This window comes from Sciurus vulgaris (assembly GCF_902686455.1).
Source record: "Sciurus vulgaris genome assembly, chromosome: 9".
NCBI lineage: Eukaryota > Metazoa > Chordata > Mammalia > Rodentia > Sciuridae > Sciurus > Sciurus vulgaris.
This window is the reverse complement of record NC_136469.1, coordinates 6,812,109-6,956,287: the sequence shown is the minus strand read 5'-3', so window position 1 is coordinate 6,956,287 and position 144,179 is coordinate 6,812,109. Positions and strand designations below refer to the sequence as shown.

The 144,179-nt window shown below is 39.8% G+C and overlaps 1 protein-coding gene and 1 long non-coding RNA gene across 2 annotated transcripts; both read left to right on the top strand.

The window, feature by feature from the left end:
- Positions 1-51,471: 51,471 nt before the first annotated feature.
- On the top strand, positions 51,472-97,077 carry LOC306669521. The gene is made up of 3 exons (XR_013766144.1): positions 51,472-51,784; positions 80,669-80,732; positions 96,743-97,077. It is a non-coding gene; the product is annotated as an uncharacterized lncRNA (long non-coding RNA).
- An 8,670-nt stretch (positions 97,078-105,747) lies between these two features.
- Positions 105,748-107,187, top strand: LOC306669303 (sperm motility kinase 2B-like; the record flags this gene model as incomplete). Its single annotated transcript, XM_079153132.1, has 1 exon — positions 105,748-107,187. One exon carries the CDS (start codon positions 105,748-105,750, stop codon positions 107,185-107,187), a length of 1,440 nt encoding a protein of 479 aa, XP_079009258.1.
- Between the last annotated feature and the right edge of the window lie 36,992 nt (positions 107,188-144,179).

Genomic DNA, 144,179 nt, shown 5'->3' with positions numbered 1-144,179 from the left:
CCAGTGCGACCTGTGCGGCTGGAGAAGTGCTGAGGGGTGTGGAAAGTCTTTCCCAGGTCGCTGAGGAACTTCTTAAAACACAGACCCTGGGGGAGATGGTGATGGAAGTTGGGGGCGGAGGGGGGGGAGAGGGGGGCTGGGGGGGAAGGGTGGCGCCTCCTGGCCGGCGGCCGTGGTACCGCGGCATTGACCTCAGCTTCCCAGCCTGCTTCCCTTTGTCCTCGGGTCTTGCGTTCTGGTTTGAACTACGCTTTCATGGATGGGTGGGGTGCAGTGAGAACCCCATTAACGAGGTGAGCCAATAGTTTCTTTCCCAAGTGGTGCTGCTTTTGAGAGTTAAAAGGAGCACTCCCTGTTGGTAGCCTTATGCAGAGACAGCCCAAGTGACAGGGACCTTGTTCCTCTCTGTTTAGATGACTTGGAAAATCGCCGGAAGATAAGCAATAGCTCTTTTCAGCTCTTCTAACAAAAAGCAGGGATAGGAAGAGTATCTTCCCCTGGACTACGCCTCTGGCCTCCGCATTCTTGGGCCTCAAGAAGGCACCTGGCGGAGAGGCCTGGAGACCTGCAAAGGGCCTGGTGGGGCCTCGACCTCTCCAAGGAGGGGAGGACACAAGCACCATGCACCGCAGACTGTCAGGACCCACTTCCACAGGAGCTTCCTCAGGAGTAGACTCGGATGAGACCACCAAGGCTGGAGGGTTCTTACTAAAGGCTGAGGGGACCAGTGTGCCCAGAAGCATCCCTTGACTGAGAGTACCCAACACTTCGAGGCCCAAAAAGTCCTGATGAAGAATTTCCCCCAAGTCTGCATCATTTCAAACTCCAAGCACTTCCCACCAACTCCCAAGGAAAGAAGGGGTGGATGTGTGTGTTCCCTGAACCGAGATTATGCGTGATTTGGCACTGTTGTTCGGTGCGAAACTCAGAAGGGCTTGGACTTCCTCTTCAAGGACACTACATATACAGCTGGTATATAACATGTGCTTAGTATTTATGTGTGAATATGTGCACAAATAACTGTCTTACCTGTGTGCCTGTGACTCAGAGCTGTGTATCCATTTTAAGCACTTTTCTCCCCAACTTATTTCACTGAAGGACTCAAACAGTTGAGGCTACAAAAATATAATTTACAGAAAACAAAGCTCCCCATTTACTTTTATATATCAGGTGATATCAAGTTGCCTTTAGCATAAATCATAAATGGTAAATGAGGCTTCACAATTATTTCATAATCTATTTCTGAATTCCCAACATAATTTTTAAACACATACTAATGCCAATTTTTTTCTAGACTTCTACAAAAATTCAAAATAAGGAAATATTTAATATATATATAAAATGAAAAAATTTCACTTACTCTTATAAATAAAGAAATTAAAAACATTGCACCAATGCCATTTTCCCAAAGGCTAGAATTGTCTTCTTGGCTCATTCCCAAATCTACAAGCTCACAAAATCTCTTTGTAAGACCTGACATCAATCCACTTGACAAGAAACCAGCGAGAAAAATAACACTGCTAAGTAACTTTGAGGAGAAATTAATTTCTTACAACCAACATAGACAGGCTTCAGGATCTAAAAATAATTTATTTCACATTATTGCCTAGAATTATTATAGTGACTAAATTCAATCCAAAGGTTCAACAAAAGAGATGAACACTACCTTTTCCCACTTTGATTTGGTAGGCAGTGGTTCTCAAGCCTTGGTGCAAATTGCAACCCTATAGGAAAGTTTGAGGGTGTCTCCAATACCTGGGCGTGCCCTAGCCAGGAGTCCTGGGAGGTCATGCGCTGATTTGGTGTTTTTTCCTGGTTTTGTTTGATTGGGCTTTGGAACTCCCGTGCACTCTCAGGGCTGAGCGGTAAGAACCCCACTCTCTGTGACTGCCTCTGGCTCTCAGGAGCTCAGTTCAGCTCCCTCCCAGGAAGCCTTGTCTGTTCTGTGCATTAGAGCACTTAATGTGGATGATCTGAATAATGTGTCTAATTGCCTGTCTCTAGCTGAAGTGGCAGTGTATTTCTTGAAGGCAAAGAGACTTTCTTCTTTTTCTCTCTGAATCTACTGCCTGTGGAACGTGACACAAAACCTCGAATTTGGAGAAAAGCATGCAGCAAAGCGTGGCTTTCAGTGGCCCACTTATTCAGCTTTTCCTTCAGTGCCACTGATGGTCACTGGTAACGATCAAGGAGTGTTTCACAGTGGCTTCCTGACAGATTTAATGCAACTAGAAAACTAAACGCGATGAGGAATAAATAATGAATAACAGAAGTGGGATTCATTAAGAGAAACCTACTTAGCAAATGAAATTGTGGTTTAAACTGCTTGTTCTCAGCAGTTCTATAACTACTTTTCTTAGTTTAAAAGATAGAATTCCTCTATACAGATGATAATATTATTATATGTAAAACATAACATAAAAATTAAGGTGGGCAAGATCTCCCTGAATAAAATATGCAAATGTGTGTTTGGTGATGAAACGTGGAGCCCCATGCAAATATTAGGCACCACAGTAATGGAAAAAGGAGACGCATCTGTTTCCTAGTGATTCTGGATGAACACAATGACAACTTTTAACTTCTAAAAATGCGGTGAGAAGATTATTAAATATGGTTTCTATCACACCTTTTGCTCCTGCTTTATGCCCACGTAGTTCCCTGAGGAATGCTTGCCTGCAGGTGCCTCTCCTCTTGGTGAAGGAGAAAAGGAGTGGAAAGAGGTGGTCTCACATTTTTTTTAACAAATGTCTGTGCTTGAGCCTGCAGGGAGGGGAGAGGCAGTAAATGGCCCTGTGTCATAAAAATTGCCATAGGAGTTTTCAACCTCAGCTCTGAAAATTACTGCTGGAATCATTTTTTTTTTTTTAAATCCCATTAAATCTTGGAACATTGAGATGGTCAACCTGCCTCTGGCTGGCCTGTTAACAGCTTTGAGCTCAACACGTTCGAATGCTCTGTTTATTCTTTCCTTTATTACCTCTTTTCTTAGATGAACGTAAATATAAGAGAGGAAGGCTAGCAGCACGCATTGTGCTTGAGAACAAAGGCAACCCTTGACCAAAAGGAATTGCATTTCATTTAAAAGTCTGCATTACTTACCTTGGCTTTATTAAAATTAAGTCAATATTGAACATGTTATTTGTCTTTAAATTTGAGAGAAAATGTAATGTTTGCTTATTAAATGTATCAACAAGTGTGGGAATATTATTCAGTAAACATCTGGTCCAGCCATAAAACAAGCATCTGTCTTATGTTATACTGTAGAATACTTGGTGAAGTCAAGCCGGGTTCACGAGGTCAGCGTTTCACTGTGTGGAACCAGCCTGATTTCTGTAGGTGGTGTATGAATCGGGTGGCATCAGACCCCCCTCCCTCCTCTCCTCCTCTCACTGGCTTTGGACTGTGTGAACATGGGATATAGCAACAACTCCAAAAATGGAGATGGCAGGAGAATTGCTGCCAATGATGAAATTGAATCTCAACTTCGCTCACCTACCTTGAATGAAGTTCCCTTTTAAAAAGACTCACATGCTGTGAGTTTTTAAATCATCCATATCTTCCCACTGTTGAAGTAAAGCAAATGATCATAATGATTATTTCATCTAGAAGGTCCCCAGTCTAGTGTACAGGTTCTCATGTCATTTGCTCCTTGTCATGGCGCTGTTTCCAGGCAGAGTACGTCACTGTGCACCTCCGGTCACACTTATGAAACCTGCGGCCATGTTGTTACCGACAACGCAATGATTGAATAGTTATCTCTTTGAGGAGACATAAAAAACCCAGATCTGAGGATCTCCATCCCTCTGATTCCACGTAGTACCCCGTGCATGCAAACTCCTCCAACACTCTTCCATTTGGTCCTGAACAAGTTCCCAGCCTCGGGTTTCCTTTCATCCTCTGCACCTTCCATTTTGCCCAATGCACACATTGCACCTCCTTCTCCCTTTGTAAGGTTCACCATCCTTTGTTCATGGTTCTGGAGTCAGGGGATAGGTGTTCTCCAGCACGAGCACCTCGTCCTGAGTCTCTGCTTCCAGCAGCAGGTGAGTTCTCAGCAGGAATGACAGCATTCCTCTTCTCTCTGCCTACGGAGTACTTCTGTGCCAAGTATCACGGTAAGCACCTTGCTTATAGTTTATTATAATAATATTTGGATTATACTTTCTTTTTGGGGGGAGGGTGGGTACCGAGTGTTGAACCCAGGGGCACTCACCACTGAGCACATCGCTGGCCCTATTTTATCTTTTATTTAGAGACAGAATCTGACTGAGTTGCTTAGCACCTCGCTTTTGGTGAGGTTGGCTTTGAACTCGAGATCCTCTTGCCTCAGGCTCCTGAGCTGCTGGGATTAAAGGCATATACCACTGTGCCCGACCTGAATTATACTTTCAGTTAGCATTGTTTTAATGATGAAAAACTGACTTTTGAGGAATTAGATATGGCCAAACTCATACTGCCAATAAGTGAAAGGCTTAGTATTTGAAGTCGAGACCTTTTCTCTTAAAGCACCTCCCTTAACCATGCTTATGTACTGGTTCCTAAATTAAAGGGTGTGAACATGAATAAAACAAACAATTAAAACATGTAGAACATACAAATAAATCATGCACATCTGCTCAAGTGGCGCAGATGTCCCCAAGTCTGGCACGACAAAAGGTCACATCTTCATTTCAGAGCAGAGGAGGTCTGCACTGCCGTCTATACCACCCTCCTCGCTCTTCTCTAAGTGGGAATGCTCCTGAGCTCACTGTGGGGTCCCTGTGTGCTGGGGTGTTGGGCAGAGGGTGTTCTCCTGCAGCCCCAGGGGCAGAGCAGACATCTGGTCCTGGGTCTCCGCACAGGCAGCTGCAGCCAGGCCTTGCGTCTCCACTCCTGGGTGGCTCATGGTGAGATTTTAATTAGCTCGCTGGAGAGGGAAAGTCTCACCAAGACATTCAGTTCAGACCACAGGCTTTGCAGGGCATTTGGTCATTGGAATCCTGGGTGGTTGTAGCCGGCTGAGAAACGTCATGGAGTGTGATGACAGCCGGGGTTCTGGTCACATGTGCAGGACAAGATGTCATCCAGCCCAGCCCAGGGGCCCCAGGTTCACAACACATTTGCCTTTTTCTGAACTGCAGGGACTCCTGCGTCCCACCTGCTCTAATGACTTTAAAGTCTGATATCCCTGTCCTTTGACCTCCCTCTTTTGTGGGCCCCACATGACTATCAGTTAAAGTGCAGATTAGCTGTACTTGTCAGTGTTTCACATAAAGAACACAAAAGAAGTGTTTTTATCAAGAAAGGCAAACCTGGCCACACCAGTGGAGGTACCAGAGGTCATAATCTCCATCCTTCCGCCCAACCTTTGTGCAAATCAGGCATCCTCTCACCTCTTCTAACCAGGGGCACCTCCTGGACAGGCTGAAGCTCTTCCAGAGCAGAAACTCTTCACTCTCCACTTACTCTGTGAGCAGGGGAGAGCTCAGCCCGGGTGCTCCAAGGCAGACTTGGCCGACTTGTCTCATAGCCCTCTTTAGTCTGCATTTCCCCCCGCCCCATATTCTCAAAAATCCAACTGCTGACATCTAAGTCTGCTCAGAACATCTGGATGTCTAGGACAGGGGTGTTTGACATCAGCAGTTGTGGTCAGTAACTTCTCCGCTCTCTGAAGATCTAGAGCTGCTAGAGACCTTCTCAGAACGCTCCTTTTGGATAAATGTTAGTTCAAGAGTTTTATTTTGACTTTTTGGCTTTTGATTTTGTTTTTGTTTTGATTTTTGGTGTTCGGCCGTCATCGATACAACTTTAATCCATGCAATACATGTTAAAAAAGAAGAAGAAGAAGAAGTAACTTTCTCGATCTGTTTTCACACAAGCCTATAAATAAAAGCAAGCATGTAGGTAGAATCGCGGGAGGGATCAGCCTATTTCAGTCACAGCTTGAGGCAAGGGGAAAGGGGCCTGTAGAAGGGAGAGAAGGAAGCTAAGAAAAGAAGACAAAAGAAAGAGAGAAACAGCTCTAAGCCCCAGCTCTTAGAAAGAGTGGGGGTGCGAGGGTTAAGTTATAGACTTCTTGCAGCCACAAATTAAATAGAATCACTCGAGAAAATTCCTCCCAGAATCAAAGATCTGTAAACAAGTTCAAGGGACTCCCAACTAATAGAAATTAGCACTCCTAAGATTTTAAATAATAGTTCTCAATATCTGTGAGACAAAGTTCCAGCTTTGTGAACTATGATCACTTTCTAAATAGTGCTCATAATCTGTAATTGTGTCTCCATTATCAGGCTGATAAGATCCATCTATGTATCTGAGCTCCAGATTTCACCCTGATGTGCACCGTAGCGTGTTCTGTTGTGACTGAAGCAGATCGAACCAGCACAGACAGTATATCCTCAGCTTCCAGGACAACGTTTAAAACAAAAATATTTTTCCAATAAGGAGCTGCACTCTTCCAGACCGACTTTTAGACAACTGCTGTGAACACCCCAAGGTCACATCACTCACCATCGGACTTGAATGCCCGAGTTTTACCACTGGGCCTCTTTATGCCAAAAGAGTCTTCTAAACTGATCCAGAAAAAGGTTCTTCCATTTTTAAAACCATGCTAGCATCCATTAGGAGGCAATTTAAATAGAGGCACTAGCCATTTACAGAAAACAGTTCTCTGGTCAACAGATACAGCAGCAGGTAGCATGTGGAGGTGATTGTCATGCAGTTTATCAATAGTGTGCGTCTCTCCCTTTCTGTGTTTCCAGGTTCGTCCCTGCTGTGGTAGGCACGGACCCTCAGTCATTTTGGTCTCTGAAGCATGCTTTCTTGTGTGGAGCGGTCACAGTTTATTTATCTGTTAATGACCTTCTGAGTCGGTTCTACTTCTTGACTCTCGGGAGGAACACTGTTGTGAGCCTTCCTGTGCCAGCTGGAGAGTGGACAGCTTCCATCTCTCAGGGTCTCTGCCTAGAAGGGGACTGCTGGATCGCTGGCATCGCCATTTTAACCGTGGGAGACGTGCCGGGTGTCTTCCCAGGTGGTGGCCCCACCCAGACTGCACAGCCCCTCCCGGGGGTCCCAGCAGTCCACACACCTCCGCAGCGCCTACCCTGTCTTATGGCCAGCCTCGCTGGCAGGAAGGAGGATCTCAGAGCTTTGAGCTGCATTTCCTTGAATGCTGATGTATTTTGAGCATGTTTTCTTACTATTATTAGCCATTTGTGAAACTCCCAAGAATTGCCTATCATATATTTAACTCATTTTAATTTTTAATATGGTTTTCTTTTGAATTATAACAGTTCCTTCTATACTCTGGATACAAATCCTTGGTCAGACATTTTCATTTTTTCTCAAATTCCATGGGTTATCTGTTCCACTTTCATACTGCGGTGTTTGAAGATCAAAAGATTTTAATTTGCCTAGTATGCAGTATAACCATTTTTTCTTCCTTTGGTTATTTGTGATTTTGGTGTCAGAGTTAAGAAACCATTGACTGATTGAAAGTCAGGAAGACCATGCCTTTGTTCGTTCTAATAGTTTTATAACTTCAGTTCTTCAGGACTGTGATGGATTTTGAGTTAATCTTTGCTTATGGTATGAGATGCGAGTCTAGACTCATTCCTTTACAAATGGATATCCAGCTGTTCCCACATTATTTATTTGAAAAGAATTCTCTCATCATCAATTGATTCTTCTTGGGATGCTTGTTGAAAATCAATTGCCTCTGAAGGTTTATTTTTTGAACTACCAGTTTTATTTCCTTTTTCTATATGACTAGCCTTATGCTAACACCACAAAATTTTGATTCCTATAGCATTACAGTAAGTTTTGAAATTGGGAAATATAAGTATGCAAAGTTTGCTTTCCTTTCTCAAGGTTGTTTTGGCTATACCGGGTGCCTTGAATCTCCACATGACTGAACCAGGCTGTCGCCTTCTGCAGAGAAGCTAGCTGATGAAGCCTTTGGCGTTGTACTCAGGGTGTGCAGCCCCGAGCATGCGCTCCCTCACCCGGAGACACCTCTGGTCTTCGCAGAGGTGGTTCCTGCTGCTTCCTTCTCTGGTCTCTCAAGGAAGCGCTTTTCCATCTGGTGTCACGGCTACACCAATTACCAGCTGATCGTTGTGTTGACAATGTACTGGAGCATAAATGGTTCTCCAGTCTGATCCAATTAAATCTGGGTTGCTTGTCACGGGTAGTTTTGGAGTCAGTCTTTGGGCTGATTCTGACTCCAGAGGGGCTCTGCTTAGCGGTCTTGTTCCTGGTCCTTGTCGGTAGGGAAACCTTACGGTTACATCGTTCCCGCGTGACGCTGCCATCTTCCTCTGCATTGCTTCCAACCGTAGTTCTGATTACCTTTAAAGCATCATTAGGTTTGAACTTGCCCTCCCTGTTGTAAGTAAAGTCATTTCTTTTGGGGAGAATTTTGGAGTGTGGTGTTCTATGGCCTGTCTTTCCCTCCTGGATAACATCTGAGTCACTGCTCCTGAGCTAAAGGCTGGACAATGGCCCACTTGATTTAGCTTGTTCTTAATTAAGAGGAGCTATTGTTTTTGAGAACACCCATACTGTTGAGCTTCCCGTTTTCTTTTTCCAGTGTAATAAGTTCCCTAGAGAAGACTTTGTGCTTTTTTCTTTAGGGACCAATTCCCTGCTCTTGACCAAAATCTCTGGTCCAGTGTTTGGGGCAGGACGGGTGGCAGTCTTGGTCTTCTCTGCTTTTTCTCCTAGCAGGCCTCCTCCGCCCTATACGTAAGCTGGGACAGTGAAAATAAGATGCCAATTGTCATGGGCCTGCTCTGCCTGTCCCTAAGGGCCTCAGTAGAACCAGTATAGATAGAATAGAGTATCTGTACCCTAAAATAAGAAGGGGAAGCCTGTTTCAATGGATAGGGGCTGGGCTGAAGAAAGGAGCCCAGATCTATGGGTCATGTTAACCAGAAAATTAAACTCTTTGAAAGGGAGCTGACAGGGCTGAGAGATGCCTGCGGTCTGCGCAGTGAGAACAGGCCACCCTTAGGTGAGGTCTGGGCGAGAGACAGCCTTCCTCCTGGCTTCAGCCTGTGGGTGAAGGGGCGGCTGAGGCAGATGGTGACTCTTGTGCCACAGGCTCTTGCTTTCTTACTGAATGTCAGTCATTGTCTTGAAGAGTTGTGCCTTTGCTGGACGCGCGCTCTTTTGCAGCTTGCTCCTCTTTGCCTGCTTCCCCGGCCAGCGTGTTGCACAGGACTCCTTGTCTGCCGTCCCCGAAGTCATAGTTCTCTTCAGTGTGAACATCACAAAAATGAGTGCAAGCCTATCTTTCTAGAAAAACCATTCTATTTTTATCAGACATTAAGAATTTTGCTTCATGTGCTCTGACAGGCTTACTCCTAAATACAGTCCACTCTGGGGATCATTTCTCAAGTGCTGCGAGTGACAGATGGGGACAGTGGCCCAGCATGTTAGGAGTGTGGTATGTGATAATGGACTCTTGGAAAGCTGTGCTATAATTCACTAACAGGCATGCAGCATGATTTCTGGCCTATTAGGCATCATAAGATAAATGATCTGTGATATTTTGGAGATTCCTGAATCTTAAAAGGAGCACAAAAGAGAAAAGCCCACTTTGTCCTGAGAGGCTGTGTGAAGAACATGATGTCGTGTGCTGGTGCCTCCATCATGCACCCTGAGAGGAGATCACCAAGAGAAGGCATGTTAGGTACCAAAGGTAGAGAACAGAGACAGGATTCCACACATTTCCTGATGTCCTTCAAATCTTTATAGGGGATAAGACATTCCTATTGATTTAGTCAGTGATTTGGATTTGTAAATTATTTTCCCTCAAAACATTCTGAAAAAGGAGAAGGAATAGCATTCTGGATGTATCCATGGTGAGAGGAAACATCATGGCTCCGATGACCAAGACAGACCCAAAAGAAGAGGAGGAATGGATGGAGGAAAGGCAGGAGGGAAATTCCGTAGAGGTAGGGAACAGAGCAGGCCAGGCCTCTGAGGACACGCCCGACCTGACCAGGACTTTAGCACAACAACAAAGAAGCTGAAAGACTGTAAGCAAAGGGGCTTAATGAGATTTAGATTCAGTGGTGTTCTGGCAGAAATGCAGAGAACATATTCTTAAGGTGGAAAGAGACTTCCTTCGGGTAGATGGACTGAAGGTTACAGGACAGAAGAGAGGCATGACTGTAACTGGGTCTTTGAAGAATGCAGAGGAGAAGAGGATTTTCAGTGGAAAACGCAATAGGACTTTTGATGGCTGGATGAATGGAACGGACCTTGACGGGCGTCAAGAATGTTGTCTTTTGTTTGTTCTTGCAGGAAATACCAATGCTGTTCGCTGAGATAGTAAATCCCAGAAGGAGACCAAAGAAGGGACTGGAAGACGGAGTGGGGTTCCAGGAAGGATTCACTGAAGAGATCCCCGGAAGTTCTAAGGGGGTTGATTGTCTATCTCGGTGCCAATCAAAGCTGTGAGTGAGGGCGACAGGGCTGAGCCTTGGCGAATGCCAACATCCGACTTGATAGACAGGAGACAAGGAAGAAACAGCAAGGAAGGCCGGAGAAAGTCAAAAACACACCGTGCCATCGTCCAAGCACAAACAACCATGCTGTCGAAGGCAGTTCAGGGAGGCCTGGGGTCACACTGGGTCGTGTTACTGAGAGATGAAATTAAAACCGTTTTAAAGTCCCTTCATATTTATTTTTGTGGATTCCGTGAGTTACATTAATAGATATTGTTGTTAAAAATGTCTCGAACATTCTAATTCTTGAAGTGCAGGAGGAGATGTGGAACTAGAAAATTAAATGATTTACTTTGGCTAGATTCTAGACTTTCTAAACTCAAAATTCATCTTTAGAACAACAGATGCTTTTCCATTTTTGTCTGAGAAACAAAAAGTAAATGTGAGGCCAAACCAACTAAATATATATCACATCATCAAAAACATGCACAACATCTAAAATTCATCCCAAACATTTTAATAAGAAGCAACAGAAATATGCAGTACATCCTTCCCCTAAATATGATCATAACACACGCTTCTGCACGTGAAGAGTGCCGGGAGTGTAATATAATTCTAATTCTGGCCATTTGTGAAGGATTGTATGTGGTTATTTATTGCATGATCAAATGAAAACGTGACTCTGTCGTGGAAGCCGCGTCTGGAGCTGAGTGTGCCCCGCATGGTGGGAGCCAGGGTCCTGCCCTAGATGCCTGCTCCAGGGTCCTGCCTCGGTCTGAAGCCTGAAGCAACCGCATGGAAACATGGTTGCAATAACCCGCAGGATTTTTCTACCATTAGAGTATGACTGAAACGCACCATAAAACCAGTGGACTAGGAAGACTTCTCTACTGTTTTTGAGTGTTCTGTCAAATGAAAATGATTATCTTTGTGGACTGTAAGCTAAGACTGGGGATTTCCCAGTGAAGAGGAGTCACAGACCCCAGAAAACGTTTGCAGGAGGTTGCTACCTTCAGCAAACGTGTGGATGGTGAGTCGGGACTTCTGTATTACAGATCCAGGAGGAAACCATGGCTGTGTTGACTCACAAAGCTGTGTGCACAGTCCCAGTTATTCTCTACTCAAAGCTTCTAGGCGTCTCTCTTGTGATGTCAGCTCACGTTTTGTAGGTATCCATTGCTGAATTTTTTGTGTCACTATAATCTCTACTGGATTGATTTTTATATAGTGCTTTCTAAAATGCTACACAATCACAATCCTTCCTATTTAAATACCAATAGCAAGAAAAATTCTCTTTGAAACACTTTATTGCAAAATCATTCTTTTTTTTTTTTTTTTTTTTTTTTGGTGCTGGGATCGAACCCAGGGCCTTGTGCTTACAAGGCAAGCACTCTACTGACTGAGCTATCTCCCCAGCCCCAAAATCATTCATTTCTTTAAAGCATATTCCAAGAAAAATTATATGTGAGTATAAAATTAGAAAACATCATATGAGAAGCAGTCAAAATAAATGATTGACAACTTGACTTTATAGTTTAAAACTCCATTTTACACTTATGAGCTCTATGACATGTTACTTCAGCTCCCTTTTCCTCAGTTTTCTTGTATACAAAATCTGTATAATAATTGTAACAATGACATGAATATTGTGGAAAATAAGTTTGTTGATAGTTGAAAGAGAACAAACTAATTCACTCTTATCTAGTAAATATGCAATACATATTGGTTGAAGCATAAATGGGACATATGTACAGTTTTCTTAGATATTCAAATATTTTGGTTCCTTAATTGGAAATGCCAGATTTCAAGTAATGAACATTAAGATAAGGTGTGTGTATGTATATTCAGAAATACATATGGACTAAGATTATTTTGTGGAATAAGATTATTTTTGTTGTATCCAATTTGGGTAAAGTCTCAACATTGAAAATATTGCATAATAAGTAAAAAGAAACTCTAAATGAGAGTTTCCCAAAGGTGCCCAGCTTGTCTGCCCCTAGGATTTACAGCACTATATAAAGTAAACTTATTTTATAAAGCCCTTCTTATATAATATAAAAATTATATTAAAAATGAGTTAAAAATATATCCCAAAATGGGCCTGTGTGAAATACATGGATTTATCAATGGTGTTTTAATACAGTGGGTGAAGAGGCTTTATATATTTGTCTATGTTCAATGAACACATAACACATGGAAGACTTCTAGTGTTTAGCACTATATTAGTCAGGGTTCTCTAAAGGAACAGAATCAACAGGAAGTATGATTATAAAAAGGGGATTTATTAGATTGGTTTACACGACCAGAAGCTGGACAGTCCACCATGGCTGTCTGCAGCTGGAGAGCTGGAGGAACGAACAACTGCACAGCCCAAGAAAATGAAGCCTCAGAACAAGAGGGATCAACAGTGCTACCCTAGTCTGAGATCAGGGCTTCTGGAAACTACCTGGAGAATCACTGGCAGAGTCCACTTTGGAAGAGTGAAGAAATGAGAGTCCAATGTTCTCAGATGATCCAAGCAGCGATCAAGAACCCGTTCAAGAAGAGCCAAGCTGGCATCTGCATCTGTATTCTTGTTTTCCAGCTTTTATTCCATCCTATTGGGCAGTGCTGCCCACGCTTAGGGAGGGGCTCCACTTCAGTCCCTATCCCACATTCCAGTCATTCCTAGACACGCCCTTATGGACACACCCAGAAGCCTCTTAATCATTGACATCTCTTAATCCAATCAAGTTGATAACTCAAATTAAACCCTACAGGCCCCATAGGTTTCTATTCTAGTTCAAGGGCCATTGCTCTCTGCTCTTTAATGTCAGATGCATTGTTAGTGGCTCATCACATTTTCTACCATGACTAGCAACACTACTGTGACTGGCAATGCCATGGCTCTTTGGCTCCCAGGGGTATGATAGCAGTCTGACAGTCTTGCTTTTATAGGTTCCTAGTGACTTTACCTAACGTGTGTGCCTTACTCATGACTCTGCATCATCCTTCAAACAGCCACTGCAGCTTACAGTGTTCCCAGTAACTGTTGTGCTTGTGGATGATTCCCACACAGGTCTGAACCGGAGTGTGTTGGACAGCATGAGTAACGACTTGCCTTCTTGTTACGTTACATTTACTCTTTGGAGTGTTATAGGACAGTACAGAAAAACATCTCCCAGGAATGATTTCTCTTGAACTCTTGAAGCAATCATCACTATGTTCTTAAAATGTGATTTCTTTTCACGTTGCCTTCTACATAGGGCACATGGATGGAGAGTCCTTGTGACATGGGGAGAAGTCCCACTACTGTAAGGGGATGTCCACTTCCAGTGGAAACACAGGGTGGAATTCAGAGGTGTCTGTTGGTATCTTGAGAGTTCAGAGGAGGTGGCAAGGCCACCATGGGGAAGGTCTGCCCCGGGAACTACGTCATGTTTTCCCTGGGACCAGTGTCTGGGAGTGTTCAAGGTGAAGGATGCCTGCCACAACCAGCCGCCCAGGGAGGCTGAGCACTGGAGCCAGCACCTTGGTCAGAGCATGGGGACAAGTGTGTGTGGCCTAGGCCTCACCTATCACCAGAATCAGTGGACCCATGGTAGCCCAGAGTCCTCAATTCTTGGGTCTGATGTGACTTAGCGTCGCCTAAAATTAATATGTCAATATCAGAGGGAAAATGGAAAATCTTGAGGTAGGCACTTGCAGACACTCGAATTCACAGGAGACCCTGCCCAAATGGCCCTGCTGGTGCCATTCAGTCCCAAGAAATGGAGGAACCTAGACTATATTAAGGAAGACACCACAAAATACAGTTGTCCTCCTCAAACCTCCCCCTAAGCCTGAGCAGAGTCCCATTTTTATGATTTGGATACTACGTGTCCTTCCAAAAACTCATGTGTTGGAAACATGATATCTAACATAGTGATGCTCAGAGGTTTAAATAACTAGATTATGAGGATTGCAACCTCATTGGTGGATTAATCCATTGGATGAAGTGATAATCCAAATAGATGACTGGATGGTAACTTAGCCAGGTGGAGCATATCTGAAGGAAGTGACCACTGGGGGAATGCTTTGGGATGGTATTTTGTCCCTGGCTCCTTCAGTCCCTATCTGATTCCCGGTTGTGATAAGTCAAGCAGATTCCCTTCACCATGCCCTTCCACCATGATGTTCTGTCTTGTCTCAAGTCCAGAGCAATGGACTTACCAATCATGGACTGAACCTGGGAAACCATGAACCAAAATAGCCTTTTCCTCCTCTAAGTTGTTCTAGTCAGGTACTTTTCACACACCCATCCAGCTTTTTAGCAAGTAAACTAAAGCTCTATCGTGAAAGAATTCCTGAGAAAAGAGATTCTGCTTCCCTCCACCTGTAGCCAAGCAAGGGTGGTGCTCAGACGAGGAAGAAATGAGGAAGTGCCCTATAGGAAGAAAGTCTCAAGGCTCACTCCCCAGTGAACCCCTAGAGGTTCTGATGCACAGTGATGCCTGAGAACCAGAGAGGAGAAGGTGGCCGTGACTTCCATGTTCAAATGCTTGTCTTCTTCCAACGAACACTCCAGAGAAAGAGAGGCGCTCATGATGCTAGTAAACATTTCTCCAATGCCAGTAAACATGTGAGTCATGCAAATTCCCCTTCTCTGATTTCATGTGTTACCAAGCGGCTTCTGACTCCATTTGGCTTCTGTGTCTGTAAAGAGGCCACAACTGATTTAATAAAAGTTTCCAGTCCAAACAGAGTAAACATGGACAAGATATTATCCAGAAAAGAGAAAGAAAGAGGAGAAAAGGAAGACAGAAAGGAGAAAGGGAGAATGAGGAAAGGAGGGACAGTAAAAGGAAGGAAGGAAGGAAAGTAGGTTGGGGGACTTCCAGAGCTGGTTAACTGAACAGCACAGCGCGTATAAAGGGTCAAAGTTCTTTCCATGTTTCTTCATCTGTTCTCACCTTTGTTAATTGATTATAGCCTAGCAAGCACCATTTCAAACTACAAAAGCATCCTTTGCACATATTTTTAATAAAGGTCATAGCTTAGTTCGCAGCTCTCAATGCTCAGAATTGTATCAGAGACTCAAGCCTAACCAAATTGCTAGCAAGACCCCTACAGTCAGATTAAGCATCCAGGAGTCATCTTTGGGCTGCGCTGGGTGGGTGTGAAGTAATTAGTAGCACTTCCATTTCTTGCAGCTAATCTCATGGTAAACCCCTCCCACTGGTTCTGTCTCTCCTGCTGAAACACTTGTTTTTGGTCTCTGCATCATGCAGGTATTATATAATTCCTGAGGTGATGGTGATGAAGAGGATGGTAAAATAGAAAGTGAACAGCTTTCCTTTGGAATTAGAAAACATTCCCGAATGGATGCTTTTGTAAGGTAGCAAGTGGAAGTACTTTCAACTGCTCAATCTAACCAGTGTCATTAGCAATTCAGACTAGAGCTTTATGTTATCATGGAGAAGCAGATGAAGAGGGGGTAGAATCCAGGGTGAGGAAGTGTTCAGGGTTTTCAGAAATCAGTCCAGGTCTACTTTGTGCATGTTACTGTGCCTTTCAGAAATGAGGAGGTCACGTGTGCTGTTTCCTCCAGATCTGCCCAAGTGAGACCCCTTTCCAAAGAGATTCAATGGTAACATGGATGGCTTCACCTTTTTTAATTCCTTTGCACAGGATGAGAGAGAACATAATCCCTGGTTGACAAAATCTAATGATCACTAATCTCAGGCTGATTTGACCAGATTTAGCAACTCTCACTCTAATCATCAATATATAAAAGCTGAGACTGTTGGCTACAGATCACTATTTTTTTCTTTACTAAATGGTTATCATCATGTTTCAATGAAATTTCTTGAACATACTTATCTACTTAAATGTGAAATTGTTAGAACTGAAGGTTGAGAGTTTTCCAAACCATTTCTCAAGACTAGAATTATTCCCATGGCAACAAAAATCAGTTTTCTTATGATTATCTAAACATACCAAATTGCACAATTATTTTTTACAATCCCACAATTCTAATTTCTTTGGACCCTTGTATTCTCAACACTAGATAGAAGAAAAGGAATAAAAATGAGCAGTATAATTTATTCTCTTTTCTATTAGAAAGTGGAACACAACTGTAAAGAAAAGTAATTGAATAAGTGCAAGACTATTTGGTGCCTTAGGTAGCTTTAGGATGTGTATGCATACACTGCTTTGTCCACTCACTCAAATGCTGACAGAGTGTGCAGTATACTCTTGGACATATGGTAAGCACTGGAGACCCCCATAAACCATGGAAATGCTTGATATTGTAAAATTCACATTACAGGGAGCAGAAAGAAAAATTACTTTTAAGCAGAAACTATTTCAGATAAAGATCATTAGCAAAGCAAAAATAAACTAGAATAATGCCAGAAGTGTACGTCAGGTTGGTGGGGAGGAAGAGGGAGGCGGAGCCTTTCCCATGGCACGTGGACTGAGGCCCAGCCAGGGATGTTACACCAACAATGGCATCAGTCTCAGAACTGATTATCAAATAACATGACATTGATCATTTTTACTTGAAATCAAATCAAATATTTCCATAAGTACTTGTAATAATGTATATAAAAAAGCAAATATTACTTGTAAAATTAAGGTGAGATCTTTAAATTCATCTGTCTGGATGACAGTATGACATTGTTAAATATAGTCAGTGGATCACCGATACAATTTGACAGGGTAAAGATACAACGTATTGTAATGTTTCTTTTTTTCTTTGAATCACTTCTTTGTCACTCATGACGTCAAAATGATTGATGACAAAGTCCCAGGAGTTGTAGACTTGTATTTTGAAGATGGTAGGTGCATCCAAAAGGCTTGAAAAATGAAATTTTGGTGAAATATGAAGCATGTAGAAGTCTGAATGTCCTGATTACATGAGACTGTTAACACTCTCTTAGGTCAGAAATATTAGACTTTTTAGAGGAATACTATGAAGACTGAATTATTAATGTTATTAATTATTAATAATTTTCTCAGGTCAGATCTCACCTCAAGATCAGGTAACAGATATTTACGGGTTTGTAATTTTCACCAGCAAAATCACCCATTCTATTAATTTTTTGAAGTAAAACAACATTTCCATTATTTTAACTGGGTTTCCTATCTCAAGTATTGCTGATTTCTAACTCATCTTCTACACAGTCGCTTTACTGATCTATCAAAAAATACAAATGTATCATTAAAAAGTTATAAGGATATAAAATGCGTGCTTAAAAGAGCTTAAAGACCCCTATTAACAGGCCAGTGTTTTTCAAAATATTTTACTGAAGCGTCTCAAGTTGCACTAAACATGGAACATGTGTGTCTGGGTGTAGGTGTCTTTGTTATTGAGATAATTTTGCATCCAGTGAAATGAATGCAAGGGTACAATTCAGCATATTTTGAAAAATTCCCTTGCCTGGGTAATTCCAACTCCTATCAGAATACCTAGACCATTACTGGCATTTGAGAAAGACCTGATGTCTTCTTCCTGACTTTGCACTCACTCCCCACTCTGATGGCCAGAAGTGGCTTCCGCTCTGCTCTGCTCTGCTCCACCACAGCTTGTGACAGAGCCTCAGCTTGGTCTAGCTCTGCATTATGAACTGCTGAGTGGCACGGTGTCTGGGAGGCTGGTCATTATCCTCGTACTGGTAGCTTGTCCCTCGCTGGTTCACATCCTAAGAGCTGTTCCATGATGCGGATGTTCAACAATTTATTGAGCTAGTCTTCAGCTGATGAATATTTAATGCTTCCTGCTTTGAGCAATTATGCATAAAGCTGTCACGGACAACCTTGTGTGATCTTTTGTGTATGTGCATGTGTTTTCACATCTCTTAAATATCTCGGTATGAAATAGCTGGGGGATATTTGCAAATATATTCATTTTCAACTTTAAGGAAAACTCAAAGGCTAATTCTCAGAATTATTTCTACCTTTTTGTCTTCCCACTGCTAATATCCACATGTAGGCCAATGTGGAATGTTGTCAGTCTTTTTAAATTCTACTGGGACTGCAGTGATATCATTATGGCATTGTTCTGCACTTCTCTGATGATCAATGATGCTAAGCTCTTGTTCATGTGCTTATTTTGGCATTTATAGCTCTTATTTTGTGATTCCTTTTTCAGGATTTTTGATGATGATGAAGATGATGGATTGGATCCAGGGTGCTTAACCACTGAGTCACATACCCAGGTCTCACTAAGTTGAGTTGGACCTCTTGCTGAGGCTGGCTTTGAACTTGTGACCCTGCTTCCAGTCTCCTGAGACACTGGTATTGGTTGTGTTTTTATTATTGAATTGTAGCAGTAGTTTATATATAGTAGACACATATTCTTTGTTCAATGAATTTTAGGTATGTTCTTTCTATATGCAGTTTCTTTCATGGATTCTGCAAATCAAGAAGTAAAGAAAGATGGAAAGAAAGAAAAAAAAAGAAAAGGAAGAACGGAAGGAAGAAAGGAAGGAAAGAAGGAAGAACGAAGGAAAGATTTTTGTGTATTTCAAAGCTAAGAATATTTGTATATTCCAAGGCTGAGAAGGTGAAGACAGTCTCTTATATTTTCTTTTACAATTTTATATTTCAATGTATGGGCCAACTAGATATAACTTCCAAATACCATGTGAGGCACAGGGTGAGGGTCAATGGTTTTTTTTTTCCACCTTGAGAGCAAGGTCTTCCCGCATCATCTACTAGAAAGACTTTCACATTGCAATTCCATTATTTTGGGGCCATCTGAAAGTGAGTGAACCACGTAACTGTAAACAAACTCTGCACTCTGCTCTGTCCCACTGACCTGTTTGTCCACCTTGGTGCCAGCACAGGACTACCAATCCTGTTTCTGGGTGCATACAAAGATTTGATTTCAGATGCTGTCCTTCCTCCAGCTTTTTGCTCTGTCTATTCCAGGTCCTGTGGTATTACACATATATTTTATAATTAGTTTTATAGAATCTATAAAAATGCTGAAATGCTTACTAGGATTATATTGAATTTATTGATTTTAAGAATTGTTAGTTTAAAAATAATGACCTCTCTGTCACATCACCCTAATATAGAACCCTATTTGTTTTTTAAAATTTCCTTCGGTGTGATTTATTGAGCTTTATTTCACAAATTATGATAGGATGTGTCTTTAATATTATTCAGTTCAAAACATTTTTGAAAACTTCCCTTTTCAATTTCTTCTTTTGACCTCTGGGTTATATACAAATGAATTATTGTCCACAAATACATGGGCATTTTTCAGCCACTTTTTTGGTGTTAATATTCAGTTTGCAATTATCTTTGCATAGTTCTTACATATATATTGTATTAAATTTATTTTGTGTCTGATTTTTTAAAATACAACTATACCTGACATAGATATTCAAGAAATATAAATATAAATACTATCTGACTTAAAAAATCATCAGATTAGGGTACTTAGTTCTAGAAATGATACTGGAAAACCAAAATGTTTCACATTTACTTACACATACTCATTAGAAGTTATAGGGTATTTTAGGAATTTACCAGACTACAATCTTCATTTATTATGTGATAAAATTGATACTCAAGCCTCATGTTGAGCAAAATCTACACACAGAAAGGCAGGAATTACACATTTTTTTCCTCCTATATAGAAGCCACCAGAAAAAAAAAAAAAAAGTTTCATGAACATAGAAGGGAGACCACTAGTATAGAGAGAGAGGCGGGACGAGGCTGGGGGTAATACTAACCCAATTATCTGATAGGCACGTACAAATGAGCCACAATGAGTAGAACCCACTTCTGTGTAATTATTAGGCACTGATAAATTAATTCCAAAAGGAAATTAATATCCACACTTTGTCCATAGTTAATTTGTCCAGTGCATCTTTTATTTACAACTTCTGTGGTCAAATGTGTAAATGGAGAAGTGAACTGCTCTGTGACACTTGCTTATGGCTGTTTAGTTTTTCTACCAAGTACTCAGCCAATAGACTTTGGTGAACCTTTGCTACAGATTTATCCTTTGATTTAATCAGAGAGTCAAATAAGAGTTTGGCAGTCCTGGCCCATCTTGAGGGGCAGGCCATGCAGAGTTATACCTACGCCCTTTAGGAGCAGGCTGGGAAGTGCAGGTAGTAAGGATTAAATTTACCAGTCTCTGCAGTGGAGAAACAGTGCACATATCAAAAGATGATATTCCATAATTAAAGATATACGTGTACCACAATAGTTTTAAAAGTAACCTCAAGAAAACTGGAAACTTTGACAAGGATATTTCTGGAAAAAGAAGCTATATTTCAGGGAGACATCTTTCATTTTGAGTTGTTTTTATGATATAAACTTTTTTTTTCATCTACATATATTATTTCTTATATTTTTAAAAGAAAAAGAAATGCTTGGTATTATTCATACAATTATAAATTCATATTTTAAATTCACAAGCAGCCAGAATATAACTGGGATGAAAATTATAGGATAGTTGGATTTGTCTCGTTTCTTTGTGGAGGGGACTGACTCTCTTTTTCTGGTTCTGGGGGTTGAGCCCAGGGCCTCACGTGTGAGGCGAATGTTACTTAGGCCTGAGTACCATCACCAGCCCAGGACTAATTTTCTGTTGTCATTCTTCCCGTGTGGTACATCTGGTGTGACTGCCTCAAGCTGCGTGTGTAGCACGACAAAGTCCACTCTTATTCCTGAGGACATTCAGTTATCTAATGCTCTTTCACTAAAACTAGATGCCCTGCCTTCATTTCTCCTGTGTACAATTCATATGCAGATGAGACTAAGGATCAACTTAAGAAGATAGTAATTTTCACAAATAGAATGAAGTAGAAATCAAAGAAACAACAATAACAGAAAATACTATCACCAATCAAAGGTAAATAAATTCATTGTTTGCATTTGGGAACTTGGATATCAGGCACTGTATAGAGATTTTACTGTTACGAGTTATCTTGGAAAATCTGCAAAGTTTCAGAAAAAAAATACTATTGGATTTTAGATATTCTTTTGCAAAATAAGACCAGTCTAATCTGAGTTATGTAATAATAACTCAAGCCAGATTAATGTGGACATCTTTGTTTTTAAGCATATGCATATTTCGGTTGATTGTTGTTTTATTTGTACAATGCCCTTTGGTTATCAGATAACCTCACAGAGCACAGAGGATATTAAGGAAAAGGAATCTACAGATGAAAAAATAGAACTTATATTAGTCCATTTAAAAAAACCTCACAACATCTTAACATCACCACACCAAGGACCAAGTTTCCAACATAAACTCTTGGGAAACACTCTCAACCCATCGCCAAGCTGTAGCAGAGCCTATCAGAGATACTAGTTTGGAGCTGTTTACTGCTAAATGCATTTAGACAAATTTACAAATGGAATGAATCATTAAACTGTAACAATAACAAAATGCACCAGTAATTATTTATGCTGATGGAACAAACTATCCTGAGAAAAACAGAGCAATTAGAATGTGTTCTGTCAAGCCCTGAAGGCTGTCTTAGAGAATTGTATTGTTTCATTTCTTTTCCCATGAGGAAAAAAGTGGAATTTTAAAATATTTGAACATAAATTGTTGGAGACATATAAATATGGAGACATTGAGAAAAAATAATTGTGTAAGTATAGGATGGTAATGTCACTACGGTCACTCACAAAATATAGTACAGATTAACATTATGTCACACAATGCACTAAATCTGACTATTTTCCAGGAGAGGCTCAGGGTCTTACAAAGAGTCTACTCCATAATTAATCACTACTGTTATGAGTCAGGCCATGTTTATATCATCAAATTTAAAAACACACAAAAAAAATCACTAGAAAAACATGGAAGTATATCTTAAATTTAATATTTAATTGTATCAGCATAAGCAGTTATACATATGATCTATATAAATTTACATACATTTATATAAATATAAATATATAAATATGTATAATATATAAACACATATAAATATAATTTTTATTTCCATTCTCAGTGACTTTAGGTTTATGAATGCTATTTGCATTGAAAAATATTTCTCAAATGCCTATCATGTACCTGGCAAAATGGTGGACTCTGGGAAATTCTTTATAAAAAAATCATTAAAAAATGAAAAATAATCTCTACCCTCAAAGAAACTCAGTCATTTTCTCTCCCAACACATCCTCTGTTTTTCTTTAGCTCCCTTGCCAAATTCTCTCTAGGGATTCCTCTAAGAACAGCAGAATTCTGTCAGGAAATATTTAAAATTGTGTCTCTCCAACACTAATGGGCTACTTCAATTTGTCTTTCTCTATGTATTATGACAGTCATTTGCCTATTTGAAGGCAAGATAACTGTCAATTTTTCTTCCCTTCCAAGAGTATAAGAATAAGTAAGTAAAGAAATAAGTATTTTTAGGGATCTTATGCAGAATCTTAGTTTCTTTCTTTTTTTCTTTTGTCAATCATCTTCAACACTCAAAATAAAGACAGAAACATAGTTTAATGACTACATATTTATCTTAAAGAAAAATAAAATTACCTGCTTTTCAAATGTACTTCAGTTATTCTTTATGATCCAGTTAACTTTTGCTATTGCTTATAATGCTTAATTATGTATTTATGTTGTCGAATTTTCAAAAAAAAATAGAGTGTAATACATGTTGAAGAGTTAAATTGAATTTTCCTCCAATATTTCCATTTCTTTAAATCACATAAAGGAAAGCTGAACTGGATCTACACAAATAACCATTAAATTCCATTTACAGTATAAATAATCATAGCTCTAATCTCCAAGCTATGTATACCAGATGTCAGATGGTGGGCACAATTATCTCATCCTTGCTCCTCCCTTGCTGGATGTTAATGCTTGAAACACAGGTAATATCATTTCCATTTTGTTCATTCGGAAACTGAAGCTCCATCAAGTTTAATATTGGATTTTCTTTTATCACACTGCTGGTTGGTTTTAGAATCTGTTTTGAATCTTGATGCCACTTAATGTCCAAATTAGTACCTGCTTTTCTCACTACTCTGTGCAATCCTGTAGAAAGTGGAGTTCTCTTTTTAAGACATAAAATTGTTATTTCGAAGCGTCTGGTTCAGAAGTCATACAATTCAAACAAGTTCAGCAAATACCTTTGTGATGCTGGCTCCAGTCATCCTACGCCTCTCCCCAAAGCCTGAAGAGGGAGCTGCAGCTCAGCAGGGAGGCCACCACACCAGGGAACAGCAGTGGTTCAAGGTGAGAGATGGTGAGTCCATGAAGAAGCTGAGGAGCAGAGCTTCCTGTGTTGGGAGAACAGTGTCCTGGAGCAGGGAGATTTGAGGAGGTGAAAAGTGGGCGAGACACAGGGTCAAGGTGCAGAAGGTAACAGGAACAATAGGTGAAGGGGTCATGGCAGGTAATGCACAAGGCAGGGAATATGACATGTACTTGCAGATACCAGAAGGTGGTCACTCTAGATTTTCTAATGCATTCTGGTTAGAATTTAGGTGAAAAAGTCAACTTTTGTCTTTGAATCTCTGCTCAAATATCAACCTTCTGTGTACTTAACATTAATAAGATTCAAAAACAGAATGGGAAAAAGTATCTCCTTATTACCTGAAGGTGGCCTAATATGGCAAGAGGAGGTAATGGACATGAATTTCATGAAGATTTGGCTTTTCAAACCAGTTTTCTTTCAGTAAGGGAAGGAGACTCAGTTAAGTAGGTAAACAAAAAGAGGATTCTGTTGAAGTTTTGCTGTGGGTGGCATTAGGTCAGCAAAATTTCTAAAGGTATCTGATTCCTTGGGTTCTGAGAGCTCATAGAACTCTGCGGGGCTGATCTGCCTGCTGACAACTGCAGTCACAACCAAGACGATTCCTCCAGTCCCTGGTGAGTGAGCTCCTGGACCCCATTGAGCGGAAGCCATAATGTCTGTGTGGAATACTGACACCCTATGCTCAGAAGCCTCCCGTTCCACATTCTCTGAGAGCAACTTCAACCCCTCTGTGGAGTTTTGGAAAGAGTCTCTTCATGTCAATTTGCAGGACTTTTACTTCAGTGCCAGGTTACAAAACAGGACAATGGGAAAGCTACTTGATTCTTGAATATGATGATATGTCAATGGTCACTTGCAGGAAGAAGGTGCTAGCCACCAGCAAGGGGAAGGTGGTAGGAAATTGTCACTTGAGAAAAGAAGTCAAGATACAAGGACTGTGACAACTCTCAAAGAGTTTTGGAAAAATGTAGAATTTGAATGCAAAATGGAACAGTTATGTCTTCCTTTCTTAGGAAAAGTTGGAGCTGTGCTCTACCCAAGCACTCACTCGGTGGAATAAAGTGCTGTGGACAGTGCCTGAGAAGGCCTCTTTCTTCACCAAGACGTGCCATCATAAGAACTGAAAAGGGAATTTTGGTGATGTTCAGCCATCTGAGGGTGAATCTGAGAGATACAGCTGATGGATCTCTTCCTTGGCCCCATTCGAGACTTTCCAGGGAGGCGAATTTATGTAACACGTTATGTAAAAGAGTAAATTAGACTATTCTTTGGTTCTCCAGAATTTAGCAGGGAGAGCCAGTTTGGTCCAGCAACTTCATGCTGCCCAGATGATAGTACATGCCTATCTCTAATTCATCTGAAGGAAAAGGAATGATCATTTTGAAAACACTGTATGTGTGCTTGCTGAGGAACAATGTAAAGCTCTGGAAGGTATTTTAAGGATGTGAAGTTGACAAAGAAGAAATTACAGGAAAGGGTTGCCACGGGAAACCTCTTAAAACAGATCATTGGGAATATATTGAAATTGGAAACATGCAAAAAGTTGTAAGAATGACAACAAATTTTACTTGGAAATAGAATTATGCAGAAAGCCAAGAAAAGATAGAACTTTGGGGATGCATTATACTGCATGATTAAGATATCTGGTTTTGAGACAATATTTTTGACTTTCCCATCAAGGAGAAAAAAAAAATTAGTTGTAGAAGCAAGAGATAATTAAATTCAAGAGATGTTTATTGGTTTATAAATCTCCATGTATTAGAGTAGTGGTAGTGGGTTTTGTTCAAAATAGAGATAAGAACTGTCAAGTCTGGAAGGAAATGATTGGAATTGTAGGTAGTTGTCACAGAGTTCCCAAAAATCAATCTATAGAAGGAAGACATTACTACCAGCAGAGTCACTAGGCCTTCCTCTGGAATGTACCAGGATTTCACCAGCATCAGTCTAACTGGAAGGATTACACTTGGGTTGAGACCACTGGCTATTCCCAAGCTTCCTTCATTATGATCTTCTGAGACTTCTGTTGGCAAAAATTTTTCAGACTCTGGTTTCTGAAAGCAAGGTTTTTCTGAGTGTACATGCAATAAAATTGTTCTTGGACACTAAATATTTCTGCCTTTTAACAAACGAATGGTTGCTATATTAATCAAGCTACAGCAGTCAAGTTAATGGTCAGATAATTAAAGTTTATGTATGTGCAAGGGTGGGATTAAGGGAATGCAGCATGATCCCTCTGAATGTTTTCCTTGGAGCCACTTCATAGATTCTGGAGACATTAGTGGGAAGAGTGATAGGACCACCAGCTCTACTATGTCAAGCCGAGTTGTTTACTGGTAGGGAGACGAAGTAGCCCTAAGTCTAGGAATGTGCTTAGAAATCCTGTTGCTAGTGGCTCGCAGGAGTGTATCATCTGAAGAAGGACCGAAACCATCTGACGGGTTTTTAAATGGTAGTGACTGCTGTAGTTAACCATCAATGATCCTTTTGGTCAGATGGAATCAGGGCTTATTCATATGGAAAGAATTCCCCACATTATCATTTGAGTAGGAAGCAAGAATTGCCTTTCACTGTGGAAGTTCAGAAAAACCCATCTCACTGTGTCACCAGGGCTGGAGGGTCTGAGGAGAGAACTGGCCTCCTTGATCTCACAGCTTGGGTGGGCTTCCCTGTCCCCCTGTGCTCTTCCTCCATCACCAGAGCACGTCACCCAGGGGCTGTATCTCTCACTACACCATCTCTGCCCGTGCACCCCTCACAGAGCCCCTCATGCCTCTAGTGGGCCCACCCAGATGATCCAGGATGATCTCCTCTTGTAATTTTGACCCCAGTCTCACCTGCAGAGGCTGTTTTGCCATTTATGGCAACATTCTTAGCTTCGGGGATTAGGGTGTAGACATTTTGGGGACTATTCTGCTCCCCAAATGGGATTTCCTGCTCAGCAACGACAATTCTTTAATTAGCAAGCATTCTTTGGATTTGAAAACAACCAAAATACAGTGGGAATTAGGCAAACTACACTCTTGAAAATGAACTAATTATAACATGAACAAATTCAGTTCTCGCTAATGGGCCAGAAAGATTGAACAGGATGACTCTTGCTTTCCTCTGAGTGTACTTAACAGCTGACACCACATGCCTGGGTTTCTGCAGTTCCATTGGTAAAACATACAAGAACCAACAATGCAATGTATCTTCAATGCAAAATGTGTTCTTGACAGATGCTTAAAACTTACCTGTTTGAGTGAGTCCAGGCATGTGGGCATGAGGTTTTATGCCACCCTTTGGTATCAGAAAAGTCATCATTGCCAGGACATTTCACTGACTTAAAGGAAGAACCTGGGAGATCTCACGGTTAGGTCAAGGAGCATTTAACCACCACTCTGTAAGGTTTCTTGGAATGTTATTTAGCTTTAATCAGCTGGTCTTTATTGGAAACTGAGCATATAAAGCATGAAAATTGCTTGATCATATTTTGAACATCAACATTTTAGTAACATTGCCCAAAAACCTGAGTGCATGCACTTCATATGTTTGGGAAGAGCAGGATGTACATCTGGAAATGGGAATAAGATCTTATTCTACAGGGACTTCTCATCAAATTCCACAGTCAGCAAATCAGACAAAATTTGTGTAAGGCCAAAATTGAATTTGGAAATCCTTTGTTTTGGCAATGGGTTCAGAATTCAGTAATTAAAATACTGAACAATTTTCCAGGTTGGACAATACATGCAGACTTCTGGATATCCCAGCCATGGCTTTGCCAGCTTCTTTGGTTTCCCCTGGCCCTCCAGCTCTTAAGTGGCACTTAGGAGGTGAAAGTCCTCCTGCACTTGACTTCATGGACATGCATCTTGCTTCTTTGTGGGTGTTTCTCCCGTATCATCCATTGAGAATGATACGTTGAATCCTTCACACAAAGAGAACATGGAGGATAGGACCAGAAGGACACCTTTATCTGGTTCCAGGCTTACTCCACAGAAACTCACTTATATTCCCTCCACACTATTTATGCTGCTATTTCCCCCTCCCATATTCTTTCAGTCAGCTACTAAATTTGAATTTCAGTTAATTGAATAGGTTTATAGTGGGACTTAAAATGTTAATCATGGAGCACAACCTGGATTAGATCCAGGTTTCAATAAAATTCTTGAAACATATCCAATTTGGAGAAGTTAAAACGTAACATAGTACAAAATCACACACGAAGTTCAGTAGAGAGCATCCCAAGGCTACCTTGCCAGGTAAGGGCACTGATGACCAGTTTTCAGTGACTTCAGAGTAAACCTGCCCTTGGTCCCCTTAATTTGATTATTTGTAATCTAGAGAAACAGAAAGAGTTTTGGGGCAAGAAAATTTATGGATCTAAAAATAATGCAGTGAAATTTTGTCAGACCAATTAGAGCAAGGTGAATGTAGAAATATCTGTTAAAGCTCTGCTAAAATTCAGGCATAAAATTTTAATCCCGTCTAGGGAGATTACATTAGTATTGAAACCAAAAAATAAATTTCAGGGTTTAAAGATAGACTAGCAGCTAAAAAAAAAAAAAAAAAAAAAACAACATGAGAATTAAGTAGGGTTCCAAATTTACAAGATTTATAAGGATACTAGAGGAGTGAAGGATACTAGATTGGAGTGTTTGGCACCCAGTGGAGGGCATGGGAAAATCAAGAACTTCAAGTTTGTAATTCTGACTTTCAGTATTTGAGATTTAGTTTTGGACCAAAAAGGGACATCTAGGTAAAGGTATCAACTGGGAAGGTTGAAAGTGCTAGCCCAATGTCTGCTAGACAGGTGGGACTAGGGAATTGGCGGTTTCCTACATGAGCTTGCAAACCCCTCCTTAGATACTGTGTACAAGGAAGTAAATGCATGACAAATGCATATGATAGTTTTTATTTTGTTGTTACATATTTATTATTATTTTATTAGTGCATTATTTTCCTTTTAGTTTATTGAATTTGGGGAAACAATGTTTAGACTTACACATTATCTACTAATCTTATGTAATATTTATAGATCTCTATTACCAGAGTGCATTCAAGGTAGCCAGTGTTCTGAATCTAAATATGTATTTTTCTTAATAATCAATGTGACTTTATTTAAAAATTTAATTTTCAACCAATAATTGTTTTATTCTTAAATCTAAATAATATAATTCTTATAAATTAATAATGATTATGCTTTAAAAAGTGAAGTTTACAGTAAAAATTTCCTTTTCATGTTTTTGTATCTGTTCCCTTATAAAACTGACATACCTTTGGAAATCAAGCAACTTCTTGTTTGATAGAACATTAAAGATGATTCATAGATATGAAATAGAAATTCAAATTAAAACATTATTTATAATGTATGGAGAACTCATTTAAATGTTGAATGTATGACATTCTTCTACAACTTAAAATATTTTTAACTCTGCACTTCATAATTATGATTTAAAAATACAAAATATAGAGTTAAAGGGAGGGACTAATTAATTTTTAAAATCTGTGCCAAGAGTGCATTATATAAAAGTTGAGGCCTTCAATCATAAATACTACTGGCTATAATAGACAAATGTTTGTAAATGTCCATGAAAAGGATTATGCAACTAAGCAAGTTATTCATGAATATGAAAATTCTGGATGGAAAAGGGTATTATTTCTCCTATGTGTGTAATTCTACTAAGAGGGCAAACAGGAGTAGGTAGCAGGTGATAAAGAATGCATTTCATAACTTGATATATTACACATAACTGAATTAAAAAAATAGTTATGAACCTAAAACACCCCCCTGAGATAAAGGTGAGAAACAACTGCTTCTGCAGTGTAAAACTCAAGTGAAGCTAAGAAGTTGCATTGTTCATAAAATGAGAGAGAGAGAGAAAGAGAGAGAGAGAGAGAACAGAATATCAGTCTTTATTTGGGTTGCATTCTGGCAAGGGAAATTTATAACTTCATTCAAACTAGTCCAGGATATTCTGTCAGTGATTAGGAAGAACTAACTATAGTGATACACTGAGTATAGTATAATGGATGAGTGTGGGCTCTGGAGTCAGGATTTCTGGGATAGAATTATCTGGTAGTTTCTGGGAAGTTATTTAGACTTTTAGATTCAATTTCCTCAATTGCTACTATAAATAAAGATATAAATGATTCCCACTCATTACTGTTATACATTTTATTCAGTTATGATTTTAATATATTTAGACTAGCATCTAGCATTGAATAAGTCCCTGATTAAAGTTAGCTATTATTGCAGAAACATGATGTTTGAAAAGTGTATCTTTTATAATTAGTGGTATCCACATTTGGGTCATAAATATTTATTATTCTTATATCTTCTTGATATGTTCCCTTTACCAATATGAAGTGACCATCTTTGTCTCTTTAAATTAATTTTGGTGTGAAATCTGCTTTCTTGGATATGAGAGTAGCTACTCCTGATTGTTTTGGGACTCCTTTCACGTGGTGTATTAATTTAAATCCTTTCACTTTCAGCCTGTGACTGTCTTTTCTTGTAAGGTACATCTCTGCAAATGACATACAGTTGTGTCCTGTTTTCTAATGCATTCTGCCAACCTATGTCTTTTAATTGGAGAGTTGAGACCATTTACATTCAATGCTATTATACAGACATGTTTATTAATTCCTGCCATTTTAATATATTTATCATGTTTAATTTAGTTCCGTTTCTCATTTGCTTAGCTACTCATCAAATGACGTTTATTCTTTGAGATTGTGAGGGTTAGTTTTTATTTCTCCTAGGTGTAGTATTTCTTTAAGCAAGTTCTGTAGTGCCTGTTTAGTAGTCATGAATTCTTTTAGGTTCTATTTATCTTGGAAGGTTTTTATTTCATCTTCAATTTTGTATGACAGCTTGACTGAATATAGAAGTCTTGGTTAATAGTTATTTTTCTCTTAGTACTTGAAACACATCATTCTCAGCCCTCCTGACTTGAAGATTTTGTACTGAGAAATCAGATATGATTTTGATTGGCTTGCTTCTAAATGTTACCTGACATTTTTCTCTTGAGGCTTTTAAAATTCTATCCTTGTTTTGTATGTTAGGCATTTTGATTTTAATGTGTCATGGAGAGGTCCTTTTTTTGATCTTGTCTATTTGGGGTTCTGAATGCTTCCCGTATCTGGATATCCATCTCATTCTGAAGGTTGTAAAAATTTTCTGTTATTATTTCCCTGGAGAGTTTACTATTCCATTAGTCCTTATCTCATAGTCCACTTCAATTCCAATGATTCTTAAATCTGGTCTTTTCATGTTGTTGCAGAGTTCTTTGTATATTTTGATTTTTTTTTTTTTTAATGTTGTCTGAATGTTCAAGGCTGGCCACTTTGTCTTCCAGGTCTGAGATTCTGTTTTTTGGCATATTCTACACTATAGAGAGACCTTCAACTGAACATTTAATTTGACTTATTGTCTTTCATTTCTGAGATTTTTTTCAATTATTTTTCAATATTTCTATCTCCTTACTGAATTTCTAACTCTAACTCTGTACTAACTTCCTTAGTTCATTTAATTGTTTTTCTGTGTTCTTTTGGAATTCATTGATATTTTGGAAGTCCTTATTTGATATTCCATCCACTTCAACATTTTGGGGGTCATTCACTGTTGAATTATTACCATTAAGAAGTCTTATTTTAACTTGCCTTTTAATATTTCTTACATTCATGTGTTTGGTTTTATACATCTGTTGGAAGGAATTTATCTTCCACTCTTATGTGTGGGCTTTTTTGGAACACAGACTTCAGTTGTTAAAGTGTCTTAGATTGCTATGGATTGAGACACCCTCATAGGCATGGTATTCACAGTCATTGTTATTTCTCTCTGTTTTTGCTATAGCAAAAGATGTCCGTAGGCAAGACATGGGGGCCCAACCCTAGCCATTTCTATTTGGAGTCTTTCTCTTTTCTATTCTTTGCATTAAAAAGTATAGCTGAAGATTGAGTGTCATTAATTTTTGTGTGGTGCAAAGCATACTTTCCTTTGGTTGAGTTTTGATCCAGAGCAGACTTTTTTTACCCTGTGAATTTGTAGTGTTTCTGTAGGTTCCCAGCACCTCACAGAGCAGGGGGAAACAGAAGCAACTGTGGCAGACAATAATCAGCATTAAACTAAATACTTGGTTCCTACTATGACATCTAAAATGTTAATTGCCACCAAAAACCAGAAATGGTAGGATTCGCAATTGCACCAGCAAAAACAGTAAGTAATCATGAACTATAGCTGGCAAACAACAGGTGTTAACTATGCCATCCACAGCAATAATAATCGCAATATCTACAATGGTGGGGCAGAAATTATATGAACCAGTTAGAGCTAAAATATGGTAAAAATGCAGCTAATTAAGAGAAAATAAAATGTAATAGGAAGAGTTTACAATTTAAAAAACGGAACAGAGAGAATGCAGAAAAGATGTAAATGTGATGGTTATAAGGAAGGAGGATTAAAAAATACAAGTAACAAAGTAAAGGGAGAGAGAGAGAATAATAGAATTTGGCTGTTAGAAGAAAAGAGAGAAAGAAACAAGAGAAACAGGTAAATGAAAAACAAAACAAAACAAAAATATATTAATTGAAAACCCTAACCCTCAAAAAACAAGGCAAAGAAAAATAACTGCATTTTAAAAAATGCTACAAATGAGAAAAAAAGAAAGAAAGAAAGTATATGTATATACATTTTGGAACCAACCAGCACAGCAAAAGCACACACGAAAACAAAAGGAAGACAAAGAAAAGTTTCCCAATAAAAAATGAAGGGATCGTTTTCCCCGGGTGGTCGATATGGATGATCTCTGCCTGTGCCCCCTGACTTTCCGTTTCTTCTTAAGCCTTGTGCTGAGCCGAGAGAACCAGGCCCAGGGCTGTGAACCTTCCTCTTTCTGCGTTGCCCGCCCAGCTGCCAGTGGAGTTCAGAACTTCTCAGCCTCCCTCTCCGCAGTGAGGCAGGACCGGGTGGGAAGTCCTAGCAGCCGCGTTCTGTCACATAGGCCAGAGGGACGCATCCCAGGGTGGGGCCTGCGCAGTTCCCTGAGCGGACATCCCGCAGGTAGGACTTAGGTTTGACCGGCTTCACAGGCGGCATCTGCTCTGGAGAGATTGGATGGACGTACCCTGGGGCCTGGCAGTTCTGATCCCAGCTGACCGTCCGGATCCTAGGCGCCTCCCAGGGATTCTAACTGTGGGGCAGGGGAGCGGGTCCTGCACCCTTGCCGCGCTTCCTGGCCTTAGTCCCGGGGTGTATTTACACCCCTCCGGACGCAGAGGGAGAGTGAGCGGGCTCCCTGCGCTTCTCCAGCCTGAATGCCCGGGGTGAAATATTCTGTGCGCCTGTTCCGCTCGCCCTGCGAGGTGCAGCCTGGGTCCTGCAGGCCCCGCCAGGACCGCCAGCTGTCTGCTCAGATCTCAGCAGCGCAGCCGGCCACCTGAAGAGGCCTCGGCCTGGCTCTCCACTGCCAGGTGGGAGGTACCACCGGGCGCCCTGGGTGCACGGCCTGCAGTGCAGCCCGGGGTCAGCCAGGCGGCTGCTTTTTGCTCTCAGGTTTTGACAGGCTCAGTCTGTGGCTGGGTTTCTGGGGGCCTCTCCCTCCCTCTGTGCTGAACCAGTCAGTGCACTTGGCTCCAGTGCAGTCTTTGTTTAATGTACCCAGGTTCCTGGGTCTCTAAGCCGCTCCGATTGTCCTACATTGGGTTTTAGTGAAGCCCCTCTTTGGCCCACCTCGCGGAGAAGCAGCGTTCCTAGGGCCTGACTCCTAGTGGTGCGGCTTCCTCTGGCCCCATCCTCAGCCTCTGCTCGTGTCCCGTTAGATTGCTGGTATTTTTTGGAGTAACAGCATCGCAGACCTCTTGAAAATAATGCCGAATCTTAAACTCCTTTCATAATGTCTGACCCAGTTCTCGATGAAGAGGTAAACGGACTACATTAGCTTATTACCAAAATCAATTTCCGCGTAATGTATTATTGCTGCCTAATTGTACCTATCAATTTTTAACTTTGTCAGTAATTCAGATTTTCTGTTATGGTATTTATAATGAGTACGATAGACATACTAAGCAGATATGAATAACAAATGTCTTAGTAATTAAATAGCACTTTTCATTGTATTATCAATGAAATATTGAGGTAAACATTATGGAATTTATAAAGAAAGGTGTTACCAAGTGGAAATAAGCATCAGAATTAATCACTTTCAGTTATGGCAGAAATTCTGGGCGGTGTTCTTAATGACTGGTGCCATTCTGGCTAGGATGAAAAAAATGAGCAGGGAACAGTTGGCGTCAAGCTCCAAAAAAAAAAAAAAAAAAAAAAAAATAAGCCAGCCAGAAAATAAAGAATGTCAGTCATTAAAATGGAACAAAAATGGAGAAAAATAAATACTACCGAGACTAAGAGGAGATTGGAAAATATCTTAGCCAATTAAAGTCTCCATGGAGACAGCAGGTCTCAGGAAAATCGTAGGTTTTGACTTGGAAAGATTATGGTAGAGACCACAGGTGGCTGTCATTTTTAAAAAGCATATATTAAAATATAAGACACTACTGATTTTGATAAATGAGTACATTTGCCATCTAATATCATCTAAATAGCTACATTGACATAAGAATACCGTATTAACACGGGAGGCACAGTAACAGGAGTCTTCTACAAGGACCAGTCCCACAAATTCCTCTTAGCAACATTTATATGGAAATGTATAGGATTGTATTGAACTTATGAGTAAACGCTAGTATTATTAATGTCTCCTGACTAATAAATTCTCAGGCATTCTCTCTCATATTGTTCAATCACATACATTGGTAAATATGTCATTCATTCCTTATTAAGAATCACACGACTATTACCCAACACTTTTTCATATTTTTGTTTGATTTATTTTTGAATTGACAGAGAAGTGTACGTGTTATAGGGATAGAGTGTCATGATTTGGTGCATGTACGTATTGTGTAAGGATCAACCCAAAATATTTAAGTTATACATCATCTTGAATATTCACCATTTCTTTGTGATGAGAACTTTCAAAATGCCCTCTTCTAAATATTGTGATGCAAACAATCAACCATGTTTGGAAAGAAAAGCATACTGGCAATTTCCTTCCTAACTGACAATGTCATTTGAAGGAGGAAGTTTGGAAACAGGCTACTACAGGGTCTTAAAATTGTCATCATTCTCCATCTCTCCCAGCATTTTAATTAAAGGTGACAAAGGAAAACATTAACTTGCTATATTATTAGCAAAAAAAAAAAAAATTTTCAATTCATGGATTATGAGTGCAAATAGCTACAGGCAGTTAATAATGTAACATCTGGATCTAATGAAGAAATTTAGAGCCAAGAACACTTGGTGAGAGTTTAAATGAGGTAATTCATCTGTTTGTGAACAAAGATTTCCCATTCCTAGTTCCAAATGCAAAAAGTAAGCAATGTTTGATGAAGATCTTACTTCAAAACTGTATTGGTCAGTTAAACCACCATGATTTTCTGTGTCTCAATAAAAAAAGTGGACAAAGAACAAGAGTGAATCTTCAGCAGTTAATGTAAAAATGTCTGAATCTAGAGTGGCTTTCATATTTATAACACGAATTGTCTCTATGTATTAAAGGGCATATCCTTGTACTTCATTCCTAGATAGTAATACTTAAAAATTTGAAATTTCAAAGTGATGATCTCTGGCCAGTAAGCATCATCAAGAACTATAAATTCAATTAAAATTATGATGAAAACTGGGTGAATTTCGTTTTTTAAGAGTGAAATTAACAGGCAATTTTAAAGAAGCAGACTTAGAAATGGTCATATTCCACAGTGAGCTATTTGAATGTGAACATTCTCGGTTCATATTTTCTTAGGGACACATTTCTTTATGTCCAGAGCACTAGCTTGGGCTATTTCTTGGCTCTGTGTGCCCTGGAATGTCAGCCAGCAGCCCCATTTGAGACACACTCTGGAAAGCAGGAATCATTGCAAGCACTGAATTAGGGTAACTTGTGACATTTCAGCTGGCACAGGTGGTGCAGGGGCCACTGGGACACCGCCCTTCTCCTGGTAAGGGGAGGAGGACCCAACTGCACTTGGCCGCAGCTGCACACATTTCCACTCATCGGGTGCTATCACTTCTAGAAGTCTTCCAACAATTTCTTGTAAATCAAGATAAGTAAACTTTGCATCATTTAGCTGTCAGGAATGTCCACCAAAGGAGAAAAAAGAAAGCAAAACAAAACTAGATTGGTCCAAGGAGGACAAAATTGTATGAATAAGAAACTACTGGTTCTCTGTTACCATTTTGTATTCCCAGCGGTATTTCCAATATATTAATGTATTTTTCAAGCCATAGAAATCTAAAGGGCTGGAGAAATGTGAATTAAATGAATTCCAGAATTGTCAGTTTCTAGTGTTCAGCTGGTTACCAAGGTACTGTCACACTCAAACTCACTGAGGAAAGTTCAAAAACAAAACCCCCGGTAGTACTAGGTCTGCCACCGCTTTTCGTTAAAATTGTTTTTAACTCTTAGCACTCTCTAACAGTCAAATTTTAATTTATTTATTTTGGAAACCAGCCACGAGTCATTTAAAGTTGCCTTTAAATGGACTCTAGTGTAACTGCTAAATGGTTTACGATGTAAAAGGAGGCAGTTGGGTAGGATTTTTTTTTTTCTATTAATTTCGGGCTGTCTGCTAATTATAGTCTATATGAAGTGGCATAATGAAATCTATGAACAGTTCAGAATCCCTAGCATTTTAAAGCCTGTTTACTTTTAGCTGTAAGATTATAAAAAATGCAGCTTTCGACTCTGAGCCAATTCTTTACTGCAATGTCAGGCTCCCTGTACATGCAGGGTGTGCCCGGGTCATGGTCAGTGTGGACAGAGGGCCAGAGAGCCCAGGCAGAACAGTCCCAACCCTCACCAATCATTTTGTTTTTCAAAACTTAAATTCCTCTCTAGTTTGTCTCATTTTCAATTAGGCTTGCCCTTAATTTTGCAACCTGGATTAACTGAAATATGAAATATTTAACATTTTTTTCATTTGCTTACCTGAGAAGTGTGGCATATTCAAATAAAAACTGAGTCAAGCTGATGGGGACTAGAACAGTGGGTGACGGCAGGGAGCTTGCACATTGGCAGGGACTCAGCATGCGTGCATATGAGCTGCCTTAGGTGGCCTTTCCCAGGCAGAGTGCAGCTGGGCTTTCCGGGACTTTCACGAACACTCTATGGCCACTGTTCTGGACGTTGACTACCTCAAGGCATCTGCTCTTCAAGTAAGTTGTAACTTATGTCACCACACTTACCTGTCATTTCCCTTGCTGGGTCTTAAGGTAAGACTAGAAACTTGAGTTGAACCTACTATGTCTTTAAAGTTAGTGAGGAATCAGAGGTGAATTACTTGACTAAAAGCCCACACCACTTTCTACTTTTTCAAACACACTTTTCTGATCCATAGTGAAAGTTTGCCCCCGATTCTCATGGGACACGTGATGGTGTGGAGCATGGGTTCAAAACTCCTTTACGATGAATGGGGCTGTGGTAGGAGCGGCTGTGTGGGACATATAAAAATTCTAGAAAGAGGAACAATGCCGTTTTCTCTCGTATTTCTTATTTCTTCAGCTGTTTCTTGTCAGCAGTGAACTTCAATGACAGCGCTTCATGCCTTATTTGTTATTTTGTGGCAAGGCTCAGATATTAAAACAGTTTGCTTATAAATATCAATGCAACAAGAATTTCATTAATATGTACAGTTATACAAACTGCAGGAGGCCCTCGGAGGCTATAAAGAAAGCATAAAACACAGATCTGCTCTCGAAAAGTTCAGAATATTTCCCAAGGAGATTGAGTATGCAGGTGTGGCCACGAACCTCTGTGTATGTGGCCCTCCTATAGCCTCTACAGAACGATGCAATTTAAAGACTGAAAACATCATACGGTTTACTTACTGTGTGAACGCTGATGCAGGGATGATCTATGCGACATATGAGTGGAAAATATTTTTTAAAAATTAACAAGCATACAATAGTAACTTTTCAAGATTAAACGTCATTTTATTTTGGACGAGACTGAAGATATGAAACGGACAAATGTAGCAATCCCAGAAGGTGGATTGTCAATGATTAGAAAATTTCTGGGAAGTGAACTAAAAGTGAGGTACCTAAGACATCAGTTGGAAGCTCCGTGCACTGACACCCCTGACTCAGAGGCAGAGTGGTCATCCTCCACTGAGCGAGGCCACCTTAGCATATCGGCTGCTTCTCTCCTAAGTCACCACCAGCTTCCTGATGTTTGCCTGAAGGCCGACTGCTTCTGGGCCATTTGCTGCCTCTCCTGGGCAGCCAGTCACACTCTGCAGACCAGGTCACAGCTGGGGTCAGGCAAGCAGAGCTCTGGAATTCAGATCTGCTAAAGTGTCCTGGAGTAATGTGTTCATTCCAGTGGGTCTTGGTTTCCTAAATATAAAATATAACAAAATTTTTAAAAAATGAATATTGTTAGCTGAGCTACTATGTATGAAATACTAAATTCAGTTCTCGGCATATAACAGAACTTTAATTCAAATCTATGTCTTAGAATAAAGTTACTAATTGCAAAATCTTTGCTGAAGGCTGACATGATGCTGAAGAAAAGTTAGAATACTGAAATATTCAGAGAGATCCATGAAGTCAAATCACTGGACAAGAAAGAGATTGAGGTATATTATAGATTCACTTACAGTTTTCTGACTTGTTCCAGGGATTAAAGCCAGTTCACCTATAAGAAGAGCAGATTATACCTGCTCAAATTAAAATATAATGATCCAAAAATAGTTATCTGCTCCTTAGCCTATCTTAGAGACTTTGGGTACCAGGGTACTTTTGCTCTGAGAAACAGGGGATCCTTACCCACGAGGTCTCCAGAGGCCTGCATCAGCTTGTGATAAGTTGTAACTTGGGACAAAATTCCTGGGTGTCCCAACAAAGTGAGACAAAATTACATATGTAGGAGATGTCAGGGCAGACATTAATTTAAATACAATTTCTAAATTTCTCCTTGATTTCCCTGGGATACAGCCTTCCATCCATCTCTTTTTGAAATCTCATAGTATTAGGAGAAAGTGGCCCATAGTATCTCTTATTTCTACACCTCTATGAGCAAAGGCACTCATAGTTTTTGTTCTGAACTATTTCAAGGATGTTTGCTCAGTAAGCAATTTAGGAAGACATAAATAGCCTCTCCCTTTGCTCAGCAAAGAACAAGCACATGCACATTGCACTGCATGAGGTTTGGTCTCTCAGAGCCCATTGCTGGTCTCATACTGGGCTCTGTGCCACCGGCATGGTTGTTACCTAGTCCTCCTCATGTCCTCCTGTGGTTACTCAGGCTCAAGGAACTGGTGCAAAAAATGTGCACACACTGACCGCTGGCATCACTATCGGTAATCACCTTTTCTGTCTCCCTCTCAGGACGCCATCTTCTGCCAGTTTCCAAGGGAATGCAGTAGGCTGACTTGCATGTTTGCTTGGAGGGATCATGCAATCTCAGGCCCTTTAAACTTCCTCATGTACCTTTCCTTATAAAAGCTGTATCTCCTCAGAAATTCAGTCCAGTTGTGCTTATTAACAAACATTGACTGATTCTTCAACCCTGTATCAAGTCATGTGTTCTTAAGAATGAAATATAATGTCTTATAAATGTTTAATGAGGTAGTCATATAAGTTTTGGATTAAGAGAGTGTTTTCCAAATTCATTTAGTACTAAAAATTAAATAGTGAGTTCATGCAAATCCCTCTCTAGTACATATGCAAAGGAATTTTTTTTTTTTGCCAGCAGTAGTTAAGGCAAAAACTTACATCTATGCTGAAAATGGTTTCACAGTTTGTCCTACCACAAAAAGAAAATCTATTTATTATACCTATTTGTACTTCCATATTACTTTGTTCCTTCTAAAGTATTTTCTTATGCCTTTATTTCATAACCATAAAATGGAGCATTGTGAACACAGCTGGTAAACAGGACAAGAGGGAGGAAAAATATTTATGGTGAAAAACACCCTAAACAGGATCTCTTCCTCACCTCAAGACAGGGAAGACTTTCTTAATCAGCACACAAAGTAGCCATCGAGATAAAGATTAATCAGTGCAACTTCATTAAAACTAGTCTTCCCTCATCAAACACATCATAGAATGAAAAGAAAATAGCAAACAATACTTGTGTCACACATATTTAACAGAGGATGATAAAGTCATTATACATAACTATAATGACACAATAACAAATGGACAAGTGGCTCAATAGAAATTGTCCAAAGATGCTAACAGACATTTATGAAAGGGAAAATTCAAATACATGATAAACATGTGTCAAAAGCTCAACTTGATAATTTTGGAAATTAAAAATAGACACATTAAAATCATTACACTGCCACTGTGTGTGTGTGTGTGTGTGTGTGTTTATAGGTATGGTGATATAGATATATCTATATCTATACATATATATCTATACATCTATATATCTATATCTATATCTATCTATCTCCATACCTACCTTTGGAGAGTTTGTAGAATATCAGCAACTCTCATATACAAGAAGAGTAAATCCATACTGTGTCTTAATGTTCTACTTCTGTGAAACACATAACCCATGCTGAGTGGCTAGAAACAACACACATATACCGCCTCATAGCTTCTCTGTGTTGGGACCCCTAGTGTGGCTTAGCCAGGACCTGTGTGAGGTTGCAACCAGGTGTTGGCCAGGTTGAGTTCTCAGCTGCAGGACTTCCTGGGGAAGGGTCTCCTCCAATCTACTCAGGTGGTTGGCAGAATTCATCTCCAGCAGCCATGACACTCAGGGCCTTCACTTGGTCGCTGCCACCTGGACCATCCTCATTTCTGAGGGGACACATTCTCCTCCTACTATAGGTCTCCTGACATGGCTGCTTAGTTTGGCAAAACCATCAGGGGAGAACGTCTTCCTAGTAAGTACTATGATGTGGAATTTTACATCACATAGTGTAATCATGAGAGCGACATCTGATAACTGTCGATGGAGCCTGTCGAGTAGGAGCAGTCACATGTTTTGCTCACACAGAAGGAGAATTGATGCCAATGTGTGGAAAACAAGCAGTGGGAATCCTGAGCACAATCAAACAGTCCATCAGCCACACATTGATGCCACTGCTTTTGAACAATTTGGTAATATCTATTAAAGTTTAGACTAGGCATAAAATATAAACCGTATTCCACTCAAGAAATTGAAATACACTCCATAAAGGTAATTTTACAGGTGTACTTTGAGAGGCACATACAAAATTATTCAAAGCAAACTTGATTATAAGAGGCTTGATTGGTAAACAATCTGAATGACTACCAAGAGTTAAATAAATGAGTAAGGTGTGAATATACTATATCATATTTAAATTGTTTCACCAAAACCTTTTCTTTTGTATTTTCATTTTTGTAAATTGGAATAAAATTGGCACAATGTGAAATTTACCACCCTAACAAAAATGTATTTATGTATAAATACATTTTTTGTACATTTTAAAGTGTACTTTTTGATGGTATTAAGTACCTCCATAGTGTTTGTGATCATCACCTCCATATATTTACAGAACTCTTAATCTTGCAAAGCAAACTGAATGCCCATTGAACAATACCACCCTATTTTCCTTGAACCCCAGAAAAAGTTCTGGAAACCCCCAATTTACTTTCTGAAACTATGCTTTTGGCAACTCTAAGTATCCCACACAAATGGAATCACACAATTTAAGTCTTGGTGGTTGGAGTATTCCATGTTCCATTATATACTCCAGGTTCATCAGATTACAGGATGTGTCCTTTTTAAGACTGAATAAACATCTACTGTGTACAGTACCACCTTCTTATCCATCCGTCAACAGAGACTAGTGTTTCTTCCACATTTTAGCTGTCGGGAATAATGCTGCTATGGACATAGGAGTATGTACAATGTATATTTGAAATCTGACTTTCAATTATTGAAGTATACACACAGAAAAGGTATTACAGGGTCACATGGTAATTTTATTTTTAATTTTCTGAAGGACTGTCATAGTGTTTTCCTAGTGGTTGTTATTATTTTATGATTTGAAATTCAAGGATTTCTCTGTAGATTTTGCTGTTAATCTCTTCCAGGTATATGATTTGCAAATGTTTTCTTATGTTCTGTGTGTCATCTTCTAAATGTGCCAGTGGTCTCTTTTGGTGCATATGTACTTTTAAATTTTCATGAAGTTCAATTTGTCTATTTTTTCCTGTTTTTGAATATGTCTTTGGTGTTATATCCAAGAAATAATTTTCAAATTCAATATTGTGAAGCTTTTGACCTGTTTTATCTTAGGTATTTTATATTTCTAGGTATTAAATTAGGGTCTTTGATCCATTTTGAGTTAATTTTTGCACATGGTTATAAGTAAGGGTCTAACTTTTTCTTTTTTTCCAGGTAGGTTGTTTCTGCACTGGGGTCCTTGAACCTCTTGTTGAAAATCAAAAGACTGTACATACAAGGGTCTCACTTCCCTAGTCCATTGGTCAATAGGTCTGTTTTCCACTAGTACTAACTTATTTTGACTTTTTCAGCTTTATAGTAAGTTTTGAAGTCAGAAATTATAAGTCTTTGGGTTATGTTCTTGTAATTTTTTTTTTTTTTTTTTTTTTTTTTTTTTTGTCTATTTGGGTTCTCTTGAGGTTCTGTATAGATTTTAGAAAGGAGTTTTTTGTTTCTGAAAAAAAAGTTTTTTGGAACTTTGAGAGGGGTTGAATATAATCTGTAGATACCTTTGGGTAGTATTGAGATCACGATACTATTGTCTTCCAAGCTGTAAACATGAGTTGTGTGCTTCCTTTTATATATGTTTGTAAATGTCTTTCATCAATTTTTAAGTTCTTTTATAGTACAAAACTTTTACCTCCTTAGTTAATTCCCAAGTATTTTATTCTTTTAGATGAAATTTCACATGAAATAAATATATTTTAAAATTTTCTTGTTGGATTTCTCATTATTAGTTTATAAGAATGCAACTGAGTTTTGTGTGTTGACTTTGCATTCTGCTTTATTGCTTATTCTAACATTTTTGTGGAATTATGAGGGTTTTCCACTTATTAGATTACATCATTCATGCATAGAGATATTTTCTTTTCAATTTGGATGCTATTTATTTCTCTTTCTTGCCTCGTTGCTCTGTCTGGAACTTCCAGAATGATGTTGGGTATACTCGTGAAAGTGGGCACCTGAGTTAGTTCCTGAGGCTATAGGAAATGTTTAAGTATTTTGCCATTGAGTATGATACTTTCCTCAGGTTTTTCATATAGGGTTTTTATTATGTTAAAGTACTTTCCTTTTATATGTACTTTGTTGAATACTTTTATCATAAAAGTATTTAATTTTGTCAAACATTTTTCTGTATCTGTATCACTGGAGAATACCATGATTTCCCCCTACATTCAGTTAATGTAGTATAAGTCATTGATTGACTTTTGTTATATTGAACCATTCTTGCACTAAAAGAACAAATCACATTTGGTCATGGTGTGTAATATGTCCACTATGGTGATGAATTTGGTCTGCTAGTGTTTTATTGAGGATTTTTCATCTTATCCAAAATGGCCATTGGTCTTGGTCTTCTTTTCTTGTGGTGTCTCTGTCTGGCTTTGATATCAGAGAAATGTCAGTTTCATAGGAGGCATTAGGAAGTATTCCTCCCTTTCCAGCTTCTTAAAATCTAAGGAGAACTCAGTTCTACTTTAAATGCTCAGTAGAATTCATTCATGCAGCAAACATGTTTGGGTCTTTGGGAGATGATTTTTGGTTATGGCTTCAATCTCCTCACTAGTCATGCCTATTCAGATTTTATATTTCTCAGGATTTGATCTTGGCGGGTGTTATGCCCACAACTGAGCTGTTCCAGGGCAGTGGGTAGGTTCTGGGACGTGAAAGTACCCCAGGACAGCAGGAGACATAAAATTTGTTGGGGAAAGCTCTAAGAAGGGTTCAGTGGTGACAGGCTGAGCGACAGCACCTCTGCCCTCCAGATCCTTCGCTAGGCCTCAGCTCTGTGCCTCGTGACGTTTCTTCCCCTGACACAGCTGGGCAAGTGACGTGTGTCCTTCCCACAGTTCCTTCCATTCCACGCCTGTCCCCACTCAGACAGGGGCTTGTATTTTAGGCTGCAGAAGCCGTGACGTCATCAGCATCATTTGCTTGGTTTGCTTGTGTGACCAGCATCCCCACGAGCAACTGACCACTACGGGTCCCTCACTTTCCTAGTTCCCAGGGTGAGAGACAGCCAGTGGCCTCCAGGATAATGTCTATCTGGCTTCCTGTCCATCTTGCTCTCCTTGTTCCCTTACCTTAGCTGGGTTTGGGGGAGCAGAAAGGGGACATTCATGGACAGGGTATTTTACTGTCCCCCTTTCCCTTCGGCTTGACCCAGGAGGTTATGAGTTTCCAGGGACTTTTCCATTCCGTCTGGGCTTTCTAGTTTGTTGGCCTGCGTTTTCACGGCCCTCTCTTAGAATCCTCATCTCTGCCAGGTGTGGTGCTCGCCTGTGATCCCAGCCACTCAGGAGGCGGAGGCAGGCGGATCGTGTGCAGAGCCAGCCTCAGCACTTAGCATGGTCCTAAGCAACCCAGTGAGACCCTGTCTCTAAGTAAAATATAAAAAAGGGCTCTGGATGTGGCTCAGTGGCCCTGGGTTCAATCCTAGGTACAAAAAAAAAAAAAAAAAAAAATTCTTCTAATTTCTGTAGAATTACTAACAATGTCCTTAATTTTACTTCTGTTTTTAGTAATTTGAGTTTTCTTTCTTTTTCTTTTCTTTTCTTTCTCTCTTAATCAATTCAGGTAAAGCTTTGTCGATTTTGTTTATCTTTTAGAAGAACCAACTTTCGGTTTAATTGATTTTGTATTATTTTCTAATTTTTTTTTATTGCTGGTGGTGGGGGCATACTGGGTATTAAACTCAGGGCCACTCGATCACTTAGTCACATCCCCAGCCCTATTTTTTGTTTTATTTAGAGACAGGGTCTCACTGAGTTGCTTAGCACCTTGACCTTGCTGAGGCTGGCTTTGAACTTGTGATCCTCCCGCCTCAGCCTCCCCAGCTGCTGGGATTGCAGGTGTGTGCCACACACCTGGCTATTTCCGAGTCTTTATTTTACCTCTCTTCTGATCTTTATGATTTCTTTCATTTTGTTAGTTTTAAGTTTAGTTTTTTCTTCTTCAAGTTTGTTAATTTGTAAAGAAAGCCTGATATTTGAGGATATATCTTGTTTTTTGTTATGATCATTTCTTCCTTTGTAAGGTTTTCAGCACGTTGTGTTCTGATTTTCATTCACCTCTAAGTACTAATCTCTCCTGTGATTTTTTTTTCCTTTGGGGTATGTATGGTTTGAGAATTGCTGAAAAATGTCCAAGAGTGTGTCAGTTAGGAGCTTTTGTCTGAAGAGTGCTTGTTTAGTTTCCACCCATCCGTGAGCTTCCCAGCGTTACTTACCGTGCTCTCTAACGCAGGCCTGCGCTGGCCTGGGCACGTCAGATCTTGGTGTGCTGTGTTTGGTCCTCTGTTTCTCTAGTCACCTGCTCCGGCTGTCATCACAGAGCTCTTTCCTTTCCATTCCATCAGGTTTTCCTTTACATAGTTCGATGGTGTCATTCTGTGTGTGAACGTTAATAACCCTATATCTTCTTCCCATATTGCCTTTTATTAGTATATCATAAATGTGCTTTCATTTTTAAGTTAAAGGCAATTTTGTCTGATATCAGCATAGCAATGCCTGCTGTCCTTTGGTTACTGTTTGCAGAGAATATCATTTTCCACACTTCTCCCTCATGTCCTGTGTCCTGGGATCTGAAGTGATTCACCTGTAGAAGCATATGATTGGATCATGTGTTCTTGTCCTTTCTGCCAACCTCTGAATTTTGATTGGAGGGTTTAATCCATTTTCATTTAGAGTAATTTAAATTAGTTATTGATAAGGAAAGATGCCTAACATTTTACTGTTCTTTTATGTGTAGCTTATGGCCTATTCTCCATCCTCATGTGCGTTACCACGTTCATTGGTATTTAGTTGATATTTTGGTAGTGAAATGTTTAGATTCCTTTCTGGTTTTCTATTATATGTGAATTATATCTATTTTCTCTGTGGTTACCATGAGCTGGGCTTATATTTAACATACTAAAGTCATCTTTCTCATTTGAATGAATGCCATCTTAATAACAACAATAACAACAAAAAACTGTTCCTTTATTGCTCTGGTCCCATTTCTTCTGTTTGAAGTTGGCACAAAATTACATCTTTATACATTAAGCGCCTATTGAGTGCCCGAAAATATAAGCCAAAAACTTCAAGGGCACTATTCTAAAAATTATGTAGAAAGCAAAATGTGGGCTTACAGACTAAAGTTACAATAATGCAAGCTTTTAGACTAGTCGTTTTTAATGGAGCACTTTGTAATCATGTAGAAAAACAGAAGTGGATTATGGGCTGTTGTTTCAAGATACCAGCTTTCATAACTGAGAGCACGTGTACCTTCCCTGTGACCCCGCCTCCTGGGGGCCTGGAGTTACTACACAGTGCGGCTCCTTCTCACCCAGCAGGGCTCCCTGGAACCATTCAGCCACAGCAAGTCTAGTGGGAACATGTTCCCTCAGCCTTTGTTCCTCTAAAAATGCCTTTATTAAGCCCCCCACTTTGAAGGACAGCTTTTCCTGATATAGCATTCTTGGTGGATGGTTCTAGGTTTTTCTTTTAGCATATTGAATATATCAGCTTACTGTAGCCATCTGGCTCCTAAAGTCTTTGACGTGATACCCACTGGAAACATGCTGTGAATCTCCTGTATGTGATAAACTGCTCCTTGGTCTCTCTATATCCTGGCTTCTGAAAGTTTGGTTATCATGTGTCTGAATGTGAGTCTCTTTCAATTGTGTTTCCTGGGAGCTCAGAGAACTTCTTTAATGTTCAGGTCTTTCATTGATTTGGGGAAGTATTCAGATGATATTTTTCACATATCCTCTCCACTCATTTCTCTGTCTCCTCCTTTTCTACTCCTACAACACTAATGTTGGTCTGATTGATGGTGCCTGGCAGGCCTTTTGGTGCTGTTCATTCATTCTTTCTTTCTGCTCATCAGAAGAGAATTCTACAATTTCCATGGTTCTTTTGTCAAGTTTGCTGATTCCTTTTTCTTCCTATGTATAGTTATCTTTGAATGACTCTGTGAATGACTCTAGTGCTTTTATTTGTTTTCTTTTCCTTTTTTTTTTATTTTTAGTTACTGTGGATTGAACCCAGGGTCACCCAACTACTGAGCTATACCCCAGCCCTAATATTTTTTATTTTGAGACAGAGTCTTACTAGGCTGCTGAAGATTGCTTGGAATTTGTGATCCCCCTACTTCAGTCTCTTGAATAACTGGGATCACAGGTGTGACCACTGAATTGGCCCCTTAGTGTATTTTTTATTTCAGTTATTGTACTTTTCAGTTTCAGAACTACTCTATGGTTTGTGTTTTAATTTTTTCTCTTTATTGACATTTCCATTTTGTTCACATGTCATTTTCTTGCCTTTCTCAATATCTTCCTTTTGTTTTTTCAGCACCTTTAAGGCAGTTGGTCTTAAAATCTTTGTCTAGTAGATCTGCCACCAAGTATTTTATAGGAACTGTTTCCGCTGAGTTATTTTTAAATTTTCTTTGAATGGGAATACTTTTCTGATATTTTTGTGTGTTTTTGAATTTTTGTTGAAAACTAGATATTTGAATCTAATAATGTGATAAGACTGGAATTCAGATTCTCTTCATTTCCCAGGATTTGCTATTTTTGGGCTAAGTTTTGTTGGAGACTTTCTTGGTGTTGATAAATAGCCTGAGGTGTAAACTTAGGGTTTTCTTGGCTCTTTTCTGCGTCTTTCTCAGAGCATGTGTGATAAGTTTCTGATTTTCCTTTATGGTCCCTTGCTTTTGAATATCTTACATTTTATTCCTGGCTCCTATAAGTGGGAAAAGAAAAATAAAGAAGCAGTAGCACTAGCCCCTAAAGACCCATGGAAGTCATTTTAGTTGAGAGCTTGGGGCTTGCAGCAGTGGGGAGAGGTGCAATAAGAGGGGTTGCCTGTATTTTTGCCTGTAACTCAGCAACCAGAAACAGCAATCAGAGATCATAGTATAGATCCTGAACATTTGCAATGTCTTTTTTGCCCACTTTGGGTCTCTTCTGCTATTTGCAAGCTACTGCAGAAAGCCATGCATGTGAACCTGCTTTACACCAAGGAGTGGTGAACGAGTAACTGCTACTGTGTTTCAGGGTGAAGTTGCTGAAGTTGACCACAAACTACCTACCTCACCTTCCCCTGGAAGTTTCTAGCCAAATAGACTTTGGAGTTCCAAAGCAGTTCTCTCAGACATGTTCTGCCTGTGCCATTGCTGCCTGGCTGCTCCTCTGCCATCTTCTCAGGATCCTCTTTGTAGCAGGTACAATTTGTCGCCTTGGTTTTTCAAACTCCTTGTCCCCAGCTTCTCACCAAAGTAAACTGCTTTCAGTGTATTTTTTCAGTCTCCTCATAGAGAAAATTCAGGTTCTAGGATTATAGGTTGTACATTAGGATTACACAAACTTGAGCGCAAGCTCCTCTATGACCTTCTCACCCTTAGAGTGCACATTGCATTCTGCCTCTGAAATGTTTTTCACAAATGACCACTTTAGCCCATAGATTCTTGCTTGAGAACTTATAGTGGTAAAATTTACCACTAAGATCAGATTTATTAGTCCTGACTATGAATGCATTTATCTAAACTTTGAACCCTATCATTTCTGGATTTTTGCATCCACTGTCCCTGATTTCTTTTGGCATTCCACTTCCACTTCTATAGAAATCCTCTAGTGGCTCTGACCCATGGTTGACCCACTTTATTTGGATCATTCTGGATCATTAGTTTTGATGTCACAAAATTCAGCACTTCCTTATTTAACTTTTTAATTTAACATTCATTGAGAATACAGATTTTCTTTCCCAAATACAGTAGTTTCTGTCTTCTCATATCCTGTAGCTTTTCTTTTTATTCTTTATGTTAGAAATGTTTTCCACATTAGTTTTATTCCACATATTTAGATTAAAGGCAAGAGTTGAAACATATGAACAGGACAAAGTCCAAAATTTTGAGTGGTGATATATTCATTTAAGCATTTTTACATACTTGAAGCAAATTACAAAATGAAAAACATAAACAAAATACAATATCCTTTTAGAAACACACATGTACCTATGTACACACACACACACACACACACACACACACACACATGCATACACACATTTCACCTGATAATACATTTATTTGACATCCTACTGACTGGATCATAGTACGTTTATTCTTGGCCATCCTCCAGGGACAGAGGGTAGTTCCTAACAGATGGAGTATGAATTTTTGGCTCTTAAAATTTTATCTTGTAAAATTGATAAAAATAACGTGTTTTCTACTGCCAATTCAAAAATGAAATACAATTCAACACAGTGGCATAAGCTGTCCCAAATGTCAGAACTTTGAATGAATGGCATTACGTAGAATTTTAATACCATATAAACAGCGACAAACTTTCAAACACCCAGCTTCTTACATGAGAAACTACCCCCTGGTGAGAGCGATCACCAAGTGGCCAATCTTCAGTTTCTTTCTCCCATGAGGGGTGATTCAGAGGGCGCTAGCCGACTAGCTCTGTAAACATCTGGAATTGGACAATAGCCTGAGCCTGGTCTGATCATGTTGCAGTGTTGAAGGTGAAGGAGAAATATCACAGGTCACACTGACACATACATTACTTGTGACACTGTCGTGTCAACAGTATTTGGAGTTCTTGACCATATTGTATATTTACACTGAGGTTATCATGACATGAAGTCAACACAATAGGAAGATATAAAGTATTTTCTTTGACCAAGAACCTTACCTGACTTTGATTTCTACCCAGTCTCCTATCATAGCAAATTACAAGCAAGTATCATAGATTATATGTTTTGCTGCCAGAGAGATAGAAATGCATGTCCCCATAGTAACATAAACACACACAATTGTTTGTATAATCGTATGTACCCTGGCACATCCACCATTTTCAAGTTTCCTAAAAATCCTTGCTCAATTAAAATCCATGCAAAGTAGTACTCACAAAATAATTAAAAATGTGAAAAGCTTATCACCTGATGGTACATGGATTGAGAAGGGGATTGATGAAATTTACTTGGAATTTCTCTATTCATCATTGAAATATAAAGCAAAGTGATATGCTGAGATGGAGGATAAATAAGGGAATGTGTCCCCAGAGCTCAGGTGTGAGACAATGCAAGAAAGTTTAGAGGTGACATGATTGGGTTACAAGAGCATTAGCCCAGTCAGTGCATTAATCCCCTGATAGGGATTGAGTGGTGACTATAGACAGGAACGGTGTGGCTGGAGGAGGTAGGTCCCTGGGGACGAACCTTTGGGTATATATTTTGTCCCTGGCAAGTGGAGTCTCTCTGCTTCCTGGTTCCATATCCTGACCTGCTTTCCTCTGTCACACTCTGCCACCTTGCTCTGCCCCTTCTTGAGCCCTGAGGAATGGAGCTGCTATCTTTGGACTGAGACCTCTGAAACTGTGAGCCCCCAAGTAAACTTTTCCTCCTTTAATTGTTCTTGTCAGGTCTTCTGGTCACAGCAGTGAAAAAACTGACTAAAACAGTACTGATGACTGAAATGAGACAAATCAGAATTACTTTCATTGCTTTTAGAAATGCTAACTTGCATAGGTAAACACACAGAGGTAGAGTGTATTTTGAATTGGAGTAAAAATTTGTATCATAAGAATATTTTGAAATGGGAAAGAGTGTATTTTGAAATGGCAAGAGTGTAAACATATATGTAGTTGACTTAGTCATGGGATTTCATATGAGTAAAGAAGGGAGTGTTAGAGTCAGCTACTTCGCTGCTGTAATCAACAGACCCGATAAAAACAGTTAGAGGAGGAAAAGTTTGTTTGGTGGCTCACAGTTTCAGAGGTCTCAGTCTGTAGCTAGCTGACTCCGTTGCTCTGGTCCCAAGGTAAGGCAGAACATCATGGCAGAGTGTGTGACAGAGGAAAGCAGCTCAGGACATGGAAATCAAGGAGCAGAGATGGCTCTTGCTCACCAGATACCACAGATAAACCCCAAAGGCACATCCTCAGTGACCTACCTCCCCACAATTGCCTGTAGTTACCACCCAGTTAACCCCTATCAGGAGATGAATGCACTGATTGGGTTAAACCTCTCCTAACCCAAGATTTCACCTCTAGGTTTTCTTGCATTCTCACCAACAAGGTTTTGGGGGACTCCTTGTATCCAAATCACAGCAGAGAGTAAACATGATAAATGGGCAAGAAGCCCAGTGGTCCCTGTGAAATTGGACGGTAGCTACGACAGCGACTGAGCTGGACCAACAGAATCTGCAGGCGGAGCGGGATGGTGGCTCTAAAGTGAATGTACTTCCTGGCAATGGCGGATTCCCGACTTTGTGAGTGAGTGGCTGAGGGAATGTGACAGTTGACATCACTGGAAGAAAGAGACTGATAGCTCAAAGGGAAGCTGTTTCAGGAGAACATGGGCCTCGGTTTTGAAATAACCAGGAATCACAAAAGAACGTGTCTGTGGAGAGGCGGCTGAGTCGGGAGGTGCCGTATGCCCGACATAAGGAAGGAGGAGCAGCCAGTTGGCGACCGTGGCACCAAGCACAGATGGACAGTTCCGTCTGCTCGGGAGGTCAGTGCAAGGGGATTTAGGGAGAGGCAGAGGATGGCAGCTGGAAAAGAACAGAGAGGAAGGAATGTGGAACAGGAAACAGAAAGCACTCGGAAGGCAAAGGGAAGTATTGGCCAAAGGAAGTGCCAGATTCTAGGGAGAGGGAGCAGAAGGGAATGTGCAGAGACGCAGGACCCCGCAGGGAGGCTGACCGGAGCCGCGAGTCCCCACAGGGCCTGGAGGAGGGCTTCTGGCAGAGAAGGCTGAGGCCGGGCACGCGAGAGGCGCTGTGCAGAGTACCTGGAAGGAGGCTTGGGAGACGGCAGCTGGGTCACAGGTGCAAACAGCGCTGGATTCAGACCATCAGTCCTGCACGTGGGGAATTCCTTTCTTTTCAATTAGGCTTTTGAAGACTAGATCTCCAGGTAAGGGCCCATGTTACAAGAATCCCTTGTGGCTTATTAAGGATCGACATGAGCATTTGGTTGTATGTTTGGTGCTAGTTGGTTGAGATATATAGCATGTATATAGCATATGCATAATACCTTAATATTTGGAATATAACTCCTCTAATACCTTGAATGGGCTACTAATCTGGAGAAATTTATTAACCTCACTACATAAGCAATAAAGCATGTATTCCCTTTCCTTTCCTTAATTAGGTTTGTGTGAGATTTTGATATATGGGGTAGGGAGAGAGATTGATGGTTTGTAAATCACTATGGATATATTACTTACTGGATTATTTTGCTTTTCCAAAAATATTTCTCATATAGACATAACCTGATATATTTCTATAAAACCTTAACAAAAAACACCTTGATGGTTTGAGCTGCTATTTGGACTTTGTAGCCAGTGACAGCTGAAATAACTTTTTGTCCCTAATACATCATCCTCCTGGTTTTTAGGATTGTATTTCTTCTCAATTGTAACACTGTAACAGGAGGACATTGGCTGGTGAACAACTCACCACAAGTATCGTCTCATTAATATTATTTTTTTGTCATTGCCTGGTACAAATAAGACTTTTTCTATATTTCTGATAGTGTGTATATGTGTGTGTGTGGCGGTGTCACTGGGATTGAACCCAGAGGTTCTCTACCACTGAGATACATCCTCAGCCCTTTTCATCTTTTTATTTTGAGACAAGGTCTTGCTAAGTTGTTGAGCCTGACCTTGAACTTGTGATCTTCCTGCCTCAGCCTCCCGAGGCTGCACCACCATGCCCACTTTAGAAATTTTTCTAAATTTTAGCCACAGATTTTCTCAATCTACCACCAAATATGCCTGAAAAGCTGTGAAAGGACAGTATTTTATTTGCTTTTTTCTAGTAAGTTTTGAGTGAGCTTTCTCTTCTGGAAGAGCATTTTGATAGGTACTGACAGGCCTCTGAGATGTCTATGTTTACTATTCTGATATATAGCAGTTTGACATCCATCAGAGATGCAGGAGGTAGACCATGAAGCAGCCACTAATCCATAAATATGAATTGTTCACATTGGTACTATAATAGTGAACATGGTAAGGTGGGAAGAACTCAGCATAGACTGTGCTCACACAGCATAATTATAAAAAGGAAACTGAGCAGGATTTACATAGGGAAAAGAAAGGTCCAAGTCATTCATGAGGGGTCCCCCAGAGCTGGTTATTTCTTGAGATGGGTTCATCAAGCACGATGCAAAGTTACACAGCAGTGAGTTTCTATAGTGTTTTCCATAACTCCACTGTGCCAGTTATATCAGAACACCTTCGATACCATTGTTTTTATCTTAAATATCTAAAAATTTTAAACAACTCCAGGATTGATGACTACATTTCAATATTTTAAAGTAACTGATCAAGTTAACATAATTTGTTGTTTTTTGTATTTTTAATACTCTTCACATACAAACTATTGAAATGTTATGGGAAAGTGTACTGTGACATGCACCCTTTCAGAGACAGATATGAGCATTTTCTTGGGTGTCTATGCTTGTCCTGAGAGCAATGCATATATTGGTAATTTCCTCTTTTCTTTTACTGCTAAAATAAACATTATTGAATTTGTTCCTTGTCATGAAGGAGTTTATTGATTTTCCTTTTTAGATGAATGATATTGCCTTACTTAGATGTACAATGTTTTTTAACCAATCAACTGCTGGCGGACATGCAGGGTGCTATCAATCCAGTAAAAAATTTCAACCAATATACGTGTATATACTTCAGTTTTCAGTTATGTAAGGAGAACTCCAGGATAAATGTTTAGACTTGAAATGAATATGTACACATGTAAATGTCTGCAGATTAAACACCAGAAATGCATGAGCCTGCTAGTTTCTTTGCTGATATATTATTAAATTTTGGGCTCTTTGGTAATTTGATAAGTGAAAGTAGTTCACTGCACTTGATATTTTCCTTTCACTTGTTTTGAGAGAAGCTGAGCATCATTTTATACCTTTAAGAGATGTTTATATTTTCTGCAAATTCTAATCAATATCTTTTGGGATTATTATTGTTAGTTCATTTCTGATTAACATGTACAAATTATTAATATTTTAGGAAAACTGACCCGTTTCCTCAGATGCGAATTGTCAGTGTCTTTCACTGTTGTTGCTTGATCTTGTTTATGGTTACTTTGTCATGGGTCCTGTTTAATGGCATGTGTTGAAGGTCTCTTGCTTTTCTGGTGTGGTTTTTTAAATAAGTCCTCGAACGTACTTCCACACTATGATTTTACATATGTTCCATAATTTCTAGCAGCTTTGTCATTTCCTTGGTCATTTATAACACAAGAAACTTTCATCTGTATTTGGATCTTTTGTTAATTATTCATCACACTCTGGCTTTAAATCAATCTGTCTTGTCTACTTTGTGATTGGAGAGCTGCACCTGTAAACGTGCCTCCTCACGGTTGGCTGGCCGTGATGTTAGGCTCTGTCGTTAGAAGGCGGGGGCCAAGGCAGGGCATGGCAGAGGCAGGGGCTCCCCTGGCCTTGCTGTTCTGCACTTCCGAAACACCAGGAGCTGGGAAGATGCTCCAGAAAGTCCTGGTTCACATCTCCCTGCAATTTTTTCAGCCCCCTTCCTGGGTGCCAGGAACGTAGCCTCCCTGCCACCAAGCTGTGCCCTGCAGAGAAGCAGCAGAATGGCGGCCCTGCTGGGCTAAGCAGAGCAGCCAGAGCTGACTGCCACACAGCCTGCCACAGGGGCTGAGCACGGCGGCCAGCATAGGCCCGCGGTGGTGAGCCAGTCCAAGTGGAGCCAGGGCACGCCGACTGTCCCCTTAGAAGGCCGTTGTGCAGGCTGCAGCCTTCCTCCCTGCAGAGGCTGCGGTTGGGGCAGACCCGCCTGCCCGCAGAAGCGCAGGATCCACCTTCACCGCAGAACTCCAGTTTCCACCCCTGGAGTGGAGCTCTGGCCCTCAGAAGCGAAGCCCTAAAGACCAGTGCTGGTCTGCCCACTTCCTTGGGTAAGTTTTCCAGCCACGAGGTGGGGACGTCAAGGGCATCCTCTGCCCACCTGTGAGGGCGACTTCCTCAGGCCTGGAACCTCTGCCCCAGCACACAGCTCTGCCTCAGCTTGACCAGTTTCCTGGCCGCTTGCAGGTGCAGGTTCCTGCGAAAGCCTGCTCTCCCCAGGAGAGCCAGTGGCCTGGCGGGGCCGCTCTTCTAAGTTCTCCTTCCTTCCTGCGGGCCTTCCCTCTACCCTGCAGGTTGTTTGTGTTTTGGGTTTTGGCTTTTGGCTTTCTGTTTCTGCATCCCTTACCGCCTAATTTTATCTTCTTTCGTCTCCAATCACGTTTTACTTGGTAACATTTATTGTTAATGTTCCTTATTTAAATGAGTGGTGCCTTCTCTCTTGATTAAATACTGAGGGATTCATATATCTCAATGAAATTTTATTTCTTTTTCGTCGAGAAATTTATCCATGGGCTGGTAGATTTTTTACTCACAAGGTTTTGCTTTTTCCTCGAAGATTTTCTGGCTGTGTTTGTTTATTTATCCACCTATTTGATTTTTAAAACCACTTACCTGGTTATTTTATTGGGATTAATTAAATTTATAGATTATAAATGTATAGATGTTTAATAAAATGATGTCATAAAGCAAGATTCCCTCCTTAGTTGCTCATCTCTTTTTTTATGTATAAATGAATTTTTCTTCAAACAGATTTTCTAAATGGCTTGATACTCCTAATATTTTTGTTTACTTTAAGATACCACAAAAGATGTCATTTCACCATTAAAACTTTAAATTTTCCATACTTGTATCTTGTTCTCTATTGAACTATTTTCTGTGGGGGACACTTCTCACATATGCATCTACTTTGTCAGGCACCAGCCTCTCTAAGTTGTCCACAGCCCCATCTCCACTGCTCCACACTGACCCATCTCAGGTTCACTGCAACTGCTTGTTTTATTCACGTCTGTGCAAAGGGCTTTCGTGAATGCTAATGTCTCCCAACTTCTAAGTGCGAAGAGCTTTTTCAAAGCTCAGCTTCTTTGCCTGGTTCTCTTCCCTGTGTTCCTGGAAATCAGCAGTACAGGTGTCCTTTCTCATCTAGTTCTGCTTTTTATGGTTTCAGATGCCCATGGACCCATGGTTAGCTGTGGTCTGAAAATATGGCATGGAAAATTTCCAGAAATTAAGAATGCATAAGTTCTAAATGGTGTGCCCTTTTGAGTAACGTGATACAGTCTGGTGCCTTCCTGCTTCCTCCTGCCTGGGCTGTGGCTCATCCCTGTGTTCACGAGCCACAAACTTTCAAAAGTTATGACCACAGCATGTGGTAAGTGTTTACATGAGGTAGAAAAGGTTATATTTTAGGTCTCAGTACCATCTTTGGATTTAGGCAATTCCTCCTGGGTGTCTTGAAACTGATATAGTATCTCTTAAAACTCTACGTCTTTCCTTTGGTATTAATAACACCCAAAACTTTCTCTTATTTATTATCCTAACATCATGTATATGCATTCTCATTAGCTTATGTTAGTCTTTCTTACCTTTTCCCATTTATTATTTCTTAAAGTTTCTTATAGTTTTGCTAATTTTTCTTGTGTCTTTTGTAGTCTTCTTAGACTGGTTGATTTCATTAGCTCCATTACTGCATTCCCCAGTGTAATTCAATGACCTTTTGATCAATGGATGTAACAGCTCATATTTATTGAGCACCTACTGTGTCCCAGGCCCTATGGTTTACCTCTCTTACCCCATTTGAATCTCACAAAACACTTGTAAGGTAGGTTCTTTTATTAATTCTATTCTGTAAATGAGGAAACTATGACTTTTACATAAGTCGATTAGAGATGGTGTTGGAATTCAAGTATGCACCGTTTAGCTCTAGAACCTGAACTCAGAACCACTTTGCTGTGCTGCCTCTTAGTGTGCTCTTGGGCTTAAGAAACTTTAATAAGGAAATAGGTGAGTTCATCCAACTCCATGTAACCACAATGGAATATGTAAATGGGAATTGTATTTTAAAATTCCTCCACTTATTCTTTACATTTTACTGAGATCAATGAAAACATTGCTGCTCCTCCCTAGGCTGAAACGGTGACAGGTCCACATCGCTGCCTCAGCTCCAGTCCCCACAGCGCACATGAGGCCCCTCCCTGAGGACTCTGCATCTTACCTGACTGTTGCTCAGACCCCATTTAAACTTCAACAAGGTCACAGTTTCCTTTTAATATTCTCCCCACCTGCATTTTATTTCATATTCAGTTCATTAGCCAAACAATGCACACATGTTGTCATGTTTTTGTCTTATTGTAGAATACCCTCATCCTTAGTACTGGAATTAGATAGGTTAAATTCTAAGCTCTAAAACAATGAACAAGTCTATTTTTACTATGCCTGAAAACGAGTTTTCCAAGGTCACGTCCACTCCATTTTTCTATGCACAACCTTGAATTTAGAATTTTTCCTTAACAAGCACAGACAGCCATTTGCCTTGCTGTTATTTGTACAAGTTGTGTCTCTGCCTAGAATTGCTTCCTCTTTCCTCCATATGTGGCATCCCATTAATTTTTTCTCAATCTAACTGAATGCTCAAATCTGTACTTATTATATCATTAATGCAACTATTTCTTTTAAAGTTTATTATGCTCATAAGATCTTCTGAAACTAAATTTTCATGCAGGCTTGAGTAGATATTTCATAGACTTTTGTTCATTAGAAGAGGAAATTTCTATAAATTCATATCACCCTGCCCCAAAAGAAAACCAATACTAAAATTTTTAATTATATAATCATACAATATTTTCATTAAAACAGCACTATTACCTGGGCTTTCTCATTTTTCTTTTTCTTAATGAAGAGATTTATCAATTGATCTTTTCAAGAAACAGCTTTTGCTTCTGTTAATACTCTGTTGTTTACTTGTTTTTAATTTCGCTGAATTCTGCTTACTCCTTATTAGTTCTTTTTTTTCCCTGCTACTTTTATATTTACCTTGTTCTTCATTCATTAACTTCCTAAGATGAGAGCTCAGGTTATTGATTGTACATGTCTTATTTTCTATCATATGAATTCAATGCTGTGAACTTCCATTGAGACACTGCTTTCTGCCTTTTCTCACAAATTTTTATAAGTTGTATTTTCATTTTTATTTACATCAAAATATTTCTTTAATGAGAATTTATCATTGACATGTATTGTTTTAACTTCTGCTCCTTAATTTCCTAATAGCTAAGACATTTTCAGCTATTCTTCTGTTATTTACTTCTAACTTAATTCCAGTATGATCTCAAACATAATCTACATAATTTCTTTTCTTTTAAACTCGTTAACATGTCTATTATATCCTAGAATGCGTTTTATCTCAGATAATATTCCTGGTGAATTTAAGAAGTATGCATATTCTGGCATGATTGGATAAAATGTTAGGTATCATCAATTAGATCAGCTTGATTGACAATGCTATTGGTTATTCATGCTTTGAACTGACAGACACATGTTGAGGTCTTCAACTTTCAACTGTGATAATAGATTTATTTGTTTATTTTCTCATCTCTTTCCATTTTTGAGTCAAAATTGAATTGTATGTCATAATTTGATGTATACTGTTCTTTTTTTTTTTTTTTTTTTTGTAGTGGGGATTGAACCCAGGAGCGCTTTACCACTAAGCCACATCCCCAGCAGTTTTGATTTTATTTTTAATTTGAGACAGGTTCTTACTAAGTTGCCCAGGCTGGCCTCAGACTCTGGAGTTTCTTGAGATTACAGGTGTGTGCCACCTGTCTGGTGACAACTCTTTCCATAGGCATCATGTGCAGAAACATTATCTTAGTGGAATTTTTTTATTATTTTATTATTTCTCCCTTTTCCATCATCTTTCTTGCTATGAAGTTTCTATCTTCTGAAATTAAATCAGAGACTGTCTTCTTTTAATTAGAGATAGCATTGCTTGTCTTTCTCCATCTTTTTTCTTTAAACTTGAATATATTGAGAGGGTTTCTTATAAGTAATATGTAGATAGTCTTATGTTTTTCCTTTATCCACTCTGACACTCTATCTTCTAATTAGTGTATTTAAACCATTAATAATTAATGTAACCATTGATATTGCTGGATTAATATCTGTAATTGTTTCTACTCTTTGCCTTTGTTCTTTGTTTCTTGATTTTTTTTGCATTTATCTGCCTTGTCTAGCTTTAATTGAACATTTTATATAATCACATTTTTTTTCTCTCCACCCATAATCTATCAATTGAATTTTATTTAATTTTTAAGTGGTTGTCCTGGAGTTTGCAACATACCTTTACCAAAACAGAAGTATTATTGTGACAAGGCTCATTAAATTTATTTAAGAGATTTCAACATTTTTCACTGGAATTCTTACTTGCACTCATAAAAGTTGACTATAGATTAACACTTGCCATAAAATGTTTTACATACATAGGCTCTTGTAATTTTAAGCAAGTAATTGTATGAAAAACTGCTTAGGTCTCATTTTAATAAAGCTGAACATATACTCAGGTATGATTGAATATACTATGGACTGTACATAAGACTAAGTTTTGAAACTTTTTTAAGGCATGTCATCAATGTCTTTGCTTCCAAATCAGAAGCCATTTCATAGAAAAACCATATATTTACTAAACTCCCAAGAAAGTCATGTTTGTGAGTGGAGCCCGCTGTATAACGGAATATCCGGGGAAAAGCTCAAGATTATTATTTTCTCTCTTTCTTAGTAAGTAGATTTTCTGTTCTACAGCTCTAGATCAGTTATCTAGAACTGATCTGGATAACTCTAGTCAGTTATCTTAGACCACTTTATTTGTTCTGCAGTTACATTAACTGTACCTGCCTGGCACGTGGTCTTGTTATGGATGTGGGTACTTGATTGTGCGAACATAGGAGAAAGTGTGTATCTTGCAGTCTGTTAAGGAAGGGGAGGAACTCAACTATTCACCAGCCTGAGCCGTTGTGTTCAGTGCTGGCATTGAAAAATGGAGGGACACCAGAAGTTTGTTATGGAAGCAGGTCTGTATGGCAGAGCATGATTGGTTAGCAAGACTGGTCTTGTGAGGAGGACAGTCTTCATGCTGGGGTGGTCTTTCATGTCACCAATGGTCAGCAGCAACCCTGAGCTCCACCCTGCAGGAAGCAGCTGGACTCCTCCCCACCACTGTGGCAACAGTCAGGGTTCCCAGACATTGTCAAATGTCTCCTGGGCAGTCACAAATCCCGCCTTCAAAGAAGGAGGAAAGGTCCAACTCCAGCCTGCCATTTGCACTCATATTTATTCTCATGTTCAGTCCCCCTCAGGCTTTTCAGATAATAAAAACCAAGAAAAGAAGACGAGCAAAAACGTTTTCTAAGACGCTGAGCCCAAGTAGTACAGGGGTGCGCGCCCAGGTGGAAGGGTGCCGATTCTGCCTGGTGACGGCACAGGGGAGTTTCAGAGCTGTTTGCCCGTGAGGAGAGTGAGAGGCAGCCGAAGCATCTGCTGTGCCCGAGGGTGCTGGAGATGCCCAGGCAAAGACAGAGGCGCCCCAGCACCGGTGGCCATTCTGGAAGACATCTGGGGCAGTACTTCCGCTCACACCTCCCTGTGAAGTCAGGTAGTGATCAGAAGGGACAACAGGCAGATTAAAATTAAAGTGCTATTAGTATTCCAAAGTCCATGCTTTCAACTTTGCTCTAAATTGTTTTTAGTATCAAAAAAGTCAAAGGAGGTTGAACTCCAGGATGAGTCCAGCTAGCTGGCCTCTCAGCTCGCTCAGACTGCAGGCAACCTGGTCTCCATCCTCTGGGCATGCACGGTCTTCTCTCTGCCATCTGGCTTCCTTCGACTCCCTTCTTTCCTTCTTGCTCAGCCGCATTCACATCATAAGCAAGTGCAAGATGGCATCTCTCCAAAGAGATGAACACTACCATTGAAATCATTGTGTCATGGTTTAGTTGATCATATTTGTAGTAAACAGCTCTTATCAAAAATTCATAGCAGACACTGGCAGTACTTAATAAAGTAACCTGAAAAAAAGGCGGATCCTGACTCTCCACAACAGACCTCCTTGTTCATGGACTTTGGGTGCAGTGTGCTTCATCTGATTCTGTACCTGCACAAAGTAGACAGAACGTTGGTTTTCTTCCTTCATTCTGATTGGTGATTATCAGTATTTTTTTTAACTGAGGAAAGTCTCAAATGAAATATGATACTGTACTAAAACATTTTATAGTAAAAGGAACATTCCAAATGGCCCTTCTAAAAATTTTAGTTTTCTATATTACCTCAGACTTTAAAACAGACTAGTGAAACTTAAGAAACTGTTAAGCAACAGCTTGAAAATCCACAGGAGAAAGATAAATTAGATGATGAAAATACATTTAAGTTGATTTCAGACTCTGGGCTGAATTGGCACTCACACTCCCAGGGAAACAGCTTCAGTTTATCTTGCAAGTGTGTCAGTGGCTTTTCTCTGTGGAAGCCAGTAGGGGAAAGGGGGCTACAAGAAAAACAAAGGATCTTTAAGAATCTCTTCTGTTTTTTACATTGCTGATCCAAAAATAATGGTATTCACTTCAATTGTATTAACTGTGCATATTAATTCTTCTCTATTAACCTAGATAAGACATATAACTGAATCATATTTTCTTCTCCCTAGGGAAAAAGAACCTTAAATTTTATGCTTATGTGAAACACTTGATAGAATTTTAGTTGTGCAAGAGAACAAAGCCTTTTGATCTAATTTCTCAGTCCATGTAGGAACCCCTTGTACTGTGTATTGGTGAAATAATCATTGATTGTGAAGTTAAATAGCATTAGTAACAGAAATTTCTAATGTACTTTTTAATTATCAATACTTAAAGTTTACAACATGATGATTTGGTATATAATACAATGATCATTATAAACAATGTATGCACCAACTCACAACGTTGCATGATGGGCTAACAGATCTGACTCCATGAGAATGTTATAGACCAGACTATAAGGAAATTAACTAAACAGACTCCATTTTGCTCTGAGACTCCATGTTACGTAGGAAAAAACTGCTCCCATGGGAACACCCCACCTCTGTGCCCATCATCAGTTACTTAGTGTGACATGTTTAACAATACAGAATGATAATTCCTATGTAAAGAAAAATTGCTCTCTTTTGATTCCTAATGCTCTTAAACAATGTACCATGTGAACGCTAATTGTGTGGATGTTAGTAACCATTCTTTAGTTTGTACCTAGGTAAGGGTCATTTCAACCCACTTCCCCCTCTGTCGATGATCTCATGATGTTAATGTGTAATTTCGAATCATAGCAACAGACACTTATGATTGATGTGATTTTTGGTATAAGAACCCCTACAACCTTATGGTCAGGACTGTTCTCCCAATAGCCATTTTTTGGGGCATTGGGTAAGACAGTCAGCCGGCCAGCTTAATAAAGACTCCCAAATTTAGACTTCTCAGTGATGACCGATCTGTTCTTAAGTTGCGCCCCATAACACATTGCCTCTTTTGGGGAACCTAAAGTACCTAAATATCTACTCTCCTATCAGATTTCCAGTCCACAATGAAGTATCATTAACTACAGTCTGCATGCTGCCAAGCTGGGGATGCTCTGTGGGACACGACCTACTTCAGAAACTCAAATCTCGACCACGCTCAGTTACGTGTGAAGTCCTGCTCACTTACTTCCATCCCAGCCTGTGACTACCAGGGGGCACCTTAGTTCTTGAAGATGAGGAAATTATTTGTCTACAAGGTGCTATGAGCTGGCTGGCAAAAGACTAACTCTCTAATGGCAGAAATGTAACCACTATGGAAAAGAAAGGTGGAAAGAAAGTACCAGTGAAGGTCAGGTGGCCCGGGGAGTCCAGTTCAGCAGCAATGGACTGACGGCGGTCAGGAAGCAGGGTTGGCTTTATGAAACACACACTGTGATGAGGGTGATATGTCCTGAGAGACACCAGAAGCTTGAAAATGCTGGATTTCAGCTGCATGCAATGCAAACCTTGGGAAGATATTGTACTCATTATTAACAAGGTCCAATTTTACACTAAATTGTTGCTGTTAAAACATTTTAATCATTCACTTCTACGTGCAAAAATGTCATGCAAAAATCACCAGCATAAATATATTCATTATTTGCAAAGGAAATATGTCTATTGTTTAATGTGTACACTACAAAATATACAGATAGAAAAACCTGGCACAAAGATGAATTAGAAATTTTAATTAGTTTGTTCAAATATTTTATTAATGTTTTTAAAACTCATGCTAATCATAGCTTTTTGTTACCATTATTCTCCATTTCATGGCATAAAATATATTTAGGTAAATTTCACCATTAACAAGGATATAAACCCATATTTTATATGGCCTTTTTTTTTTTTTTTTGGAAGAAAGATTTATTTTGGTTTCCTTTTTTTTATTGTTGGTTCTTTGTAGTTATACATGACAGCCAAATCCATTTTGATACAATTATACAAGCATGGAATCTATCTTCTTACTTTCTGATTTTTTTGCCCAGTCTTGCTGATTGAATTAAGCTGTTACTGTTTCCATCTACTTCAGTGACTTAAGAAGAGATGGCTACATCTCTTTCACAAAGGACAGATGTAATTATTTTGTTTGGTTGGTACTTAAGAATGAACCCAGGGAAATTTACCTTTGAGCTATATCCCCAGTCCTTTCTATTTCTTTTTTTAAGATAGGGTCTTGCTAAGTTGCCTGGGCTGGCCTTGAACTTGCCATCCTCCTGTCCCAGCCTAACTACATATAATAATTACATATCTTATTGTTCAATTTTTCTTTCATTATGTTATTTTCCCAATTGTGGTTTCTCTGCAGGAAATCTTATCTATCTCTTGCCTTTTGAGTGACAGTATTTTAGTCAAAACCAGATTAAATGATCAGTAAATAAATATACCTTGTCTATGTAATCTACGGTACAGTGAAATGAACTGAAAGTAACTAAATAGCTGATGACAACAGAATTTCTCATTTTTAGACACTCTTTTTCTTGCCTTGGTGTATCTCATCTAATCCACATAGCAATTAAGTCAGATAAGTGGACAAGGAGAGCCTGCAGCTGTCAATTTAGGAATATTATGAAGGATAAACCTATCTATTATTTTATAAAAATAAATATAGGTATCATTATAGTGTTTCCACAACTTAATATTTTGGGCATGTATCCAAACATGAGCTGGAGGAAAGGCGTAATTGAACTTCTGTTTCAGGAAGATGTTTCTTATTATAGTATGAAAAACTTCGAGGCTGGAGGAAGGGACCATTGCATATGCAAAAGAGTCAGGACCTGAGTTAGGTCAGCCACTGGGGGGACGGGGAAATACAGCAGAATTCGGGGGAAAGTAAACAGATGGTCGTCTGGCCTCAGTGATGGAAGTCAAGATTGTAGGCAACGTCTAGGACATCTAGTGCTATCACTTGGACAGATGGATGGTGATGATGTCCACTGAGGTGAGAAACAGGAAGAAGATACAGTCTTAATAACATCCGTGGAGGCATTTGAGGGCTTGGCAGGTAGCTGTGAGAGGCAGAGGTGGAGGGAAGTGTCCAGTTGTCTGCTGGACACACAGCTGTAACTCAGGATGGCAAGTCCAGGTCTGGACGTCATCTGCACAGGGGCAGTGATTAAACTAGGTCGAGGCTGAAGTGCTCAGGGGTTTTAGAACAACAGCTCAGTGTCTTCACTGAGTCCTGTGCTGGTTTTAAACCTCTGAACCCATCTCCATAACTGTCCACGTGTGTCTGTCACATTAAGTACCTGTTTCCTCCCCTCTGAACACGAGTTTGAAGGCTCAGTACGGATCCCCAAGGAAGAAATGAAGTCTAAATACAATGCCGATGAGCTTCATATTGTAAGAAAGGCGGTGTTTATGAAGGAGACTGCAGTGACTGGAAGACTTGATTTAAAGAAAGTGGTGATTTGTAGGGAAAGAAGGAGAGAGTTTTAAGGTTTTTGACTTTAACCGTGTCAAAAGTTGAATGCACATAGTATGTCCACACATCCACACTTGCTCACTCGAGTCTGTCCACACAGCTATATGTGTGGACTGAATATTTGATGTATAACACTTATGTCTATGTGGGTGTGGTTTTGCAGCACTAAAGAAGTCTAAAAATACAGCATAGGAAGGGGATAATTGATGGAGTAAGATGGAGTCTTGGGGTTGGAGATTTTAGGAAAACGAAGAAGGGCTGGGGAAATTGCCGAGGGGAATGGGAAATAGGCCAAATAAGAAAAATGTAATGGAATTGCCAAGCAATTGTGGTTACCTCTGTGTTTGGATACCATAAATTTGCTATGGTACTAATCCTCAAGATCATCTGTTTTTTCTTGTGGTGCACAATAACGTGGGCGCAGAGGAGGCAGAGACTTGCCCTAATCTGGTATTTTTGGAAAGGTAGAGAGGAGGAGAGTATCAGAATCAGTGGGGGTGGGGGTGGGGTGCTTTTTAACTAATCATGCAGGTAACATGACTAGGAAAACATTTTGCATTAATGCTCTTGTGAGTGTTGACTGCATAGTGAAGGCAGAAAAAAACTAGAAGAGGGCTTGTAATAATGACCACGTGGCACTGGGTTGGTAAAAGAGAAGAAGCAGAATGAGTGGAATTAGAGAACAATTTATTATAGAGCTTATGGTAATAAAATTATTAAATTAGATACAAATGTATCTTCAACATTACAGAATGCAACAGGAAACCAGATGTTTTGAGATGATAAAAATGGATGTAGACAACGGATGTGCAATCGCACACCATCGTTTTGATCAAATAGCTAATTCCTAGGCAGAACCATATAGTGCTTGCCCCTACGCTGGGTCATTTGAGCCAAGTCATTCTTGACATGAGCCCTTTCCTGTGACTCTCAGGAGAGAGGCTTTGCATTGATCCCCCTTTTTATTTTATTCTACTATGTATATTATTGAATTTAGAATTAAAAGAATGAATATGTCTACAACATGTAGAATCATAACTAGTACATAGGAAATCCTTTATAGATGCTGGCTATGATTATTGCTAAATCTCAACTTTACCTTTATTGTACACATATGACATAATGGGTAAAAACTGAATGGAAAGTGTGTTTTTAAAAATAACTAAAATCTATGCACACTTTTCTGTGTTTCCTAAAAATTCAAATTGTACTCAACTTGTAAAATTGATTTTTGATAGATGTATCTGTCAGAAGAAAGTTATACTTTCACCCAGTATTAAGCCTGAGCCTTCAAATTCCATTCTGGATAGCATTCCCATCCTGATTTAAGGTGACAATCTGCAAGCCATGGTCCTCCCTCACAGCCCTGACCCTTAGCATAAATCTCCAGTCATGCAGGCGACAAGAATCATGTTCTGGAATGAAAGGGGTTTTCTATATGGAGAATACTAGAAGGCAAAGACATCACCACCAAAATCTACCCCAGGAAATGAGACACCACAGGTGTGACCACCCCTCTCCCTGGAATCCACTTCTGTCACAGTGTAACTCCCATGTCCTCAGTCCCTCCATCCATACTTGGAATCCAGATTACAAACCGACGTCATCATTGTCCCCTGTGTTCGTTCTCAAATCATCTTGATGAGTTTTGATAGTTTCACTGAAGCACAAAGTCAACATTTGGGTCTTTTTTCTATTCCTTTCTTTGTAACTTTTTGCCATGTGTTAAGTATGGTTTTTGTTTGTTTGTTTGTCTGTTTCTGTTTTTGTTACCATGGATTGAACCTAGGAGTGGTTTATCACTGAGCCACATCCCCAGCCTTTTTACATTTTATTTAGAGACAGGATCTCGCTAAATTGCTTAGGTCCTCACTTTGCACTTGCAATCCTTCTGCCTCAGCCTCCCAAACTTCTGGGATCACAGTCACGTGGCGCCACTGTGCCTGGCTCTTAAATATGTTCTTGAATATTAACAAAAATGGGATGCTTATGCAGCTACTTAGATAAATGTGGGCAAGGTCACATCCTCTTGCTTTAGGACTGTGGGGGCCAGGTGGGCAGGGAGACCAGCCAGCCAGCACAGGATTCCACGTGGATTCCCAGCCAACACTGAAGGGACAGTCCTGGGACGCACGCAATGGTCCTTTGACTCAGACTGAATTACGTATCTTCCCAATCTGCTCATTTTCATCTTTTCAATGATCTTTCCCGTTTCAGAGAATGTAGCCCTATGACATTTAAACCATATTGTTTTAGGCTTCAGCTGACTAAGGAAAACTTGAGCCTGTTATTCTCTCCTTGTTTCATTAACAAAACTTTAATGTTTTCTTTTTACAATCTACCCTTGCTTGATTTTTTTTATCATGAAGTTATAAGTTTGAATGGTTCCAGTGACTGCTCCACATAGGCCTGGAGACCCTCTGCCCAAGAGCAAATGCAGGTGGCATTGGGGCACCTGGCACTTGTTCATTCACCTGGTCACCGTGCCATGGGATACACATGTACACACACAGGACGAAAATTGAGTCGTCAGTTAGACCCGTGGGTCTGACTTGCAATTAGCCAACATCCTGATTTTCATGAAGTAATAACACCCAACTCATAAAGATAAGGGTTAAAGTGATGCAAAATATCTTTTGAGAAATGATTTTGATAGATCCCTTTGCTCTATTTTTCTGGTACTTTAAAAAAATGAATAGTTTAATAGATTATATATATATAAAACGAACTCTACATAGGTTAAAATAAAAGAGGCATTATTTTTCTTAGACACAGACCCTCTTGGGTATGTGGCACCCGTTGCATGTCCGTGACAGGCCTGAGTGCCCGTAGGGCAGCCCTTGGTGCTGTGCCAGTGGCACAGAGAACATCTTGTGAGCAGAGACCTGGATCTCTGCTCAACTCTCCTCAGTGCTGGAGAGTCTAGCCTGATAACACAGGCCTGCACACACACATCAGTTCATTGAACCACCACAAGACAGTCAAGACTGATTTATTACCTTCACTTACAGATTAGAAAAGAGGCACACTCATACGCCATGATTCATGGCCAATGACAGGCACCAGTGGAATTCAATACCATCAGGTTCTCCTACTCTTTGTTAAGTTACAAAAGTAATCATTGTAATTAAAGTATTGAGCTAGTTGAAAGGCACATAAACAACCAGTCTTGCCTTAGCTTGCATTTCACACACACATACACATGCATATACACATGTGTAAATTCACACATATAAATAGGCACATATGTGATTTTATTTAAACAGACTAATGGCATACATATTATTCTAAAATTTGCTTTATTATTTCATTATTTTAGTGAAATATCTTTTCCCAGCATACCCCATATACAATGTATTCATTTCCATATGAATTGCCAACAGCATATCAACATACAAATTCTGTGCTTGTGTATGTGCTTCAGAATATTTTTAAGAAAAGCTATCAATACATGGAAATTCTTCAAGAAAATTATGTTATCATTATTTTTATCTTTGAAAGTGTTTATAAGTAGTTCAGTCACCTCATCCCTGGTGAGATCAGGAATTTTCCAGGTATGCCTGTTCATAACTGCATTTCTAATGCACGTATGCATTGTGTTCTTGTTTGGAATGGTGATCTTTTCGGATTAAGTACTTTAGCATTAGTATTTCATTAAGTATGGTAACATTACAAAAATATCTTCCCAACATATTTTTACTTTAATTCATTTCTAATTTAGAGCTTTATATTGTTTAATAGACACATTATTTTTTCCTTTATCCTTTTCATACCATGTATCTTGCTTAAGAATATGAAATCCCTGTTAGAAGATGATAATGAATTAATAGCATTTTAAATTATATTCTGGTATTAATTTAAAATTGCTTGTAAGTAATAATTAATGTATAAGATGTAAACTTTATATCTACTCTGATGAGTTAGAACTCTAAAGTTAAGATATGCAATTATGCCAGGATTGATTTCGCCCTTCTTACATTCCATACTTTATAAGGAACTAGAACAGAAAACTTTAAAGTTTCCCAACAAAAGATAAATGTCTAAAGAGATAAAAATGCCAATTACCCTGATTTTATCATTACACATTATATAGATGTGTTGAATTATCATGCTGTATTCCCCAGAAAAAATATACAATTATTGTATGTCAGTATTAATGGATATAAAGTAAAAGATTATAGGTATTTACATATATTCAGGTATGTTTCTGTACATTATCTTTTTTTCCACTGATCTGTTTATGTAATTCCATGTCTGAAACCAATGTTTTCATGACAGCAAATGTGTAAAGGGTTTTTTAAAAAATTTGATAATGTGGTCTCATGTAGTGGGTGAATTGTTAAAGGGGCAGTTCCGTAGGCCTGTGCTTTTCCTTACATTAATGGTGGGGTTGATCTTCTCTCCCAATTTATTTTCTCAGACTTTTTGACTTTCATGAGCAATGTAATAAAACAAAAGTGATTATCTAGGGCTTCTGAACTCTTATCTCAAAAGATTTTGTAGTTTCCACTCTCACTCTCAGAAGGCAATTGCCAGATTAAGAATTCTAACTGCTTTGTGGGGCAAATAAAGAGAGAAAGTTTTGGAACATTGTGAAGTTAGAAAGAGAGGAGAAGCTCAGAGATGTTCCCAACACCCAGGGTGAACCCTGTATTTTAACCCAGAAACAAAATTTGAATGGTAAATTAAATTTGCAATTTTAATCTACAAATTTAAATTTTAACCTAAAAGGAGTTCTACGGCAATTCTTAACAATATTTTATCTTCTCTTGTAATGTTACACGAAGCATTTTTCTGTTTTTTCTTTAGGTCATGTTTCATGACCCCAGAGACTATGGCTGATTTAACCACAAGAAGCATATGATGTTAACTAAATTCTTTTAACAGGATAGGTGCAATTGAGAAAGTATTTTCTAGATAAATGTGGGTTTTACCTTTAATTTGGCAACTTATTAGCCAATATGTTTTTGAAAATTTTTGAAGATGAAACTTTTCTAATTTATTGTTATTATTTTATGAATGCATAATTAACCTAAAGACAAATGCTAATTAATAGGTGACTACCAACTTTGTCTTTATTTCTTATCTGAGATTTTTTATTTTTTTAAATCAGTTCAGGAGGAGCGAAGGGATAGATTGTGGAATTTCCCTTTTTTTCAAATTTAAAGATGGATACAATTATGTTTTCTGTTTAGATTTCATTAAGGTCTATCTTTTATTTGTTTTGTCACTTAAACTATTTAGAACTAGTTTTACTTATGATGAAGCAATAAGAGGATATATAATTGAGTAACAATAATTGAATGCACAAACTACAACTTTTAAAATCTCAGAAATCTGTGTGGCAGGTTTATAGTTTAATATTATTATCAAACAAATTTCTTCCTGTAGGCAATTTTGTAAGTTAACTTAATACACACACACACGCACACACACACACAATTAGTAACATTTTGTCTTCTGAAAATAACTTTTAACTATAATATTTTCTAGTCATATTAATGCAGATTAAACACATTTTTTTTCCTTAAACTACACTTAGTCCCCTACCTCACCTCCTGGATTAAGTCATGTATCTCTTGTCTGGATATCAGGTGTATATGCTTTTCTGCAGATGGTCCAGTAGGCAGGGTACTGGCTGACAGAGATGTCCCTTCAGGCAACACCAGCCAGAGCAAGCAGAGTCCAGCACCACCAGATAAACCAAGCTAATTAAAATCGTTTTGAAGCTTTAAATGTAATTACAAAATCCACAAATGTAGACCTGAATCTGCATTTTAAACTTAAACAAGATGACTGCCTGATAAAAGATTTAAAAAAAGATTGTACTCATCAATGAGAAGAGACAAAATGTCCAGGAAACAATAAAAAATTACCCACTATATGAAATAAGAACATGCTTGAGAAAAGAAAAGATAAATTAGATAATTAGATGTTGGAATTTTCTGGAAAGGATTTTAAAGCAGTTATCATCAATTCAATGCAATTATAAATTCTCTTAAATAAAATGCAAAAATCAGGAAAACTCAACAAATTTGAAGTTTTTGAAAAGGAACCAAAGGAAATTATGGAACTAAAAAAAAATGTAAAAACATGAATTTAAGACTCAGTGGTTGTAGTCGAGGGTAGGGGAGAGAGGACAAATTAGAGAAGTAGAGAACATGGGGACAGACAAATAGAAATCACCAGACAGGAACAATGCAGGAAGAGAATGAAGGACAGTGCAGAACAGAATTAGCACTGATTTTACTTATGTTCTTTCAGAAGAGAGGCCAGAACTACTCTTATTCCCAAATCAAGCATATACAAACAAGACAAACCAAAAATACCACAGCCCAATGGTTCTCATGAATTTAGATGCAAAAATCTTCAACAAAATTTGAAGAACTAGAACCCAACTTTGCAAAAGAATTCTGCACCATGAAAAAGTGGCATGTTCAATATTCCAGTTTCAATGTAACCTACCACATGAATACACCGGAGAGGAGAGTCATTTGGTCTTATTGGATCAGAAAAATATTTGGTAAAAATCAAACACTCATGGTTTAAAAAAAAAAAAAAAAAAAAAAGAACTCGTACCAAGATAATGAGATATTATAATTGTGTTAATTTAACAAATAGCACTTAACACCACTACAACAGAGTCTTCCTCCACTTATCATCGTACTTCAGGGAACAAGATGGGAGCTCTTCCCTAAGGCAGGAGCAAGGCAAGGAGATCCATTCTCACCACTTAAAGGCAGGAGAAGCTCCAGCCATTTCTTCATGGTAAGAAAAAGGAATTAAAGTTCTATATGTTGCAAAGGAAGAAATTTAAACCATCTGTGTTTACACATACTAGACTGTCTATGTAAAAACTCCCCCAAATATACACAAAAATCAAAGCCCCTTATTTAAAACATTGCTAAATTATTACTCCTTTAGTGCCTATTTCATATTGGAATCCACTAAAACCTATTTAATATCTCATTCACTATTTTGCCCATTCTTTGCCTTGTATTTCATTCATTATGTTTTGGAAAATATACTATGTTTAGCTATTGAAATGCATCTCTTTGCTAACTCATTTGTCAATAAAACGAGTCTGTTTCTCTCTCTCTCTCTCTCTCTCTCTCTCTCTCTCTCTCTCTCTCGTGTGTGTTATTTTTTGAAGGCATTTAGAGAAAACTTTTAATTTGTAATCTTAAATGCCGTTAGATGCATTATATATGCAGTACCAGAGAGGTTGCTTAGTGCTTATGAAATAATATATATGAAATTTTTAAAACTACAGTGAGTTTTCTTGTATAATTTTCTCAGTAAAATTCTACAGATGTAATGGATATATACTTCCTTCTGAGTGTTAAACACAGCAGCTGGATTTTGGGATTTTATTTAAATATTTACACTTACTGGTGAATCTCTCACCAGCAAATTCAATGTCTTTGGCATGTTTGTAGTGATTTTAGTTGTAAACAATAATTTAATTGATGTTTCTGTGTGCCATAATTCATGAAGAAAAATGTTCTATGACTAAAGACTATATTAATGTAAAAAAGACCCCTATGATTTGTGAGCAAATCAGATTTCTCTGAAAATTGATGTCTTACTAAAACACTCCACCTGCAATCTATCAATTAATTGTTCTTGTTATATTAAACTGCTAGATAAAAATGGTTGACATAATCTTTAAAAACATAAATGATATTCACAATATTTTCTTCATGATATAAAAATAACCTACCTTTTACTTGAATATTTTGCTTTGATAAATTTTTTTTGCTAAAGTTTTTTTTAAATGATAGTATAATTTTTTTTAAACCCTAGTATTTAAATTCCCCACACATGCATTCATTCATCTGGTATTTAATAATTTTATAAGCATTTCCTGTATTTCAATAACAAAATTTTTAAACAGCTATTTTTATGCCACAAATATTGCATAAAACATTCTTGTAATAACAATTATTTTTTGTTTGTCTAAAATTAAAATTTAAATGGACATTTTAAATTTTATCTTGCAGCTCTTATTTTGTATCCTTTTAGAACGTGCCTCCTGGTGTCCCTGTGGTGATGTTGGTCTCTTTTTCCGTTGCATAACTTGTCTTCTCTCTCTTCATCTGAGCAAACAGGCCTTGCGGACTTCCCCCATCCTATTACCACTGAATCACATCTCGTGGTCCCCATCACGCTGCTGCTTGAATGTCCATGAGAGGATGATTCCCCCAGGATCTTTGGGTCTTCATCTCTAAAGGCCGCTGTGTCAAGTAGGACATATTAAATCTGTTATCTTTCCTCTTGATAAACTGACATTTGTTATAGGAGAGTCAGCCATGAACTTTGTGAGAGCTGAGAAAAAGATATTACTTTTTCTCCCCTGAAGCAAAATGATATATGATTCCTAGAATCTTTTGCTTTATTCAAATTGTCCATATATCCTAGAGCAAGATGACCACTGTTATCTATTATCTCTAACTGGAAGCTCCGGGGTATGAGCCAATGTATTTCAAAACTTGTAAAAGATCATTTTCTACAAATTAGTATTGTGTTTGATAATATAAATGATAGCTGCTACTTTACATATATCTGAGCATAAGAACAATGAGCCAATATATTTCAAAACTTGTAAAAGATCATTTTCTACAAATTAGTTTTGTGTTTCATAATGATAATATAAATGATAGCTGCTACTTTACATATATCTGAGCATAAGAACAATGATTATAGCAATGTATCTCAAGTTATTTTTCACCCACAAAACAATTAGTGGTCATTTAGCCCTTGAGTAGATTGGCTATTTTAGATAAATGGAAAAAAAGAAACAAAGACACAAAACATAGTCAACTTTTTCCTTACTAATTAAAGGGATGGATGATGTTGGCTATATTTTACCAAGGTCTTTTTAGTCAGTTTAATAAAGGTGGTTTTTAAAATAGGTGGATTTAAACATCTAGTTATCTCCTTTGTTATACTTAACTTCTTCTAAATTAAATAATTAAAAATAATGGTATCAGAAATGATCCAAACTATAGTAGACCTGTAATTATATGTAATGTTGGACTGGAAACCCTCAGATGTAAGCTGACATGTTAACACTCATAAAGCAAATACTTTTCTACATATTAATCATGCTTTTTACACTGGTGATGTTAGTGAAAGCTAATATTTTAAACTCAGGTTACATGATATATATATATATATATATACACACACACACACAGACATATATTTATATATATATATTTGTATATGTGTGTGTGTGTGTGTGTGTGTGTATGTATGTATGTGTAATATATATAATACCCAGTTTAGAAGGTTTTAGGAAAGGGTTTAATTAAACAATATGTATGTTTATAAATTTTTATATATAAATTTAACCCTTTTTCTTAATTTTCCAAACTAGCTATTATTTATATTTCTATGTGGAGAAAATGGGAATCAAAGAAGTGACAGGCAGCTTGGACTTCACCAGGGTTTTCATCCATAAGAGATGTGGTAACTTGCTGCTCCTGTGGAAGCTTTCAGAATATGAAAGAGAAATTGGAAATCAATACCCTATCAATTAACTAAGCATTACAATCATTCTTGTGTCATCATTCATTTTGAAACAGGGTGTGTGTGGTCTTTCCACCATATGGTCCTTGGAAAGGGCCATTTCCCAATGAGTATGAATTTTCATTTTGGCTTGGTTCAGATCAGGTCAGGATGTAAAGCTTTAAATCCCGCAGAGGAAAATCAGGATGAGAGAGGCCCTTACACTTCTCTGAAGACAAAACTCTCTCTCCACCAAGCTTTCTAATCTTATTTATGTTTTCTTCACTCAACCTGATCTTATATTGTCAATACTTAAAACTATAAGCTGATAAGACAAATGTTTAATTTGATTTAGTGGTCACGATGGTAAAATTCTCTGAATTATAACTTAAAACATTATTTTGTTTTAATTATATGTATGTTTTTTGCTCTTATTATCTAAAAACGTCTTATCTGCTCACTTGCAGATAATTCAGTGTCGTCATAGCCTTTGAATATCCTGGGGTACCTTAAGTGGCTGACCTCACTGCCCATGGTCCATGACGTGTTTCTGCCCCTCTGGGCACTGCTATCCCCACGATTTAATTTACTGGAAGCCACCAAATGGTACTGTGTGGATAAATTAGAAATAGAACTTCTGGCACTTTGAATGACAGCATGTTTTGCTATAGGTGTTTTATCACCCTAACTCTGTGTTCTTACGACACCCGGCATTCGGAAGACAATATTCCTTATAACTGGAAAGAGCTTACGCTGCTGTTATTTTCCAGAAACATGACCACTCGACATCATCTCAGCACTGCCCGGTCTTCTATTTGCATATCGCAGGACATATATTCGAATTCACCTCCAGGGATAAGTGGATGTAAACGTATTGAAAGGGACTTTACATACTGCTAAGGGGTGGTGGACATTCCTGTGTGCAATTGTTTGAATTAAATTTCAGGTAAAACCAGGGCCTGTGATAGAAGGCCATGAATCTGTACCTGTCTCTTCATCTTAACTTTCGTGCCCATTCAGAGACTCCAAACCAAGCTGTTGTGACTCTGAGCATTTGCTAACACGCCACCGAATCTCTGTCACACCAGGGGAGTTTAGACGAGTGTGTCTAGTGCTGCTGGGAGCCAGGTGATGAATAACAGGCAGGACGTTATTTAAACAGATCAAGAGTTACGAGTGTAAGGGCAAGCCGCTGACCTCTGCATTAGAAAACAGTGCTGAAGTACCCTCCACGTTGACTTCTTCTCTTTCTTTTCTTTTTTTTTTACCTTCGTCACTCTGGGCAGAAGGGTCAGTTCACCCCAACACACCACCACCAGCCTGAAACATTGGCTAGGTGGGTGGTCCCGACAAGAACTAGCTGGAGCAAATACCGCCTAGCACCTTTTCACTTCCACACAACACAGTTTCCATGTTGATGCTGTATTTTTGCACAAAAAATATTATGAACAAAAGTGCCTTTGATTTTGGACACAGTAGATACGTTATTTGCATTGGCCACAAACTCCTCGAACAATATTGAATCTCAACTCGTTTTATTTACCACCGGATCTATCTTCGGAGCTGCACATAATGTCAGGCACTAGGGAAAAATTAAATATTTATTGAGTGAATGTTGAACAAACTATTCTGTTTTCTTATATTTGAAAGTGTTTAAAGGAGAAAAAAAATTTCTGGATCATGGGCAATTATTTAGTTAACTATAGTTGACACATAATTTAGGACATTATGGTTCTCACATAATATTCTGAGCAAAACAACTCAATGATGTACATTTGAAAAGTCACTGTTTGCTCCATTAGCTGTGCACTGCTAAGTGGTATAGGAAAGAACGATAGGATTATATCATCTTCAAGGGTGAAGTTTACTTTTAGGTTTTCTCACCTTAGGATAAAGTTAACTTTTAATTATGCATGCTAATGGAAGTTATAAGAAAAACATACTACTGAGAACAAATGACAAAAATGATTCATATCACTCTTCAGAAAGCAGAAAAGTACACACAGGCATACTAACACACAAATGTTTAGACAAATAATAACTGTACTTGGTGATTTACTAGCTTGAGTCTACAGACTTTCCCTAAAACTCTCTGGAAAGGAAAATACTGAAATCTCTGGAGCTGAGCCCCTGGCAAGGAATCTGAATCGGATCATATTTCAACAATCAAGTAAACTGAGCAGACAAGAGTATCCCAGCAGCCGAGGCTGCTCACAGCCGACCAGCTTCCTCTCCTCTGCCTGGCTGCCATCTTTGTTTCCTCCCTCTCTTTGGACCTAAGGAGACATGAGGGGGAGTGTCGAGTTATAGTTCCTGGAAAAATGTTTTTAAGATTGTCAGAGCTGGCATGCTCATTCTTTTTCTTTCTTCTTTTCCTTCGTCTTGTTTGGAATTTGGATGTGAAAACTGAGTCTCTAGAAGCTGCTTTAAAAGCCTGAAGGTGAGAACCCAAACCTAAGATCAACAGAGCCACGCCCTGGATAAGCCAGGATGATTGTCCCTTGGACCCTGCACAGCAGTGGGGCACTGGCAGCCTCTGTCCCTTCATAGTCTTTTTCTAGGTCTATATAAAAATTTTCAGAATTCAGTATCTAGTTGACGTGCGTAGCTGACTTTAAATTCAGTGTACACAAACACGGCTCTTTATCTTTTCCTTTGCATCTCACCTGAGTAAACTTCTAAACGGCATCACAGTACAGTACTGATGGGTTTTCCTCTTGGACTTTGCAGCACTAGAGTTAACTTGCTCTTTCTGTGTCTGAGATTTGGGTAGAGTCATATGGTTCATGAAAACACCTTTCAATACCTCTTTTAAAAGATTTCTCCATTCCATTTTTTGTTTCCATTCTAGATGGATCTATATAGTGGTGGCTCTATATCGCATTACCGTGTTAGGAAAATGTCCTCCATTTCTTCCAGTATCCTTCTTTGTTGCCTCCTTTCTTCCCGCCTCATTCTCTCCTTTCCTTTCATACAAGGCATCTAGTTTTACTTCATGAATCCTTTTTTAAAGTCTTAATCAACTAAAAATCCCAAATCCTCACATCCTGTTCAACCCTCTTCTGCAGTTTTCTGCTACCTGCCTTATACAGCATATGGCAGCTCCTTTAAAGATGACTTTACCTTTTTGTTTGGAATTGATTTATTTTGGAGGAAAGGGAAGGAAAGGTAGTTGATGACACACTGCTTTGAGAATTTTGAAATTCTTAAAAAATCATAAAAACAATGTAAGAATTCTGTAACAAAGTAGCAGGAAACTGGTAGCTAAAAACAAGAGAAATGCATTGTCTTGAGATTCTGGAATGCACGTCTGAAACTGAGCTGTGGGCAGGGCCAGCTGCCTCTGAAGGCTGAAGTGGGGAAGCCTTCCTTACCTCTCAGCTCCTGGTGGCTCCAGGATCCACTCCCAGGTTGGCAGGTACCTGGCTCCAGTCTCTGCGCCTGTCATCACACGGCCATCTTCTCTCCGAGTCTGCGTCTTCAGGTGGACTTCTCCTCTCTGTGGGTACCTCTGTAGAAATGTCTTTCTTCTTATAAGGATACCAGTCATATTGTGTGAACACTCATCTCATCATTAACTTGATTACATCTGCAAAAATTCTATCTACAAATCAACTCACATTCACAGGTACTAGGGTTAATATTTCAACATATTTTTTGATGAGACAAAAACCCATAACATATGATGCATTTATCCTTTTAGAGAAAAGATGCAAAATTGTGCTGCACTTAAATTTTACAGTGAGAATGAATTTACACGGAAATGTATTAAAGGATTGGGAATTACTTTGCATTGAACAAAATAGTCAAGGTGCAAGATCATTCTTAGATTTTTGACATTTTCCCCTAAATGATCAAAAGCATTTGATTCAATGATTTTACCACTCCTATTCTTCTTACAAGGTCTAAATAGTAAATGGGCCAGTGAAAATCAATCTTTTATCTCTGAGAACCTATTACCGTTGGAACAGTCAGAAGTAGCCTGCTTCTGATTGGACTGGAAAGAGTCTGGCCAACTTACAGGGTACTGAGTCCATCCAGAGTACAAGGTGCTCCATGCACATCAGAGATCTAGGAAATGCTTTGAATCCAGGGCATCTTCACCTCTGCCCTTGTGCACAAGTGCAGTAACTGTCACTAAACATGATAACTGAGCCACAACTCGAAAAATGAATTATTGTGACCTCTGCCATCAACTACTTCTGGTTCAAGGGAAAGAACATTCAAGTGAGAGTGGTTGCTGGGTGTTTCCTTCTAAGAGTCTGTGCAAGTGAACAGGCTCACTTCCATTCCTGAATGCCTAATGGAAAATGCAACTGATCCCATTGGAAACTGTGGTAGGCAAGTGTCGGTTGATGCCAGTGTCTGGAAAGTATATGGAAAAGTAAAACATTCCAGGTTTGTCACAGCAAGTGTGTTCAGGAACCAGAAACTGCTATCAGAAAGTATTTTAGAGGGTTCCTAAGAATGTTTCTGAAAGAACATTTGGTCTATTGTATCAGGTGCATTGTTAATGGGTTGATATCTTTCACCAACATGATATAGTATGACATCCCAAGGAAATGTTAGATTATAGAAATAATAGGAATAATAACTGAAATTTGGGAATACAGATAATTTTGGGGGTCCAACTCAATCAGTAAAGCCTTCGTCATTTGATCTTTGGTCTAAGATCAAGGACAATGTTTATAAGGAAGAGACTGGCAAGAGCAGCATAGTTTTCTGGGTTTAAAAAGACCTGGTTTAATAGTAATAGGATTAATATTGAGTTCTAAAACAATTAAAAGTCATGTTCCAGCTTTAGGAAATAAGGCATTAGTAGTGAGACCAAGTTTGTTAGTCAAGTCATAGATTGGGATCCAACATTTAAAATTAATCACAATTTTAAGGGAAGCCTATGACCACGGTTGTAAGAAAAAAACTAGTTTGTGGCCCCAGTATTTTAGGGGAAGAGAATTAGCGCCCACATTAACTGTAGGCCAAACTCTGAACTTATTATTCTCTTCTAAGATTCAAGGTTTCCGGTAATTGATCCTGCTATGATTTTACCTACTGCTGCCTTCAACCATTGTTCAAAGCATACCCAAAGTATTCCCCCTACATAAATAACTTGTTATCAGAATAATGTGTTCTTTATTAGCTCCAAACTTCCACACAGTTCTTCACTTTGTTTCCCCCACTGGAATACTGCCGTGGTCATTTCCTATCTTCTGGTTTTAGTGGTCACCATATGGAACTATGCCTGTCCATTTAACTCTTTCATGCGTGGGTTCTATTTTGCAGCTTAATTACAAATCCCCAGAGGGAATTCATTGCCCGCCATTTTTTATGTTCTGTAGTCCGAGCGTTCTATCATTAGAGATTGATAAGAATTAATATAGAAAATTTACAAAGAAAAAAACTCCAAATTAAACAGATGTTAGAAAAATAAATAAAAGCTCCTGACAAAGATCACTCTTTTCCTCTTTCATTAATTATGATGCACATAGACCCTGTTGTGAGTTCAATTGTATCTGTCCAAAACATATATTCAAGACCTAGCCCCAGTACCTATGACGGCTACCCAGTTTGGAATTAGGGCCTTTGTAGGTATGAGTGTAAGATGAGGTCATATTGGATCAGGGTTAGCCTTGTAAAAGACATTTGAACCCAGAATCTCTCAGAGTAGATGGTGTCCAACACAGGGACAGACACTGGTTGATGCATCTACAAACCAGAGAATGCCCCAGACTCCAGAAGAGACTAAGAAGGATCCTTCCATAGGGGCTTCAGAGGGAGCATAGCCCTGCCCAACCTTGATTTTGAACTTCTATCCATATCTGCAGATCAATAGATTCCTATTGTTCAAGACACCAAACGCATATGGTACTTTGATACAGCAGTCCTAGGAAACTAATGCAGACACACACAATCCCATTAGTGAAGGGTTTCAAACATCAGGGATTAGTGAGAAGGAGAAAGCCCTCTGTTGTCCCATACAGTGTAAAGCTAACTGCCATGGATAATGCAAGGCAAAATTTCAGCCATCATCCATATATACATATGGATGTGTGTAGGCACCATATGTATATGTACCTAAGTATGTACATATACATGGATATGAAATGTGAGCGGGTTTCTTAAACATTAGAGGACAAACTAATCACTAATTGTTTTTATGAATGCATATTTCTCAGCCAGACCCTATGATTTACTTCACAGCTTGGGGCAACAGGATAGATAACCACATGTTTCCAACTATCCCAGAAAGTTTCTGCTACTGGTAGGAGATCCACAAACCACTAGAGATGAAGAACTCGTACATAGGCACACACAGGGCCACTTAATTTACAAATACAATTGAAATTTATTGCATATACTATGAAGGTGGAAACAGTATAATTAATCAAGTATGACATTTATTTTCTAGGGATTTGTACACAATGGAAAGTCGATGAGGAGAAATGGGAAACCCAAGCTTAAACTTCAGAGAGGTAAAAATTCCAAATCTTTTTTGTTGGCTGGGAAAGTTCATGTTCTAGTATAACTGTTGTTGTTCTGACTGATTACTGCTCTTGGTGGCAGTGGGAATGCTAGCCATAAAATAGCAGGAACAAGCACTCTCCTCCCCTCACACCAGAACTGGGGGGAAAAAATCATGGCAAAATTTAAGAAATGGAAGGAAAACATGCAAATCAATTTGCTTCTTTTTCTGGCAAATATTATCAATAAGAAACATAACCGTCTTCATTTGTTTGTTCTTGTAGCATTTAGTAAAGTACTAGTGATGTCAAAGTGATAAACTAACTCAGTCAGAAATGCCATAGAAAACAAACTGTTTAAATTTGCTTTAATTTCAGTCCATTCAGAAAACGCATGACTCTCTCTCTCCCAACCTCATTTTATTTTTGTAAAAGCCTTGTTACATTTCCCAATTGAATTCCAGTGAGCCGGCCAATGTCTTCCTGATATGTAGTGTATGTTTTGGAATTTGAAGCATGAAGTCAGCAGTGGCTTGCTGTGGGGTTAGGGAAAATAAGTTATTTCAGATTAAGACTCTAATTAGATAAAAATCACTAAAAAAATAAGGAATTTGGTAATGTCAGCTAAACTCACAAAAGCTCATATTCATCTTCAAGTCAAAGGTTGTGTGTATAATGGCAAGCTAAGATGAAAAATTGAGTCAATTATTTAGATAATTCAAGTCTAAAATTGCTGCTATTTAGGAAGAGAATATTTAGTGAATGGGCTCATGATTTATGTAAATAAACTATCAACATTGACCAATTAACAACCTTTTCTATTGCACTGGAAATAAAAGGCACTTTCTTAATGATTTTCATGGGACTGTGCTATGAGAAATCTTCCATATTAAATAAAAACCATAAAAGATTTCATAAATCAAGCAAAATAAAGCTAAGTAACTTAGCACATGCTTGGTTTGGTTCCTATTCAGATAAAAACAAATAAGACCCAATATAGATAGAATTATGTTGAATACCTGCATCTTCTGTACTTTTTTGTTTTTAGTTTTGAAAAGTCTTCTTATCATGCTATATATTTGTTACAGTGAATTGTAAAGCTATTGTTCTTTCCTACTAGTTTTTAAAAGCAACCTTAAAATAATAAAACTGAGGTAAAGCAGCTATTACTATATTTTACTCACTTTTTTCAATGTCGGCTTCTTTCTTCCCACTGATCACTTCCTTTCAAATTCGGGTTGGAGTTGATAAATACTTATTATGTGTGACACATCTACTGAAATGTACTGAAATGTCAATCTTAATATCTAGGCATTTGCATTTTATTTATTAGCTTTAACCACCAAAGTGTTCAATATGACACTAACATTATGTTTAAGACCTGCTCTTGCATTATCTTCATGATTTTATTACTTTAATTATCTTCATACTTATCCTGTGAAATAAATTTTTCAAATTTCCAGATTAGACTGTTAGAGTTTAGAGAGTTTATGTAATTCTGTCATAAACATCTAGAGATGCCAGAGATAGAAAACAGATTCTAGTATGCGTAGCCATGTTGTTTCTCCTTGTTTTTTCTAACTGTTGAGGAAAACCATTTTAATGTTCAGCTGAATAGGTCCTATCAAATTGTCACACAGTATGTGTGTGTATGTGTGTGGAGTGTATGTGTGTGTGTGTGTGGTGTGTGTGTGATGTGTGTGTGGGGGGGGTGGTGTGTGTGGTGTGTATGTGTGCTGTGTGTAGTGTGTATGTGTGGTGTGTTTTTGTGTGTGTGGTGTGTGTGTGTGGCATGTGGTATGTGTATCTGTGTGTGTGGGGTGTGTGTGTGTGGTGTGTTTGTGTGTGGGGGTGGTGTGTGTGTGTATCTGTGTGTGTGTGTGTGTGTGTGTGTGTGGCATGTGGTGTGTGATGTGTGTATGTGGGGTGTGTTTGTGTGTGTGGTGTGTGTGCGCGTGTGTGTGTGCGTGCGTGTGTACGCATGCGTAGCAGAAGACCCTCGCCAAGCCCTGTTGGGCCTCGGCTGCCACTTCATCTAATTCTTCATCTAATTCTTGGTTCACATTTCAGAGCTGCTGTTCACAACCAGCTTGGGTGAGGATGACCTTGGGCAGCTTAGTGAAATGCCAGAATTTGGCAAAAGAAGTCCACGTAAAACTGCTGATGGAAGACAATTTGAGTCTTTCAGCACTTCCTAGGCCCTAAGGTCATACCGCTTTCCAACACTTAAGGACTCGCCTCCCTTGCTGCCCCTCCAACTCCTCCTTTCCAGCCCACCTGGCTCCACCACAAGACCTTTTCATCTATTTGTTTTCTCAGCCAAGTAGATGAGTGTTCCTCAGCACGTGGGCCTTGTTCTCCTTGCCTGAGACGCTGTCCCTGGGTCCTGGCCTCCCTTTCTGCCTTCACCCTAGGTCTCCGTCTCCTCCTTCCTGCCCTTTGGCCACGCCTCCAGCTGCTCACGGCACTTCCCGCTCCTCGCCTCCCCGGTGCTACCCCCTCTTCTCCTCCCCACTCCCTCTCCTCCTCTGGCTCTACCTCTGCCTCTTCTTCCGTCACCACTTCCCTTCACATCTTCTTCTCAGTATATTCCAACTTTCTGCAAGTTATGGCAGCTAAAAGGAGCAGTTTTGCGACTCTTCCCCAGGGGTCATCTGACAGGGTGGACATCGGTAGAGGTAGATTCATAATCTTGTGTCTTGCGCTTTATCCTATCCTACTGTTAACATGGAAGCTTCCCTTCTTGTTATATCCGCTCCTTCACGTTGACTGTCTCATTTGGGCTGCCTGTTAGTCCGAACAGAGGAGTGTTCACTGAGTTTGTTACATTTTTGTAATTCTGCCATTAGGAATTTACTTCTTAGAAAGAGTGGGAAATAAATGCATTATTTATACATTCTATAAAATTTCAATTTTATAAAATGTTAATAGCAGATACTGCAAAGGTTCTCTGCCAAGTGTGTGAGTCCAGAGTCACAGAAGACCCTCAATGAGGCAGGCAGGGAAGATGTCTTCCCCTCAGACAGGCAGGAAGGGTAAACCGCAGATTAGGATCCATGGCAAACCAGACTCGGAGCTCAGCGGAGCAGCACAGGACAAGTGGCGTCTCACCCCTGCCCACCACATTGCACCACAGCGTAGAGACCCCGGGCACTCCCACCTGATAGATACATCCCATCTACACCCGTCTTGGAGTTAGAACCTGGTAGAATATTTGCTCCAGAAGGAGCAATGACACAGCGCAGATTGCCAGATTGTTCTGGCCATGTCTTACATGCTGAGGATGTTGCATCCAGTCTATTTTATGTAAGAGTTGGGAGGAAGAAAATTGTCTGTGCTGTCCGAGGTCATCAGGGGCCCGTTCTGCAGATATGGTCAGTGCACTGCCTGCATACAGTTGTCCTTGATTGAGTACATGATGACTCAGCTGTCCTTGCCATCTCCTTCCCTTCTGGCCTTATGTGGCCACCACTGACCCTTCTTCCCGTGGCCACAGGAGTACTGAGTTTATGTCCACCTGCCCAGGGAGAAGGGGGCTGTTCCTCCACCAATGACTGATAGGACTGGAGTATAAATACCAAACTCTTACTTCTGTAGCAGGCTGGACGGCAGGCTGCTCTCTGGTCACTCAAGCATTCAAAAAGATGGCCCTTTAGATGCTCATGTGGAAAGTACATGGTATTTGTCAAGGAAATGATAGCATCAGAAATCTGATTTTTCCTAGGTTCCCCAGGTAGCTTTCTTTTGACTTTTCTGTCTTCTTGCCTTCCTCCCTCCTCCCTCCCTCCCTTCCTTTTTGCTTTCATTCAGTTTCTGGACTGAAATGCCTTTTCTAGAACGGCCATTCTCTGAAGTCCTCTTTGTGTGGGTGTGCATGTGTATGTAATCAAGAAAGGACAGAGTGACCCTTGAATTTTCAGTTGCAGATCTGCCCATCCTTAGTCCTAATTGTTTACACAGAAATGTGTTCACACCCATGTAATGCATGTGTGCTCCATTGGACTCACTAGCTGTGGAAACAACACAGAGGAGGAAAAATCACCTTTTAGCAACTATCACAGCATTCTTTGAGAGCTTTCTTCATGTTTGTGCTGCCTGAAATCTGGTGTGATCTTAATGACTATAAAAGAGTTTTGATCATTCAAAGAATAAAAACATATGCATTAAATAAGCATAAAGGAAAAATTTGAAAAGCAAATGCATAATGAAAAGCATCATGCTGCTCTGTTACCGCCTTAATAAGCACACACACACAGGCATATGCGCTTAAGCAGGGCACTGGTTTCGCAGATTTAACGGCTTCCCGATGGAGAACAGATGGAAACAAATGTCATTTTGGTATAAGTTTATATATTTTCAAATTTTATTTGCCTGGTTTTTTAAGTCTTTCACTTATTTCTTATTCTTTGCCTTAATGATTGCCTGTTTAAAAAAAAATGGATTAAGCAAATGCTACTTTATAACTACCATGAAGTCTGAAATGTGATTTTCTTCCAAAAGTTAATTGCTAAATTTGCTTTTCAAAGAAAATGGATCAAAGCAGAATTCATCATTTACCTCCACACCAAGCTCTTCTTTCTAACTTTCCTCGTTCTGTTAAAATTGTTTTTGTTTGGTAAATCATTCGAGCTCAAGCTTTTCAGGGGAATATCTTCTGAACATCAGATGCTGACATTGTCAATGTGGCACCTCTGAACTCCACGTCGTCTCCGCCTCACTTACTAAAGTCCTGCTCCTTAGGTAGTGCTCCATTCAGCTATCACTCCCGTTAACTAGATTCCGCACAGTTGGATTCATTCTAAAGCATCCAGTCCCACAAGCACGTGCTGAGTGACTGAAATGTCCTGGACTTCCCAATGCCAGAGCCCAGGTGTGATGCGGAACCAGGACTCCAGAGTCTGTCCAGGGAAATGGAAACAACGGGGAGATGATGTCGCGGGGAGGGAAGGGACAGTTTCGCAGCAAAAATGACATCTGAGGAGTTTAAGGTCACAGGGACATTCTCCAAACAGATGAGGTGAACGTACTGGGGAGAACATTCAAGACCCAGAGACATAAAACCCAAGGTATGACGGCCAGTTCTTGAAGGAAGGTAACTTTACAGTCATTTTATAGATGAATGGGTTTGTGGTGTCCCTTGGTGACCTTTATAGTAAAGACAGATTGTACACTTGAACTTGCTGATGGAGGAGATCTTTAGATGTTGTCAGCACAAAGGTAAAACTGGTACCTGTGAGGTGATGGGTGTGTCACCCAATGGGTTGTGAGACTCACAGGCACACCAAATCATCCTAACACCTGCCCCAGATGTATTCGGTTTTGTCAGCTGTGTCTCCAGAAAACTGGAAAAATTTAAAAAATATTAATATTCACTTGAAAATAAATAAATGAATAATGCCTTTCCTGCACCCACGTAATGAATCCAGAAATGCACGGTTGTTAGGGTTCAGTCTGCTCACTGACATTTCATTTCTGTGCCTGTTTTTTCGAATGATAGCAAGGGGCCTACTGTAGCCCTTCATCCTGCCCTTAATTGGTAAGAAATAGACAACACTGATGGATTTTTGTTCATATCTGATTACTCATAAATAGGCCACAGGCCACTTGCCACTTGCCACGCAGGCTAAGACACATGTGGGCAATGTGAGCATTTAGCTTTCATAGATTCACAATAGAAGCATGGGAGAAGGTAGAAGGCGATTCAGGCAGGGGCCAGCTTTCAACCCAATCACATGGAACAGCCCATGTGCCACCGGTACCACGCATGAGCGTGTGGAGCCCAGAATTTTGTGTAAATGAAATCATGTAGTATCTATTCTTTTGTGTCTCTTCTTTCACTCAGAATAGTGATATTAACATTTATCTTTGTTGTGTGTTTCAATAATCAATTCCTTTTCTTTATTGGACCATATTGCATTGAGGCTACAACATGATTATTCATAGATATTTGGCTATTTCCAGTTTCGGGCATAAGGTTACTCTGAGCATTTGCATACAAATCTTTGTATGATGATTGCATGTTGATTTTACCTCTTTAGTTTCATATCTATCAATCTGGGTGGAAACAGTTCCAATACTTTTACGTGCTTTTTATTCTTGGTATCATCATGAATAGAAACTTCTCAGTTATGATTCCTTCACTGCAAGTGAGACCAAACTTTATTATAACATCAATTCATGACCTCATTTTAAGGAGTAGGAAGAATTCTTTCTTTTTCTCTGAATTATTAATCAAAATGTGGAAAACAGCCTAGCAAGATCTCTAAGCAAATATTTCTACAAATGTTATTTTTCAATCTCTCTCTCTCTTCGGAAAGATTGTTCAGCATTTGAAGAAATTTATAAATCACAGTCATTAGTTATATCTGTCGTTTCCATCTGCTTTCCTATTAATATATATAATTACATGGTAATGTCAAACTACCTTATCATCTTTCATGACATATGGTATCCTAGACATTTGAGCTTTCCTTCCTTTCACCTATCACAATTATAGGCGTGTCCTTTAGGTGACTTTAAAAGTGTATCTATTGCCAAAATGTCTTTTCAGTCCACAGATGTGAGAACTGTTCTCTTTGCTACTGAATTCCTCATTGCCCAACACAAAGAAGCATATACGGAGGCTCAGTGTGCAATTAGTGAACAGCTCAGTGAAAGGATCAGAACTATCCGAGTGTTTGTTAAAAGTGGTTTTATGTAACCATTTCACATGCAATAGCAAGTTTCTTTGGTTAAATCCATGACCTCCCAATAAAGGTACGCTTTCGATTGCTATTTCATTTTAAATATTGTGTTTCATTAATTCGATGTTGCAGGATTTCTTTACCTTTTAGAATCCAACATACCATAAACTTATCTCCTGTATTCTTTGTACTAAACCTTCCTCCAGAGAGCAAGTAGAATATTTTGGCATCCATGGAAAACACAGGGTAGGCACCATGAGAAGGGAAATTACCAGCAGGGAAATGAGAGCAAATATGCTGGTAAAGTGCCACATGACAAATAGTCCCAGGCCCCCTGCTGACCTCTGCTATCCTTCCCATACATCACGATATGTCTTTATAAAGGCAGCACAACCCAGCTGTCTCACAATACGCGGGGAATGACGAATTGCATTGAATTGTCCTGCACAAGCTGCAGAACTGGAAAAGGATTTGCTATCCTTGCTTGTGTTTGGAACAGGTGGGAAGGGAGGGTACTAGTTTGGAAAGAAAGATTGCTGTTATCCTCTAGGCTGCAGGTAAGAAGGATAAGCAAACAATTTATAACTCATTTTGAGGAAACACACAGTAGACCATTTATCTTTGTTATAAAGATCATGAATTCAGCAGGAGCTCTTTGTTCCAGTAGTTTATTTTTTTCCTGTTTTTCATCTGAATAATGTTATGTTTTCTGACTTAAAATTTTACCTACATACAATAAGAATAGAGTTCAATCGCATCTATAATGGAACATTGAGAATATCTCATTTCATATATCATGAAAAAATTTTTGAATGTTTAGTGCTGTTCTTGCCCAAATTAACCCTGTCTCTACATAAATGAGAAGCAATGGGAGCGGTTACATTTATGACTGATTTATTGGCACTTTACATTAGGCTATGTGTTTAATGTTTTCTTTATGTCATGGACACTGTATGCAAAGTTTGAAGTCTTTGATGTTCCTGTGCAATTTAAAGTGAAATCAATTCCTATTGTGCCTAATTTTGAAAACAAAGTCAAAAGCAAGTGTTCATTTATTTTTATGAAAAGTCACTTTAGTGCTTCTGTCAAATGAGTATTGCATGTAATAACTAAAACCTTGCCAATTATGAGAGGCACAAACAGTTACTTTCAACTAGAGATGACTTTAAAAATTACCACTGGCTCATCTTAGTCTGTGAAATTGCTTCTTCCCAGAATTCAAAAGATTATTTTGTAAAAAATATATTTATCTTCATATTAATTATTTTTTAAAACTTTGACATAAAGCAAAAGTAAAGTTGTAAAGAATGATTAAAAATAGTAACTTACATTTATAGGTAGGACAGCTATGTGTTTATTCAATGACTTCTAGAAAACAGAAGAAGAAACTTGAAAGAGTAGTTTTAGGCCGAAGAGAATATATTGCTGTATGCCCTGGGAGCATTTGGTTTTACAAGACTGTTAGACAGCAGTCATATGTTATTAGGAGATACTGCTAAAATGCTTTATTGAAAATCTACAGCAAACAAACAAACAAACAACAACAACAAAAAAAACCCCAACCAACTTCTTGGATCAGTCTGTGCTTATATGTAGGGATCAAAAATAACTGTATCTTCAATGAAGATACAAAAGATATGTTATTTTCAAAGTAAGCTAGGTAAAATCGTGCATTTCATTCATTTCATACCTTCTGAATTAATATATGAAAAGATTTCATTATTTAGTCCTTTCATATATTGCTTCAATTGATTTTTCACATAAGGTCTGTGTACTTTGGAAATAGAGCGATTCATATTCTGCAAAGGTGAAACCGTTATAGAAAGGTTAATTGGCATTTAAAACTAAAAAGTCCAGATAACTGTGCAATCTCTGCTTCAATAGTCACGTGCCCAATCGTGAATTTCCTGGTCCTCACACTTAAAAAAGTGAAGGGAGCCGGCAAAATCATACTTTCATACTTTTACTTTTCTAGGACATGCTTTTCTAGGACACTTAAGCATATAATCAGTACAAAACTTAACAAGATGTTTTGTATTCTTCTTCTTTTGCTCAGCCTTCAAAATCTGAGGCCAGTTTTACACATGCATCTCATTTCAGGCCAGTGACATTTCATGTGCCCAGTAGCTACGTGTGGCTGGTAGCTGCATCGAAAAGCACACAGCTTGCGTGTGTTTGATTCTGACCCTTAAAAGCGTTTCCCTCCGCTCAGAGGATTCCTCTTCTCCTTACCGCTCATCCCTGCAGGGACCTTTGCTCTTTCCTGGCTCTTCCTTTCCACCCACAGCTTCGGTTCATACACGGTCATCCTCACTCAAGGCCCTTCATTATCATTCCCAGTGGTGACCCTCTGCCCACTGCCCTTCCACGTCATATCCTGATTTCCAAATGACCTCCCTTATTTGTTTATTTGATCACATCGCTCCCTGGTTGATGAGTTTGCTGCTCCCATTATTTCCAGCGTGGTGAGGAGCCATGTCTTACCTGTTTTGGGATGTTCTATCGGTAGTTCTGACAAGCATGTAGGACTGATGTCAGCCATCCCTTATCTCCAGGGTCCTAGACTGGCTAAGTGCCCTTGTTCTCACCCGCCTGCATACCTTGTACCTTGCGTTGGTGTTGTGGTAGCCAGGACTGGCCTCAGTAGGGTTTGATACACAGCGGCATGTATTTGTTAACAAATAAATTATATTTTAAAAAATGTAATAATATATTTTACTTACCAAAATTACTTTAGTAAGTTTCTGATCAAAGAGCTGCTAAAGGTATCCATACCAGTTTCTGAATTGTCCATTGATTTTCTCCAATAAAAATAAGAAATGATAGTATGATTTTTTTTTCCCTGCAAGGAATATAATGATATTAGACTAAGAAAATCTGAATGCTCTGAATCTGAACTTCTCAGTCCACATGGCTAATAATACCAGATCATGGACTAAGTTACAAGGCACAGAGGTCTGTTTGGGCTGATAGTTCTTGTTCCAGGACGGGTGGCTGCATCTGGTTATGACCTCTTTTGCCAGGAGTCTTGGAGCAGATCATCACCTGGCAGGAGAGGTGCCCGGGGGAGACCTTTCCACAGATTATCTCTAGAGAAAACCTGCTCACCCATTAATCCACTGGTACATTCACTGGTTCATTCATTCCTCAACTCCACAGAGTCCCACCTGGTGGGACTCTTAACATCTCATCACAGGGACTGAATTTCATCATGAGTTTCAGAAGGAACAAACCATATTCACATCACAGCACTGAACTTGATTGACTTCATATTTTGTGTTCCTTTTAAAGTATGACAATTCAACATAAAACACAGAAAGTGAGATTGTTAGAAAAAAGTCAGGGAACTATAATTTTTTAGTAAATTACTATTTTTGTAGTGTAAAATTCTTTTTGCTGTTCTAGGGATTAAATTTGGGGTCTTATGCATACTAGGAAGGTGCCCTTCCAAAGCTACATTCCCAGCCCTTTCAAGTTTTTTTTTTATGATGTGGTTATCAATTTGCATTTGAAAACAGCAATATTTATAAGTCTTATATACATTTTATGTGATAAAAGGATTGCTGACTAGTTTTTTCTGAAAAGCATATATAAATAGCATGCCAATTAGATTATTCTTTGGTAAAAATAAAATATTTTATCATCTAATAGAAAAATATGCTTAAAACACACTATTAGTTTTTCAGCTATGATCAAAGTTAAAATAAATAAATGTATCTCTGCAGGCATTAAACTGTATCTTCAAACTGCATACAAAACGAGCCCAACCTTAGGGATTTTTTTTTTTTTTCAATGAAGACTCCAGTAATAGGATAAAAATGGAAATGGATTTTATATATATTTCCCAAGGCTTTTATTTGATAAGCCTTTATAAAGAATTTAGGAAGATGAAATAAAATGGCAAGATCAAAGCACACGCACATGCAGAAATGAATTTCCTGCTATAAAACATGCATATTGGAATGGTGCTGCTAATGAACAGCTTGATTCCTGAGAGTCTTTACATGGTGCCTACAGAAAAAAAATTAAACATTTGAATTGATGAATACAGTCAACTAATACAAGCCTTCCATTTAAACCAGGCAAAGTGCTCATGTTAGCTCTTCCCTTGAAAACCCCTTTAAGGTTTTGCCTTTCGCTTGGAATTTACTGGACGTGTTATGTGGACACCAGTGTGTGTCAGAAATTGCGCAGGGGGTTGGTGTGCTCTGGTCACCCCGCCACTCCGGCCCTTGATCACACTCTCACAACACTGGCTCTTCAGTTCCTCAAATACACCACGCATTGTCCCAGGGGCTTTGCTTGTGTTGTCCTAGGATTTGTTAGAATTCTTCCTTACTGCCTAGCCATTTCTTACTCTGAGCCCTCAGCTTAACTATTGCTGCTGGAGAAAATCCTCCTTTTAGCTTCCAAACTAAGGTGGATCTCCTTCCACCATTTCTGCTTTAATAACCTTTGTTTCCTTTCACATCTTTTCATGGTTTGTAACGATTTGATTTTCTTACCTTAATATTTAGCATCAGTTCAATGGCTTTTATTTTGTGAGTGCATGCTGTACATCTTAAAGGGATTCAGCGGGGCATTTCTGAGGGGACTACAGAGTGCCTTGATCATTTCTTTGTCTGATTCTTACTTGCTTTTTCTTGCTGTTCTCCTTCCCTAAATTATGTGCCTGTGCGAAAAAAACCGAAAGGTCTGTTCATCAATCATTTCATTTTGTGTCTGTCACAAAGTGAGTGCCCAATAAATAATTTTTGTCTGATGAAAAATTGAATAATTTGCAATGTTGAGTTAATTTGACGTTCATTGCATGGACTGTTTACCTCTTAATATTAGCTGTTATGGTTTGGAGTAAGTGGTGTCCTCCAAAATCTCATGTCTGAGACAATGTGAGAATGTTCAGAGGTGAAATGATTAGTTCTTGAGCTATGACCTAATCAGTGGTTTGATCCACTTGAATGGATTAACTGGGCAGTAACTGTAGGCAGGTGGGGTGTGATTAGAGGAGGTAAGTCACTGGGTTTTTTTTTCTTTTGTCTCTGGTGAGCAGAGAACTCTCTCTCTCTCTCTCTCTCTCTCTCTCTCTCTCTCTCTCTCTCTCTCTCTCTCTCTCTCTCTCTCTCTCTCTCTCCCCTTCCTTGGTGCCATGTCCTTGAGCTGCTGTCCTCTGCCATGCCCTTCTGCCATGATGTTCTGCTTCACCTCAGACCCAGAGTAATAGAGTCAACTGACCATGAACTGAGAACTTTGGCTTTAGCAAAGAGGCAAGCTTTTGGCACAAACTAATCATTTATCATACTTGAGATTTGATGATCTTGATACAAATCCAGATTTCTTTGGAAAAGTGTATGGTGTGATTGACAGGAAAGCAACGAACATCTCTTTTGCTTTGTTTAGCAAGCATCATGAACAAGGACAAGATCGTCCCATTTCAGTTGAAAATGAAATCTGTGTTTGACACAAATTTGGCTTCAATTTAGGATTAAAGAAAAAAGGAAGCTCAGGTTTCACATTAAAGAGAGCTATATTTCATTTTTTAGTTGTTTAAAAATCACACTTTTAATTCATATATATGATATTTAATTCATATATATTATATAATATATAATTATTTAATTCATATATATATATATATAATTTGTTTGCTTTTGGTGCCAGGGATAAAACTCAGGTCCTTGAGCATAGAAGCACACTACCATTATGGATATAATGATAACTTTTGTAAGTGCTAGATCTCTTTTTGGTCCCCAAAACCTCATTTAGTTGAAAATATCATTCTAAATGTCTGGCACAAAATTTATCTTACGGTATATATTCATTCAATTTGCTTTATTTTTATTTTAGTAGTTCTGTTTCAAATGATTGTTTTTAAATATTGCAAAGAAGATCCATTAGAATCAATTTATAATTTGTATTTAAATTAATTATACTGTGTATATCTTTTGAAGATTTAATCCCATTTTGACTTAAGCCAGTTATTTAGCCAAAATGTATATTTTCCTTAAGAATTTATAAAATTTATAAAAAGGAAAAAATTAAGTTTTTTTTAAATATACATTAAGTATAAGCATTTTAATTTTCCTGGAAGATATACTTAAAAATCCATTTTTTTAAAATAGAATGCATCACATACCACATACCAATAATATCTTTCACAATTAAAATCTAGGCCAATTTTGATTAGGAAAAAAGTTTAAAATAAAAATTAGGCCTATTTTGATTAGAAAAAAAGTTCAAAATAAAAATTATTTAAAATAAAAACACTAAGAAAGACAAAAAAGAAGTCTCCATTTCCTATAATTATGAATTTCATTGGAGTTGGTGTCCTGCTACCATGGTGAATCACAAAAGCCAAGGTAACAGTAATAGTTAAGAGATTATACCATTTACTGGTTACACTAAAGTATATAGGTATTATAATTTTATGCAAGGTCAAAATAATATTTAAAAGTTTCCTCCGCAGTAAAAATATTAAAGACGGCTGACACTTAAGTTTCAATAATCTTTTTTTTTTTTTTTTTTAAGAAAACATTGTTACAAATCATTTCACTTTGGAAAACAAAGTGAATGGCAAATCTTGTGAACACATGATCCATATAGATGAATGCATTGTAGCAGAGTTACTCTTAAGTGTTGCGTGGAGTATCTTTCTTAGCTCTATAAGAAATGGATTTTAAGCAGCTTATACTTACACAGTTCATCAGCCTGTAAGTTTTTAATGAGAAAGGGATAATCTGGTGTCACAAACATGAGGACTCCAGAGTCTCTTTCACTAATAATAAATCTCCAAGTTAAGTAAAAGCACATATGGCATTTTTGATCTATGAAATTAGAGAAAGAAATGCCAGGACACAGAAATCATGTTTAAAAGACAAGTATTGCCTAAGATTTCACAAAGAACCAAAATAAAAACATAACACAACAAAAGAGTCCAGACAGGAAAGGGAGGGAGTTGTCTGAAACGACAAAACCGTCTGCAGAGAAGTTGCAAGTTTTTCATTATCACACACCCTGTGTCCGCCAAAACCCGCCTCCCGGCCCCATCACACAGCCCTCCCAAAGCATGATGGGAAGCAATTCCTCCCCCAAACTGTGCCTTTGAAAGGATACCTAGAAACCTCTGGACTCTGGAAAGAGAAGGCTTGTTACTGGTTGAATCAGGCATGGCTTCATTTTGCCAAGATCAGACTTTTAAGAATAGGCATGAGATATTAGCAATGGGATCATGAAATTTGATCATCATGACTGTGAAAGTGGTACTTAAGAAAGAATCCTTTTGGTTAAACGAATACAATTCTATTGTATGTAGTAAGCACTTATGTATTGCGTAATCTTAGAAGTTATTTTTGCATCCACTATATTTCCGTTTCTGGTCATTAATTTCCTGAAAGCGCTACAGCCTAGGAGCTTTCCCCTCAGTGAGGAAATTGTGTACTTACACACCCACCCCTTTTCCACTCTCATGGCTTCACCTCTGTGTCTGTAAAAATGACCTATCTCAATAGTTTAGATTTAGATTGTAGGCAGAGTGATAGATGCAATTTTTTTTCAATCACATAGTTCATAAAAGTTCTGAAATTGAAACTACATCTCTTTTAATTTTGAAATATCTGTTTATTTGGTTGATTTTAGCAACTTTCAGTCTCTGAAAGCTTGCCTTCATAAATGCTGATTATGGGGCAGACAGGATTCAATAAAAGTAGGAGTGAAAGAATGAGGAAGAGAAAGGAGAGAGGGAAGGGAAGAAGGAAGAAAAGGAGGGGGTGTTCAGGCCTGGAGTGGACGTGGACACCAGCTCCTTCCCTTTAGGATACTAACAACTACTTTTCCTTTGATTTCAGAGGCTGACTATTGCCAGCATCCTGCAAGAGGCGTTCTGGACAATGCGGAATGCGTCTTTGGCTAGCCAAAAAAGCCGAGCCTCGTGAGCATTCAGCTCATCCTCACAACATCTGTGTGATTTTGGAGATCAAATCTCAGGATTCTGTGTTTGTGCATACATGTATATACATACACCACAGTCTGTTAGGATTAGCCCAAACAGTGCCAGGTCTTGTGCTGCCACATGCCCACAGGACGGGACTGATGACCATATCTCATGAACGAACTGTGTTCACTCTTACTGCACTAGCTGGAATAATGAGAATATTCCAAACCCAGTAGATTTACCTGCATGGGGGAATAGAGGTATATATTAAAAACTTTCAAGTAATAATAAAACATCTTATCTTTTAGCAATTTTATTTAGATGCAATTTACCTACCATAATATGTACTCATTTGAGTGAACAATTAATGGAATTAAGTATATTAACAGTCGTCCAACCTCACTGTGACCTAATGTTACAACATGTTCTTGGCCACACAAGGAAGGCTCACATCCATCTGCAGTCCCTCCCGATTCCTATCCTGCTCAAATGTTCTGACGGGCACTAATGGACACTCTTCCTCTGCAGGCTTGTCTGTTTAACACGTGTAGAATCTTCATAGGTGCTCTTTGAGACTTGTAGCTTTTGCTGGGCATGCCATTTTGTGAGACTTATCTGCTGACAGTGTATCAGTATGACAACTCTTATTATTGGTAATATTCCACACAGGCTGGTTATCCATGTGTTTGGATTGATGGCTGTCAGGAACAACGCTAACTATCAGTAAATCTTGTGGAAAGAAATGACAGTAGGTCGATAAATTTGTCATGTGTTGCTAACTGTACAGAAAAATCTTACTTGTTTCAGTTTTTGTTAGTTCTTGTGGAAATTGTTACAGAGACATAAATAAAAGTTTCATTAAGATATGCTTGATTATAATTAAGAAGTAGTTCATTTCCACTTGATGTGATCCACCGAGTTTCTCATTTGGTCATGTTCGTGGGATATACGATTACTTCACAAAGATTGGCCTTCTGTTTATTTATCTGAGCAGGTGGGGGTTGGACCTAGGACTCACACATGCTGGTGAGCACTATACCACTGTAGACTTGCTCTTTTTAACTAAATGCTTTAAGATATACTAGAAATCTGAGAGTTTGATTATTTGGGGTTAGGACTCATGGTTTTCTGAATCCTAGATTTGGTTAAGAGTTTCAAGGTATACTTTTTGTAAAGTTAATGTTACATATATCATGTCAAAATTGTATTTAATTCATGATCCAGGGAAAAAGACATGGGTAAAACTGGTTCTACTTGCATTTTAGTAACTATTTATGGACATTTAAAAAAAGGAATATTAGAATAGATTTTTATATCAGATACTATGCACAGTCAGTAAGACAATAACCTTTAGGAATGTCTTTCCTATCCAAACAACTACTTCAGATTATTTATTCATGTTTTGTTTTCAGACTGGTCCTCCTGAACTGCTCAGACTGGCTCACAAGCTCTGAGCTGAAGGATCCTCCTGCCTCAGCCTCTGGAGGACCTGTGCGCCCTGCTAGCCCTGGTTTTCGGGTCAATGTCCAACTTGGATGGTGTCTGACTTCTAGTCAGCATGTAAACAGCAAAGCCTGGCGCCGTTCTGAGTAAACATCTGAATTTCCTAGAGCCCAGTGTTGTGGTGGTAGTGAGACGATGCTGGTGGTGCTGGCTGGGTTGAACTGTGCCTGGGTCCCCTCTGCCTCTTATTCTTGCTTCTGAACAGCAGCCCAAGCACACACACTGCAGTTCCTCAGGAAGCAGATACCTGGAACTGATGCCTAAAGCTTCATTACTATAGTTGATACTAAGAATTTCTCATCTTTAATAATCTTACTTTAATAATTATAAATGTAATAATTACAAATAAATTTCATACTCTATAGAGTGCTAAAAACTTTGGTACTCATGCATCTCACTAATAATTTCCATTTTTGCATTTAACATTTATGTGCTTTGGTAATCGTTGAAACAGTAGCTCCATACTGCTTTCCGGAGTGCATACCAATTTTATTTTCTAGGTTTCCATGCTTTTCAACTTCTCAAAAATATATCTTGAAACTTTTAACCAAATCTAAAATTCAGAAAAGTTTTTCCAAACTTTGTGTTAGTGAAAGTTTTCTTTTTAATATTCATATCAGTTACTATAACCAAGGTTTGTTTTATTTGTAGCTGAGCAACAAACCTTAGCTTTAAAACACACACATACACACATACACACACACTCACATGCACACATACACAGTCGTTAAGACTAAATTGGATCACGGCACAAGGAAACCTCAGTATTTATAGCTTAATAGCTCTCTCCATTGTCTAGGGCATTTTTAAAAGTCTCATCTATTGTGTCTTATTAAAGGGGTAGGAAACAAAAGTTAATAATAACTTTTAAAATGAAAATGTCTGGCAACTTTTTTGTTTGTTTCTGTTTTGCCATGTATGGGGTGGATCCTGGGCCTGCTGTGTTAGGCAAGCGCCTCTACCACTGAGCCATGTTCCCAGCCCTATGGCTATTTATTAATGCCATGTTAATGTCAACAGTTACTTTTGTATTTTTTGCATGTTATGAAAAATCGGAAGGGACTCAAGATGTAATCCTAAAGAAATGTCACTCTGATGAATTGTATTTTCTAGGTCACACAGAGTCCCAGGTAAGTTTCATGGAGGGCCTGCTCACTGGTAGTGCCTGCACGGAGCTATGATTCTCCATACAGACTGTCCTCTAGGACTAACAGAAATCTGGAAACTGACTCTGATTTGTCCCCGACTCATGCTCAAATCAACGAAACCAGGATCAACAGCAATATTATCCATTGTCTTAGCTCATTTTCTTTTTTAAAAAGAAGACAAAAAATCCCTGACAAACCTGGAAGCAGAAACAAAGTTATTAGGCCTTTTAAAACCTCTCGGCTCTTCCGACAGTTGCAGGTCTTCATTCATTTGTCCTCAACCTTCCTTAAGTGAATCTGAAGACATGCCAAATTCCTCGGGAAAGAGAACTGCGGAAGAGTGACTGAGAGCACAGCACTAATCTGCCCTCCTCATAGCTGAACAAGTAGACACGGCCCAATTGGTCCCTGAGGAAATAAGACATTATTTTTACAGTGGCTGCTGAAGTAATATTAAGGATAGACAGCACGAACCTGCGCTTGACTGTGAATGTTATTTCATAACAAGTCACATACCTGACGTGGAGGCACACTGCGGCAGAGAATTAAATAGAAGCTATAATTTTATTACTTTACTTTTTTCCCTTTTTACAGTGGTTTTAGGGAATTATAATTTCCTTGACTTATTTTTTTTCAAAAAAGTAATACATTCATATTAAAAATGAAAAAAGGTGTGAAATGTTGCATTTCTCTCCCTGGGGGCAGCATTTTGTGGCTACCGAGGGACCACAGAGGACGTAGCTACTGCTGTTTGATCAAGCCAGGATCCTGTGACCCTCAGCTGCAGGACACGTGTTCTGTTTCCTTTTGAAAATGTTCTCCATGGAAACCATGCTCCTGTGCTGGTCCAGATTCACACAGGCCTCCTGTGCCTCTGGGGATGCTCTGAACTCTGCCTCTGAGGTGGGGGTTACAGATGACAAGGCACAACTTCCCTCCTAAAGGACACCAGGTTTTACAGGGCTGACGAGATCCAGGAGCTGACGCTGCCTGTGAGGAGAGCCAGCCAGATGACAGTGACCAGGTTACAGCCACCTGGAGACAGCTCTGATGGACTTGTTCCCTGTCCAGCAATCCAGAGAGGCTTCAGACACGCTTAATGGCCTCAAAATTGGAGGTGGCATCTTTTATTTCTCAATTTAATCAAAGGTGGAGGTCTGATTGAGGGATGATTAAACTATTTTAAATGTTTGTTCTTCTGTAGATAAAGTTCATAATTACCCAGAATGAATGGGAAGGACAAATAACTATCCCCTCTAATCAGAAATCATTTGCAGTTGAGAACAAATATTTACCATGCCATCTTGAAAACAGGAGATTCCACCATAATGGAAACCTCTAGAAGATGGGATGAGAGAACACCTGAACCACTTTCTGATGGAGGTTCTACAGGTAATGAAGTTGAGTCACTCCTCTTGACGACATGAACTGTCGTGTACATAGGCAGTGGTGGTATGAACATGGCAGGGAGGGGACGAAGGGAGGTGGATCTGCCTTCCTGTGAGCTTTGGACCTCCTTCTGGGAGTCAGAGGGTTTTGCAGAGGGAAAAAGGCATTATCTAAACTACATGTCAGGAGGATGACTGATGTTCAAGGATGGACAAAGCACTGACAGTATTCCAGAAAAATGTGTGTAAGCAGAGTTATAAACTAAGGCAGCCCAGCTTGATAAACTTCAGTGCTACTGAAAAATAGGGAAAATATAAAGAAGATGTGTGTTGATGAGATTTAGAGAAAGGGTTAGTCTATCAACGGAAAATAAAAGTTTCTAACAGTTCTGATCTGAAGAATGATTTTAGAATATATCACCTCAGAGTGTCCCAGAGAATCATGGGATCCCCAGGCACACACAGGGTGCACCTGGCATCTCTGGACAACTATGGAATCATTCTCCTATGAATGGACCACATCTAGTGAAGCTTCTGTGATTTGAATTTGACCCATACCCAAGGGCATCCAGAACACCAACTTCACAAGATCACCTTTACCTTGTTTTCACATTCAACAAACTTTGCAACTGGTAATCATATCAAGTTTAAAGACAATGCCTTTTCAAAGTCACATTTAATTGTTAAACATTTATGCAAGCTGGGAATTGAGTTGGCCACCTGGCAATTTTACAAGGTGAAAAAATACTTTGCTCAATGATGACAGTTTGGCTTCTACTTCTCCACTGCAAAATTGCACTAATTACTTGTGGCTGTGACTTTCACTGCATTAAGAGAATGTCTGAATTTGGATAGCTTTTGTTCACGTTAGGGTCTTTAGGATCATCCCTGAGGCACTTGTAATTTTGAGCACATTTATTATACTAGAGCAAAAGCTAAATGCATTCATGGGAATATATGTGTTAACTGGGCATTTGTAAATGGTAGAGGAAAAAGCTGAAGTAGAATATAAAAAGAAGTTCTTTTGTAAGCTAGGTGGACAATGACCTGTGAAGAAGAAATTTCAATGATTTCAAATGCATTCACATTTATGACAGCATCAGAAATGCTAAGGAAGTATGACCACGCTTTGTCAAACAGAATTTTAAGCCAAAGTTGATCATTAAAATTGATGGAATAATTTCAGACAAAAAGTACACAAGAAACAACATGGATTTTTGAAGGTATTTAATTTCAAGTATGAAGATAGAAAGATTAGGTTGAATCCCAGATCATTCCTGTTGTCCCAGAATAATAATTTGTAATTCCTGCCTCACTTTCAAAAGCACTACAGAATGGACAACAATTTAAATGGGTGACAGAGTCCTAAGGCATTCCTGAAATCACCTTTGTTCTCTAGGGAGTGAAGTTTAATAAGAAATAGACTTTCCAAGATAGAGTTATCATTGTCTGAAAGAAAAGAAAGCAGACATATGGTCTTTTCATGGTTATTCTCTTCTAAATATATGGTAATTTTCACTAGGATTTAGGAGTACCTCTTGGATTCATGAGTTATTTGGGAATACATTTTAAACTTTCATGATATAGACACTGTATTTGTTTTGTTCTTTTCTCATTTAATTTCCTTATATTAGAGAAGTGTCTATACAACATTTATTTAACACATTGTGTCAAGATTTTCTGTATGACCAAACTAAAGTCAATTTGTTCACAGTTCCATGCATATTGATGTATTGACCTGACCTCACTGTTCTGATCTTTTTGTTGTTAGAAGCTACCTATTAATGTTTAATAGTCAGCAGTCTTATTATTCAAGCATGAGAGAAAAAAGGCACTTTCATGTGTCATCAGAGACTTGAGATGTACTTCAGTGACACAGCACTTGCCCAGCATGTGTGAGGCCCTAGGCAAAAAATTGAAATGAAATAAAATTAAATAATCAGAAATTACAGCAAAAGACCACTTAACTATGTTGGAAGACGTGATCTTCTGAAACAAGTGAGTGAAGAAAGATATGGAATATTAGTAGCAACTGTGGGCAAAGATATTAACTACTAGTATATCAATAGTTTATTGTTAGAAATTAAATTTTGTTTAAAATAAATTTAGCTGTTTCTGGCAGTTTTAGAGTAAATGTGTTGAACTCTTTCCTGTCTATGCTTATTGATTTGTCAAATATAGCCATACCTTTTTCTGACTTTACTTTCTTCTTTTTAAAGAAGCTGAGTTAAAATAGAGCAGTGAGTTTTCTGAGCTTTTTACTCTGTTGTCTTATGCAGAATTTAGATTTCGCTCTCAGTTGAACTGACAGGTTTACTGATGTGAAACTTTAAGTTGACATTGATTTATCCTCATCTCTGTGGAAGCCACCAATGCTAGAGCAAAGTCTACCACTTCTTTTCCATTATCAAATTTCTTACTCATTGTACCTCAGCAGTTCATCATTTAGGCTCAAATGTAATGCAATATTGTTGGATTTCTCTCTCTCTCTCTCTCTCTCTCTCTCTCTCTCTCTCTCTCTCTCTCTCTGGTTTCTTTTAAGTTCTTGGAAGTTGCATTGAATTTTGTATCTCAGGAACTTACATAAATTCCAGAACCATATTGACTATTTGACTATGCCTCTTCGTAATGGTTAATTTGAATTGTCAACTTGATTGGATTAAGAGATGCAGATGGGGGCTGGGGTTGTGGCTCAGTGGTAGAACACTTGTCTAGCATGTGTGAGGCACCAGGTTCAATCCTCAGCATCATATAAAATAAATAAATAAAATAAAGGTATTGTGTCCATCTACAACTGAAAAATAAAAAAAATAAAAAAAAAAAAAAACAGATGCTGATGATTAAGAGGCTCTGGGTGTGTCCATGAGGGCGTGTCCAAGAATGATTGGCATGTGAGATAGTGAACTGGAGCCCCTCCCTAAGCATGGGCAGCACTGCCCAGTAGGATGGAATAAAAGCTGGAAGAACAAGGAAGTAGATGCAGATGCGAGCTCGGCTCTTCTTGAACGGGTTCTTGATCGCTGCTTGGATCATCTGAGAACATCAGACTCTTGTTTCTTCACTCTTCCAAAGCGGACTCTGCCAGTGATTCTCCAGGTAGTTTCCAGAAGCCTTGGTCTAGACTAGGGTAGCACTGTTGATCTTTCTTCTTCTGGGGCTTCTGTCTCTTGGACTGCACAGTTGCTGGTTCCTCCAGCTTTCCAGCTACAGACGGCCATTGTGGACTATCCAGCTTCTGGGTCATGTCAGCCAATCTAATGAATCCATTTTTAATAATCATGCTTCCTGTTGATTCTGTCCCTCCAGAGAACCCTAATACACTCTTCAAATATTGATCTTTTTTTCTACATCTGACTTTCAACCTCTAGTGAGAATTCTGAAGGTTTGTATAATGTTACATTTAATGAATTTCTTCATTGTGTCAGTTTAGGGAACATTTCATATGTAGATATATGAAGTTTATTTTCATTATAATAGAATGTTTCTTTCAGTTGTTACTTTTTTGAAAACATTTCTTATGTGTTAATCTATTCTTTTGTATCTCTATATCATTATTATTATTATTATAATAATTATTATTATTATTATTATTGTACTGTGGATTGAATCTGGGTGCTTAACTACTGAGACACATTCCCAGCCCTTTTTTGCATTTCATTTAGAGACAGGGTCTCACTGCATTGCTTTGGGCTGGCTTTGAACTCAAAATCTTCCTGCCTCAGCCTCCCGAGCTGCTAGGATTACAGGTATATGTCACCATGCCCAGCTACATTATTATTTATTACTGAGGATTTTTGTTTCATGTTTATTTTAATCAGTATTTTTATGGTTTATATGTGTTGTCCCCCAAAAGCTCATGTGTGAGACAATGCAAGAAGGTTCAGAGGAGAAATGATTGTGTTGTGAGATTCTTAACCCAATCAGTGGATTAATCCCCTGATAGGGATTAACTGAGTGGTAACTGAAGTGGCGGTGTGGCTGGAGGAGGTGGGAATTGGGGTGTGGCTTTGAGTATATATTTGTGTCTGGCGAGTGGAGTCTCTTTCTGCTTCCTGATGATGTGAGCTGCTTCCCTCTGCTACACTCTTCCACCATGATGTTCTGCTTCACCTTGAGCCCTGAGGAATGGAGTTGACCTTCTATGGACTAAGACCTCGAAACCGTAAGCCCTGAAATAAACTTTTCCTCCTAAAATAGGTCTGGTCAATCTTTTAATCACAGCAGCAAAATGTTGACTAAAACAAGTATTATACAATTTTGATTTTTGAACATCGAAACTTCATTTTATTTGAACTTTTAGACATATTCTAAGATAAAGCTTTCCTGGAGTGAATGTTTATTTCATTGCTTGATTCCTTGAATCACTTAGAAAATTCAGATTCTAGGCATGTTTGAATGTGAATGTTTCTGGACTGGGGTTTTCCTAACCACCCCCCCCCTCACCCCGGTATTCTCACTATTTTTCTCACCTCTGTAAGCATCTGTGCCATTTTATGGTTACTTCCTTCAGACCCATAGGCTTCCAGACCAGATGTGGTCATTAAAATGATTCTTGGCAGTTTCCATTTCATAAAGATGCTCGGAACATCACAGATCCAATCTCAGAGCCAGCTGGCGCCTTGGCACAGCCTTGGTGAAGAGGCTGTTTGTGGCTCTGGTTTCCCTGCGTCTATGGCTTTATATCACGCCCCATCCCAAGTCCACAGTCAGCTGGCCCCTTTCACCGTGGTGGAGCACGTCCATGTTTTCCAGCCCGGACTTCAACTCTGAGACTAACCAACGGCAGTCCTGTCACTCGGAGTGATCGTGGTCTTCAGGAGCCAGCCTCCGTGCCGTCACTGCAGTTTCCAAAGCTCAGAGTCCGGCAAAACAGAGGCACAGCTGCCCCAACAACTTTGCATTTCGGAGAACTCATTTTTGATCTATACAAATGTGTGTGTGTGTGTGTGTGTGTGTGTGTGTGTGTGGTTTGTGGTATTTGGGGATTGCTTAGTCAATTTAAAACTCATTGTATCTTTTTCCCAGTAGTTCATATTCACAGTGATAGAATTAAAAATTAAAGAACTTATTACTCATGATCACTATCATGATCTTTGCATGATTAATGAAATCTCTAGAAACTAAGAAATAGGTGATTTCTCTTTTTTTTCTAAAATATTTGTATTGATGTACATGTACAACAATTAAAGAGAAGAAAATAATTTTAAATTGGAAAATTCATGAGGTAAAAATTTTAGTGAGCTTTTTGAATCTTAGAATGTCGTGCTGAATTAGAAGTAATGAAAACTTCTGGTTGTCTCAAAATGGCGGCAGCCACGTGTAATCGAACCTGCAGGTACTGTGACAGTGAACTTCCAGGCAGCAGCAGGCAGCTGGCGCTCCACTGGCGGTCTGCGGTCAGTCTGCTGGTAGCTGTCGGATGATCGGGAGGTGAACCTAGAGCGTTGGGTGATGGATAGGGGTAAGGCAGGCGATGGACAGGTGAGAGAGGCAAGCAAATGGTGGATGATAGACGCCTGACAGTGAGCAATCTGCTCTCAAAAAAGGCGTTGATATGCTGGCAGACTGCAGGTCATCACAGCAGACAAATGGGGTAAAGAGCAGGGGATCGATAAGCAGCAAAAACTGCCTCACCGAGAAACAGATATCCTGTGCTTGAATGCGGCATTGCGGAGTGACAAGGAACGCAGCCTCCCTCTAGACCGCCATCTTGGATCCCGCTCTATTAGCTTGTGTCTTAGGGAACAGAGCATTTTGTTATAGTATCACAGTGGGAGTGAGGTGCTATCACAATTTGGACACCACTCATTTGGAAGAAAAAGGAATTGAATACCTTGAGTGTAGATATGATAAGGTTTTCCAAAGCCCAGAATTATTAGAAATGTTTTTACTTGAAATGACAAGTCCTTTGGAGTACTGTACACATTTTAATTTGTAAACAGTCTCCATAACCCACAGAAGGAAAAAAAAAATCTGTAGTCCTTTTGAATTCTTATTCTGAGAATGGAAAAAATTCTGGCAGCCCAAAAGGGAGATGACCACTGGGGTTTATGGCTAGGCATGTCTGGGCCATTTCTTGCTCTGACCTCACAAGGAGCCATTGTGAGGCGTTTTCGAAGGGCAGGTATATAAGAAGGTGGGCTGAGGCTGGGTTTTTGTCCACAAGTACAGGAAGCTCTTGGTGGTGACCTGTCGGACTCCCAGCTAGTTAGCACGTTTGGTGGTTGGCGGTTGGTGATTGGTGGCTGTGGTCTTGGGATATTGGTTCTTTGATTTGGGTTTGTTGTTTTGTCTTGTTTTGGTTTTTGATTTTGATTTGTTGTTTTGGCTTGTTATTTTTTTTTAAGCTAGCATCCTTAGTGGGTGTTCCTGCTTAGGATGTATCGCCAGAGTAGTGAGAGTGAGAGTAGTGTAGCCTCATTGCCGGGGCCCAGTCCCTGCAGTGAGTCCGCCTTCACTGACCACTACGAGTTGGTGAGGGCCATTGGGCATGGCGCCTATGGCCAGGTGGTCCTGGCCCGCCATCGCCATACTGGGGCAGAGGTGGCGGTGAAAGTCTTGGAATTGGTGCTGGAGAACATCCCGGTCTTCCCTGAACCGAATGTGCTGATGACTCTGGAGCACCCCAATGTGGTCCAGCTCTTTCAGGTCATTGGCACTGAGAAGCACATCTACATGGTGATGGAGCACGCAGGTGGGGGACACCTACTGGAGCACATCGCACGTGGCATGCAGGAGGATGAGGCCCGCGGGGTCTTCAGGCAGATAGTGTGCGCTATGGGCTACTGCCATGACAGGGGCATCGTGCACCGGGACCTGAAGCCAGAGAACATGGTGCTGGACGCCAAAGGTGACATCAAGCTCGTCGACTTTGGCACCGCCAGCAGGTTCCGGGCTGGGCAGAAGCTGAGGAGGTTCTGGGGTACTCTCCCATACCTTGCTCCTGAGACGGTCGTGTGGGAAGAGTATGAGGGCCCCCCAGTGGACGTCTGGAGCCTGGGGGTCATCCTCTACTTCATGTTGACACAGAGTCTCCCATTTATGGCAACCACCTCCCAGAAGCTGCTGATGCGGATCGTGCTAGCAAGGTACGATGTCCCTCGCTCTGTGCCCGTCCAAGCCCAAGGGCTCATTCGCAGCATACTGACGGTGAAGCCCAAGAAGCGGCCCACGGTCAAGCAAATCTTTCAGCACCCGTGGCTGAAGCAGGGCAAGGAGGACTTACCCCATCCATGTAGGGAGGTACTCCCCAGACACCCAGACCCTGAAATCATGACGCTCCTGGTTGACATGGGTTTGGATCCATACCAAACCTGGTTATCTCTAGTCCAGAGAAAGTTCGATGCAGCCATGGCCACCTACTTGATTGTCCAGCACCAGAAAAGTCAGGGGGTAAGGTGTGTGTTCCAGGGGAAGCCTGTGCTTCCCAGGGTTATGCCTCGCCTGTGCGCTCTCGATCTTTCTGTCCTCCAGAAGAGGAGCAAGAGCGAGCCCGCACTTCACAACTTCCCCTTGCCCTGTGAGCATCAGCTGCCGGGGGAGGCCAAACAGCCAGGGCAGGAGGGCACCAGAAGGGCACCAGAAGGGCCAGCCTGCCCGCTATTCCTCTCGGCCTCCCTCCTACAGAGGACCCTACTCCCAGCACAGCCTCCCAGTCTGACTCTCTGTCCTACTTGCCCAAACGCTGGAGGATCCTACTTGGGCTGCTCGGAAGAGGACACAGAAACTCCTCCCAAGATTCATCCGCAGACAACAGGAAGGGCTGGACTGGGAGGACACCAGAGACAGTTCTGCCCGGGACACTTCGCCCTGCCCTGACCCTCTCTGTCCTTTCTCCCATTTTTCTGAGATGTTTCTCAATAAATTCATTTCAGACATATTGTAAAAAATAATTAAAATAAAATAAAACTTCTAGTTTTTAAATGAGTAATTTTCAAAGTGGTAACTTGTGAGTAGACTTGTTGCAGAATCTTTAAATTAAATCTATTAGAATTACCTTGTAATTTTTACATCATGTCAAATTCTAAAAAAAAAAAAAAAAAAAATCCAATGGCGACAACTATGAATACTTGTTGAGGTCTTCTATTGCAGGAGGCTGTGGTTTCATGATTTTCCAGAAAGGCACCCGAAGGTACCTGCTGTGGGCAGAATAAGGAGTAGTTACCTCCACCTGGGTGATCTGACTCCAGAGGAAGCAGTTTTTCAGTCCTGCTCTTCTTATTCACAACAGGGATCATTCGATAGTGTGTGATAATGACTGATTTTATGTCTCTTTATGGTTATAGAATGTTTTTCCTCCTCAGTTTTTTCCTGCAAATGGCCTTTCTTCATCAACAATTGCTTAGCTCTGTGGTCATTTTGTAGACATATGAAGACATTTGCTTTTGTATCTGATGTGGTATTTTTATGGCCTTATATTGCAATATAGTATGATATTTTGTTAATATACAAAATGTATAATAAATTGCAAATGGTGATATACATTACAGAACAATATATACACATAAAAAACAGTCAAACATGTGTCTAGTATAATCCTCCTGACTGTTAACTCACTGTCAATAAAAAGATTCTGATTGGTGATAAAGGTTACATAAGTACAGGGTGTTTGACCTTGAGGATTTAAAAGCTGAAATGGAAATTATTACCAATGTCATTGTCACTAAAATTCACAGAAGCAAAACATTAAGACAGCCAATCCAATTTCTCTTCTAGAACACAGTATAGTAATATAAGTTGTGTGATTTCCCTGTTAGAGTGAAGAAAAAAATTTGATACCATGTCCTCAGGATTTCACCAGATGGCCAAGTGCTACATTTCCATGGATGGTCCTCACTCATTCTGCAAGGGGGACATTCATCCTGAAGTTACTTTCTAAGGATTTGCTTCCTTTGCTTTTGCTGGACTTCATTTAGGTCTCTCTTTGTATAAACAGTTCAATGATCAATTCATTAATATATATTGACACAAAGAGTTGATCTATATAATATCAGCTTTTATTTAGAAAAGGGAAATTATATTCACAAACAAGGTGAGAATAATTCCAGGCAGTTTTTCGGATATCATTGCTAAAAGCTCCTTCTTTTCTGTAACTAGGAACAAGTCTAGTCTTAGACTCTGAATGCATAAATTTGGAAAAATTGAAGTCATTGACCCAGAAAACCCAAATATATCCACTATATAATCTTCCTCAGAGTTCACACCAGTGAATTCAGTTAATATTAAAACAGATTCTATGCACTTGATAAACATATAAAGGCCAGGAACAAATGTACACTAAAGTGTTTTCTAAACTATATATGCATAGATCATTTAGCTATCAGAAGACATGGTCACCAAACCGCAAATACTGGAAAATCCCAGCTCAGGGGCAGAGTGGGACCGGGAGGGGCCAGCAGGCTGCTACTGGTCCCTGGCCGCACCAGGGCTGTCAGGTCCCAAGTGGGGCCTGGAGCACCCTGTCCTGATTCCGCTCGCTCAGCAGGAGAATGAAAGAGCCATTGGCTAAATTTAATCGCTCCAGTCTGGGAAAGATTTTCAACACCTTACTCCTCCTAAAGCTATTTACATTTTTCAAAGAACAGCTTGTTGGCCCCAAATTCATGTCTAAATGGTGGAATTTTATGCAATGTGGTAAATGTTACATGAAGAAAACAAAGAAAAAGGAAAGAAATAAAACGGGACAGTATGTATGGGAACTGAGGAGATTTGGCAGTTCCCAGGTTGGCAGTGTCTCTCCTTCCAACTTGGAGAACAGATACTCTTTCAAACCTTTACGCTTTGTTTTGTTTTACATCTAATTTCGTGGCCATTTTTCTGCTCTTGACAGAGAAACTGGGGATAAAGGTAAGCTGGCAAAGCTCTGTTGTGCACGGGCTAACGCGCTTTAACAGGTTTTAACAGTTTTAGGATGTGAGTGCTTTTTTTTTTTTTTGTCTTTTTTTTTTTTTTTTGTCTTAAGAGAAGTAGTGAAAACACTACATATGAAATTAGGGCAAACGCTGTCTAAGTCATGGCAGCTCTGATCTGAATACTTGCTTCTTTTCATTATAGACATAGTTCACCAAACAGACGTTTTCCCTCTAGATAAGTTAATAAAAGAACTTCTTTTGTCCAAAATAGAATTTCTAGAATGTGCCACTCTACTCTCCAAACACTTCAAAGGTATATCCATTCAGAATACTTGCAGACCTAATGAGTTGTTGTAAGGAGCATTCAAAACACACTTAAAACATCTCAGTAGGGGGTCTCACACTTTTCTTTTTATTTTGTGCAAGGTCCCCAGTTGTTGAATTATATAGTCCAGAATTCCCTCAAGTAAATGGTGCCTAGAAATTTGTATTTGATTGATCAGTAAAAATATGGATCAACATGAGATTTCTGATTTATATTAATTAAGCTGGATATTGGAGCTCAGAAATTCTATCAACTAATTATGAAATTTATTTCAAGAAACATAAGCAGTTTTTCAATGAAAGAAATTAAAGGCCTGTATACTGAAAGAGTCATGAGAATCATCAATTTTTAATGTAATGAGTTCACCTCTATTAAAAACACACTCAAGATAATGTTCACTATATTTTATTGTTTAATAGCATCTTGGACATTTGAGATCTCTTTATTGTTCCTCTGAATGAAGTATTAAAAGAAAAGAATGTGATTCTAATTATTTCTAGCTTTACCCACACACAAATAATCTAGTATAAACCTCATAAGTAACATAAAATGTCCATTTTGCTTTGTTGAGGCAAGGCTTGAAATACACATGATTCTTTTGTATCCAGAGAGAAGAGTCGACTTCTGAACATTTGCATGGCACTTTTACTGTCGGAGTGATTTATAACTGCTTACTTTAATTATTCTCTTGCCATTAGCTCTGGTCCTTGGTGCCACAAGCAAAAACAAAACTAAGATGTATCTGAAAAATTACATGTTCTTTTCCAACATATTTTTCTTAGTGTCTGTAAAACAAGTCATCTTATGATTTATCATGGTTTATTGTTAGCTTATTAGAATTTTCAACATGGAGTTTTTAATTTTACTGTAGATATTTGCAATATGAATATTTTGACATCTAAAATATAAAGTAGCAGATGTTAGAATGGTAAATATATAATTATTTTTGGTAAGTGTAAAATAAGCTAAATAAAAATGTGATCTTATGATCAACAAAAATCATGTCCAGGCTGAATATAGACCATCTCCTCTCATTGGTGATCTGGGTCGGCTTCTTGGGGCATCAAAGAATTTCAAGGGAAGTTTAATCAGTAGAGAGAGCAAATCCAAGAGACAGAGTTAATTCAAGAAGAGGAAATCCATACAGGGTGATTTTAAGTAAGTTTCTTAATGGTAAGGCAGCTTTAAATGACCTCAAGAAAAGCAGCAGGCCCTCTTGTAGGTGGGTGACCTAATCAAAGCTAAGGATGGTAAAATGAGGGGCAAAAGAGCAAAGATGTCATTGGACACAGAGAAGTCACCGGGAGGCGCGCTGAGTGCGGGATGCGAAGCTCAAGGGAGAGAGGACCTGATCTGAAGGAAGGTGATGGAGAAGCTGAGAGGACAGGGACTTTCCTCAGGCCATGTCACAAATGACCACAAATGGAACCAGAACCAAGATCAGGATCTCAGCCAGGCCACGCTCCCTCTGAGAGCTCCCCCTGGAGCTCTCAATTTCTGGTCACTCCCTCCAAGGTCCTTGGCCTGAAGCAGCGGAAGGTCTCCCACCGCCTGCCTCTTCCCATGGCCTTACTGTCCTCTCTCATCAGGACGGCTGTCTCTGGGTTAAGACGCACGGAAGTCCAGCAAGACTTCATTTCTATGCCCACCGTTAATGACATCATGAAAACCCTATTACTAAATTGTCTCCTCTGGGGTCTGGTAGTTGTGTATTTGGGGAAAAGAGAAATCCTATTACATTCATTATAGAGAATAAAAAAAAATCTTCAAAACTCGTGATAAAGAATGCTGAGAAAGTGTACAACACAGAATAACCATGCATGTAAGTCTCAGCAACATCAAAGTGCAAATGCCACTTTTATGAGGTCCTGAAATGAATAAACCATCAATGATCAGTAGTAATGAGAAAATGAGCATCAGAGAAGGAAGATTGACACCGCCCCTAAAGGTCATCTCAGTTAAATGTGCTAGAGTCGGACTTGTGTTTTGGTTTCTGTCCCTGCTGAGCCCAATAAAGTAAGAGCAAAGATATAAAGATATGCATTTCAAAAAAGAGAAAAGGATAAATACCAACATACTGTGATTTTAATAATAACAACATAAACAACTGTAAATAGGTAGAAGAATTAGTAAAGTGAGAAAGCTGAATACCAAGGACAGGCAGCTGAGGATCCTGGTAAGAAGAAGGTCAAAGCATGCACCAAGTCCCCTTGGCTCCAGGACTGTGGGGGGAGAAACGAGACTTCAGAGCGACTGATGAGAAAAAAAGCAGGTCGTGGATAATTCCTCAAGTTGAAAAATCAGGAAATAGAATTAAAAGCACATAATTTAGAAGTTACATAGCAGAAGAAATGGAAAAAAAAATCACCAAGAGGCGTGATCAAGAATAAGGTATTGTGACCCCTGTACTCCTGGTCTTCATGCTGTATCCATCCGAGTGGCTGAACTTCTAAACTGGGACTACGAGAAGTACCTGCAAAGGCTTCTTTGAGGGCATTAAAATAAATACAACAGAAATTAATTACTGTATGAACCGGACATCTGCTTGGAGACCGCCACAATGCTAAATATTTTGTTCGTACTACTTTATTTTATATTCATGATAACCCTAAGAGATAGATGATGGCGATGTTATCATCATCTCCATTTTACAGATAAGGAAACAAACAGAATAGTCTGCACAGACTGCACAGTTCTGAAGTTCAAAGATGAGATTCAAACCCAGAATCTTCTGGTCCCAAATGCTCTTGATTGATGGAATATGATATAATGTTGTGGAATTGAAACCTGCCTCAGGTCACTGTCATTATGGTATGTGGTGAAATAACCCTCAGACAGTGTCTTATCAGCACTGTGTTGAAAGACAGTGATAGTACTCCAAAATATTAAGTAGGATAGTTCCAGTTAGCAGGCAATACAAAAGATTTTGAAGCCCTAGAATGCTATATTGTAAAATGCAGGTCAATTTCTGTTAGAATTCGAATCTTTAAGTTCACCACCAAAGTTTCAGGGGGAAGGCTTGTAGGCAATGATGAGAGGGGGAATCTCTTTAGTGGATTAGTTAGTTCATTGATGAATCAACAACTTGAATGGACCGCTGAGCAGTAAGTAACATAGGCAGGTTGGTGTGGCTGAAGAAAGCAGGTCAGGGAGGGTGTGCCCTTGGGGATTATGTTCTGCCCCTGGCTTCTTCCTCCTCTTCTCCTCTTCCTCTTCCTCCTCCTCCTTTTCTCTCTCCCCCTCTCCCTCTCTTCTCTTCTCTTCTCTTTTCTCTCTCTCTCCCCCCCCCCCCAATTTCTCAGCCATCATGAGCTGAACAGCTTTCCTCAGCCATGCCCTTCCACCATGAAGTTCTGTCTCACTTCCAGGCGGGATCAATGGAGCCAGCTGGACATGGACTTGGACCTCTAAAATCATGGGCACAGAATAAACTTTCCTTCCATAAGTTGTTCTTGTCAGGTATTTTAGTCCCAAAAATCAATCTTACATATTGAACCCAAGATTGTGAAATACCTAATATTTCAATATTTTTCTTTGCTTTAGAAAGGAGAAACACAACTAATAAATAGTCTTTCTGCTTATTCTGAAGTGTAATGAACTTATTAGGCCCCAATTTCCATAGGGCAGTCCCAGTTTATTCCCTTTATGCGTCACAGTTAATTGGTGTGACAATGTGGGTACCCTAGCATAATTACTAACGGTATTCCCATCTACTTTCAGTAATGTCCTTACATAGATGATAACCTATATTGCTCCTCTATGATTTATGGAAGGTGCAATTATCCACCCAAAAGATTGAAGTTTTTGAATTTTAGAAGCAAGGCACTCATTCCTTCTAATCCTCCATACAAGTCGTACTTCATGTTCTGAGAATGTTATGGCCTTTAAACTTAAAAGCTTGGTACAAAATGGGACTTGGGGAGGTCAGTCAACTCTCCCCTTCTTTTTGGCAGAGGACTTAAAACCTGGGTTCACGCCAGGCACCTTCTTACTCTCAGTCTAATTAGATTTCAAACAGGGGGAACACCTTGGTTCCCCTTACCCTTAAAATTTTAAGTATACCCTTGGGTCATCCAGCAATTTACACCCCAAGCTTCACCACAGACTTGTAAATCCCTGGACTGTGTGAGATTCTACTCCCTCCCCTTCCTGTGAGATTAGTGGCTCCCGTGGGGAAAGGGACACTTGTAAGTTCCAAGATTTATAAGTGCGCTTCTCTTTCTAAGGTGTAAATTGCGAAGGAACTCCGGAGTGCCATTAAACATTTAAACGTGGTAAGCCTCAGGCCTCCTTGTCCTCAGGGGCAGCCCTAACAGAGAGAGGAAGAGAGGGGAGAGAGCGGGCGCAGCGCTTGGCCTTGGTGCCCTTCACCAGGGTGCCAGCCAGCGTGGGAGGCGTCCTGATTCAGCACAGACAAGCCCGCTCCAGCTTTGGGTGCGTGTAAGAATTTAACACCATCAATTATTCAACAAAGCCGACATGAGCTTAATTATTAAATAGCTGAAGCAGATCCATCCTCTAAACACTTCATTTATTAAAAATGTCCTTGATGCCTGTCCCTTCTCCCAACTGTAACCACGTGGGTACTAATAAATGTAACAACCAGATCTTAAAGGGAATTATGAACTGTCTTGCCTTAGACGCTTCGCTGTGGGGTAAAAATAAAGAGGACCATGAAACCACGTTGCCCCCAGTTGAACGAAGTTCAGGGGTGAGGCTGTCTGATTTCTTCTGTCCCCTGGAGTAGGGTGCCACCTCTGCACAGACGTCTAAGGAACGGTGAAGAGATCATGGCGGGAAATTCTGTCTCCAGACCCCGGCACATTCACGCGAAGACCAAAACGCAGGTGTCACAGTCCCTGGGCCCGTCTGGTGCTGTGAAGCGGCCCGGGACTGTGACCAAGGCCGCTCAGCTGGCCAGATCTATCACCCGAGACTCCCACGCCCAGGAAATGAGCACCGGAGCCCAACCCTTTGTCGTTCAGGGCCACGCCCTTGCCCTTGGCTTCCAAGTCTGCACTCGTCCTTCATCTGGGAAGAACCAGCCTTTCCAAAAGACGAATCCCAGCAGCACGGCTTCACCACGCAGGGGAAAGGGACGCAAGGACTCTGCTTCAAATGCCCTTGCCCGATTCTACAGTGCGCAGAATCACTGAGGCACGCCATGGTGTTTCCTGGAGCTTTGGCCTTGAGAGTCCGGCAGCGGGAGGAGCGAAGGGGAAAGGGAAAAGAACACAGGTGATTGCGAAGCTTCTCGTTGTCACAGAACTGCGACACCACTGACGCGCCCTCTCCCTCCCTCCCTCCTCCTCCCTCCCTTCCTCCTTGGTGTTCTGTATGGCACCAGCCCCCCTCAAAGTGGCTTCCTCCCTCCTCCCTCCCTCCCTCCTCTCTCCCTCCTTTCCTTCCCTCCTTTCCTCCTCCCTCCCTCCTCCCTCCCTCCCCCTCTCTCCCTCCCTCCTCTCTCCCTCCTTTCCTTCCCTCCTTTCCTCCTCCCTCCCTCCCTTCCTCCCTCCCTCCGCTCTCCCTCCTTTCCTCTCTCCTTCCCTCCTTTCCTTCCCTCCTCTCCTCGCTCCCTCCCCCTCCCTCCCTCCCTCCTCTCTCCCTCCTCTCCTTCCCTCCTCTCCTTCCTTCCCTCCCCCCTCCCTCCCTCCCTCCCTCACTCACTCCCTCACTTCTCCCTTCCTCCCTCCCCCTCCCTCCCTTCCTCCTTGGTGTTCTGTATGGCACCAGCCCCCCTCAAGGTGACTTGCAGTGGGCCAGCGTCTTTGCTGGCTCCTGTAGCCAGTTGGTGTGTCCCTAATAAACTGTCCTTTGGCTCCTCCGTACAGTCCCATTCTGTGCTCAGATCCCCGAGCTGTTGTTATTTCCACTGAAAGATTAGGATATTACAGTTTTCCTCTCTTGTGTTCTCCTTTAGTTTCATGTCTCATATGTACATTTAACATATTCTTTTGACTTTCTATTATTTTTAAAGTTTCCTTTTGGCTCTCCTGCTCAAGATCCTTTGGAGCGTTTTCTAAATTCATTTTAAAATGTGTCTTTTAGCCTTCATTTCAGTCACTTATCTCCAACTACTTCACCGTGTTTTTCCTTCACATCTCTTTCTTTCCATTTTAATTTTTCCAGATGTTTAGCAGGGTGTTTGAGAACATGAAATTTGGAGTTGACTGACTTGGTTCAAGTCCGTCACCATTTACCACTTATGAAATTTGCTTCACCGCTCTAAAGTACATTTTATTCATCTCTTAAAGTGAGATAATAACACTTGACAGTGTTTGTGCAAAAATTAAGTATAGCAATGTTTGAAAGGGTTGGTCCCAATACCGTGGTAACCATTCAACAGAGGAGTATTCTGACTGTGAATCTATAAGGCTGAGGAAAAAGAGGATGTGCTGGGTTTTTTTTTTTTTGTTTTAACTTGTAAAAGAAAATTATGAAATTTGGAAGTTGTAACGTTTAAATGGAGAAAAACAGTCATAGAGCATGCAGCTAAAGAACTGCAAGGGTTTTTTTTTTTTTTTTTTTTTTCTTTTCTTTTTGAAATGGGGATTGAACCAAGGGGCAAGTTACCACTGAGTCACATCCCTGCCCATTTTTATTTTATTACTTTTATTTTTTTGGAGACTGGGACTCACTAAGTTAATTAGTGCCTTGCTAAATTGCTAAATATGACCTTGAACTTGTGGTCCTCTTGCCTGGGCCTCCTGAGCCACTGGGATTACAGGCGTGTGCATGTGTAAGTTTTGGAGCACAACGTGAGCAAACCTGGAATGTGATTGCCAAGAGATAGCACAGGGCTAAAAGAACTTGAGAACCAGACAAGTTTATTTATTTATTTATTTTTAATTATTATTTTTTTATTTAGTTTTTAATTTTTTACAGACTGCATTTTGATTCATTGTACACAAATGGGGTACATCATTTCGTTTCTATGGTTGGGCACGAAGTAGATTCATACCATTCATGTAATCATACAGGTACACAGGGTAATGATGTCTGTGTCAGTACACCATTTTTCATATCCCTCCCTCTCATGTCCTTCTACATTTTGTTTAATCACAAATTCTCTTCTTTAATTTGCTATGTGAATGTGGTCAAATCCCTTCTTTTCCTGATTCTTGACACTCTTGTCTGTTAGGCAGGAGTACTGACTCTCAGGGTGTAAGAATGACAAGCTTGTGAATCTGCCTGATCTGCACTGTCATGCTAGATGTTATCATGCCATGGGGAGTGAGTTTGAAGCACCTGCTTCTACAGTATGAAGAAGCAGATGACCTCAGGGTGATGTCCGGGAGCCACAGAGGCACATCATTGTCTACATCCATCCAGATCTGTACCACACATATCGTGTGCAAATAGAGACTCCTGAAATGAATGCTCTAATAAAACTTGAAGGATACTTTAATGTCTTTTATAAATCATTTTTGGTTTACTTCAAATTGGCCGTGACCAAAGTGGACTCACATGAATATCCAAAAAGTTAGGTTGAATAACCTCTAGTGGTTTCCGCTCATGGTTTTCTTCTTTATTTTCCAGCGACTTTTCCGTGGAACTACACCATCGGCCTGCTAAGTTCTCAGGATTTGATAAGCAGCTGTCTGGGTCCTTTGACGGCCTGCAGTCGATCCCCGTGACATCTGAAGGAGGAGCTCGTGCCTCGGGTGTCCTGTCTCACAACAGGATTCCAGTCCCTGGACTCTGGATTGAACCATAATTCTGTGGTTTGTTTTCTTCCCTGTTTAAATCAAAACTTGGTCTCTTTGCTTACCTGGTAATGACTGTTGATTTCCACATACCAATACTTTACTGCAGTAAGAAAATATAAGTATTTCTAAAATGTGTGAATTCATATTTAAGATTTTATAAGGTCGTTCTAAGTCAATTCTGTCAATTTTGTATTAAATTTAAAATGAAAAAGTATAAAATGTACTTTGAAGTGATAAATAGTACTTATCTTTTTTACCTTTCTTTTTGTACATATTGGAATGCGTAAGGAGACTTTTGAAACTCCAAAGATACAATAGAGGTTTCAAAGTTTCCCTTTTGAACTAGAGAACTCTACTATTCTAAGGAAATAATGATTATATGCTATGCTTTCCCCTGAAAACATCGTATATTCTAACAAATTAAGCTCTCCAAATGTTCTAAGTCCCTGATGTTCCAGGAGATCATGGGCACAAAGGGTCTAAACAACATCCCCAGGATGGCAGCAGCTGAGGGAGACAGGCCAGGATGTACGTCCAGGTGGTCTGTTTCTACAGTCCAGCAAATAATGCTATTGGTAGTAATTATGAAAATTAAGGAGACCATTGTCCTTTAAATATGACTTAAAGAGAAATTAGAATGAGAATTTCTATATAGGGGTCAACTCCCAAGGCCTGCTGATGGCCGTGTTCTCTCTTCCTCCCAGCTTCGTGAGAGGCAGGCTCTTGAATTCACCCCTGTGCCTTCTGATGTCATGCATCTCTGCCTGGGAGGGCGAGGTGAGATTATCATTTGTTGTTTTGCTTTTACCCAAAGAAAACATAGAAGATATTTACCATGTAAAAGAGCAAAGGATCCTGACTTTTGTTTCACAAATAAAGATCTCTTTTCACGTACTATCTTGTTCCCCTGTCTTTCCTGTGATTGTATTTTTGCTCCCTGGGAGAGCAGGATTTCATACTGCATTTTTTCAGGGAAGAGGGTGGCCCATGGCTCTGCAAGAGGGGGACCCAGTCTCTGAAGCTCCATGTGCTGCTCTGTGCTGAGAAGTGTCCTCTCCACACTGCTCTCAAGACTTAGCTTATAGGCTCATCAGTGGGGCAAAGTGGAGAGCCGGGGACTCCTTGCACACGAGGATTCTCCCACTTGCCATCAAATGTCAAGCTGCTGTCCTCCTCCCCATCTCTGCCGCAGCAGGGACAACTGAGACAGTGTCTCCTCGGCTCTGTCCCCCAGCCGATCCTAAATCATAGCCAGGTCAACCAGGCCAAGACAGATCTTGCTTGTACAAAATTGTTAATAATTACACTTGCATCTCTCACACAGCTTCTAGCAAAAAACAAGCACATAGGACTCACTTAAATAAATGTACAATTCCCAGGGAACACCTAGAAAAATCATCCATCAACCTGCCCTCCCGTTAGCAGTCCTTAGTTCTCAAGATGTTGACAGGCTGAGAACCTTCCTTAGGCCTCACTCATGTGCTCACTGTGAACACATACTTCAACACGCATATGCGTTGCATGTTGAGACTCCTTTTGGCAAAGGAATACGGATATTGTTTGGTGGGAAACCAAACAACAAACAAAAGCCAGTAAGCCGAGGTGGACTGGCACACCGTGACAGCTAAGGGCTGGTCTTCAGCGGGTGACACCAAGACAGGCCCTCTTTTCCTTGCTGCTTGTTACAGATGTCATCCTGCTAGTTCCAGAGTCTGTATGGATCAGCAGTAGCCCTTGCATGCAGCTACGGGAAGAGGAATTAGACACCAGGCCTATGAAAGAGTAGGTGGCATGGTTGGAAACGTGCTGAGAAACATTAAGGCATGCGGTTTCTGTGTGACATGGTTCAGGTCATCCCAGGGCTGTGATAAGGCTGTGTCCTTCCAATCCTACGCCTTGATGCTTGATCAACACAGAAACGAAACTGCTTTTCTTTAACAAATCAGAGATTATTCTTTTGACAGATACTTGAATTTTTCAGTGACAATTTCATTGTTGCACGGCCATCAACCCAGCGCCTGGTGCACTGTATGTGCCTCTCGAGGTGCTGAAAGCTTGTGTGGCCTCGAGTTCCCCTAAGGGCTGAGCCCCTCAAGACATACTGAGAGCCTCTATTTTGGAGGGTCTTGCATTAAAGTTAAAAATGCAGATTCCTCTGGCCTGGCCTACCCAAGTCCTTAGTCAGAATCTTTGGGCTGTATAGTTCATAAAGAAATCTGCGTTTTAGTCTGGTATGGGTGGTACATGCCTGTAATCTCAGCGCATCAGGAGGCTGAGGCAGGAGGATGGAGAGTTCAAAGTCGGCCTCAGCAAAAGTGAAGTGCTAAGCAACTCAATGAGACCCTGTCTCTACATAAAATTCAAAATAGGGCTGGGGATGTGGCTCAGTGGTTATGTACCCTTGGGTTCAACCCCAAGTACAAAAAAAAAAATCTCTATTTTAATAGATCCCTCAAATAAATCTTATACCTTCTGAAATATCGTTCCAGGAGAGGTCAAAAGATACTGCCTGCTTCCTGGCATGTGGCAGGCCACCTACCCCATACGAGGGGAATGACATTCCAGGCATTTTGGTGTTATCCAAACGTGATATAAACCTAGGATTGCCTCAGGCTACCACAGATAGGATGGTGGCAAAGCTGTACCTTCAGAAAATGTGTCCTCAAATGCCTTCAGGCTTAGATCAGATAATTTTATTTAAAGGCAAGGTGGGAAAATATTGACAAAAGCCAAGTTCCCTATTTTTAAAGCATTCAAAAATTGAAATTAGTTTGTGATTGAAACAATTTCTTTCTTTCATTGTTTTGTTTTAATCTTGGGGGTGTTTTGCTGGTGTGTTTAGGAAATTCACATTAAGAATCACCTAACTTCATGGCTATTACTCTCAGTTGCAAAACTAAACATTTGTAAAATTGCTGGCCTGTTTCCACTTGAATTCATTTGAAAACAGAAAGCTATATGTGGCTCCCACCCCAGATAATCAATCAGCATGGGACCTCAAAATTGGCCCTGTCAGATTCTGAAAGTTTGTGAAGCATTCAGTAAATCAAATTCATTTTTAAACCTGTAGCCCAAGCCCTGACTGGGCAGGTGTGCCTTATTGAAATTGGTTGTACTTTTAAGCAGAAGTATTATATATCCCAATGCATTTCCAAGGTCACATAAGCCAAACCCTGGAGTCGAGTGAGAAAAACATGTTCATGCTTTATCTCCCAAGGATGCAGATTAAATTTTCTTGTCTTCAACTTTATGTTTTTCTACTAATGACAAAGTAACTAATTTGCACCACACTCAGGCCTATTCCACATTCTAGGTGACAAAAAGCACCCCCCCGCCCAAAAAAAAGATCACACTAAACTACAAAATTAAAAGTATGATTGTGTTCCTCAGTAGGTAGAAGTCCTCCAACCATAAGTAAATCCACAAAAGGAATAAGTTGTACTTATTAAAATGTAAATGAAGTCACAGCATGGTGACCCAGACTTGTCATCCCAGACACTGGGGAGACTGGGGCAGAAGGATCCCGAGTTCAAGGGCAGCCTGGACAATGAGTGAAATGCTGTCTCAATACAAAAAGAAATGAAGTTCAATGAGTGACACTTGAAAAATATGTATAGCACGTGTGTAAGTGGTGGACAAAATTAAGAGTGAGGACATGTTGGAAACGATGCCTTCTGACTTCTCTGTTTGTGAGGCCACCGTCCCTCCAGGGCCCTTCATGGTGGCACTCGGGTCTTGGAGAACGTGGAGTAACACACAGCAGACTGTATGAGATGGGCCACCCTGACTACCAGTGGACAGCTCTCCAGCATGAGCTCTCTTTCCAGAAGGGGAAGGTGCTACACGGTGCAAATTCCACACTAAAGACGCAGGTCAGAATCATCAATAGCCAAGTATTTTGAAAGAGCATTTGTGGCACACTTAAACTTATAATTCAAAAGAAAGAAAGAAAACCAAGAGAGAGTCTTCTTGGCTGGTATAAACACAGAACAAGAAAGTCAGAGGGTCATGAGTTTGAACCATGTGAGCAACTGTTCACAGGGTCAGCTCATTAGGGGCAGGGCTCCAACTCTGCCTCATTAACCAGACACTGGCAGCTCCGAGAGGGAAGCCAGGAGATGGCGGGGCTGGGCTCCCCGCCCAAGTCCTCCTCCTCAGAACCAGGAAGTCTGGGCTCTATAAAACTTCTTTCCTAACATCCATAAACTGCATCTGCCGGTTTGGGGATCTGTGCATCCTATACACAAGCCACACCTCCCACCTCTTTCCATTGTCTTCTGTCAAGAGGCCCCTTTCGCTCTTCATTTCTCCCTTTAGATTTTAGGGACAGAGCTTAGATTTCACTCTGTTTTTTTTTTTTTTTTTTTTTTTTTTCCAGCTTCATATATATATATATATATATATTTTGTCTAGTCCACTAAAATTGGTAATCTCCATAGTATAAACCATGCCCTCTGCTAGTCAACTGAGATGACTGATTTACATTGATAACCTAAGAGCAAACATACTGTCCCCTTCCCGTCTCTCATTATAGCATGCATGGACACATGCATCGGGGACTGAGGAGCCCTTGTAAGCAACATCCTCGGGAAACGTTGAGAAGGGAAACTACATACATGAGTTCTCTACTCCAAACCACGAGATTCTCAATAGCGCCAAGCAGCTAATCCTGCAGGCAGCTTCTGGGAGTGACCGATGTCTTCCAACACAGTTTTTCCATATTAAAAATGTCAAATGACCTAAGAGACCACCAGACAAACAACACTTGAGGTAGTCTTACCTTGTAATTATCCGCCCAGTTATTGATGCCACATATTTACATTGTGCTTTGGTCCACAGGCAGGTATCTCTGGGACAAAATATTTAGTGCCTTTTTATAAAAAGTATTTTACTGAACATACAAAAATACAGACTTTGTGTATCATGCGACATGATGATATGCCAGTGACTTTTCTCTGGAGCTTTACAACATGCAGAGCCTTGGACAAACACAATTGCTCGGGAATAATAGTTGGGCCCTAGATTATAAAGTGCGTCCCAGTTGGTGCAGCCATGTGTTCACCAACAATGAGCGTCTATCTTCTGCCAGTCACTGTGCAAGCTTTGAAGAGTCAAAGAAAAACAAACCATGCCCCTTTCCTTAAGAAGCCTATGGTTTATTGAGAGCGACAGACACATAAATAATTATAGTTGCTGCCGAAAGCGCTGTACTGCAGACTTTGGAGGGTTTTACGGACCTGCAAAACACAAAGCAGCACTTTCTGCCTGAGGAAGTAAAGTCTTGGGGAGGTTCTTAATGAACAGGGGTTTTGCTGATAGAAAGCAAGGGTGTGGGCGTGGGGGCAGAGAAGGCAGAGGCTCAGACCGAGTGAGGTGTGGGAGGACTCTGTGTCCAGCACCCCTGGATGACAGGAGCAGGCTTAGACACGGTAGTGGTGGGGAGAATCTGACAGAGGATCTTGGGAAGGACTCAGCAGGGCCTCCCATTGAACCAGAGACGACAGACCTTACCAGGAGCTGGAGGAGTGGCTTCTAGCCTCAGTCTTGTACTTAGCAAAATCTTTCTTAATGCAAAAAATCACTATTTTTGAGTATTATGGAATCTTGATCCTAAAATGCCTGAAAATTTAGTGTGATAAAAAAAGAAATAAAAATACTCTTTTTTTTTTTTTTTTTTCAAAGCTGTGAAGAGTTTTTGATTTGGTTTGTTGAGAGAGAAGACATGTCTCTACTCTGACAGCAAAACGTTCCTGTGTGGCAAAATCAATCTATCAGGCCATTTGTTCTGGAAATGAGAAGTAAAGACCACAAACTAAAACACAATTGTTTGAGGCCACGATGATGGAAGGATTTTACTGGAAAATGTAAGGGTCGTCTGTTCATGTGGAAGCCAGGAGCTCCTCTCTGAGATGATTTTTTGAAAGTGTAGGTTAAAGTGAAAATCTGTGACTTTTGAAGAGTGTGAATCTCGTTTCCAAAATGTCTTTTACTTGTATAAACTAATTCATGACTCAGCTCCCCTTCCACAGCCCCAGCGGAAGGCCAGGCTGCGGCCTTGCTGGGGCCGCCATCCCACACCCACTCCTGGGGTCCTCCCCACGGCCACAGCCTCCATCTGGGGTGGAGGGAGGCAGGCATCTGGCCACGAGGAGGTGGACGGTGTCTCCAGTCGTCTTTCTTTATACAGGTTTGGGAGATGGCTGCTTCTTGTTCAGAGAACTTCTTCAGGCGTGGTGTCTCCTGGATGCTTCTGGGTCCTGAACTCTCCCTCCAGGGTCCTTTAAGTCCTCCTGTAAATGTAGAGGGGGACTGTTTCTTTCCAGTGTCTCGTTACCTCCTTGGTGAGTGCTTCCTCACTGTCGATGACATTCACGTGTCCTGTCCAGCTGCGCCATGACACCGTTTACTTCGAGGATCTCACTGTCCCCTTGGTGCCTGGACTGTCACATTTTGTGATAGAGGAGACTTTTTTCTAGCTGTTCCATGAAAGTATTTTCCTCCAGGGTCCTTGGCAGGTTGGCTGGAATCACACATGGCCTTTACGGATCCTGAGATGCTCTGTCTCAGGCCTGCAGGCAGGGAAGCTCACGTTCCTCACTCAGTTGGAAAGCAGCACTCGACAACCCACCTTCTTAGCAAGCACTGTCTGTGAACAGTACTCTTCTGGGTTCTTTCTCGGGAGCATGCGCAATGATTTACTACTTCAATCACTTATTTTGGAATTCACACCCCACCGTATACTCTAACTTGGCAAGGAAGCAGCCTAGCTGCTCACTGTCTGACTGGGGGAGAGGGACAGGACCAACCCTCTGGAGGAGGGGCAATGCTACTTCACAATTCATCTCCTAGTAAGACCCATACTTAATTAAAGCAAAAGCGAATGTGTTTTCTCTCCACTCCAACCCTGAAGTGGAAGGAGTGACCGATATTCCTCAAACAGGTTTGATCTGTTCTAATTAGTTACACATGACAGTAGAATGCACTTTGACACATCATATATGAGTGGAGTATGACTTCTCATTCTTCAGGTGGTACACCATGAAAAGCTCTATCAGTCATGTAATCCTATATGTGCATCGGGTAATAATGTCTGATTCATTCTGCAGTCCTTCCTACCCCCATGACCCTTCCCCTCTGCCTAATCCAGAGTAACTCTGTTTTTCTCTAGACATGCCCCCCTTATTGTGAACCAGCATCTGCATACCAGAGAAAACATTTGGCTTTTATTTTTTGGGAATTGGCTTATTTCACTTAGCATGCCATCCATTTACCTGCAAATGCCATAATTTCATTCTTCTTTAATGCTGAGTAATATTCCATTGTATATATGAACCACATTTTCTTTATGAGTTCATCTGTTGAAGGTCATCTAGATTAGTTCCATAGTTTGGCTATTGTGAACTGAGGTGCTATAAATGTTGATGGGGCTGTGTCACTATAGTATAATGATTTTAAGTCCTTTGGCTATAAACCAGAGTGTGATTACTAGGTTAAATGGTGGTTCCATTCCAAGTTTTCTGAGGGCTCTCCATAGCTTTCTATAATGGTTGCACCAATTTGCAGTCCCACCAGCCAAGTGTGAGTGCACCTTTTTCTCAGCCTCCTCACTAACTTTTATTGTTGCTTATATTCTTAATAATTTCCATTCTGACTGGAGTGGAATGAAATCTTAGAGTAGTTTTGATGTGCATTTTTCTAATTGGTAGAGATGTTGAACATTTTTCCATATATTTGTTGATCAATTATATTTCTTCTGTGAAGGGTCTGTTCAGTTCCTTAGCCCATTTAGATGTTCATTTTTTTTAATGGAAAATATATCATATGTGGACAGCATCACCTGTGTTGGAAAGTTGAGGATTCACAGGGTCAATTATTCAGCCTGATTACCCAGGTGGGGTTGGGAGAGTAATAAGGCTACCATGTAAGTGTTTTATTCTAGTATTTACTTCTCATGTCTATAATGCGTGTAAGTCCCCTTTATGCCAGATCAAGAAACCGAGGCAAAGAGAGGCACATGACTTTTGAAGGCCCAGCGTAGGAAGTAGAGAAGTCATCCGTGTACAGAGCCCCTGCTCTTGACCCCCATGTTCTGACAAAACATTGCACTGCCCCAGGTACCCTGCAAGAGAAGAGGCAGAATTTGAGTGCTTAAAGACACCAGTGCTCTTGAGTTTAAAGCTGTTCTGTGAGATTTAGTTGGCAGAAAGCAGGGCCTCCAACCCCAGTGAAATCCAGTGGTCATGCTCCTGCTGCTCAGCTGTCCACCGTCCTTGGGGCTGGGATCCTACAGATGGGGCGTGGGCCTCCCAGACGGGTCAGTCTTCAGTAGGAAGTGACCAGAGGCTGCCTTAGGGGCTCAGTTGCCACATTCACCAGGTGGGGTCTCCAGGTCTTGTTCTCTACTCCAATTAATCCCAACTGTCTGTTGGAGAGAGAAAATGGAGCCCACTGGGTCCAGACTCACGTACAATCAGTGAGTCCATGATTGAAGCCAAAAGAGGTTCTTTTCTCCTCTCTTAAATTATTCGTGATTATTATGTCTTGGAAAAAATGTTCCCTTCCGAAGGCAGGCAGTGTTCTCTCTAGCCAACTCGTATAGGCTGGTTCTCTCAGAGAGTTAGAATGAAATGTTGAGAAAAGCTGTCCACTTGACAGAGCACCACACTCCCCGGGGTAGGTGTTAGAGACATGGCAAAAATAGGGGCCGTCTAATTGACAGAACGTCTCTCTGCGGGTACCAGCACTTCCAGTCCTCTTGCTGGGAGGAGCCAACCTGAGCGGATGAAATTTTATTTTCTGATGCAAAACATAGTCAGTGCTAATAAAATTCAGAGTAGAAAAGGGGCAATAAAAGTCAGCTGTTTCTCTAAGTGTTCTACAGAGAATTGCAAGCTGTCACCCTGTCCACCTTCCAGCCACCCGACACTTGGCCCACACATCCTTCTGCAGTCTCCCCGCCTGAGTTTAAAGGTCATTCTCCAGGTTCTCCAGGGTCAGCGTCACCATAGAGCCCCCCATTCTTGAAGTCAGTGATGACCGAGAATAGTTCTCCAAGGGTTTTCATTGCATTTCTCTAAGTAAATACCCTCCCGTTTGGGGACTTTCAACCTATTCCTGGTTGGAAATGCTCTGGTTTGGAAGACTCAGCCATTCTGGATGTCCCTCTCTATATTAAGTATGACTCCTGGTCAAACCGTGGACACGGAATAAAGATGTCTTTCGTCTTCCTCAGTTTACCCTCTGACTCCGGGCTTCATCCTTTCTTGACGAAAGCACACCCTCCGTTCTTCCTGGTTCTGACAGGGCTGGGCCCCACATGCCAGTGCTTCATGCAGGGGTTCCATTGAGAAGCTCGGCACCTCCATGGGTTCCCACTGCCTCGATCTCAACAGTTATCCCACAGTTGGGACCAGGCAATGTTTTACCAAGCTCCAACCTGCCACAGGTGATTTCCTCCAGTCTGTCCGCCTCCCCGTCACATGCCTGGCCACAGTGCCAAGATGCTAGACAGCGAGTCCAACAAAACGACCGGTATCGCGCTGTTTCTTCACAGCCCACAGGGAGATTTCCCCATGTGGAGGACAGTTGTGCTCCTCTTCACCTTCACCACCACTGAGTTTCTCCAGATTTCATTTGCCATCTCCACACACCCTCCTCTCTTGGGATTTCTTTTTGGAGCACTTCACTTGACCTCATCGATGGATTTAAGACAACATAACGACAGCCCCATCATTCCACAAACTAACATGCAAAAGTAAACTCAGGGCCTTCACTGTTATCAAGCAGGAAGAGGTAAAACAAAAACAAGACAAATCTGAGGAAATTGTAAAGCAATTTAAACAATACATTCCAACCACTTTTATCTTAGTGGAGCACATGGGCAAGTGTATCTTAGTATTGCTTGAACAAACATTTACAAAAAAAAAATAAAGCCATCATTCAGAATTCTGTAAGACTCAGAACACAGAGTCACGTCATCATAGAGATATCGAAGCATGTCACCAAATTCAGGACGATGTCCTCTATACTCCATTCAATGACCAAAGAGACACAGGCCCAGATGACTTTGTCAAGAAGAGAGGTTATAATGGAGATCTATGTAGGGACACAGAGGCAAGAGCAACTTAGACTTGTTCCTACATCCAGGGTGATGAGACACAACATTCCAAATATGCTCACAAACAGCAGGGTTGGAAGAAAGGAGGCCAGATTTGGAACACTGGTTGATTTCTTGAGTGTCAGATGAAGTATTGTAGTCATTTCAGTTCAGGTCTTAAGAAGAAGCGACCTCAATTAGTCCCAGCCTTCTGTGATGTACACAGGATATAATGTTGAACAAGCTTTTCTAGAAATGGAGCATGTATGTGAGAGAGCATTTGTGTTTTAAGAACAAAAGAAAGTATCTGTGACGTGAAGAAGGCTTGGCCTTGAACAGTAGTGATAAAAACAAACAAGTTGCTATAATTTACGGACCATGATGATAGGCTAAGTTATTGCAAATGGAGCATCAAGAGGAGAATGAATCGAAGGTGATTTATTAAAGTTCAGCTCTTGGAACTGAATATGTGTTTGATGCCATCACCTAATCCAGGAAATATAAGAAGATGATGGGGAGGACTGAATTTTCCAGGGAAGAAAATAAATTCCATGTGGGAACTATGTATTTATGTTTCCTGCCTGGTATCCTACCAAAGGTAGAAACTGGCAGTTGAGAAACTTGATCGAGCTCAGTGGAGAGGTCAGCAGTGAGAAAATCAGGTGAGAAAAAAAAAAAAAATCACTGGTGGACAAAGGGTTATTAAATTACCAAGTTAAAGAAAAGCATGTAAAAATATAACAAAAAATGGAATTCAGGATGATACAAAGGCTGAAAGAGCGGACTTAGGAAGGGAGTCTGAGAAGGACTGTTGAGACAGGAGCCAGGAAGGGAACTGGAAACCTGATTCCAAGAAGGAATGCATTCTCAGAAGTAGGAAAGTTCAATATTATGTTACAGAGAAGTCAGAGAGAAGAGGACGCCTGAGAAACGTTCCATTGCACTCAGTGATGATCCAATCGATCCAGTGATTTTGTGATATGATTGCAAAACCTTGAAGAACAGAATTGGATTGTGGACTCTACTTTTAAGCAGACTGGTTGTGAGAAAGAGCGACTCAGCACCCACCAATTTTATTCTAGGAGAACTTTATTAAAAGAAGAGATAAGAATCTTTTTTTATTAAATCAATAGAAGTTGATCATTTTCTCTATCCTGATGAAACATAAAGAGTGTAAGGGTGATAATGTCTGTTTCACTCTACCATGCTTCCTGCCTCTACAATCCCTCATGTGCTGAGATGACTGCATGACCAAGGAGATCCTACAACACGGACAGACAGAAAAATGAGAAATTACACTCCATTTCTGTATGATTTATCAAAATGCATAAATGCATTCTACTGTCATGTACAACTAATTAGAACAAATGAAAAAATAAAATAGAATAATCTAGCACATGATAAAAAAATAAGTGTAAGTGTTATGAAAGAAATTTATTTCATGGATTTGTTCGGTTGTCAGGAGAACTAAATCCATTCTATCACTTTGCAGAGAAACAACACACAATAATACAGGTGCTCTATAATGGCTTCCGCTTCCTGTCCTGCGGTTCTCCATTTCTCTCGTAGACTCAGTCTAACTGCAGACTCTGTCTCCCCCAAATTTATCCTGTCCCAGAGTCATTGAAGGAAATAGTTAACTGAAGAGCTAGTGGCCATGCTGCTGTTGCTTCCTACGCAGAGTTTGGGTCTATAAAGTGCATTTTGCAATCACTCCTGTCACTGTATCCTCACCTACCTGCCAGTTCTATAAAGGGAGTGTCTCCCTCCACTACCCAGCTCCAGCTCTGAGAGCCACAGCACTCACTGTTCCCTCTCACCAGGCCTCGCTGTGCTTCGGTGCCGCCACTAGACTGGCTTTTGTTCTTATTCCTCCTCTCCCGTCGTAGCATTTCCAGACTGACGGTCTTGGTCATGAATGGGTCATGTGGGATCACCTGTTGAGGGGAGGTGCAGGGATCAAGTTCCCTGTTAAATGACTGTTACACGAGTCAGGGTTTGTGATTTTCTAGGCCTGTTGAGTTATTTTTTGTATCATTAGCATTGTGAAGGAGTTACAGGCCAAACCTAGACAACAGAGGGTCCAGAAAAGTCACGCTTCTCTTGAATGTAAAAATGGGGCAGGTATAGAATAAGACAAGAAGACAGATATAGGTAATAATGACAATGATGATGATGATGATGATGATGATGATGATGATATGATGATGATATAGGACATTATGAACAACTGGAAAGAGACTCAGGGAGTGGCAGACACAATGGGATCCATGGTGCCTCTGTTGACTGCTCACTGTTAGTCGACACTACTTTACTTAGTATGTCATATCTGGCAGAATAATCAGTTATCCTTGTTAAACTTTCATAAAATGGAAAAGAAATATTTGTCTTCATTTAGGGCCTTGGGATGAAGAGCCTGTTATATGCTCATATTATCATAAATACACAGGCATGCTCACCCACTTACCTCAAGCACCACAGTTGCCAGCTTGAACACTTAATATGGGTTTGTTGAAATCAGTGTCCCTGTGCACCATTAGCAGAGAACATTTCCACCAGGTCAGCCCAGAATAATTGACTCCATTTATCCTCCACAGTCTACTGGCAAGCAACCTGTGCAGCATGCTGGGAGGACTCGGCTTGAAGTGGGCCTTCTCCCAAGGTCCGTAGTTACTGGCAATCCTTCCCTGTTGTTCCATCTCTGACCCCCATGCCCCATGGAGTTCTTTCTTGGTTCTGCGTGGGCAGGATGAAGTTGGGGGCAGTGTGATCATCTGACTTTCCTTTTGTTGGTATTCTTCCTCTCTCTCTCTCTGTTTCGGTCATTTAAATCATCCGTTGTCATGGTGTTCAGTTCTTCTCTCTGGATCATCGTAGATAATTCAATCTACAATTCACTCTGGAAACTGTGTGCTAAGCTTGGACCACACTGAGAAGCTAGTAATAATTCTGCTAGCAATTACTGTATTCAAGACATGAAATGTGCTCTTCCCTAAGAGGCTGGATATTAGACAAAAAGTTAGTTAAGAACAAAAATGATGGATAGTAGTTCAGTAATTCAATATTTTAATTATTGCAGGTTCTTAAACTAAATAATTAGGCCCCATACAAAATTTTAGAGCTCAACTTATATGATTTAATAAAAAAGATATTAATATTTAATGACTAACATATTTGCATTGTCTTACCGGAAGAAAAACGTAGTAATAAACAGCTAAGTGAGTAGATCATGATAATTTTATAGAATACCTGAAACACACCAGGGAGCCTGCTTTGAAAGGATAACCTAATAAAAATAGAGAAAGAACTGTGGGTGCTCATGTATATCAATATCGAACGTAACTCAGTTACCATGTCTGGGAGTCGAAATCTATTACACTCCAGTGAGACAGATGGAGTTTCTATTTTCCAATTATGCTCTAGGTTTTTACAGAGGTCAATAAACATAAATGTTATGGGCCTTTCATAACATTTTTTCACATATATATATATATATATATATATATATATATATATACTTTAAATGCCAGAGATTGCCTTTCAGTGTGTAAAAACAGTAGCAAGAGTAAAAATTTATGAGAAAACGAAAAGCAGCCGTCACACTCAAGGTACTATGCATGGACTTCAATCTCTGTATTAAATTATTCTTTAAGCATTCTAATTAAATCACCAAATCCCATAATTAAGTTCTACTTTCTAAAAATTTTTCTTTGGTCTTTTTTAAGAGCAAATGTTCATTTCATGTCATTACTTGGAAGGTTGGGCTTCCAAGTAATTACTTGGGCTTTTGTATGTGCAGGTGTTGTGCTGGCTGAGATTTTAAACAGAATGTAGTGCAAATTCTCACAAATTTATCATGTCTAAGATTATTTCTAATTTTTAATTTTTTTTTATTTTAATAAAATATTAAACACCTGTACTAAATTTGAAAGAAAACTTCTAAAAATATTTAATCTGCCCACCTGATACCCCATGATCCTCTATTTTAGTGACTATGTCCTATAAATAAGGCTGTTATTCTATATTGCCACAGAATATCACTCAATTCATGAGATTAAAATTCACAGTGCTACCAGTCACTGTTCAGATCTGATTCAAGTTTTCTGCATGGTCCCAGTAATGATTTAATGAGCAAAATACCCAGTTCGTGATCATGTGTGGCATTGAATCTTCATATTCGTTGGCTTGGAAGAATTCTCCCTTGACTTTCCTTATTGCCATAACCTTGACCTCTAAGACCATTGGCTACATTCTGATCTGGAGCAGATTACATTTGGGTTGGGTAGTGATATCCCAGAAGCCATGCAGCTGTATCTCATTGCATCTATTCAAAAGCCCCCAGTTTCAATCTGTTCCTATTGGTCTTCGTTTTAATTATTTTATTGTGACAACAATCACTGAGTTTTCCACTGATAAATTATGCTCTACCCTTGTGTGATAAATACATACTTTGTGAGAAAGTAGTTTGAAACAATAAATATTCTAGTCCTTATTTAACTTTCAGTCCACATTGTTCTATGTATGTACTGACTTACCATTTACTGTTTCATTTAATGGATTAAATTCATAGTTATTTGACATATCTTGACCAAATTATTTCTTATTTGATCCATGGAGCCCCATGAAAGAATCCAGGGATTTCCTTATCATCTTTTGAGCCTTTTGACACCACAAATAATTTAGACTAATTTTTGAATTTCTGTTAAAATCTGACTTAAAATCCACAACTTTTTGTTCTATTTGTAAATGATTCATCGAAGTAATGAAAGTATTTTCAATTGAAAAGCCAAATCTGTGGAGTGAATTTGTACCTGTGCTGTAATTCATTTTTATTCCACAAACCATGATATGCAAATTTTAATAGGGTACCACTTCTGTTTTCCTGGAATTAACAGTGGGGAAAACAAACTCACAAGCAAAAACCCGGCAAGAACATCTAAAACGAGTTTTTCCTTTGGTAGTCTAGTGTAAATGCCAAATGATGTGAAAACTCAGGTTTCAGGGTGATGGATAAAAAAATCGATGAATGCACATTTAATTTTAAAACTGTGTGCTAATGTCAGAATCTGAAATTGAACCGAGGTTATTTTTGCATTACAAAATACTGATACTTCAGAGTGACTGATTCATGTGCTAGCTTTCTTCCACCAAGTCAGTTTGGAGGACAAAACTGGAGAAGATACAATGAAAGCAGAATATTTCGCAACTCTCTTAGTTTACAATAGAATCATTAGATCTAAGTGCCATTGAGCCTTCTGTTTAGTTTACACTTGCTGTATGGGAACCCTCTTCTCAAGCGTTGGCCAGTCACATCTGAGATTTATCCAAAACCCTGGTCTCTGACAGAAGTACCCTTACAGCAGGATGAGCAAATGCATGAGCCCTGGACTCAGTGCCTGCGAACCTGAGGCCTAGGACCAGGGCGACCCTGGCTCAGCAGCCAGGCCTGCCGTGAACAGAAGTAACCATTATATACTTGTCAGACTTTATGAGACAGTTTAGATATAAACAGTGAGCAGCAGCCAATTCCAGTCTTTCCAGTCTTTGCTTTTTCTCTCTGTAGCTGTGTCTAAAACCTACGCCAATGACCATTGGGATTTGTAACACCCTTTGCCAGTAACAGAGGCCAGACGGTCATTAAATTGGATATAAACAAGACAGGAATTAAGAATGGGGAATGGGCTGTCTGGACCTCCTGTGAAACCATCTGGAGAAAACCCAGATTTCCCAGATGTAATCTTAAGCTTGGAGTCCAGCTCAGCAACTCTGCCCTGAAATAAATGGAGGAAAGTCCATCATGGACAAGGGTGATGAGGTATGGGGAAGAAAAGATTCCCACACTCAAGGAACAGGGTACTTTGGACTCTCCCAGACCCCCATGGACTGGACATGCATTTTCTGCATTTATCTCTCCCTCTTATTTCATCCATATATCCATTCATAAAGTTGACTTAGATTAATTTTAGTAATCTATATATCCTTTTTAAAAATTATAAATCTTAAGTTTATGCAAGAAAACTGAAGACTTCTAGGTAAAAATTGCAATAGGATCTGTGAAGATTTTAAATCACCTTCAGAGTAAGTCCAGCAGCATTGAAGAGTTCCTATAGGCATGTCTCCTTAATGTAGTCCTGTGACCTCATCTCTCCAGAGTCCATCCAGCTCAGGGAGAGCTGCTTGCGATCATGGTGACCTAAGACAGATTCCAAGTCCAGCCACAGTGAAGACCCCAGCACAGCTTCACTGTAGTGTTAAATGTAGAGGTAGTATTCTGAATTTGAGGCTCAAAGACTGTCACCTACATGGACCCTCCTCAGCACTGAGAATACCCCAACAATCCCATGTTGACTATTGTGTTCTATATCTTCAATAATGTCCCCAAATTGGGTGAGTTTCAAGTCTCAAAGAGAATACAGAAGGGAAAAAAAATATATTGTTTTCTCCTTACAATTTATTTCTATGCAGGGTATAATTGGTCATTCATTCATTCAAATAATGTCTAAAGACATTCACTTTGAGTTGCCAAACTAAAATTTGGGGGGGGAAGAGGTCATTGAATTGACCCATAAAGAGTTTATGTTTATATTCTAGTAGGAAAAAGAGGCAGTAACATAAAGATGTAAAGAGCCGAATTTATAACTCATAGCACTCTCTGTGCCCAGCTCATCGGTCTGCAGGAAAGGAGGACAAGAAGCAGCCACTGGCAGGAGGACTTTGGGGTCCGAGTTCGCCTATGTTATTTTTAACGTGTCCTTTTTGGATAGTGCTGCCCACATTCCCCAGGCGTCTTTGTGGATACAGCATAATGGGCATAAAGACAGGAAACATTTGGTAAACTAACATCATTTAAGCAAAAAAAAATAAAAGGTTATTATTCATAGCTCAATGCCACATTGTGTTTTGAAAACCTAATGACCCTTCTCAATCAAACTGTGGGAAGTCATAAAATGCCACCCAAATTTAGCCTTTACTTCAAAGCTAAGGAGTCGGTGACTTTTGTCTTCATCTAGTAGTTAGATGCTTCTATGGCTGCCTGAAATCTAAGTTCACTCTAGGACAAACATTTTTCATGCTAATTTCTGTTGAGTTTATAAATTGAAATTGAAAATAAAGCAACATGACATTAGACTCTTAAAAGCTTAAGTATTTAATTAATTGCATAAAAATGTCATGTCAGGATTTCATTCAAACACCTGATGAATTTTGAATCTCTTCTAAAGCAAGTTACATGTCACATAACCAGTAGGAGCTCCTCTGCAAATTTATATTAAAAACAAATATGATAAAAGTAGACAATTCTTAAAACAATGTACATAATTCAGTCTGTTTTTAAACTGCCTCCGTGATCCATAGCAACTTTCCTGTATTTTGTGAGCCTCAATTATTTGAAAAAAGTTCAAGAGTCCCACTCCTAACAGGCTTGTTCCATAGCAGAGGCATAAATTTGGCTAATTATTTTTTCAGGAATCATAAAATCAGTGCCCAAAGTGTGTCAGGTAATTGACTATGTCTGCGCTCCCAGGAACTGTGAGTGTCACCTCAGATAAATACGTAAACGCAAATTGCAACACACTAAGGAAGTGCCTCCGTGTGAGAAGGCGTGTGACCATACCAACCCGAGGTGGAGCTACTTGCTCTGCCATAGACGTGAGGTGATCCAAGAGCAAGCAGGATTTCTGTCTTTTAGGAAGACATGGAGCTTCAGGTAAAGAAGGAGAGAGGTTTTTCAGGCCTAGAACAGCTTGAAAAATGGCATGAAGCCACAGCAGACTCAGATGCTCAGGGAATGACAGCGATTTTATTGAAATGGCAGAACTGGCTGCTACAGAGGTTGGGGTAGACTCCAGTCACCCTGCAGAGGCACAGCTGGGTCCTGGTCCTGTGAGCAGCATAGAGCCCAGGGAAGGCTGAAGCTCACGGGAATGGCTCAACCCGATTTTCAACTTACTCCGTCTGAGTCTCCTTGAAGCATTTAAGCAAAATAGAAATTTACACCTAGATTTATACATTAATAAATTGATTTCTTGCTTTCTCTTATCTTTGAGTCCTGGGTTCTCACTCTGCCTGGAAGGGAAGAGAGGGAATTGGACAGAAGGAGAGAGAAAGAAGGAGTTAGTAGAAAAGAGGGGTAATGTTAAAATGTACATGCCATTCAAAAATAATTCTATTTGTAAGAATTTGTTGTAAAGAGGCCATAGTGAACGCAGGCAATGAAGAAAAAGCGTTCATTGCCAGGAGCAGTGGCGCATGCCTGTATTGCCAGCCAGGAGGATTGACATTTGAGGCCAGCCCAGGCAACTTATCCAGACCTGGCTCAAATGAAGATAAAAGGGGCTGGAGATGTAGATCAGTGGCAGAGTGCTTGCCTTGCATGCACGCATGCAAGAGGCCCCAGGTCTGATCCCAGCAACACAACAACAATAACGGAGAAAGAAAGGGAGGGAAGTAGGAGAAAGGGACGGAGGGGAGAGCAGAGGGAAATGGCCATCATACTAGTGGCATCCATCAGTGAGAAGCAACCCAACTGCCCAGAGCAAATGACTGCTAAGGAAAACTGTGGTCCACCCAAACAACTAACCACTTTTCAGGTTTTAAAAGGATTTTGTACGTTTGCAAAAGTTGACATGAAAACAAGTCTGAGCGAGTCAAAGTGAAACATGGACAGTAAACCCAGGGCAGAGCGCACAGCGTGCTCCTGTTTCCATCACAGGCCAGCGCGTCAGGGCCTCGGACTGCCCAGACAGGAGCTGGACAGGACCTCAGGGTCTTCCCGCAGCACTGGCGGCTTGGAGGCTGCCGGGTGTGGGCAGGCCGTGCTCCCTCCAGGGCTCGAGGCAGGACGCGTTTCCGTGCCCCTTTCTCCTTCTGGGGTTGTCTCCTTTGGCTTGTGGACAGGTCACCCTGGGCTCTGCCTCCATCTGCACACCACCTTCCTTTCTGTGTGCTTTGTCCTTTCTGTGTCCCCTGCGAAGACATTTGCCATTGGACTTAGAGCTCACCCAGTCTTCTCATCTCAGAATTCTTAATCCTGTCTGCAGAAACCCTTTTTCCAAACGATATCAGCCTCACAGGGTCCACGGTGGTGACATGGAGCTCCATGTGCGAGGGCTGTCCTTTGACCACTGCAGACAGCTTCTTGCATTTGTTTAGAGTGGACATTATCTGAAAGCATATGCAAGACACGGCTCCCGTTTTGTTTTGTTTTCTTCCACAGAAAGGGGACACTGGTATCCTCTGCATGGGAAAGGAAGACAGTTTTCCTTTGGATCTATTTATTCCTTGAATATTCTTTTTATCATAATCATATTTACATTTTCAGTTAAATGAAATGGAATCTAAACAATGATTGCAAGAAGTATTTGACTTGATATTCAATTATTTAATAGAATAACTTGAAGTTTTACTTTGGGAAAACCCCTTATATCTGTAGGGACTAAATCAAACAGGAAAAATAACGGAGCATCAAGAAGGTTATCACATCCTGAGAGAAGGATCAGCTAGCTGTGTCAGATCTTATTCAATAACTAAACCTTTAGCACTGGAAAAGAGTAGAAATGCTGATTGCAGAGAACCTTCTTCAAATCCAATTCTGTCTTAGCCCCTTGGACATATAAGTTCTAAACACCACAACATTAATGTCCCTGTATCATGGAGGCTGAGGGCCACCGCAGGCCACAGCACTGCCTGGTTCTGGCAGGTTGCAACAGTCACTGATGGGTTTCTCCTGAGTAGCAGAAAGTGCCAGTAGTGTGGACAGAGTGGTCAAAGTGACTTGCAAATGACATTAATGGACTGCTCCTTGGATGATAGGACATTTGGGAACTCCCAGAAAGAATCAGTGGCATTGTCTCAGGAATAGGAAGACTTTTAAGAGGAAGGAGAGAAGAGAGTTTCGTGACTAAATTATATTGTGATTATAGTGACGTTTTCCTAAAACAGGTCTTAAAATATTTTATTTCTGCATATGCATGTAATTTAGATATATGACGAATGAAAAGAAAATAATTGTAATGATTTTATACCGTATCCTGAGAGAAGTAAAAGATTATCCACTGCCAACTGCTTTTTTATTTTTGTTTAGATTTTGTTTCCTTTCAGGCTCTAGTGTTAGGTTTATTTTTACTTAAGCTATTACCAAAGGGTTAGCAATACACAGGGAATGTCTGTCCTCTGCGGGAAAGTATACGTAATTCTGAACTATTTTTAACTAAGGACATTAACGCTAATTGGTTGGCATTGGTCGAATGATTATTTGTGGTCCAGGACAGGCAGTGCTCTGGCCAGCCCCAGCTGCGTGCCCAAACTATTGCTCTGCAGCCGTAGGTGCACGCGGAGTGGGCTGCAGTTCTGATGCCTTCATCCTGTGGGGAGGACCCAGAAATCTGGGCACACTAAACTCGAGGCAATATCACTTTAGTTACTGGAAATGGAATCATGGGGGGTCCCCTAGCAGGGCAAACCTAAGAGAGTCTTTGTCTTAAAAATTATGAGTAATATTTTTAGCTTCGTCTCAATGACATGAATATTGCAAAAGAGTAACACATGAAATATCAATATAATTAAAAAAAAAAAAGAAATGCTGAGATATAGGAAGAATCTGTGGTTTGGTTTGGTTTTCCTCTAGAAGGCTAAATTAGCGGCTTTCCTTTTCACAGAAAGCTGTCTAGTTTTTGCCAGTCCTGAGAATACCTAAGCAGAGAAATGGAAGAAAAAGGAATCAAAGGAGCAGATTTTGGCTGCAGTGCTGAAAAGTTGGTTGTGAGTTCCTCGTCCTGCCTCTGGCCAGTTCCCCAGAAGCCTTCTTCCCTGTTATCAGAGTTGCTGGCTTCTGCCTGCATCCAGTTTCCACCAAGTGGATGTCTGGACATGTCTGACCATTCATATCTTGGAAGTAGGACTGAACTTTTTAAACTCGAGGAGTTAAGTATTGCTGCAAGCAGCTTTCCTTCCCGGTGAGAATCCTCTGGGTTGCTCTGGCCTCCAGCCTCTGTGTGAAGGAAAACAGCCCTCTGTTGGTGCTGCAATTCTGTGAGTGAGAGATGACGTGGGACCCACTTCTACCCCATGCCTCACGTCCTTCACCCTTAGTCAGGGGCCTCTCCTCTCTCCCATTGACTCAAGAGCACATGGCTGTAAGTTGGTGTGCATGACATTGGAACTGCTTCTAATGAGGCCTAAGTTTTGATCCCACATGCTCTGGGAATCTGACTTCTAAAACGTAAACGGCCTTTTTAGTAATACTGATTCAATATGGTGAAGTTTATTTTTTAAAGGATTTTTATAATGATTTGACATTGTTAAGATGTTGGCTGAGTTTCTGGAAATTCTGAAGATTTGGGGGATGGGTGGATCCTATGGTTTTCATCAATAATAGGAAAAGTTATTTAAGATTGCTTCAAGATTTTTTATACACACACACACACGCATGAATTTGAAAAGATAGCTAATTGAGGAACCAGATGAGTGCTATAGCTTATGATTTATATTTTCCATGAAAAACATCTAGTTTAGGAGAAATAGTTGGTGTTTCTTCTTATTAACAATAGAAAGTACTTGTGAAGGACAAATATTGTTAAGTATTTTTGTTCTTTACATACACTGTATCATTAGTATTATAAGTTTCTTGGTATATTCTTCATATCAGTTCCACAGAAAGATCACTTGTAACTGGCAGAATTTTCCGGAATCTCGACCACGCATATGAGATTTTCTAAAACTGTGAGCTTCTCATTAATGGAAGGGATGGTAGAGAAAAATGGGGAAAGGTTTTCTGGCAAGACAGGCCAAAGTTAACTGAGAAATGGAACGTTTCTCACTCTCATGTCCCTCCAAACTCCACAACATGATTCTGACCTAAGCTTCCCACACTTTGAAACCACCATCTCCAAGATTTACTGCCCAGAACATGCGTTTTTTTTTTCAAGTGTGGTGGGATGGTCAGAAGTTTGAGAACCACCAGTAAAAATCAGAAAAGACTATCAAATTGGCTTTTTAAAAATTAATAAATAAAACATTCTGGTAATTTTTGTGTCTTCACCATCTCTTGTGGTATACAGAAGCCTTTGTTCAAACCTCACATTCATCGTAAACTACAAGGATTTTCAAGAAAATATCTAGGAACGAATTATCATTGTCAGAACTGTAAACAGTGTTAACTCGCCTTCTCCATCCAGCAGGCCCGCTCACCTTAGGGAATGGTTCTGTGTGTCTTCAGCAGTCTTCCCGGGCTCTCAGTTTCAGGGGTCTGGGGATTGCATGTGCTGTGGCCACCCTCAGCACGGCCACTGGCCCACGGTAGACTTGCTTTTGCAGAAGAGCAAACACTAAAGCTGTGATCCTCATCTGGTGGAGTTCACCTGTCAATACTTTAACATAGCAAAGTCTATTCTTTAACACAGCAAAGGTTCCTTATAACCTGGGCCTCCTAAATGTGCTACCCACAAGGTTCTCAGGGCAGTGGCCCAGAGGAACTGCCGCTGTCATCAGAGTGCCGTAAACAGGCAACTCACAACCACAGTTGTGCAAACAAGCCCAGGGTGAATGACTCACACTCTGTTTTCCTTTCACTGGCCCCTCGGGCAGGTCAAGTGACCTCTCGGACCACCTACTCTCAATCCTGCCACACACCACCCAGGAGGGCTTTCTCAATTTTGTTTCCCCTCAGTTCCAAGACCTGATTTTCATCACCTAAAGTCATAGAAAAATGAAAAAAGGCACAAAGGCAAGGAATCAAATTGCAGGCAGCACAGGTGCTGGTCCGAGGTGTTTGCCATTCTCTTAACCGACACGGGGTTTCAGCTCTGATCCTAAACTCAGTGGCGGGAGCCAGAGAAAGAAACACAGATATGAGTTATACTGCCTTCTCAAATGCTTTTAATTTTCTTGTACTGTAAATCTTTGCACCCAATAAAATACTGTAGTAGCCTTGGGTCTCTGATTTGCAATTTCTCAGCAACTCAGCGCCTAGGCAGGAGTAGAGTTGGTGTAACTCTCTGCTCTCAGCACCCCCAGTTTTCAGTGATGTTTTCTGAAAAGCTAATTGAATATTTGAGCTCAAAATGGTTGGGACTGTAATGATCCCTTTTGCTTACTAGATTCAGTCTTTTTCACTGAAATCCACCTTCCTTCCTTTTCTGTTAAAGAAAGACATTGGCTTTCATTTGCACTTTTAATGCTGAAGTTTAAACACAAAATGGAACACTTTCTCTTGAAGGACATGTACTTGAAAGTTCAGAAAAGCACATGTGAGTGGACTGTAATTGAATTAATAATTGAAGGATCGCATTTCATTATTCTTTTCTCCAGCTTGCAGCACTCTGAGCGTGTGAGCTCCAAGACCTTGAGCTGCTGCAGGAGCTGGTCTCTCAGGGCATTCAAGATGCCTTATCTCTTTTAGAACTATGAGGTAATGGTCCTGAGCGAGCTTGTATATTCATGTTTCCAAAATGCATTTTCTTCTTAAAATAAGGGAACCCGCAGCAATTCGGTTTGCTTTCCAGAGCCCTGTAAGAGCTTCTCAGGTTCCCTCCAAAGGAAGGGAGGCGATAATGAGAGGACCCGCACAGAAAGGAGAGGTGTCAAAAGAAAAACAGCATTGAAGATCGTATCTCTAGACCAGAAAAGGTGGCCTGGCTCTGATCTGAAGTGTGTAAAGATTTTACAGCTTGTTTTCTTCAAAACATTTTATTTGGTATTTTTCCAGGTTATACATTACAAAAGAAAAGAGGATTAAGTCGGATTCTCTCCACTGCAAAAATTAAATGGTTGCACTATTGGTTCCCCTTCCAGTAATTCACCAGAGAGTCAGCAACTTTCATTGTCTACCATAGAGACAATGTGCCTTTAAAGAACTCTGTAGTATGCTGATTTTAGATCCTTTGGGTATAGGCCAAGGAGTGGGATAGCTGGGTCAAATGGAGGGTCCATTCCAAGTTTTCTAAGGAATCTCCACACTGCTTTCCAGAGTGGCTGCACTAATTTGCAGCCCCACTAGCAATGTATGAGTGTACCTTTCTCCCCACATCCTCGCCAACACCTGTTGCTTGTATTTTTGATAATCGCCATTCTAATTGGGGTGAGATGGAATCTTAGGGTGGTTTTGATTTGCATTTCTCTTATTACTAGAGATGTTGAACATTTTTTCATATGTTTATTGATTGCTTGTACATCTTCTTCTGTGAAGTGTCTGTTCATTTCCTTAGCCCATTTGTCGATTAGATTATTTGTATTCTTGGTGTAGAGTTTTTTGAGTTCTTTATAGATTGTGGAGATTAGTGCTCTATCTGAAGTATGATTGGCAAAGATGTTCTCCCACTCTGTAGGCTCTTTCTTCACATTACTGATAGTTTCCTTTGCTGAGAGAAAGGTTTTTAGTTTGAATCTATCCCAGTTATTGATTCTTGCTTTTATTTCTTGTGCTATGGGAGTCCTGTTGAGGAAGTCTGGTCCTAGGCCGACATGTTGAAGATCGGGACCTACTTTTTCTTCTATAATCTGCAGAGTCTCTGGTCTGATTCCAAGGTCCTTAATCCATTTTGAGTTGAGTTTTGTGCAGGGTGAGAGATATGGGTTTAGTTTCGTTCTGTTGCGTATGGATTTCCAATTCTCCCAGCACCATTTGTTGAAGAGGCTATCTTTTCTCCATTGCATATTTTTGGCGCCTTTGTCTAGTATTAGAAAGTTGTATTTATTTGGGTTTGTGTCTGTGTCCTCTATTCTGTACCATTGATCTACCTGTCTATTTTGGTACCAGTACCATGCCGGCTTTGTTACTATTGCTTTGTAATAAAGTTGAAGTTCGGGTGTTGCGATACCCCCTGCTTCATTTTTCCTGCGAAGGATTGCTTTAGCTATTCTGGGTTTCTTATTCTTCCAGATGAATTTCATGATTGCTTGCTCTATTTCTGTAAGGTACGTCATTGGGATTTTAATTGGGATTGCATTGAATCTGTATAGCACTTTTGGTAGTATGGCCATTTTGACAATATTAATTCGGCCTATCCAAGAACATGAGATATCTTTCCATCTTCTAAGGTTTTCTTCGATTTCTTTCTTTAGTATTCTGTAGTTCAGCATACTACAGAGATACAGCCACATCAATGTTCATAGCTGCTCAATTCACAATAGCCAGACTATGGAACCAACCTAGATGCCCTTCAATTGATGAGTGGATAAAGAAACTGTGGTATATATACACAATGGAATATTACTCAGCCATAAAGAATGACAAAATTATGGCATTTGCAGGCAAATGGATGAAATTGGAGAATATCATGCTAAGTGAGATAAACCAATCTCAAAAAGACAAGGGACGAATAATATCGCTAATAAGTGGAGGATGACACATAAAGGGGGGGAGGGAAGGGTTAATGTTAGGGTTAGAGTTAGGGTTAGGGAGGGGGGCAAGTATGGAGGAAGAAAGTACTGTATAGAGGGTAAAGAGGGGTGGGAGGGGTGGGGGGAAGGGGAAAAATAACAGAATGAATCAAACAACATTACTGTATGTGGATTTATGATTACACAAATGGTATGCCTTTACGCCATGGACAAACAGAGAGGCAACATGTATCCCATTTGTTTACAATAAAAGAAAAAAAAAAAGAAAAAAAAAAGAAATTAAAAAAAAAATCATGTATGAACATAATAAGTGAAATGAGATTGACCATGAAGTACTAGTTACATGGGGGTTCATTATACACTTCTTTTATTGTATATGGGCATATGTGTGAATTAAAAAATTTTTATTTGTAAATGAAAAAAAAAAAAAAAGACAGTTTGCAGAGGAAAAAAAAAAAAAAAAAGAACTCTGGAAGAAGTGTTTTACAAAATGCCACAGGACAAACAAGATGGGAAAAGTGTGCTGAAAGGAAAAAAGAGTCCACACCACCAATTTGGGTGTCAGGATTATATTCCCCTCCTATAGGAACCTGACCAGGGCTCTGCTCCCTCAGAGACAGAGCTAGGCAGGAGACAGGGTGAAAGAGTCATGAAGTCAACTGGACGCAGAAGAGAGAAAGTGAGCAAAGAAACTTGGACCGTTAAGAAAGAACACAGAACATTAAGATAAATACATATAATACTCAAAACCAAAAGTAGAAAACTTACTTAACAATACAAATGTTTGGGATTAATTTTTTCATAGCACTCAATATTTCATTTTATGGAAGAAAAACATCAATAAGTGTTTTAGGGAATGGGTTATTCCCTTTTGAAAGTATCAACTTCATTTCATCATAAAGAAATGCCAGAAACTAGCTTAACGAGGAAAGGGGCCAAATTATTCTTTAAGTCTCCCATAAATATTCTTCAGTAAATGTATAAATTATTTTATTTATGGAAACTTATTTTAACACATTATGTGAGTTAATTCTTCCTGCTAGGTAGAGGATAATATGGAAATACGTGAATGTTAATAAATCACCTTAAAATCATGTATTATTTAGTCACATATTAAAAATAATGTATATTCAACAGGACAAACAACTACTATAATAATTAGGGGGCAGAGGTTGCTTACTGAATACAATTTTAAATCAAATTGAACTATTTATGCAAGAGATAATTAATCTAATCATTTTTCCAGTATTAATATAAATATGCCCACAAAAAATTAGAATATATCAGAAACATTTTAAAACTTTCAAAATCACTACCCAAAGGAAGTAACTCATAAAAATGAGACTGTATTTTCCAGTCTCTTTTCTACACAGAGATAATCATTGTTCTTGTTTTTGGCTTTGTTCTACAGCTTTTAAAAAAACCATCGACTTGTAATAATATATGACTACTCTTTTTTTTTTTTTCCCCACTACAACTTATTATAAACATCT